General features: G+C 44.7%; 2 protein-coding genes and 1 long non-coding RNA gene across 4 annotated transcripts in view; all 3 read left to right on the top strand.

Moving 5' to 3' along the window:
• LOC311017150 overlaps nucleotides 1–913 on the top strand; it is a 1,734-nt gene extending 821 nt beyond the window's left edge. Inside the window, exons 2-3 of the long non-coding RNA XR_014597594.1 lie at nucleotides 1–187; nucleotides 783–913. The exon at nucleotides 1–187 is cut by the window's left edge and continues 24 nt beyond it. This is a non-coding gene — a long non-coding RNA (uncharacterized lncRNA). The remainder of the gene's footprint in view (nucleotides 188–782) is intronic.
• Nucleotides 914–13,803: 12,890 nt separating this feature from the next.
• plch2a (phospholipase C, eta 2a) lies at nucleotides 13,804–98,797 on the top strand. Of its 2 annotated transcripts, XM_084015384.1 has the most exons (22): nucleotides 13,804–14,452; nucleotides 31,911–32,057; nucleotides 34,790–35,033; nucleotides 35,466–35,595; nucleotides 45,841–46,011; nucleotides 49,134–49,227; nucleotides 50,324–50,527; nucleotides 53,733–53,853; nucleotides 58,715–58,886; nucleotides 64,178–64,285; nucleotides 67,007–67,162; nucleotides 68,007–68,105; nucleotides 68,591–68,691; nucleotides 68,887–68,975; nucleotides 70,242–70,424; nucleotides 71,094–71,201; nucleotides 71,763–71,887; nucleotides 72,766–72,850; nucleotides 73,682–73,828; nucleotides 80,225–80,304; nucleotides 91,540–91,909; nucleotides 96,233–98,797. In XM_084015384.1, the coding sequence occupies exons 1-22, from the start codon at nucleotides 14,194–14,196 to the stop codon at nucleotides 97,834–97,836; spliced, it is 4,797 nt and encodes a 1,598-aa protein (XP_083871510.1). In that variant the 5' UTR covers nucleotides 13,804–14,193; the 3' UTR covers nucleotides 97,837–98,797. The 2 variants fall into 2 exon arrangements, with proteins under 2 accessions (XP_083871510.1, XP_083871509.1); XM_084015383.1 differs by lacking the exons at nucleotides 13,804–14,452; nucleotides 31,911–32,057; nucleotides 34,790–35,033 and adding an exon at nucleotides 94,062–94,090 and having other exon boundaries at nucleotides 35,472–35,595; nucleotides 91,540–92,750; nucleotides 96,233–96,371.
• Nucleotides 98,798–101,586: 2,789 nt separating this feature from the next.
• Nucleotides 101,587–111,641, top strand: LOC311017219 (putative glutamate receptor). The gene is made up of 10 exons (XM_084015438.1): nucleotides 101,587–101,700; nucleotides 101,823–101,885; nucleotides 103,236–103,267; nucleotides 105,540–105,719; nucleotides 106,381–106,604; nucleotides 106,693–106,790; nucleotides 107,213–107,430; nucleotides 107,548–107,764; nucleotides 110,534–110,778; nucleotides 111,125–111,641. Exons 2-10 carry the CDS (start codon nucleotides 101,834–101,836, stop codon nucleotides 111,221–111,223), a joined length of 1,365 nt encoding a protein of 454 aa, XP_083871564.1. The 5' UTR covers nucleotides 101,587–101,700; nucleotides 101,823–101,833; the 3' UTR covers nucleotides 111,224–111,641.
• The last annotated feature ends 32,538 nt before the right edge of the window (nucleotides 111,642–144,179 follow it).

Here is a 144,179-nt window from a genome sequence, read left to right on the forward strand (position 1 = left end):
GTCATGGTAGAGAAACTGGCATGGGCCTATGCAGTTAATGCAAGTTCAGCTACAGTATTTGTGAGACATTTGCTCACAGCAGTCTTCCCAATGGAGATACTGCTGGTGAGCAATCTTCGAGGGGGGAAACGAGGCAGAGTCGATGCTCGTCTACCTCTGGACAAAAGTAAACTGGATGCCATCTACAGTAAGTTTTCATCCTTTTATGGTATATGTTTTGGCAATAGTCCATGCTTTTTTGTATTTACTGATTTCAGACAAGGAACCCTAAAAACAGTCATACACCATACCAGCATTCTACACTGTCAGACTTTAGTGTCAGTTGTGTTAAATTCTATGAGCCGCATGGAGAACATTTCTACATTGTATAAGTGTTAATGAAAGAATGCCTCTGCCAAATGGAAGAACCTTATTCGTAGAATGAATTATCTTCCCTTGCTTATATACTGTATTATATACACAGGTGTAATAATAATCATATTAATCTTCTCATGACAAGCTATTGTACACTACCTCTTTCTCTGCTGTTTCAAAGGTCTATGACTTATTTAACAAATTAACAAACGAACACATTTAGGAAAATAAGTATATTTTAGTCTGAAGTACAAACTTGCATTTAATGAGGCATCTCTTCAAGGTCAACTCCATGCATCTCCTATACAGTGCTATAGAGCTGGCATTAGACATTAATATAATGTAATAATGTTTTTTTATTTGTTACTTTCAGATTAATAATTGTACTCTTATTCTTTTCCATTTCCCCCTATTGTGTTCATATATAGGTGCAACGCTTGAGAGGTGGCCTGGGACCCAGCCCTCCAGCATTGGCAGCACAATCAATGCCAAGATCACAGAGCTCCGTGCCAAAAGTAAAATTGTTTCTGTTACAACACCCCCCACAAAAAGTATCTACTTGGTAGTAACTGTTGATGTTATAGTGTCATATATGAAGCCAGGTTTTACCCATTAGAGGGAAATTGTTCGAAGTGGGCAGGTTTTTATCCCTCGCTAGTTTTGCCCATGTTGATATTCATTGTAATATCAGTTCACTCTAAATAAAGTCCATCAAATTAAAAGTTTGCTTAACAGCCATTTTTTCAGCATTACAGACATTGAAAGATTGCATTTATAGACTGCAGTTACAGTATGTAGCTGGAATGGTAGAACGTAGTATTGCAGAAGTAAAGGGACAAATTAACTTTTGTCACTTTCATATGTGAGTCACGTGTTTCTAATGATAGAAATGTAGTTGTATGAGTTGTTAAGTTGTATGAAATCACTTATAAAAAAGTATAATATTTATAATGGTATTTCAAATTTCATAGGCTTACATTCAAGGATTCGTATACAAAAAACATAAAGAAAACAGGTTACCGTGGCATTACATACAAAATAATCTATCTGTAATGGTACATATTCCTATATGTTTTTACATATTTGTATTAGATGCCTTTATTAGATGATTATTTAGATAAAAAATAAACGTATATAAAACATATAAAGTCAGCATAATTCACCTGCAAAAAATATTCATAGTTCATACAGAAAACCCACATATAATGGTACTGGTTCATATATTTAAAGTATATGTCTTTAAAGACACATTGTAAAACAAATATGCAAAAATTATAGGAAACCTATATGGAAAACATACGTTGACATGTGCTTTCCTTATTTTCTACATACATAGTTTTCACATGATTCTTATATAAATCTTTTTACTATCTTGTATGAAAAGAATGCAAAAGTGGCCACTTTCAAGAGTTAATCATATACTATACATGAAACATACAATACATGAAACATTAACTGAAGGCGATGGAAAGTTATAAATACATTTTTTTTTATAAGTTTCTTCTATTTCTTTTCCGTATGGAAGTACAGTGTTACTTAAGTGTACAGTGTTACTTAAGTAACACTGTACACCATCCAAACCTGCCAGAATCTGTGACATCATCCTCTGGAATGCACTCGGGGCTGATGCGAGACTGAAGGGGACCTTAGTGAACCGAAAAAGTCCATCATGAGTGATAAAACCAGTAAGGTCTCGGCTCTCAGGGTGCAGAGGTACCTGATGATATGCATTTTGCAGGTCAATAGAGGAGAATATTTGTGCTCCTCATAGCTCATGAAACACCTCCTCAATATGTGGCAGTGGATGGCTGTCAACAACCACAGCCTTGTTGGGCTCACGTAGATCTGGACATATTCTGAGCCGACCCAACTTGCGGTGGACTACTATGGGTGAAACCCATGGTGAGGAGTTGATGCGTTCAATGACACCGTCCTTTTCTAGTCTCTGCAACTCCTGGGACACTGCATCACGAATGGCAAAAGGCAGACGACGTAGCTTTTGCTGCACAGGCTGTATTCCAGGTCTCACAGTGACTTTGTGAACAAATCCAGTAACTGTTCCAGTCTTTGAAGCGTCAGTTTCAGCAGCTGTGTACTGTACAGGGACAGCAGGGGGGTTGTTAGTAGTGACATGACCCTCTTTGATCTCAAGTTGCAGGGCATTGAAGAGATCCATGCCTAAAATGGGCATACCTGGGACAATATGAATGTACTGGGACGTGCATTCCAGTTCCAGACAACCTAGCACGGGTATAGGTTTCTTTGTGTAAGTGGTCAGTATTTTTCTTGGCTTCAGGAGAGGGGTGTGGCTGAAGTGACTCTTGTACATGTGCTCTGGGAGAATAGAGACACCAGACCCGGTATCCACCATCAGATCAGCAGTAATTGTAGGGCCACCTGAAGCCTTCATGGAGACATTGCACATTAATTTACTGCTCAGTGTACTTGCATCTTCATCAACTAATAGCACTGTGACAGAGTCACTGGAAAATTCTCCCACATTGCATGAAGCAGTCCTGCTCCTGCACACTCTGGCAAAATGTCCAGGCTTGTTACAATGTCTGCATGTGACTGATTTGGCTGGGCATTTGGGGTAATTTGCAACGTGTGTTGAAGAGCCACATCTGTAGCATGTCTTACCAGCAGCCGTTGAGCCGTTCAAGACAGCAGTCTTTGGGGGTGGTCTGGGAAAGAGGGTTTTTGCTGCTTTAGCTTTCGGCCACTAAAAGTAGTCCCACGAACCATGCCGACAACAGCCTCAGCTGCTCCTCTTGACGTAGCTATTGTTTTAGCTTCAGCAACTGCATTTTCAATCTGAGCAGCAATTGTCAAAGTCTTTTCAAGTGTAAGTTTATCCTCAAGCAGCAAGCGCTCTCTGATCTGTGCATTGTACGTTTTCTCCACATTTTGGTCCCTTACCTGGGCTTTGTAAAAATGCCAGAGGTGGCGAAATCCCAAGCAGAGCCATCCTCGTCGACAATATGTTGTGTTGTACGAATGAAAAAGAAAGCTAGCAGGCAAGCTACTTCAGAGGAACGGTGTTTACTAAACAGGAGTCAGAAGTGCAGTGCGTATTGTGGCGCCCTCGGGGTTACGAGAAGGCGCTACGTGACCAATTTCAGGGAAAAGAGGGCTGTCCACACCAAAGTCACAATTAATGTTCTTTATTAAAGACTGTTGCAGGGATGCTGTCGATGCCGCGGAGTGCGGGGCTGGCTTGAGGGGGCTGAGGCGACGTTGTTGGGCGAGAGTGGGGTTCGGTACACGGGGACGGGCAGTCATACGGTCTGGGGCTCGGCGGTCAGGCAGGCGGGGGTCGAAGCAGAGGCGGGTAGTCAGACGGTCCGGGGGTCGATCAGGGCGCGGGGTTCTCTTCCAGAAGCGGGTCATACACAGGGCTTTTAGTTGTCTCTCTCTCTCTCTCATCATCTCCTTACTCTCCACACGAACGTGTTCTCCATCGTCTCTTTTTATCCCCTCTGGTCGTCTTGCGCTGATTTCCTCCCAGCCGTGTTCCTCCACGCCGGTGATTCCGATGGGCAATCGGAACTCCATATATGGCCCGCCGTCCGTTCCCTGCGCGGTGCCTTGGAGGGATAGAGTGCGGTGGCAACAGCGGCATGTGACAGCCACGGCGGTACATACACGTTATTTATTACGCTCCCCGGTTCCCTCCTCCTTACCTCTGTCCCGCGGGCGCCACAGTATATCAGAATGCATGAGTTACATCGAGTCACTGCCACCTACTGGCATGATATATGTATGCAGGCACACACATATACCTCTTCTACGTGTCAAGAGCACAGCTTGGTGTTTGATAGGCATCTGTCTCCATCTTGGTATTTTTTTTTTCTTTTTGCATCAGAAGGAATGAAAACAGCAGAAACAAAAACAGTTCTCTGAGGCCTATACTCCTCAGTAAGTTCAACATACCAGGTATCTTTCAGAGATCCAGCTTAAGTAACCCTAACAAAGGCAATCAGAGATCAGCGGTCACACGAAGCTGGTTATCAACTCGTTAAGTCAACCCAGGGTTTCCCTTTCCAGCTATGAGTGCGTGAACATGAAAGAGGCGAGGTTTGCAGCATTTGACCAATCACAAACATGGATCAGTCTACGGGCAGCAGAGCGGCATATTTCACGTATGAGGAGCGAACCATAATCTTACAGAAGTATGAAGAAGTTAAACATATAATACAGTAAAACTGCAACAGTTGCATCTGCAACATGCAGGAAGGACAGCTGGCAAAAACTCACCGACTATGTGAATGCATAAGTTGTATTTATAGTATTAGTATTAACATGTTAACTGTGCTGATAGCTCAGTGGTAGAGTTACCGCCCCATGTACCGAGGCAGTGGTCCCAGGTTTGAATCCGCCCTGCGGTCCTCTTTTAAAGCATGTTGTCCCTCTCTCTCATCCCCTTAACTCTCACGATGTCCTCCCGCAATAAAAGGCCAAAAAAATAACGTTAAAAAAAATGAATGTGTTGTTTAGATGTATTCTTATAACGTGGTGTATGACAATATCAGCCTCATTCTGTCATGATCTGTGTTCTTTGTCATGTTCTGTGTTTCCCTGATTTGGATTTTGTGTTTTATTTTGTAATTTTGTCCTTGGTGTGATTTCCTGTCTCGTACTTCCTGGTCCTTGTTGTTTCCGCTGTCTTGACTCCCCAACCCTCTCGTGTTGATTACCCTGCCTGCCCTAATGTGTTTCACCTGTTCCTCGTCAGCTCCCTGCCTCCCTGTGTATATAGTCTGTGTGTTTCCCCTGTCTTGTTGTCGGTTCATTGTCGCTGTCACCCCCTGCATGTTGCACCATGTCTTTGTCTGGATTATTCGTCTCTGCGTCCTGCCTCCCGTGTCCCTTCGTGTTTTGATTTTGTTCGTAAGTGTTTCTTTGATGACCGTTTTTGCCCTTGTGGTTTTCTTAGTTTGATACTTTGTTTTAGTCTTAGTTTTGGTTTTGTATTTAGTTAATAATTTAAATAAATCCTTTTTCTACTGCATTTGGGTCCTCACCTCCTTTTTCCGAGTCCTCGCCGTGACACATTCTTTCAGCTGCAATCCCGGCGGTGTAAAATGGACTTGGGAGCAAATAAAATAAATATAAAAACATAATTCAAAGTGGTAAGTAGGCTGTATGCTGACACAGATAAGTCCTTCCCTCCGATGAGAATCTGTATCTCTCATATAAAACACTGTCAGAGACAGACAAAAGGGTTTTGCCGGTCTCTGAGCACTCTAGTTATCCTAAGAGACCTGATCGACGATCCACCGAGCTTCTTTTTTTTTTTTATCTGCGCATCAAGAGAGCTGATTGGTCAGTAGGCGTTTTTTTTTTCCCACGTTGATCTCTTATCAGGAACATAACCTGCTCCGGATTTGATTTGATTTTGATTTATTTGGAATACAGACATATCCAAAGAATAAAACCTGACAAAGTGCAAACACTTGTTTCCATCATGGTCCATGATGTTAAAAGACAAGACATATCCACATAAAACAAAACATAAAATATAAAACAAAAAACAAGGCATATAAATTAGACACTAAAAGGCTAAAGTATAACAGAATAAAAGAGTTCGCTATCCCTACTCTCTGTATTAAAGTGCACTATGCAAGCAAAGACAAACGTCACAGACAACAACTCAGCAAGAAGTGTCACTGGGGATTTAAGTGTGCCATAAGCCAGGATTTTACCTTATTTTTGAAACCATGATAGCTGTCTATGGTCTTAATATCTAAAGGTAATTTATTCCAATTTACCACACCACTATATTTAAACGTACACTTACCCATGTTTGTTTTGTAGATAGGCAGGTACAAATCTGTATTACTAGCTCTGGTGTGATTAGCATACTCCTTATGAAGTGATTTTTAAGGTATGCTGGTGACTTGTTATTACAAACATTATGGACCATCCTGAGCTGGAGTTGAACTGCCCTAGCCTCCAGGGGGAGCCAGCCCAGCTGTTGGAACTGGAGCTTGCCCACATGATCCCTTGGTGTGAGACCCAGCACTACCCTGACTAAACTATTCTGGGAAACCTGTAGTTTGTCTTTTAGGGACTTAGTAAGACCACCATACCATGAGCCAAGGCCATAGTCGAAGCAGCATAAAACAAGTGAATTAGCCAGCAGCCTGAGGCTTGCTGTATCAAGGAATGGAGCTTTCCTAGCTAGGAATCTGGATCGGCCATTCACCTTGCTCATGACCTTTGAAGCCATGCTCCCTCCATTTAGGTTGCTGTCTAATCAGCATCCTAAATAGGTCACAGAGGGCTTTACAGGGAAGAGCTGCCCACCAAGGCTGATACTGGACAACTCTTTCCTGTGCAGTCTAGGTTTGGATCCAAAACTATAAATTCAGTTTTGGCCACATGAAGGGACAATTTATTGTCTAATAGCCAGTCACTGATTTTACTAAATTCCTCTTGCAATGTGGCATGCAGCTCAAGCTCATTTTTGTTGGAGGCTAAAATAGCGGAGTCATCAGCGTATAAAAACAGGTTCTCGTTACAGGCGGACTTCATATCATTGATGTAGATTAAAAACAGTAATGGCCCTAAGACACTCCCTCTTGGAACTCCACAGGTTACCAGTTGTTCCTTAGACATATGACCTTGGAATTCAGTCTTTTGGGATCTCCTGGAGAGGTAGGAATGAAACCACCCTAGGGCGGAAGGGCACAGGCCTAAGGCGAACAACTTGTTGTACAGTAGGCTATGATCGACTGTATCAAAGGCCTTCTGTAAGTCAATTAGGATCATGCCACATAGTTTGCCCACATCGATTTCATCCCTTATGAAGTCAGTTAGGTACAGTAGACATGAGTCAGTTGAATGTGACTGTCTGAACCCTGATTGGAAATCATAAAGGAGTTTGGTATCCACAGCGTATTGGTATAATTGTTCATGACTTTCTCCAGGACCTTGAAGGCTACACTTGGAATAGAAACCGGTCTATAATTTCCCGGATCAGACCGATCACCTTTCTTGAAAAGTGGGATGACTTTAGAATGTTTCATGTCATCAGGAACAGTGCCCTGCTCCAAGGACAGATTAACAATATGAGCAATAAAAGGGGCTATGAGATCAGCTGCATCTTTCAAAGACCTGGCTGAGATGTTATCAAGCCCAGTGGCTTTGGCAGAGTTCAGGCCCTTTAACATGTCGCTGATTTTTTCTACTGACACAGGGTTGAATGAAAAGCTATTGGGAGTCACCCCTATCTTAGCATAAAAATCCTGAATATGATCAGGCCCGTACAATCCCGGGCTGGGTGGTAGCTTCTCCACGAGTTTATGGGCAACAGAGGTGAAATAAGTGTTGAAGTGATTGGCAATATCCTCCTTCTTATTTACCTCTTCTCCATATGGAGAGAGTAATATCAGAACTGGTAGTGCTTTTAGTCTTAGATACGCACCCTAGATTTTTCAGAACTTTCCACAAATTTTGGGGTTTGTCCTTGTTTTCGGTTATCTGCTCAGAAAAGTAATTTCTTTTGGGCCTTATTCCTGCACGCTTTAAATTGAGAGAAGTCAGCAGGGTCTCCTGAGTGTACTTTATCATGGCTTTATCCCTAGCCCTGATGGCTTCAAGTACCTCTGAGTTAAACCAAGGCTGGGACCTTTGCTTTACCCTGACGGCCACTGAGTCAATGGCAGATAGGAACAGGGTTTTAAAATTAACCCAGGCCATAGTACAGGCCTCTGGTCAGATAACATGGCCGACATCATAACATAAACATTTAACATCAGGGAAACATTGTTTCCTGGGCCTCATTTATCAACTGTAGAAAATATTCTACATGTTGTGTTACGGATGGAATGGAATGTGTTTAAGTACAAATAATCTGGATTTATCAACCATTCACACCACGGTGATAAATCCCACATGTTCTAAACCACCTGATCGTACACATTTGGGCTCATTTGCATTCAGAAATGCCCCCAATTAATCATATATGGTAACAAAACATCCCTTTAAGAACCACGTCACCGGCATAACAGAGAGCAAAGAAAGACTGGAACAGAAACCCAGACTGGAACAGAAACTCAGACTGAACCAGAATCCAGACGGGAACAGACACCAAGACTGGACCAGAAACCAGACTGGTACAGAAACCCAGACTGGAACAGAATCCAGACTGGAACAGAAACTCAGACTGAACCAGAATCCAGACTGGAACAGACACCCAGACTGTACCAGAAACCCAGTGTTTCTCGCTGCAACATCGGTCCCAAATCACGGCATAAATATATCACTATCTTGACATCATACAAAATTACTGTCATGACTGTGGTAACCATGGTAACCGGGGACCCGAGCTCCACTAGCGGGGAAACCTGAGATTTCAAAGTTCTGATTTAAAAATCAAAATGAACCTCATACAGATTCCGTTGTCATGAGGTTGTGAAATGGTGAGTGGCGCAGAGTGTGCATGCAAACACATTCACTGCTGAAAGCTTCCATGCAATAAGCAGTAATAATGCTAAGTGCACCAGGGCATTATAAACTCCACAGTCAGAGCTGCTCTGGCCTTAATATCGCCTGTGCCCATGTAGAGGTTGATGTAATATCCTGTTCCTTTTATTTATAGTTGCTGAGAGGGAGCTGATTACTCTCTCTCTCTCTCTCTCTCTCTCTCTCTCTCTCTCTCTCTCTCTCTCTCTCTCTCTCTCTCTCTCTCTCTTTCTTTGTGTCTCTGCTCTGGAACTTTTGAGCGTGAGAATGACTTTTTTCGAGCCAACTCTCATCCTGAATGGGAATCTCTCCTGCCTGGTTCCACCTTTATGATGAGGTCTTTACATCGATTGTTAAAATGTGGATTTCTGTCACTTTGGAATCAAAGACCCCACTAAATGCTCCCCAATTGTTCCGTGTCATCATGTCTTCTATCTGATGGTTTTGATATGCTATTTTCCAGTCTACCGGGAGGGATTTCACTGACTCGCAGGGTGAAAACAACAGCAGCGTCACTGTCACAGCTGGTAATCAGCTTACTTGATAAAAAAATTTTAAAGCCATCACTAAAGACAGATATACTGTTTATAATATCACTGACGCTATTATGGCTTAAAGTGGTTGGTCTGTCTCTACATGTTGGCCCTGTCTGACTGGCGACCTGTCCAAGGTGTACCCTGCCTTCGCCCAATGACAGCTGGGATCGGCTCCAGCCCCCCCGCGACCCTGAATACAGGATAAGCGGTAGACCATGGATGGATGGATGGATTATGGCTTAAAGCCCCCTTAAGGCAGAATGAACAAACTGTTTGGTGTTGGAGCATTTCAGCACCATGGACAGCAGCTCCTCCTTCCTGTTTGACCGTTTGCTGTATTTACATTTCATTTGTGGTTTTAGTTTTGTTTTTGTCAAAAATTTGTAACATGATTTCAATAAATAAAAATATCATTAAACTATTATCACTGTCCACACACATTTAGCAACACAATTCCAATTACTTTATGTCTGCATGAAAGTAATTGTTAAATCTGCAAATGCACATATCGTTTGTTTTCATGAACAGCTGAGGTGTGCGGCACTTTAAATGTTGCTCTCGCAAGGCATTGTAGGTCGGCGTGATCTCCTTTCCTTTGGTAAAGGAAGGTCCGTTGCATCCTATGCTAAAGGAGCTCTGAAAGGAAGCATTGGAGCTCCTTTTAGAGAATTCAAACGGCTCTTATCATGCCGGCCACTTGTTTACTTCCGGGTCACTTCTTCAGTTAGGAACCTTCCTAAGCAAAATAGACTATTCCACCGCAATCACAGGTTTGTTCCTAGGATGTACCAGGAAGTAGATGATCCCAGAACCCCCCAGACAGCATGCCCTCCTCCCTTTGCATGTCCTCAGTAATCAGACTGGAAGGTGTGTCCACTGTAATGGGCGAGAGCCGCTGCCCTCACACTGATTGCCTGACTCCAGAAGCAGTTATTACTCTCACTAAGCGACAACACGATGGAAGGAGCCACCTGGGCTTTGGCCTACTTTCCACTGGCCTACTTACACCTAATGGCCATCATACAGTCCACTTTAATGTGTGGAATTATGACTTGGTTCTTTGTCTTGAGGGCCAACGTGGTCTTGAGGTCACATTGAGGTCACTGTGTATGCATCTCCTGAGCACAGACAAGTTAATCTGTTTTCTTGTAATACAAACACAAAAAGTATTTTATAAGCTTCCACTCTCATTTCGTTGCAGTGTTGGAAGATTATAAAAACATTTTTACTGTCTTTAGCATACAAAATATTGCTATTGATATGCAATTTCATGATGCAATTTCATGAAGCCAATAAAAATATCAGTTGTCACGTGTTCTCACATGTTTTACTAGAGTAAAGTTGGACGAGAGAAACTTTGATTTTGTGTTGATTTTGGCGCCCCCTGTTGACAGAAGCAGTCTATCTGTTTCAGCGTACCAAAATCTGTTGAGAAAACCTCTAATTTTATTACAGCAGGGTCTGACAGTCAGCATTGTGAAGATCTGGTTCTGGATTTTCGGGTTCTATATATATATATACAGTATATATATATATATATATATATATTTGTGCCAGGCTCGGACTGGCAAATCTGGCAAATGCCAGATGGGCCGGCCCAGCTGCAGGGCCGCTGAAATATTGGGAAAAAGAAGATCGGTTGCAGCCGGTTTTCCTTTGTCTATTGTTGCAGGCAGAGCCGCCTTGATGTTGGAACGGCCCATCTGACTGGGGATGCAGGGTTGCAGGGATGAGGTCAGAGGTCAGGCGGGATTAAACAAATCTAAATAGAAATAAGATACCGAGTATTGTCAAAGGAGAGTGAATGCAAAAATAAATCCAAGATAATGGATTCCATCCTAAACAAATGCTCTCAAAAGGGCATTTCAGTGCACAACACTTTTGCCCATCAAATAACCGAGTAGGGTGAGACAAGTGCTCAACATGTGCAGACACATCATCACCCTGTATGTTGACTCCTCTGAGGGTCTACGCACAAACTATTTGTGATAATGTGATATTGTAGGTGATTTTGGGGAAATGGGGCTGGTCCAGACAAGATTACCAGGGCTGCATTTTGTTCCCAGTCCGACCCTGATTTATACTATTAAGTGAATAGATACAATATAACAAATGCAAATAAATAAAACATTTATTTAAGATTTTTTGTAGGGTTACACTGAAAAATCAACTTTACATGTGCTTTTTTGGGAGGTAAATATCATCCATCCATCCATCCATTGTCTACCGCTTATCCTGTATTCAGGGTTTTGGGGGGGCTAGAGCCAATCCCAGCTGAGGTAAATATCTAATATAATAAAATATGCCGTAGCAGAGCAGCAGACATTACAACGAGGTCTGACTCTCTCTGATCGTTTCTAGAATGATTCAAGCATGAAGAGATACTCGGCTCCTGTCTGCTCATAGTTGTCATATTTCCCACATCTCCACGTGAGCCCGAATGCTACAAGGGTGTGTCTACGTGCGTACGTATGTGATTGGCTTGTTTCCCACGCTTGTCTGTGCATGAACGCGGCTCGGACGAGTCCACTATAGTAACGTTTGCTATCTGAGTCCGTTATTAAAGTCCCGGGAAGGACCCGGATCCTCCCGCTTTGAATGAGAGTCCGGAGAGTCTTGTGATGCCACAGATCGCGAGTTTCCACGACTCGGCTCATCTCTGGTACCTCAATGACAAGTCGTCGAAGATCCACATCTACGCCACCTGGTCGAAGGTGCGAAAACGGGACCGGAAGCCCAACCTGCTGTGTGAAAACAGCGTCTCCAAATGTGCCAGACCCCGGGGCCACGGTGAGTCAGCGATCTGGTGTCTTCTGCTACTCTTCATGGGTCCGTGTCTCTGACTCGGACTGGTCTCTGGTCTCTGTTCACGTCCATGCAGAGGGACTGTTCTCTACTTGTTTGCATGTTCGTCCGCGACAATGTGGCGTTGTTCAACCATTACCAGCAGGCAGCTTTCACTTTGTTTTGAACTGAAGAAGTTCGTCTAACTGCTCAGCAGCTTCTCACCTCTTACTAGAGGATCTAGTTCATCTAGTTGTTCTGGGAAAGACGTGTTCACACTGCAGGCAGTCACTCCCAGGGAAACCTCCAGTTCTGAATAGTGAAGCTGAACATCCTTAAAGCTGCTTTTTCTCTGCTGGCCACCAGGGGGCGACTGTTCTCTGATTGTATTGAAGTCAATTATCTCTTGATGTATTATCTGAGTAAACATTGGAAACTTGAGTTTATGGTCTCAAATCTCTAGTTTCAAGTCTTCTTCAATCCAGCATGACGTTCATTTAGTACATTATGGTACATTTAGAGACCAGCAGACCAGGAAGCAGGGGATGCTTTAGGGGTGGGGCTCCCAACATGTTGCATTAATTCAATCAAACTATTAAAAGTGACATCATGGTCCTAAAAATGTCTTATCCAGCGTTCAGCAGCTCCACCCTCTCGCATCACATCTGGTTCTAAGAAACCAGGATGGCGACAGCCAAACCACCAACCAACACCAACACCAACCAACAGTGATGTCATGGTGACGTCATGGTGACGTCGTAGCGACTATGTCCACTTCTTCTAAATGGTCTCTGCTCCAAATGTAGCAGCAGCATGTTGGATGAAGTTGTTCTTCTTCTATTGTACCCACGTGTTTGAACGTGTTTTTTACTGTATGAATTATAGACATATGTTGGACTGTTCGGTTGGTTGACATCATTAGCTCCGTGAGGGAAATGGTTCCATATTCAGGACCTGGCACCTGTCAGGCCGAGATCCAGGTCCTGATGCCTAACACGGTTTGACCCTACGTGCTCAGAGTCAGACTAGGAGTCGGAGGGAAGAAAAAGGGGAAAAAAGGGACTAAAAGACACAAAGGCCGAGTCTACATAAAACCAACGAGACGAACTGGAAGTCAGACAAGGAGTCCTGAATCCTGACCTTGTTCACAGCTCTACGTGTTTTCCGAGGTGGTGTTGTCACAGAGGTTTGTCTTGAAGGTTTGTGAATGCCGAAAACTGTCTCCTGACATCCGAGCACACGATCAACCAATGAGAGTTGCTCTGTGAGCTCAGCTGATTTACATGCCCACTGGGGGAATGAGTCCAGGTCGGATGTGTCAGTAATGCAGTGGATGGTTTGATGTGGCGCTCGGCGGCAGACAGGTGGAGGAAACACCTCCTCGACATCCAACCGGCCCTTTAATTGGCCCTGCAGCATTAAAGCAGCTCGGTGTTCCCGAGGCCTTGTTCCTGTCCTCCTGTGCTCCCGGTCATCGCACCTCACTCACACATTTAGTAAATCTCCTGGGCAGGATTAGTGCTTCCTAGGGATTTAGGATCCACTGACACAGTTTAGCGGGTGTCTCTCCGCCTCCATCGCTGCTGCCTCTCTCCGATTCCACTGATGAACGCTGGCCGAGGGAGGAAATAAAGACTGCACGGCATGAAGATAAATCATTGCTCTGAAAATATGCAGCTGCGTATTTTTGAGATGGAAGAACATTGAAGAAATTGCGATGCAATAAGCAGGTTTTCTGTGGCAATAACATCCCAAGATTATTGACCAACTGTTGAACCCATTCAGAGACTCGGAGGGATTCTTCTCCTCTTTTCTGTGGATTAAGCTGTGAACCCGGGAAAGAAACGTCTATAAGCCTTTGATGATGCTGTATGGGAGTTATTAGAATAGCAGAGGATTTCGAATATTCCTCCAAAAGCACATTTACTTCAGGTAGATGTTTATTTTCCTTCCCTCATTGACCCAAAGTTCCATTTCTTTCTCAAATGAAGTTCTTGTGGGAACGTCCAGTTGATCTTTAGGCAGAAACCGTTATACTTCGTTGTTTTAGATGAACTCGTCCAAGAAGAGCAGCTTCTTTCCCATCAGCTCAGTGTCCTCAGCCCTGATGTGTTCCACCGCCACCGGGGACAAGCCCGGGCCCCCGGCTCGGGGGGCCTTCTCCTCAGACGGGGATCTGGACCCGCTGAAGGAGGCGGCTCAGTGTAAGAGCCAGCAGCAGCCGGCGTCTCCTTCCCCCGTCCTGGAAGACTTCTTCTGGATCGGCAGCAGCATCGTGGCATTCTCCAAGTGGAGGCTCGGCTACGTGGGTAAGCTCTGCCAGACACGCGGACTCCTCAGACCAGTTCCTCTCGCTGGACTTCAGGGATCCTTTAGTGGATGGAAAGCAATAAGGTGTACAGACCAATGTCCAAGAGTGGATTCTTTGTGGTCTACATTGTTTTCAGCATTAGACTGAGTTTACCTGACTGGCACTTTGTTTTATTTAGATTCAATTTTTCATTATTATTGATTAAAAACCACCAAATAATCTTAAATATCATAAGTAACAAGGTCTCGCATAAATAATGATTTTGTGTTTTTAAAATCAGGCTCTATTTTTCACGTCTCTACTGTGAGTATTCGATTCTGATTCACAGGTCTGGATTCGATTTAATCTCCGATTCGATTTCGTATCGATTCAGTTGGGGATATTTCAGTTACAATACCAATTTTGCTTGGATATGAAATATATTGTCATAGAACTAATGCTGTAAATTGTACAAGGAACCCTCTAACCTGGTGCATTATTAAAAAAGATTAATGTTTACATTAAGAACTGACCCCAAAGCAGTACCATGAATTTACTTTTTATTAAACATGATCAACAGCCTGTCAGGCTGACATTATATCTTATTTGTATCTGTATGGAAGTCAAGTAAGTTCTGTAACTGAACAGGAAATGTAGTGAAAGGACATGACACAATATGAGCAGATCTGAGCAGCAAATCCCAGATGTTTTGCCATGTTTTGGTTCACTACTACTACTCTCACGTGGCCATATCTCGTTGTGCGAAGAATCAAAGGCTCGCCACACGACACTAACGGCGAGACTTCACGCATCCACGGGAAAAGGCATATTAAAAGATCGATCCTGGGATTTTATTAATAGATATTGGAACATTCAAATGAAGATCGATTTGAATCAGAAAATCAATTATTTGAACCCAGCCCTATGTAATAGTGAGCTAGATGTTTTCATCCGGATCAGCGGTACCTGACATCATGCCCACCCCTACTGCTCGTTCAGGACGGCAGGCATGCGACAGTTGACAACTGCCAAGGTCCAAGTGTGTTTGGATATCTTTTGGATTGTGTCGTTCTGTACCTTTTTTAATTGATGGTGGGCTTTGCAGGTCATAAGGTGATTGTGTGTATGAGCCCACTTGAGCAGTCAGAAGAGCCCTGCCTTGCTCGAGGGTATCTTGGCAGTCACTTTTGAGGGCAGAGAGAGAGAGAGAGAGAGAGAGAGAGTCGCGTCCTCCCTCCAGCAGCATATGGCCTCCAGACAATCCCTCTGGGATTAACCTGATACTCTGACAGGAAGTGACTCCGCCTGCTTGGCCTACATAGTGAGTGTGTCAGCCATCATGGAGTCACCGAGGCGACGCCTCACCTGCTTTCAAGTCCTGGTGAAAGGAATGAGGAAGCCGTTGTCCCAGTTTGACCCCAGTAGTTTGGTCCAGCTGCGACCAGGTCCAACCACGATGGCGCGTCCACTTCTTATATACAATCTACGTCTTCAACATAAAGCATTGTTTTCTGTCAGAATGTGTCTGCAGAATATTTCACATGCAGCATTTATTTTTGTTGTTACATGTTTCATCTGTAATCATGCACTTTTCAGAAAACCACTTTAGTTAAGTTTTAATCTCTTAGTTATTAGTTCTTATGACTCTTAGTTATTGGTTCTTATCACTCTTAGTTATTAGTTCTTCCATCCATCCATCGTCATTCTTAGTTATTAGCTCTTATCACTCTTAGTTATTAGTTCTTCCATCCATTGTCATTCTTAGTTATTAGTTCTCACTCTTAGTTATTAGTGATGTTTTTCATGCATCACGCTTGTTTTTATCCATTAACATGCAGCGTTCTTCACCAATGGGTGTAATCTCCACACATACACGCTTTAGAGCTGGTATTGTAACCATGGCAACGAGCCCAGACCCCCACGAGTAAAGAGCCTTTCTCTCCGTCTCGTGCTCCACTTTTGTCTCTGCATCTCTACAAGGCTACGATGCTGCTGTCTTTGTTCTCTGGGCAGCATCCGATGGCTTTCCTTTGCCATCCAACTCACCTCAAAATAGCTGTTTTTGTGTGTTGCTGCTACTATTTGGTAACATATCATTCCCGGGAACTTGATAAAAATCTGGATTGTTTAAGATTCCAGTGCATAATGTGTATCTAAGCATACTATTGGAATGAGCAGATTGATGCCATATCGTATCTGTGTGGTTGGGAGACCAGAGGGACCTGTTCTGAGGGGTGTCTCACTGTTGATTATTAGTCTAATTAGTGTTCAGAGAAAGTTGAGTGTTGAACAGGTGGACTATTATAGAGGAAAGGTTCACATTTGTCTGATTGATCTCCACCAGCATCTGCAGGTCCCATCCCGTTGACAGTAGTTTGTATGGAACTCGACTAGGGATGTCACGAGAACCGATACTTGCGGTACCTTTCGATTCTAAAATGTAAAAACACGGACGATGCCCATTTCTTTTAAGTACCGCTCGCACCAATTCCAGTGTTTGCATCGGTGCCATTACTCTTCCGGAACTGTTGGGGGCAGTATACGCCTCCAGTCGATACTTACATCACAGAACTACTGTTCACGAAGAAGTGGAACTACGCATAGCAAAACAAAAAACACGTGGAAGACGGCAACTGCGGCTACGGCAATAGCGCCACCGCGTCCGCGACTGCGAAGAGTCGTGTATGGAAGTACTTTGCATATGAAGCAGATGACCATGGCGTAATAATTAATCTGCAGAAGCCATTATGCAAACGGAGCTACCGTGGTCTTCAGACCAAGGGAGGCAATACTTCCAATTAAGCGAAGCACCTGAAAGACCATCATCCGGATTTGTTTAAAGAATTCTATGCTCTTGCACTACGTTTTGTATGTGTTGTTATGACATTTTTGTAATTTTCAAATATATTCATAAAGAAGTTCACGTTTACATTTCACATACATCATGGGATCTTAGAAAATCCATAGAAAGTTATCTAATCTCAGAAAATTAATCTTAATCTTTTTTTATATCTTAGTTTTCCTCTGTAAAACCATGAACTAGCTAAGAAAAGTTGAAAAATGCTGTGAAGAACTGTGCATCTTGTTAGCTGAATGGCTGCACTGCTACATACACCGTCTTGTTTTTGCACAGTACCTTGATGCCTGGAAGTCTGGAATGTGTCTGGGAACACTTGTTGTTGCACTATGACCATTACTTGCACTTTATTATGTTGGTCTATGCTACGTTTTGTATGTCTTGTTATGACATTTTGATATTGTTAATAAAGAAGTTCATGTTTCAAGTACATGGAATCTTAGAAAATTGTGTTTTTTACTGTGGTATCGAAATTGGCATCGAGGATCGTGTAATTGTACTGGTATTGGTACCGACTACTGAATTTTTGGTATCGGGACACCCCTACTGCAGACTGAAACTGAGTTATTGCCGAGATGCTGCAGCAGCTGCACTAATGGGATTTAGTGAATGCAGCAACTGGAACTATTTTTCCAAATCTAATGTGATGAAATGGCAGTGACATACTGTTTTATTGGTATTATCAGAGCAGCACCCTTACTTGATCTGGATTCATCTGGATTCTGGTATGAAGCTGCTAACAAAGTTAGCTTCATAATGCAAGGTCAACTTTACAGCTCAGTGTTAAAGTCATCTTAGTAGCTAACTGCATTGGTAGTATGGTACCAACCTGTCAATTGGGCAGGTAGCCCCGCCCGTAAAGCATCCCCTGCTTTCTGGTCTTTTCGATTCTATATGTACCATAATGTCACCTCGACTCTACATAGCATGACCCACTAACACTTGGACAAAAAGCGTCTGCTAAATGACCTAAATGTAAATGTAAATAATGTACTAAATGAACATGATGCTGGATTGAAGAAGACTTGAAACTCGAGATTGAGACCATAAACTCACGTTTACTCTGTTTACTGAGATAATAAAAACTACATTTTGTCTGAAGAAAGAAAGGAAGGAAGCTGCATTGTCTGTGAGTAGAGTTAGTTGTAATACTTAGTCTTGTCTAGATACCTTGTTGTGTAAATTCTTGTAAAGGCAATTCTTGTGTAGGCAATTACCTAGTTTTGGCCATCTCAGCTGTAGTCAATAGACTTGATTGGAGGGAGGGGCTAAACCTGCATGAGGTAAACCAAGCACTTAAGAGCATGTCACTACAGCATCAGGAAAGACAAGGGAGTCCATCTGTGGGAGTCTAGACTGTCAAACAAAGACAAGGGAGTCTATCTGTGGGAGTCTAGACTGTGAAATAAAGACAAGGGAGTCCATCGCGGAAGTCATAAGAACTCAACCACCACCCATCGCAGCCATGTCCTCCCAGCCAGGACATCAAACCGGAGAAGGTTTCTCCAGAGACCCATTTCATTCATTGACTTCTTCTCCACATTTGACCTCACACTCTCCCCCTCTCCACCCACCCACCGGCCGGGAACCAACTTGACCTTGTCTTCACAAGATCCTGTCTTATCTCGGCACTCTCTGTTACCCCGCTCACCGTGTCCCTCCCCATGAAGTCCAACACGTCCCTTCCCTCTACACCTCGAACTGTCAATACCGGCCACAACCTGAAATCCCTCACTCCCTCTGCTCTCTCCTCACTACCATCACCAGAACAATTCTCCCTCATGCCTACTGAGGAAGCCTTCTCCATCCTGATGTCCTCACTCTCCTCTTCTTTGGACACTCTCTGTCCCCCCACCTCACGACCAGCACGATCATCTCCCTCCCCTCCCTGGCTGTCCGAACCTCTGCAAACCAACAGGTCATTGTTGCGAGCAGCAGAGAGAAAATGGAAGAATTCAGGCCAGGAGGAGGACCTTACTCACTACCACCACCTCCTCTCTGACTTCACCTCCACTGTTTTGGCCCCTAATCTGCCTTCTACCTGTCAAGGATCAACTCTTCTGCCTCCAACCCCAAGGAAACTCTTCTCCATGTTCTCCTCCCTCCTCACCCCTCCTCCCCCTCCTTCCTCCCTCACCGCTGATGACTTTGCAACTTACCTTACCAAGAAAGTAAATGACATCGGCTCCTCATTCACTCCTATAACCTCCCTGAAACCATCTCCCCCAACTCTCAACTCTGATCAAATCAAATCAAATCAAACTTTATTTATATGGCACTTTTCATACTTAAAAGTAGCACAAAGTCCCTCACAGAAAATAAAAGCGAACAAAACAAAAACGAAAAAAGGTATTCAACAACAAAGAACACCATGAAACCCAAGCCTCCCACCCCCACAAATATACACACAGAGATACACAGAGACATACACACTCACGCACACACATAGCCATATGCACAGACATACACACCCACACACACAAACATACACATACCCACGCACACCCACACACTAAGCTGATGGCCTTACTAGCTTTAGCCCTCTCTCCTCTGAAGATGTTCACACACTTGATACGTCTAACCATGCCACCACCTGCTCCCTTGACCCTTGATTCCCTCTTCTCTTCTCCATGACATCTCACACAACATCTTGCCTTTCCTCACCACCCTGATCAACTCCTTCCTCACCTCAGGTGTCATTCCAGCAGTTTTTAAGACGGCTACAGTGAAGCCCCTCCTCAAAAAACCCACCCTAGACGCTGCTGACATCCGAAGCTACAGACCTGTATCTCTTCTTTCTTTCCTCTCTAAAACCCTGGAACGTGCCGCCTACAACCAACTGTCGCATCGCTCACAGAACAACCTCCTTGACCCTAATCAATCAGGATTCAGGACAGCTCACTCCACTGAGTCCCTGCGAGATGCCAGAGCCTCATCCCACTCCTCCATTCTCATTCTCCTCGACCAATCTGCTGCATTCAACACACTCAACCACCAAATCCTCCTCTCCACCCTGGCTGAACTTGGCATCACTGACTCTGCTCTGGCCTGGTTCACATCATACCTGACAAATCACACCTTTCAGGTCACATGGAATGGCTCTATGTCCAAAACCTGTTTTCTGGAAACGGGTGTCCCTCAAGCCTCGGTACTAGGACCGCTTCTGTCATATTATACACTGGATCACTAGGCTCTGTAATCACATCGCATGGATTCTCCTACCATTGTTGCACAGATGACACCGAGCTGTTCCTCTCTTTTTCCCCCCAACCTCCGACACCCACGGTGTCTGGCAGACATCTCAGCCTGGACAACTGCACATCACCTCAAGCTTAACCTGCATAAAACCAAACTCCTCTTCATCCTGGGGAAAGACTGCCCTCGCATGAACCTGTCGATCACTGTCGAGGACATTATAGTATTGCCTGCATCAACTGCGAAGAGCCTGGGTGTTATGCGGCGTTCACACCGGACGCGATAGATGCGAATACAATCGCGTGAGACGCGTGTATCGCGCCGCTTGATCATTTTGGACTATTCGCTTCATTCGCGTCATTCGCGCACGACGCTCATTTTTGAACCGGTGCCGCTCTAGCGGGGGAAAGGAGGGCAGCGCCGGCGGGTCACGTCAGCGGACCCTCCTCCTCCGCCTCGGGGTACCCGATGCCAGAGTCCGTGAGCCTCCTCCGGGAGCCACGTCCCTCACACCTCTCCCCAGGGAGAGTCGGGGCCACATTCGACTAGACCTCAGATCAGACGAGACAACCCGCTGAATTTAAGCATATTTATCGCGTCCGGTGTGAACGCCCCTTTAGCCTCAACAACTATCCTGCACCCCCAACATCACTGCTTTGGCCCAATCCTGCAGATTTGCCTTCTACAATATCCGCAGGATCCAGTCTTTCGTCACATAGGATGCAACGCAACTCCTGGTCCAAGCACTGGTCATCTCCCTCCTTGACTACTGCAACTCCTGGCTGGACTCCCGGCCTTGCTGACTAAACCATTGCAGCGTATCCAGAACACTGCAGCACGCCTTGTCTTCAATCTACCCAAATTTTCCCATGTAACCTCCCTCCTCCGTGAACTCCACTGGCTCCCTGTTGCGGCCCACATCCAATTCAAGACAATGGCACTGGCCTTTAAGGCAATCAATGGAATGGCACCCATCTACCTCCAAACACTGTTCAAACACACGCCCCGACACGAGCACTTCACCCCTCTACTTCAGCTGGCCGGCTGGTACCACCATCGCTGAAATCAAACAAATGTCACTCAGCCAAGCCCCGACTCTTCTCTGTTCTGGTGCCTCAGTGGTGGAACGAACTCCCGACCAATGTCAGGACAGCAGAGTGACTTGCCATCTTCCACAAAGGACTCTAGACTCACCTGTTCAGACTTCACCTTGACTCACTTCCAAAAAAAAAAAAAACTTAAAAACGTAAAAAAAAAAAAAGCACTTCAATGTTCTTACCTATAGCACTTTGATCATAGCACTGTTGTACTTAAGGTATCCTTGCTGAACAGCTCGAACTTTACTCGGATAAGGACCTAACACTTGTTTCTATTTTTTTGCTCTTACTTTATTGGCAATGATATGTTGTGGTTTCTTGCTTTCGACAAATGTACTTATTGTAAGTCACGTTGGACAAAAGCCTGAATGTAAATGTAATAAATCAGGGAAGTAGGCTCATTTTCTCATAGACTTCTATACAATCAGAGAGGAGACGCCACTCTGTGGCCAGCAGAGAGAATGACAGTTAAAGGATGTGGAGGCTGATGCAGTAAGGACCAACGGTCCAACACGCCCAGCAAAACACATTGACATATATTTAGCTTTAATATTATAATATATATTATAGTAAGTCATGTAGAGTAGAAGTCGTAATTTATTTAAATCAATATTTTAAATAGGTTGAGTTGACTGGGTGCCCTTTGCTGTAGAAGTGGTCTACATTAAAGCCTTGACTTCCTCCGTGGGTTGAGCACACAAACTTCTGTGCTTTCCTTCATTGCGTTCTGTGGGAAGATATTTGAAAGGTTTAGTTGACTTCCTGAGAGGATCCCCACAGCCGTCTACACTACAGGAACAGCTTCTCCTTTTAGTCCAGCGGCAGAATGTGGCCTCCTTCGCTGCCACCTCATCCGTAACTAAACCGTGTTAGAGGCAGCTACACACCGGAGCGGTAGTGACATCAAACGTGTGCAACGTGCCAGAGCAAGTCGGGACTGGAAGCGGAACTGGACCGGTCCTTCGAGAATAAAAATGACGCTTTGCGCTCAGTCCGAAAAAAGCTTGCAGCTGCCGGTTGGTCCGCATCTGTGAGAGTGGCCTGAGGAGCTGTGCATTGTGGAAGTTGTTATCTTCCATTCACATGCACCAAAAAGTCACTGTCTTCCTTTTCTTGGTCAACAAGACACCCCAGAGCAGCAAATGTCAGCATTGTCCAGGAGACGGTAGCCCCTTTTAAGACAGAAGATACAGACCCTAATGGCGGAAAAGCAAGTCAAAATATGCCGCAAACCAGAGTGTTGAGAGAGAACTTTGTGTGTCTGTGTTTAGATAGCACGGGCGGCAGCAGTCTTGTCTATGGACTCGTTGGCCATGTGACGTATTCACTGAGCGTCATCTCCGCTGCATCACGGTCCAGCTGTAAAACCATTTGGGATCAGTTGGTGATGGATAACATGTCGCTTTATCCACAGTGAAAATGAAACTCACATAGTTTGTTCACTGAATGATTTTACAAATTAAATTTGGAGCTGCAGCACGTTTCAAGTGTTTTTTTTTGTTGTTTTTTTTTTAGAGTTTGCTTATCATCGATACTCAGCGTTTTGTTGTAGATTTAATTTGTTATAGCAGTGGGTGCTCGAGGCTCTTCTTCACAACTAAGACATAATAGAATCCATCCAGAAGTTGTAAATGTTATCCGCTTTCTTTGTTATTGGGTCATTCCATGTGAAAACAGCCAATATCGCGGTACCATGTACATGGTACCTCTCAGATTTTGCTAAAAAACAGTTAAAATATGCCTTATATTACCAAACAAAGGAATCTGAAGTTTCAGGTCAATATCTCAAACGGTTTGCCCGTGTCCATTTGAATTTCAAGTGCCACACCCCTTTTTGACACATTGAAATTTCGCATTTTATTTGTTGGCATTTTTGGAGGCCCATAACTTCTGTTCTAATATTGATAGAAGGCTAAAAATTGGTCTGTTAGTTCATTGTATTTTGTACTACACAATTCTGCAGGCAGAATCATTCCTTGCTGTTTGGGTGAGAGGTGGGTCACCAAAGTCCTAAAAACTTTTGGCGGCATGTGTGATTTTTCACTTTTTGGGTGCCCCTGGCACCACGATTAATGATCATATTTATTCTAAACAGGATTATTTGTTATATTTGGGAACTTTGCTCTCGCCAAAATGAATTTGAAGGGTATGGTACCACTGGTGGGGGTTTTGTGGGGGTCCAAAAACCCTTTCAGGCAGAGGTGACTCTTTTGGAGCCCCATATTTGGACCCCCAAATGACCACGTGGGCACTTGATGATCCTTAATATGAATTTTATTCTTCATAATGCACAATTTGACACTTTTTCCAGAAGTCTGGAATGTAGATCAGGGAGAATTTAGTGATGATAAAGCATGAAAATAGTGGTAATAACTTCATTTCCTGAAAATCACAAATTAACCCCTTACCCCCGATGAAAGAGACCCGCCTCACTTCATGAATTTCACAAAAACGTTGCCATGTTCATCTGAACATTTAACAATGTTTCCAATGAACCAGACATCATCATAGATACAGGCAATGTATTTTCCTGGCTGGAAAATTGAGTTTTGTGGCTGATCTGACTGCGAGTGTTCTGCCTCCGGGTGTTCTGTATCCAAGTGTTCTGAATCCGATTATTGTCCTGCATCGACATCTGTGAATATTGTATCCTGTGATATTCTTTTCATCCGTATCTTATTTTTGGAAATTGGCATAAAGCAATGATGCGATCGTGTTCCACTGATCGTTTTGGCCGAGACGTAACGTCTCTCCAATTTGTACGTTACGTCATGTTTTTTAATATCTTCTGCACTAACAAAGAAGAATGTAATGTAATTAATGTTTTCTTTTGCCCATTGAAACATCTCCATTGGTGTCAGAATATGGTTTGCATCAGTGGCCTGCAGACTTGCTCGTGTTGCAAGTCGCTTGTTGCAGGCGGGTCTCTTTCATCGGGGATAAGGAGTTAATTTGTGATTTTCAGGAAATTAATGGCCAGCAGTCTTAATATCTAATTGTTTGCCATCACTGAGCATAATACTAAGTTATTTCCACTATTTTCATGCTTTATCATCACTAAATTCTCCCTGATCTACGTTCCAGACTTCCAAAATGGTGCATTATGAAGAATAAAATTCATATTATGGAGCTTCATAGTCAAAGGTTTTATTTCATTAAAAGAAAGAACAAATATACCTTTATCTGGTATAAATCCCATTAGGATCATCAAGTGCCCACGTGGTCATTTGGGGGTCCAAATATGGGGTTCCAAAAGAGTCACCTCTGCCCGGGAGGGTTTTTGGACCCCCATAAAACCACCACCAGTGGTACCATACCCTTCAAATTCATTTTGGCAAGAGCAAAGTTCCCAAATATAACAAATAATCCTGTTTAGAATAAATATGATCATTAATCGTGGTGCTAGGGGCACCCAAAAAGTGAAAAATAATTTTGGCCGTCAAAAAACATTGGATTTTGGTGACCCACCTCTCACCAAGACAGTAAGGAATGTTGAATCTGTAGTACAAACTACACTGAACTAACAGACCAATTTTCAGCCTTCTATCACTATTAGAACAGAAGTTATGGGCCTCCAAAAATGCCAACAAATGAAATGAGAAATTCCAATGTGTCAAAAAGGGGTTTGGCAATTGAAGTTCAAATGGACGCCATGGGCAAACTGTTTGAGATATTGACCTGAAACTTCAGATTTGTTTGTTTGGTAACATAAGGCATATTTTCACCATTTTTCAGCTAAATCTGAGAGGTGTCATGTACATGGGTGGCTAAGTTGGCATGGAATTACCCTATTGTCCTTTATACTGGGGAGGAATTATAAGTTGCTAGCAAGTTAAACAGATCACAATTCACTCTCTAATATCTATTTAATATTGTTTTGAAAACTTGAAACACATCACCATGGCATTACAAATAACCTTCGGGCAATACCCAATCGGAATAGAGCTGGAACGCATAAGCGTTAGCTGCTAGCTCGGTTATTTAGCCAAGCAGGACTGTTTTGCCCACCAGCTGCTAACTGCTACCGTTTGCGCTCCTCCTGCCCATTATTTGTCTCCACCACCAGCCTTGTTCCCACCAGAAGTTCCTGCCGGTTTGTGGACTACTTCTCAGGGATGGAAGAGGTTAATTCAGCCCATTGTTGTCTCGGTCTCCGTAGCGGTCTAAAGACCTGGAGACTGTTTGTGTGTAATAAATGAAGAGGAGACACGGAGTGTGTCTATCACATGAACTGTAAGAGCTCGCGCCAGAGACATAAAACAAACGGCACTTGCTGCTTTCAGTTGGGCCATACCATTTTCATGTAAACACTAGGGGGAGAGCTACCACTATAGAACAATCCCATAACAACTGTTGAGGGCTGCTGCCCAGGTGTCACTGCAGAGGAGAGAGTCCGTCTCCACAGGAAACCATCTTTTGAGTGATTCATGGTTTTTCATTCATGCCAACCAAAGAAAATGACATGCATGACCACACTGTGTTGAGCCTGTGTGTGTGTGTATGTGTGTACGTGTGTGAGAGAGTGATCCAGCACTCTGCAGTGCCTTCCGTACGGATTATTCCAAAAAGGCTGGTTGTCTTCTTGGTATCTGCTGTTCAGGGTCTTGTCAGTCCTGCTGCCCCTGATGGTATTCACCGGGTCAGAGGCTTTATTCACTACTGTAGTTTACATGTTACTACACTCTTCCATTACGACATGTATGGAGGCCCATTATGGTCATGGTTCTTCCTGCACAAACAGTATCTATTAATCATTATGTATACATTTTTTCAATAATTTTGTCCCCACATGGAGATTGTATGATCCTCATTGAAATGAGCTTTTAAATTGAAAAACATCACGTGTAATTCATGACACATCGAAAGTGTGTATTCTTTCTGAAAGAAGACTCTCCAGTCTTTGGAAATTAAGTCAGAAATCACAGCTTATTCACAGCCCCTGAATGTTAATAGCACCAATATGCTTCGCCTCCAGTGTGTCATGAAGTAAAGTCTAAAGTACTTCCCTTTAAATATCTCTGTTGTTTGGACCAGGATGCATCTGGTTCTGTGTCATGATTCCCCCTCTAGCTGTCTGAGTCCCACAGTTCAAACCATGGAGAACCAGAACAACCACGAGGAGATCCATGTGAGACTTGATCCAACTTTCACTGCCTTTAAATTCAGGTTTTCAATCTGTATGGTCATCGACTGAACCTTCAACCTTCATCACAAACCACCTGCTCATCATCATCGAATGCTTTCTCATCTACGTGGTGAAGAAAGATTAATCTAAAAGTAGAGAAAGAGCCGTCTAAATGTGGCTGAGCCTGTTACCATGGAGATAGAACCGTCTAAAGGTGGCTGAGCCTGTTACCATGCAGATAGAACCGTCTAAAGGTGGGTCAGCCTGTTACCATGGAGGTAGAAACGTCTAATCAATATGAATTTGTGGGGCATCACTGGGTCCAAACAACAGTACCTCAGTCTTTTTATTATTTAAAAACTAAAAATTTACTGACATCCATGCCTTTATTTCAGCAAAGCACTCTAAGAGATGAATGGCATTTCCCTGTTTCAACGGCAGATAAATCTGACTGTCATCAGCATAAAGATGGAAACCGATGCCATATTTCCGAAGAATTGATCCCAGAGGAAGTAAATAAAGCGTAAAGAGAAGAGGGCCAAGAATAGAGCCATGAGGCACACCACATGTGAGAGGTGCTACAGAAGATTGAGCGGCTCCAAGGCGAACACAGAAACTTCTCTCAGTCAAATAGGATCTAAACCAGTCCAAAGCACCACCCTGAATACCCACCCAGTTCTGCAAGCGAGACAGGAGGATCTGGTCGTCCACTGTGTCGAAGGCAGCTGTTAGGTCCAACAGAACCAGAACAACAGAGTGGCCAGAGTCTGTGGCTAAAAGAATATCATTAAAAACTCTCAACAGTGCCGATTCAGTACTGTGATTGGTTTTAAACCCGGACTGGAACACTTCAAGAAAGTTGTGCTCATCTAAGAATAACTTCAGTTGGCAGTAGACAATTTTCTCCAGAATCTTAGAAAGAAACGGAAGTTTAGAGATTGGCCTAAAATTAGACAACACAGACGAGTCTAAGCCAGGCTTTTTTATGAGTGGTGTCACTACTGCGTGCTTAAAACTCACAGGTACAGTCCCATATGCTAAGCTACTGTTTATAATGTTGAGCACATACGGTGCCAAGGTGGGAAAAACCTCTTTAAAAAGACGAGGTGGAATCGGATCATTAGGAGATCCAGCAGGCTTCATATGACCAATAGTTTCATTCAAAGATGAGAAGCTGACGAGCTCAAACTGGTGGAAGACAGCAGAGCGTGTGGCAAAGTCCGAGTGGTCATAAGAAGGACTAATGAGGGCCCTAATGCTGGAAACCTTAATTATAAAAAAGCTCAGGAAGTTTTCACACATTTCAGTCTGGTTCTCCAGGCAGACTGATTGTGGGGCGTTAAGAACAGAGTTTACAATTTTAAAAAGAACATGAGGATTGTGACTGATAGAGGCAATTCATTCAGAAAAGTATTTGACGCTCACTAGCCCTCGGCCTCCCTCTTTCCACTTAGTGTATTGCCTCAGGGTGCTGGACTTGGGGTGGAACCCTCCGTGCATGGTGAGGAGCTTTCTAGTCCTGATATCTGTGGCTTCTATCTCCTCCTTTGGCCAGCTTATGATACCAGCGGGGTATCTGATGACTGGTAGTGCGTACATGTTGGGACCTTGTTCTTACCATTCAGCTGACTTTTCAGGACCTGCCTTACTCTCTGGAGGTATTTGGCTGAGGTTGATTTCCTTGTGGCCGCTTCATGGTTTCCATTAGTCTGTGGGACGCCAAGGTACTTGTAGCTGTCTTGGATATCACCTATGTTGCCCTCTGGTAAGTCGATCCCCTCAGTCCTGATCATCTTGCCTTTCTTTGAGACCAACTGGCCACACTTGTCCAATCCGAATGACATCCCTATGTCATCGCTGTAGATCCTGGTGGTGTGGATCAGTGAGTCTATTTCTCGCTCGCTCCTGGCGTACAGCTTGATGTCATCCATGTAGAGCAGGTGGCTGATTGTTGCCCCACTACGGAATCGGTACCCGTAGCCACTCTTCGTGATGATCTGACTGAGGGGGTTCAGGCCTATGCAGAACAGCAGTGGTGATAGTGCATCTCCCTGGTATATGCCGCACTTGATGTTGACTTGGGCAATCGGCTTTGAATTGGCCTCTAGGGTTGTCTTCCACATTTCCATCGAGTTCTGGATGAAGGCCCTTAGGTTCCCGTTGATCTTATACAGTTCCAGACATTCCAGTATCCATGTGTGCGGCATTGAGTCGTAGGCTTTCTTGTAGTTAATCCAGGCAGTGCACAGGTTGGTTTGTCTCTTCTTACAGTCTCGGGCGACTGTTCTATCAACCAGTAGCTGGTGCTTGGCTCCTCTGGTGTTACTGCCAATTCCTTTCTGTGCCTCACTCATGTATTGAGCCATATGCTTACTCATCTTTGCCGCAATGATGCCTGACAGGGCCTTCCATGTTGTGCAGAGACAGGTAATTGGCCGGTAGTTGGATGGGACGGGTCCCTTCTGGGGGTCTTTCAGGATTAGGACTGTCCTGCCCTGGGTTAGCCACTCTGGGTGGGTCCCATCCCTCAGCAGCTGGTTCATCCGTGCTGCTAGGCGTTCATGGAGTGCAGTTAGCTTCTTCAGCCTGTACGTATGGATCATATCGGGGCCTGGTGCTGTCCAGCTCTTCATCTTTGACACTCTTTCTTGGATGTCTGCCATTGAGATGGTTACTGGTTCTTGTTCTGGGAGGTTGCTGTGGTCAGCTCTTAGGTCCACTAACCATTGGGCATCGGTGTTGTGTGATGCCTCTTTTTCCCATATGTCTTTCCAGTATTTTTCCACCTCAGCGCTTGGTGGGTCTGACTGGATGTTGTTTCCCTGCCACTGAGAGTACACCTTGGCTGGTTCAGTGGAGAACAGCATGTTTATTCTCCTGGCCTCTCCCTCCTTGGTGTATCTCTTCAACCGGGTGGCCAGAGCTGTTAGTCGTTGTTTGGCAGTTTCGAGTGCCTCTGGTATGAAGAGTGAGTTGTACTTCCTGGGTGCCCCTTTATTCACCATGTTCCCTTTCTGCAGTTCAGCGAGCTGGCAAACTTCTCTCCGTGTTGCCTTTATCTTGGCCTCTAATCGTCTATATATATATATATATATATATATATATATATATATATATATATATATATATATATATATATATATTTATATATGTCAGTCACTCTCTCTCTCTCTTACACCTCTTAAACACACACACACACACACACACACACACACACACACACACACACACACGTTTCCCTTGTCACAACTTCGACAACTAATATTATATTATATTCTCCAAAATCCTGCACACTGTGTAAGTTGGGACTTTTCTATGTGATGACATTTCCATTAGAGATTGCAAAATTCTTGGCCGATACCGATTTCCGGTTTTAAAGGAGGTCTGACCTGCCGATTCCGATTTTCTATCTAAGAAATTATTATAATCATATAATAGACACCAAATGTGTTTGGCTTGAGTACCCTTTCCCAAATTTTATACAAGTACCCCTCTCCCAGACAACATTTTGCTTATATAACTGCAATTAAAACCACAACTAGTGGTAGGCTATATGATGCTATCATAACCCTCCTTTTCAAGAATATAACATCACAAATAAGAAATAGACTGAAAGTTCCAACAGTGCCTCCTGAGCAGATTTATTTTCAACACTGACCATAACATTCAGTCCAGTTTACAAGTCAATAACTAACTTACATTCAAACAACAACATTCAAAAACATTCCAGCAGTTGCCTGGTACAATGTAATTTATTGACTAACCCTCCAGTACCTCTGGGTACCCCCAGGGGTACTCGTACCCCCATTTGAGAAACACTGGAATAGTTGACTTTCAATGTCACATCACATTCAATATATTGCAGGCTTTCAACAACACCTCAACACAAGCAGCAGTTGATAAGACAAAAGAAAACTTTAACTCCATCTAAAAAAATAAAGTGCAATGTAATCTTTGTACTTGAAAATTAAAGCTCAAAATAAATTGCAACATAATATGGGATAAAAAAAAAAAACACTAATACAAACAGGTAGCTTTAGGTTGTGAACAAAGTACTCAGTCCCACTCTCAATGCAATCACTTAACCATCAAGGGCAGGTTCTTCTTCACAAACAGAAGCATCTCTGCCTTCTCACCAGAAAGCCTGTTTCTTTTCTCATCTATGACATTACTAGCCAAGCTAAACAAGCGCTCACTATCGACGCTTGTATAGAGCAGAGAGGTAGGCTTGGGCAAGCGGGGCAAGTGCAGGGTAGTGTGTTTTGTTTTCGTGCCAGTATTTCAGTACATCATTTACAGTTTCATCTTCAGATCTCTTGATGGGTAACTCGGACAGGTAACGATGTAACTGCACAGATGAAGGGCTGCCCAGCAGTCGCTCTTCCTCATTCCTAGCACTCTCCTTCAGTATCTCATCATGCACCGAAAGCAGTAGACTTGCCCTTTTGGCTGCAGGTTCCTGAGAAGGCTGATCAGGTTTGGGTCTGCTGGCACTGGTGTCCGCTGTGTCCAGCATGTTCAGAAGCACCCTTTTCACTTCTGCTGAGAAGTAGCAGGTTTTGTATCTGTATCAACAGACAAAAGGAATTTTATTTTATTATATAGCCACATTAGCCAGGCAATAGCCAGGTTTTTAGCTGTTTTGCTCTGTGCGCATTGAGCTGCTACGCACCGAAATTACGACCGTGACCGGCCGGTCACCGATTGGGGCCGATTGGATATAAAACCGGCTTTTTTAATCGGCGGCCGATTGATCGGTGCATCTCTAATTTCCATAGAAAAAGAATGTTAACGGCACACTTTGTTATCAGTATTATCAGCAAAATAAGTGTTCACTAAGCATGGGGTGATATGATTTGCCCAAATAATAGAGATTTACGTATTATCAAATGGAGTCATACTGCCGGGGTTTTAATCAGCTTGTGGGGAGTTCACATTGTACAGATAAAAACTCTTGGCTGTTTTCTAGTACTTTTCAGCTTTTTAGTTTTAGACCAGCAGCAGCTCCCAGTTCATCTTATTCTGCATTTCTCCTGAGGCTTTGAGAAATAAAAATATGAAACATATTAAACCTCCTTATGTGTCAAACATCCTTGCTGCAGCCCTCAGTGTTAGCCGTGATGCTGGTGTACGATGATCCTGTATTCGGACGATCCCAGTGTACCAGCAGCATCTTCTGACTGCTTGTCTTTCTTCCCTCCAGTGGAGAAATGCATGAGCTCCATGCAGATGGGGACCCAGATGGTGAAGCTCCGCGGTGGCTCCAAGGGACTGGTGCGCTTCTTCTATCTGGACCAACACAAGTCCTGCATCCGCTGGAGGCCGTCCCGCAAGAACGAGAAGGCCAAGAGTGAGTCCTCCCTCTTCCAGTCACACAGGAACACGCTCCCTCCACGCCAACCTCGGCACGCTTCACACTGATGGAAAACACATTTCATGTCACAGGTCAAAATGTGTGTTAACACAGCAAAACAAATCAAGAAATACATACTATGTACACTTACTGGATATAGGTATGCAATGACCATTTCATGTCACAATTATTATTCATCCATCCGTCGTCTATCGCTTATCCTGTATTCAGGGTTGTGGGGGGGCTGGAGCCGATCCTAGCTGACATTGGCGAAGGCAGGGTTCACCCTGGACAGGTCAATTATTATTAATAATTATGATAATAAGAGATTTGTTATATTATCGAGATAATTATAAAAAATATGTTTAAAACTTAAAATGGCATTAAAACATTCTGGAATAATTTACTTTTGTTTATAAACGTACATTTATTACTTTATTTATTGCGTCACAGATAACACACAAATTCTTTTTGTGAAGAACAATCTTAAATAAATTGATCATAAATCATTATTTCTCCCTGCATACATGAATCATTTTGTATTTTTTAGATGCATGCTTTACTGCCTGACCACTTCCTTCCTGTTCTGGTGGTGGTAGATGTGGTGGGACAACGACAGCTTCATGAAGATGAACTATATATTTGTTATGATCTGCGCCTAGGACACATTGCCTCGCTGTGATTGGCTATTACCTGCTTCACTGAGCCGACCGATGCTGATGCAGCGTGAGTCATGTCATGAAACTCCTCATTCCCTCGGAGCTGGAAGTGTTTATCTTATTTAGAAGTGAATATTTATTTCCCTCTCCGTTATGAACAATAATCAGACAACAAAAGCATTTCCTGACATGTTTTCAAATTAAAAGAAAGACAGACTTGGGAGCGGCTCGGTGGTCTCGTGAGGACTTAAGGGCTCAGTTTCCTGTTGCTCTTCCTCCTCCTTCACTCTGGTTTAATAAGCTTCTTAAGTCAACTTAATTATTCATCAGTGTTAATCTGCCCAAACAGTGTCTCACACACACGCCACTGAATGGAGATAACAGGCGGGTTGCTGCTTTCTTTGGAGACGCTGGAAACCAAAAATACAACTCCTCTCAGTCTGAACCTTCCATGGTCGCTGAGTCAGCTTCTTGGCTGAGTTGCTGTCATTCCCAATTACTTCCACTTTGTTATAATCTCACTGACAGTTGACAGTGGAATATTTAGGAGTGAGGACATTTCACGACTGGACTTGTTGCACAGGTGGCATCCTATCACAGTACCACGCTGGAATTCACTGAGCTCCTGAGAGCGACCCATTCTTTCACACATGTTTGTAGAAACAGTCTGCATGCCTAGGTGCTGCTTTTATACACCTGTATGTGTGTGAGTATATATATGTGTGTGTGTGTGTATGTATATAAAATACTCCAACTTCCAAAGGTTTGTGTTTATGTGAAAGCATTAATGTATAAGCTGCTTTCATTCTCTTAATCAAACACACACACACACACACACACACACAAGTTGTGTGAGTAAATGTACTTGCAGCTGACATCCTGGTCCCGAGCAGCCAGCAGCCCATCCGACAATCCAGAGTGTTGTGGTGGAGGTCATCCTCATCCGGCTGCTGAGTCCTGCTGCTGCATCATTATAGCGGCACTGGTCGGGAGCAGCATGCGCGTGTGCAGCTGCAGGGCTGCTGGAGAACACAGACGGCCACGTGGGAGCTCAGCACCGCGGTGGCGGTAGCGTGTCCACCGTCATGTTCATGGCAGCTTTGACATCCACTCATGTAGATTTATGTGCATACAACTGCTACAAAACCACAGGTTCAATACCTGGGGGGTATGTGGCTCCATTATGGATGAGCATGCATGTAAACAATGTTCCATGGATGTGTGAGTGAAGGATACAGAGATGTATCTCCTTTTGGGGATGAACCTCCACAGTTTCAAAATAGTACTACATGTACATGTGCTCGCTTTCACGGGGGAAACTAATGAACGACTTGAGGCTGTGTCTTCCAGTAAAATGTCATTACCATCTCATAAATGTTGCGTCTTAATAAACCCAGCTCTCTGGGCGCTGCTCGTCAAGTTGACTATTTTTAATCCTCCGTATCATGAAGCCCCATTAAATTATCCCTATGCCCCCAACAATTAATTCGCTATCTTGCCAGAGGTGGAACTCTTCTAAACCAGTGGAATGCTAAAGACTGCAGAAGGATGTGTTGGATTTAATAAACGTAGTTCTGCTGTGTTGTTGCTCCTTTTAATAGGTTTCACTTCCTGTCAGCCTTAGATTGTCCACAAGGCTACAACACCTGGAGGTCTACTTACTGCAGGCAAAGTCAAACTAGCAAAAACACAATTTAAATCTACTTACTTCCAAATAAATGTCCTGCATTTAAATGCTCACTTACAAAGTCCAAATTTGTTGCCAGCAGAAATGGACTAAAAGTATGAAAAGCAAATGCAGGTGTCAGAGCGGCTCCTATATTACTGGATTAGGAAGTAGTCCAGTGTAATGGCTGATCCAGGTGCAGCTGTTTGGGTTATTTAATCTGGAACAGTATTTTAATAATGACATCTTATATCTGCCGAGCAACTGGAAGCTAAATGTAGTGCAGTAAAAAAACACAATCTAGTGCAATCCAGGTATAAAGTACTCTGAAGTAATCATGTCAGGTAAAAGTACTTAAGTAGTAGAAGTACATTCCACCACTGACTTCCTGTTTCCTCTGACAGTCTCCATCGACTCGGTCCGGGAGGTATGTGAGGGAAAGCAGTCGGAGATCTTCCAGCGCTACTCGGAGGGCAGCTTCGACCCCAACTGCTGCTTCAGTCTGTACTACGGAGAGCACATGGAGTCCCTGGACCTGGTCTCTGGCACTGGGGAGGAGGCGCGGACCTGGATCACGGGCCTCAAGTATTTGATGGCAGGCATCAGTGACGAGGACAGTCTGGCCAAGAGGCAGCGCACCAGAGACCAATATCCTTCAGGTTGACCCTGGAAAGAAATGTAGCATTTCTTCATTCGATCCATCTAAAGGTCAGATCATGTTGAGTCAGTGTGAAAAACAGTTTGATTCAAACTTGAAACCAAATCTGTTGATTCAAGTACTTTACATTTTATGTGGGTGAAGTGCACACAGGGATCTAGTAAAGTTAACTTGTTTACAGTTAATATGAAGCATATTTACGTGATATTTACTTTTTCGAATACAAAATGATTTAGTTACATTTGACTTAAACTTTAGATTATATGAAAAACCTGAAACAATACTTTTGACGATCAACATTATATATGGCAGAATTCAGAGGTTTTAAAATCCATCTCTGGATCGAAACTGTACAGCAGATCCAGGAACAACAGTAACCCTGTGGAACTCTGGGTAAGTTCCTTAACCCGCCGCGGCATCACATGGCTGAAGCAGACGTTCACCGAGGCCGACAAGAACGGCGACGGCAGCCTCAGCATCAGCGAGGTGCTGCAGCTTCTGCACAAACTCAACGTCAACCTGCCCAGACAGAAGGTCAAACAGATGTTCAAGGTACACACACACACACACACACTCACACTGACCTGCTCATTACTTCACAATCCTCTTGTCCCTCCTCCCGGGGTCAGAACAAGTCCACTGTGATCTGTGCTGCAGAATCAAGTCAGACGTTTCTGACAGTCATTCTGACTAAATGTCACCGACGGTTCCTTCCACTAAACAGGCTGCTTTTGATCCAAAATCTGGTGTACCTGCAGCTCATGGAGCTGGAGTCTAAAGTTTGCACATGAAATTGAATTATTTCTTGGTAGAGGGCATATATTGAAATCTTGTTCTTGGTTTGTTATCTCCCCAAATATCAACTCGTTTTTCATCTGGTAACATTTGCAGCATATTCTTTAAATCCACAGAAGCTTCACACCCAGAAGAGAAAATCATGTACATTTGTATTGATCAAACTCTGGGGAAGCACTGCTACCAATGTCATGGTGGGCTGAATGTCAGCCAGCGACATTTGTCAGCGATAGAAATGAAATAATGATTCTTAAGAGGAAGGTTGAGGAGACAAAGGTTATCTTCCTAATGTTCTCTCTGGGCAGCTGCTGACGGCTTCACTCAACTCACCACCAAACAGCAAGAATGGTGGACAGACCTGCTACTTTGTCTGGTCCCATCTCCGTCCACATTTCTTCTTCTTCACACTAATGTGCTTATTGTAAGTCGCTAAATACCTGAAATGGAAAATGGAAATGGAAAGCAGGAGATGCTTAGGGGCTGGGCTACCTGCTGATTGACAGGTTGCTACCACAGCGTTTTCGTCTTACAACATTAAACCTTTCACAGTTTTTACTTCATGGAATGAATGAACTCCACACATCAACAAGATGAAAATGGTAGTTCACGTCACAGTGCCACGTTCTCTTCTCATAGTCGGTCTGCTAACTCATTTTACAAGCGGTCACCTCGGAAACTACAGCCAACACCTGCCAAAGTGCAGATGTTACTGTGTGTGTGTGTGTGTGTGTGTGTGTGTGTGTGTGATCGTGTCATATTACTTGCGCACCTATCAACTGAACGTGTCACACCCGCGTGCTTAGACGCCTGTGCAGCAGACAGCGCCTGTAGTTTCCTCATTGACTTATTATAGTCACCCGTTCACGCGCACGTTCACGCGTGATGACTGCTGCACGCCGGTGATCACATTACGCGCAGTAACTACGTGTAACATTCATGCGTTTTTTAGCGAACGCACGCATTAACGCTCGCATGAAGATAATTGAACATTTTTGTCAGGCGCTCACATGTACGCGGAAACAACGTGCGCAAACTCTGTCACGCGTAACAAGAAGCTGCGTACATATGAAGCAGCGTGCGCACGTCTGTCTCTCACTGTTTGACAAATGTTGTTACGCGTTCACACACACGTGCGGTCGCAGATTCTGATGCTGCACGGTGCGCAGACTCCGCGTAACATGAACGTGTAATGTAGTTGTTCTGTGTTCCATTTTCATCCAGTAGATGGTGCAATCGATCCAATGCGAGATACACACATGGGTGGATGACGTGACATGGCAGTTTTGCTGTCTTCAGTGTCAAACATGTATGAATATAAAATATATTTGCCAAAAACCTTCTCAATATTGTGCAGAACATTATGCTTTATGTGAACATACTCAACATTAAAACAGTTCATCACTCATTTTTTCAGAATTTTCAACCAAACATAACAAAATTCATATGGTGTGACTGTCCGGCACTTGTTTCTTGAACAAAATTAAGAAAAATAAATGCAAAAATTCTCAAAAAAATACAGAAAAATAATACAGATGTCTATTTGTGAGCCTACTCTTTTCAAAGTCCAAGCATATTGTTTAGAGTCAGTTCTAATCAAAAAAATTGAGACATCTCCTGTCTATAGTAGAGTATAGTATACTCTTGTGGTGGCAAAAGGTTTTCTATCATTCTGTTAAGAATTAAAAGTAAAGTCTTCACACGCTGTCTTTGAGTTTTAATAAAACATTTATGAATGGAGTCACACAGCCAGTCATTGAGTGAGTATGTTCTGCGATCTGCTGTCCTTATGGTTTGCAAAACTCAACTGCGTCACTAGTCAAAATACATGGCATCCCAGATGTTTTTGCCAACCCTTCCCACCAAGACATACCAGTCCATGGGAGTTCCCAGGACACTTTGTTGTGGGAGCTCCCTGGCTCAAAACCGAGCAAGGCGCGGAGAAGTAAGTTCTGTTTCAAACATGATTATACAACACATGCAAAACATAGTATGGGTTAAATACCAGAATTTTCCATCACACGACTCTTAAAGCAGATGTCAGTACAGGGCAGTTTCAAACAATCTGACTGTGCTCATAGGCAGGACTGCTGTTCTATGTAAGGTTAAGTAAATGTATTACTTGACTGCTGCAACAGTTCTATAACTTAACGTTGGAAATTGTGTGAAAGGTTAAGGAGGGACTTCTGAACTCAATGCTTGTATGGCCTCAAAATGAACTGAATTTGCCGAAAATCGTAGCAGTACCTTCATCAGCTGGATCAAAACATATGTAGCATAATGTTAATTCTAAAATGCAAGAACTTATGTCATTTTCCATAAACCACTGTGAACAGTAATAAATAAATAATGTTTGAAAAAACTATATGTTGGGGGTGTGGTAGTGGTGGTGGTACTGAGTCATGGAACAACCATGTGGTGTGCACATTAAAACACTGGATCCAGAAATCAGTCCAGCTATTTATTTGTAACTTAACGGTGATGAAGTGGTGAACAAAGGGTGGTGGATGATTTCCTGTACAGGAAAAATCAAACATTAATATCCATTTTCAGTTAAATAAATCAGTCAATAAGAACTTGAACTTAACCCACTTAAAACTAATGCATCCACAATTAAATGTTAAATGTTTGGACACGTTAGACACTAGACAAGACTCTTATCAAAATAAAAACTGAGGGAAAATCTGTTGATACAAATGTGTTGCAATTTATTAATAACAATATTTACGCTCAAACATGTACTGTATCTAGGCTACTAACTTTGTGTCTGTGTTTTTCAATTAGCCTAAATCTAATAATAAAATTGTATAACATGTCTATATAGACCCCAGCTAGCAAAAGTTATGTGTGTAATTTAAAATGTGTTTTCAATTAAAGCAAGCTCTGTAAGAGCGAGGAGCTGTTTAAAAGCAAGAAAGTGCTTGGAGACTGTAAAGGGCATTTAAAACAATATTTATTCACAGAAATGATAAAAGGGGGTGTGGGGGGGAGGGGTCCGTAATTGTGGTAGCTTGGCAACACCGATCCTCCACGACCACCGCTGGTCTTCCACTTGCACACTGTCCTTTGCCGGGCGCAGACTCGGAAGCTGTGAGGGAAACAAGATGGCAGTCACTGCACTTTTACACCCAATACATGCACGCCACTTCATTTATGTCCTAAGATTATTACTCACACGATGGGGCAGAGTATCAACTGTTCACCGTCACCTCGGGCCAACACCACTCTCGTCGCTTGGCACCACTGCTGTCACACCGTCCTCGGGCGTCTGCCTCATACTCTGTCATGTGGGGGGGGGGGAGAGATACAGCATACAACTATTAATGTCTGAACCGCTGGCAACAAAAGTGAGTACACCCCTAAGTGAAAATGTCCAAATTGTGCCCAAAATGTCATTTTTTGTGTGGCTAACATTTATTTCATCACTGCCTTAACTGTCTTGGACATGGAGTTCACTAGAGCTTCACAAGTTGCCCCTGGAAACCTCTTCCACCAGCTCCGTGATGTCATCATGGAGCTGGTGGAAGACACCTGGCACTCCTCCACCTTCCATTTTAGGATGTCCCACAGTTGATCAGTAGGGTTTAGGTCTGGAGACATGTTGGACAGTCCATCACCTTTACCCTCAGTGTCTTTAGCAAGGCAGTGCATTTACACTGTGCAAATTTACACTGTTATACAAGCTGTACACTGACTACTTTACATTGCATCAAAGTGTCATATCTCCAGTGTTAGATATAATAAAATATTTACAAAAATGTGAGGGGTGTACTCACTTTTGTGAGATACTGTATGTGATCCTTGAACCCAAGATACTGTAAATACTGCTTACCTGATTCCGAATTGATGTGCAGTCTGATAGCTGGTCTTCCCACAATGTGATGATCCACCGGTGTTTCGGTTTAACTGGTGACTGTGTTATCTGGTGGCCTTCTCTCGTTGTAAGACATGTTACGAGATTTGAATGTGTTGTGGAGGTTTATTGTAAGGACTGTATGGTAAACTGGACTGAATCACTTATGGCCGCTGGGTGGCATCGGTTAGAATGCACAAGCCAGATGTTCCTTTTTAGTTTCTCAATTGCTGATTAAGAATGGTTGATGGTGTGAGTGTGACAGATAAGTATGAGTGTGAGGGTGAAATGTGTGAAAGGTATGTGAAAGGTGTCTGGTTCTGTAACAGAGAATAAAAAACAGTTATCAGAACAGCAGGTACATGGTTAACTATACAGTACCAGGAATGGTAAACAACCAATAGAAATAAGAATTATTCATTCAGCTTAATTCACAACAGCTAATATACAACAATAATACAAGCACATGTGGGAGACTTCTTAGTATTAACAACTAATAAGCATTAACGAGCTAACTGACTAATGTTCCACCTGCTGAATCAACCCACCCTGCGGAGGCTCTTTTTCGACAGCAGGGGGCGCAGTTCTGATGGTTAATTATTATCTTGTCCACAGAATGAGTTTTATGAACCCAGTTAAAAGGTTGAGTCTGGATATTTTTGCCCAAAAATAAACGCTAGACTTTTAGAAATTAAATCCGTCTTAATCATCACCTATGGGCTTCTAGTCCTGTGTGGTGGTGTCTGTGTCTGTAGCTCTCCCGTTAGCCCCACTAGCTGGATGCTACCGAGTGCTGATCGGCTATCGGCACACGCTTCTCTCGGACTAGGCTATATTTCCTTTCCTTTGTGGTCCTCATAACTGCTGCTGTCTGTGGCAGGAGGCTACGTTACGTTACACAGTTGAGCCCGAGAGGAGGGGCCCAGTTTCAATGTTTTGTTTACACTGCAACAAGCAATACTCCAGACTCTACTTTAAAACTTACACAACACAAATGACCTATGTATTTATAAAGTACTCACCATCTTTCCCACTCACCTTTCTCCTTCCTCTCTTCTTCTTCTTCTTCTTCTTCTTTTGAATTTCCGGTCCGGCAGGCAAAGTATGGCTCACTGCTGCCTCCCCTGGTTGACTAAAATGAAAAGGCCAACTACACTACACGTTCATATTACGCGTAGTGTGCGCGCACAGCAGATCAACTTCCGGCCGCGCAGCATCAGAATCTGCGACCGCACGTACGTGTGAACGGGTAACAACATTTGTCAAACAGTGACAGACAGACGTGCGCACGCTGCTTCATATGTACGCAGCTTCTTGTTACGCGTGAAATACAATCTGCGCGTAACAACGCACGCACGCACGCATAACAAAGTAACCATGCGTTCACACACACGTTGCTGCGCGTCTAAGTGTTTTGACATCGATTTCACTTCATAGTGTGTGTGTGTGTGTGTGTGTGTGTGTGTGTGTGTGTGTGTGTGTGCGCGCATGAGCGTGTGTGTGTGTGTGTGTGTGTGTGTGTGTGTCTGTGTGTGATTCCTGAGCAGAGGGATTAGCAGTGTCTGTGTGAGGGTGCTGTTCCAGCCTCCTCCAGCAGGGCGGCTCTCCATCAGTAATTCCAGCGGCATGTTGACTGGTGCCCATATGGTGCTGCTGGGAGCAGATGGCCTCTGGAGTAATGCTGGGTAAACACAGCAGGGACCTGGACCTGTATGTGACTGTGGACACTCCTGAAGCTTTGCTCCATCTTTAAGCTTCACCTACTTACAGTAGAGAAGGAAGACCTGTTTCCCAGTCTGAAGATGAACGGATGAGTCTTCACCAGTATGGACACTTTATCTTTGAATATCAAGGAGGATAACAACATCTTAGTCCTGTGATATGTAGTCTGTGAAATGAGTTTTCTCATCCCGACAGATTTTTAGAATATTGTTCCCAAGACATTTATGTCAATGAGCGTAGACCAAAAAAACAGTTCAGATTTATTACCCTACTGTAGTTTTAGCAACAGTGTCCTAATGAGCAACTGATTATTGTGAAGCTACAACAGGGTAAGCCAAACTGTGTAGATATGAAGTGCCATTTTAAAAATGTGTTGGTAACCAATGTTCATCATTAAAGTTGCAATAAAAACATAAAAAAGCCTTTTCTCCCATAATCAGGACATTGTTATTATATATGATGACATTATACAGGAAGGCAGCCGTCCTCATGAAATCATCTAACATGCAAACCTCCACTTGTATTTTTCATCAGTACTAAACGTAACACATTCTCCAAAGAAGGCAACGAGTACCAGCCAATCAGAGGCTTTAATCCAACTACTGTAAATACCAGGCTGAGGTGGTTTGGTCTGCAGACGAGAGGATGCTCTCATCACAAAAAGGCTCTCTTGCACACTTATTGCTGATTGATGCTGACAAAGTCAAGGTCAACACAAACTGGTTTGTCATCATAGTTCGGGGTCGTGCGCGTAGTGAGGGTTGGACGAGTGGTTCAAACAAACACAAAAACCAAAAGTCAACGCTGACGTCTGTCACCTAAATGAGTTTACAAACGCACTTAGATAGATTTCAACCTGCAGGGAGTAGTGTTGTCACGATACCAACATTTTGGTACCGGTACCGGTACCAACATGTGTTTCGGTACTTTTCGGTACTTTTCGATACTTTTTCAAATAAAAAGTGAACGCAAAAAATGTCATTACTGACTTTATTTTAATAGAAAATCTTAGAACAATAACATATTAATCAGCAAATAAAATAAAATACCACAAAGACAAGCTTTGCTAATGCACACAATTTAAAAAATGTTAAAATATAAATACAATAATATAATATAAAATATAATAATATAAATAAACCAGCTCTTTTTTTTTTCTTCCAGAGCTACTTTTGTTAAGAGTGAAGGGGGGTGGCGCTTGCTTTTAGCACTGAATGTGACTTTTCTTACTGAGTAAATGACCTGTCATTCCCTGAGCTCAGCGTGCAGGTCTGGGTGCTTGTCCTTTAAGTGTTTGGCTCAGTCGGAGGTGTTTCCGCCGTTAGCCATGCATGTTTTACCGTTTACACAGTGGTGCTTCGGCGTTAACTGCCTCTCTTTGCGCATTTGTTTTAAGCTAAAGTACGGCCATATCGCACTTCGCGGCGCTGGTTTGTCCGCAAGTTGCGGCGTGGTGACGGTTGCAGCAGCCATTCTCCTCTCCGTGCTTCGCTCTCTCGCGCTCTCTCGCTCTCTCTCTCGCGCGCTCTCTCGCTCTCTCTCTCTCTCGCGCTCTCTCTCTCTCGCGCTCTCTCTCTCTCTCTCGCGCTCTCTCTCTCTTTCGCGCTCTCTCTCTCTCGCGCTCTCTCGTTCTCTCTCTCGCGCGCTCTCTCCAAGCTTTCCTCCTGCTCCGTTTGTTGCTCCAGTCCACGCTGCTCGCTAACTTGCTAGCGGTTTCCTCCGGCTTGCCTTTTATCTCTCCAAGCTGCGGCTCGCTCCTCGTCCTCTCAGCTGTAGTTACAACGCGGTGACGTCACGTGGCGAGTTCGCCGCGCTGTTGCGGGCGCTGCCGGCGGCGCTGCAAGTACCGGTCCCGTCCAAATGCAATATGGTACCGTTTTAAATGCCTCAGTACCCCGGTACCAAATTAGTACCGGTATACCGTGCAACCCTAGCAGGGAGACATGAACAGCTGGAGAGAATAACCTGTGCTGAATTTAAATGCTGTTGTTGAGGCAATTAAGTACTTTTCTTTTGATCGTTAATAGTTTGATACACGATTATTCCATATATAAGCATAATCGCTTCACATTTGGCTTTGTTAAATTGTCCAATTATAAATAACTCGTGCTATTGTCTTGGATGCTATTTAGTCCAAATGAGCCGTAGTTGTTTTAATTCTTGGTATTTTATGATTTCCCGTTATGTGCAGCAGGAGGCCTTACCTCTCCGTTAGTAACACACTTTTAACCACTCTACAGTTCAAACAGTGTGTGACTGACCCCAGATACTTTAATACAGTTATTCAGTAATTCTAAAACAAGTCCACTTCCACCTTCGTAAAGTCTATCACTACATTTTCCACGTAAGAAAAAGCTCATTAAGAGCTTAGATTCCTCTGGACAGACGAGCCGAATCCTCCGGGGATTTAGTCCTGTATATGTGATTTACTGGGAGGAAGACGATACTGGGTCAGGACTATTGTGTTCAGCAGTGAAGCAAAGTGGGCGGAGTATTGATCCAAAAAGGAAACGCAAATAGATTTCAACTGCTGAGATGTTGAGCAGTACATTAAAGTTGACAATGGAGACCAAGACAAAAGAAACAGAACTCTGGTTAATTTTGCAGGTTTTTGGTTATAAACCAAATTATTGGACACATTTACATTTTGACCTGATGATTAAATTGATTAGTTCATCCTGAATATGAACATGCATGTTGTGTGCTCACATTTCATGAAAATCTGTTTGGCACCAGAGGAGAAGTCAGGTGATCACAAAAGTTCCATCCTCTGAGAACAATGATTTTCAAAAAGCTATTTCACAGATCACTGTCAACTTTGAACTGTGGTGGTGCTAAAGGATCATGTCAAGGAATTTCAAAGTTATGCATATACATCCTCTGGGGATCATGAATGTTGCTTGAAGTGTGTCTCAAAATTCTATTTTGAAAATGCTGTTAATATTTTTCATCAAACGTGTCAAAAGTTCCTTATACTTGCATTCTCTCTGCTGGCCACCAGGGATCGACTCCTCTGGTATAAAAAAATAAGTCTGATTGCATGGAAGTCTATATGCTTGCTTGTTAACAGTCAGAATGTCTCTTGTGTTCAGAGGTTGTCGAGTAACCAAAAACTGTACTCAAGTAAGAGTATTGTTACTGAGTATTGTTACTGAGTGTACTGTTACTGTATTGTTATTAGTGAAAAAACTACTCAAGTACAGAGTAACTGCTGGGTATTTTTGATTCACTGTTAGCATGAACATAAAATAGACAAAATATCAACATGAAAATTCAGATATTGCCAAACATTATCCCTCTAACTAAATCAATAATACATATTCAATCTTTAAAAAATAACAAATTAAGGCAAAGGGTCTTTCACCAGAACATGTTTAACAGCACAAATGTAACTTCCTGTATTCAGGTGCTGGTTTTAAAAAGTGAGTGGGACTTGTCCCTCCCTCATACTATGGCTCTATGAATGTGAGGCCAGTAAAAAAAAAAAACGGAACTGTATAATGGACTACCAGAATATTTGTTTCCGTCACTTGCCTCGCTTCTGTATGGAAGGATTTGGAGTATTTAGAGTAGAGGATTTAGAATGTACTCTGTGATCTCTCCATTTAAACCCAGGATAATGAAGTTCTTTAGTGTCGGGGACCCAGTATAGCACTTAATTTGCCTGGGAACTCTGGGATACGTCTCCTCCCAAAAGATGACTTTTTTTATATTAAGCTCTTTTTAAAGTATTCCCTCATTACATTGAGGGCATTTGTACTGTTTAGACGTCTGACTGTCTAATTATGAAACGCCTGTCTTCAGTCGCTGTGGAAGAAGAAAGTCAGTCATGTCCTAATTAGTACACAGAGCCCAGACTAGGACTGACGTCCTGACCTCTCTCTCTCTCTCACTCTCTCTCTCCCCCACCGGACACGCTAATGTATGTCGTTCATTGAGAGTTCCATCTTTTTCTTCTTTTTTTTTTTTGCCTTAAAAAATTTAGTGCATTAACTCAAAGAAATTAACGTAAACAGAAAAACGTCACTCACTGGTTTGTGGACTACGGTTTTGAAACCTTGAGTTGGATTTTTGAAATTTGACTGGAGTAACATTAGCATGTTAGCAGAAGTAGCATGTAAACAGTGAAGCTAGCTAACATTCTAACACCACTGATCAACCTTAGCAACATTACCATGTTAGCATATGTAGCATGTAAAAAGTGTAGCTAGCATTCTAGCAGCATCTGTACAGTAATATTCTCCCTGTGATGCAAACTCAGCTCAGCCTCAGTATTCAAAGTGTCATTGGAGATCAATGTGATGATGTCAGGACAGTTAATGTCAGGGTCTAATAATAATAAGTCTAATAAAATCTGTGAATTTGAAATGAAGGTATTGTTGGATAAAACCAAGAAAGTAACCGTGTTCCATGTACTCCATGCTGTGTAGGAGGCTGACACCGACGACAACCAGGGGACACTGGGTTTTGAGGAGTTCTGCTCCTTCTACAAGATGATGTCGACCCGCAGGGATCTGTACCTCCTCATGCTCACCTACAGCAACCACAAAGACCACCTGGACACCGAGGACCTGGCCCGCTTCCTGGAGACGGAGCAAAAGGTATTTCAGCTGTTCAGTTTCTACTAAGGAGCCGATCACACTGAGAAACGCCTCGCTAGAAAGCATGGCCTGCAAAAAAGTGGTCTGTGCTGCTCAATCATGGATATTCCTATCACTATCATCCAATTGATGAGTGTAGTAGTTGTAGTAGTAGTAGTAGTCTGAATATGAATTCAATGTAAAAGCCCTTCATGTCCTGCTTCAGCAATACGCTTTGGACAAAAGGATCTGCTAAATGCCCTTATTGTAAATGGAAAACATATGCTAAGGCCGAGATTCGTCACTACAAGCGCCACTGCTTTATGAGTGGGGCTGTATGCACAACTGGATGATCAAATGTGATCAACGGGGCAAAACAGACTCAACGCCTAAAATTTCTCTCTCTCTCTCTCTCTCTCTCTCTCTCTCTCTCTCTCTCTCTCTCTCTCTCTCTCAAAAAAAAAAGAAAATGGAACGCTAAGAATGGTGTTGTTGGGGACACGTTTCTACCAAGCTGTCACGTTGTGATCGAGACCTTAGGCAGTAGTTTGTTATTTCTGCTCCTTTGTGGTTTTTGGAGCCTTGTTGGTATTCACCAACGAGGCTCCTTGGTTTTAACCAGGTAGCAACTGCCGGTTCTGAAAAGTAAAGCTAAACCGCCATTCTCCCTGCTGGCCACCAGGGGCAACTCCTCTCTGATTGTATAGAAGTCTATGAGAAAATGGTCCTACTTCTCTCTTGATGTATTATCTCAGTAAACATTGTAAACATGAGTTTATGGTCTCAATCTCTAGTTTCAAGTATTCTTCAATCCAGCATGATGTTCATTTAGTACATTATGGTCCATTTAGAGTCCAACAGACCAGAAAGCAGGGGATGCTTTAGGGGGTGGGGCCACCTGCTGATTGACAGGTGACTACCATGCTACCAATGCAGTTAGCTACTAAGATGACTTTAACACTTAGCTGTATAGTTGACCAAGAATCATGAAGCTAACTTAGTTAGCAGCTTCACACCACAATCCAAATGGATCCAGATCCAGTAAGGGTGCTGCTCTGCCTATGACTATGTCCACTTTTCATATACGTCTCAAGGTTTTAACTCAGTCAAAAGCTTAACTGAGTCCCCGTTGGGCCCCTGAAGTGGTGTTTATTGTACCAGGGCCCGGCAGGGATGTCAGCATTAGTCCTGAATCTTCACAGCAGTGAAGACGCAGTTTAAAGGGTTTTTGGTTGAAGTGCATCTCCTCGCTAATGAGACATCACCTGAAAAAAATAGATTAACGGCTAATTTTCTAGGACCAGCCAGTGTTTTTCTCCCAACAAATAATTTGCAGCCTGGCAGCCGGTTGCAATGTGTACCAGTCACTTTAAAGGCAGAAATCTCTGTTTAGACAGCGAGACGCTGTCAGCTCCGCTCAGGTGGGCTGTATTTTTCTCCAATTATACTCAGCGTTTAGTGGTGGAGCAGTGAGCGAGATGGCTTTCTACGCCCGTTAGTGGAGAGTGGGGGAAGCACTTCTGTTTGAAATGATGCAGCAGAGTCTCATTAAATACTCACTTTGTTGCTGTTTCTTTCTTTGTGCCTCAAACAAGAAATAAGACTATTTGAAACCCTGGTCGTATATTCAAATGTCCATTAGTGTCTATGTGTGTCTTTTCTGTAATAATAACGGTTAAATGTAGTTCCAATAGAAACAATGTGTTCATGGCAACAACAGCCGGTATCCGGTCCCACACAGGCCAAACTAAACTATGTTCACAAGGCTGAAGAGTGCAGAGTTGGACCAACCTCGAGTCTTTATGATTTGACTGATATGCTAACACTCCAAAGAAAAGAGGAAAAGGGTGAAAGGGTCAGTAATAAAAGTCTTTTAGGGTTGATGTGCTCTTATACGACCAGATGTGATGATTGCTGGTGTTTCTCTCATAAGGGAGAGGGAGGGGGAACCGTGGATCAACACATCATCATACATAGACTTATCACACTACGACAGTGTGAATCTGTTTATTTCTAAGTCATTTATGGAACCAGGAAGAGTGTCTTCAGTTCATCATACAGATGGTTTCCCCCCATTGACCATTGGGATTTGAGTGGTGGAAGATTTTCTTTGGTTGAGCCACAGACCGTATGTAAGAAGATGCCGTCATCATTCTGATGTTCGTGGAACCAGGTGTCACCTTCTAACATCTGAGTATGAAAACCAGATCGATGAAATGGATCTGGATCCAGTAAGGTTGCATCTACATCTCTATATCTGGATACTGCTGGGAAACTGTTAACAAAGTTCAGGGCTACAGCTAACTGTTAAATTAATTTTTGTTACACCAGGTAGCCCCACTCCTAAAGCATCCCATGCTTTCTGGTCTGTTGGACTCTAAATGCACCTGTCAATCAGCAGGTAGCCCCGCCCCTAAAGCATCCCCTGCTTTCTGGTCTGTTGGACGCTAAATGGACCATAATGTTCTAAATGAACATCATGCTGGATTGAAGAATACTTGAAACTAGAGATTGAGACCATAAACTCATGTTTACAATGTTTACTGAGATAATACATCAAGAGAGAAGTAGGACCATTTTCTCATAGACTTCTATACAATCAGAGAGGAGTCGCCCCCTGGTGGCCAGCAGAGAGAATGAGAAAGCGGATCTCTGTGTGTGTAGAAGTGTGTCAGTAGACTGTAGGTTGTCTCCTCAGCTTCAGGAACAATGAATAAATGGGCCAACATCTGCTGAGTGTTGGGATGTCCTCTCCTCTCATCCAGATTATCATGGCTCCATTTAAGAACACTCACCCTGCTTCCACGTCAGCAAGTTAGAACAAAACATTCAGGGGAACGGAAACAAGCCAGAGGTAGAAACCAGGTTAGCAAGCTAAAGCCTGCTTCTCTCACATTGTTTAACACAAACAATCTAAATTTGAAATAGATAAATATTGTTCCGTTCATTCATCTCTGCATAGCACTCTTTCTCCCTGTCATTCTCGTTCACACACACACACACACACACACACACCCCACCCCCTTTGACTAACAGAAACCAGATCGTATTGATCAATCAGGGAGCTCTCATCACTGGACAAGTATTCTGTTATTTGCACATACGGAGTACAGTTATTTGTCATGTATGTATGTCATTCATAGATGACCAAGGTGTCTAAGGACCATTGCCTGGAGATTATCAACAAATTTGAGCCATGCTCTGAGAACCAGAAGCAAGGAGTTCTAGGAATTGATGGTAAGTCCGCCTTCATTTAATTTGGTACTTAACTGTTTCATCTACGTCTCTTCTCCCCTGAAGACACACTTTTATACATGACAAACCATCATGACCTAATTCTCAAATCCTTGTCTATAAATCACGAGGAGAGGCACATTGAAGGAAACATACAATGACATGCAGCTGCTCAACAAGAGAAACATGACTAAGTAAAGTTCATTCCTGTAATGCCTTTGTTAACACGGTGTCCATCAGCTGTGTTCAAGCACCAAACATTGTAGATCTCCTGTCCTAGCCCAGAGTCCTGTCCGCTGACCTGAGGTCTGCCTGTTTAGGACACTTGGTCCACGATGGAACCAGGTGTCCTGTAAATGAATGTTATATTGCCATCCTTCTATATACATATACTGCCATCACTTTCTTAGATGTGAGTGTGAAAACCAGACATTTTAAATCACAACTTGGCTTCATGCATGTGTTATTGGGAACATTTACAATACATATTGTATTTAATATTGTATTCATTGTTAGCAACTACCAGACCAACAACATCATTCAGTCTCCCTCATGTTGCTTAAAGGCGAACAGCACATTTAAATGTTACGTCACATTACATTAAACCACCTGCTGTTCCCGACCAGGTCTTGTGAATCACTTTATAAAAGTGGACAAAAAGATAATTCATATTCCACAAATGTTATCCAGCTGTTGTTGTTTGCAGGGAAAATCAAGAAAATTGTTAGATCTGGTGGAAAATAGTGAAAAGAACAATTTGTGTAAATGAAGGTGGGGCTCTAGATTTACAGCCTGATAATATAATCATTATTAGATAAAAGACTGCATGGTTTTACGCTGTGAGGGCTGTTGGATCAATAATTATGGTTTTAATGGGGACATTTTGGTCCTCAACGGTCTGACTGCCTGTACTTTGGCTGTACTATTAAAGACTTATTATAGGAGCTGAGGTTCAACACCCAAAATAAAAAAAATGTAAACTCTCATCAGTGTTTGGTTTAAAACTTCAAATCCCATCTGAACCTCAGTGGACCACCAAGCTCCACCTCAGACAAATACAACAAAGAGTGTGGCAAATATTTGCTTCCTTTCCTTCCAGGTATTACCAACTACATGCGCAGCCCGGCGGGCGACATCTTCAACCCAGAACACTACAACGTGAACCAGGAAATGAACCAGCCGCTGTGCAACTACTTCATCGCCTCCTCACACAACACCTACCTGATGGGGGACCAGCTGATGTCCCAGTCCCGCGTGGACATGTACGCCTGGGTGCTGCAGGCCGGCTGTCGCTGCGTGGAAGGTCTGTAGCGAGGACTGGTAGTGAGGACTGGTAGCGAGGACTCATATTGAGGACTGGTAGCGAGGACTCGTAGTGAGGACTCGTAATGAGTACTGGTAGCGATGACTTGATGCGAGGACTCGTAATGAGGACTGTTAGCAGGGACTCGTAGTGAGGACTGGTAGCGAGGACTCGTAATGAGGACTGGTAGCGAGGACTCGTAATGAGGACTGGTAGCGAGGACTCGTAGTGAGGACTCGTGATGAGGACTGGTAGCGATGACTTGATGCGAGGACTCGTAATGAGGACTGTTAGCAGGGACTCGTAGTGAGGACTGGTAGCGATGACTTGTAGCGAGGACTCGTAGTGAGGACTGGTAGCGAGGACTGGTAGCGATGACTGGTAGCGATGACTTTTAGCGAGGACTCGTAGCGATGACTCGTAGCAAGGACTCGTAGTGAGGACTGGTAGCGATGACTGGTAGCGATGACTTGTAGCGAGGACTCGTAGCGAGGACTCGTAGTGAGGACTGGTAGCGAGGACTCATATTGAGGACTGGTAGCGAGGACTCATAATGAGGACTCATAATGGGGACTTGTAATGAGGACTCGTAGCGATGACTTGTAGCAAGGACTCTTAGTGAGGACTGGTAGCGATGACTGGTAGCGATGACTAGTAGCGATGACTCGTAGTGAGGACTGGTAGCGAGGACTCATATTGAGGACTGGTAGCGAGGACTCATAATGAGGACTCATAATGGGGACTTGTAATGAGTAGGGCTGGGTAAAAAAATCGATTCAATCGATTTTTGATCGATTTCATTGAAATTTTGCAATATCGATTCATAGGGCATGAGATCGATTTTTCCCCATGAAGTTTACCCCTCGTGCGTGATGCAGCAGTGGCGCGTTTACGTCCGGTTGACGTTCATTCATGCGCACAAGCGTGCAAGATGGCTCCTATAGGTGACGTTAGCGCCCTGGGGTGCAGTCGAATAGTCTTTTTTGCTTAGGAAGGTTCCTAACTGAAGAAGTGACCCGGAAGTAAACAAGTGGCCGCCATGATAAGAGCTGTTCGAATTCTCTAAATGCATAGGAAAGGAGCTCCAATGCTTCCTTTCAGAGCTCCTTTAGCATAGGATGCAACGGACCTTCCTATGCGATAGGAAAGGAGATTACGCCGACCCACAATTCTTTGCGAGAGCAACATTTAAAGTGCCGCACACCTTGGCCGTTAATGAAAACAAACGATATGTGCATTTACATATTTAACAATGACTTTCATGCAAACATATAGTAATTGGAATAGTGATAATAAATGTGTGGACAGTGATAATAATTTAATGTTTTTTTTAAATTTTATTTCAATCATGTTACAAATGTTTGACAAAAACGAAACTAAAACCACAAATGAAATGTAAATACAGCAAACGGTCAAACAGGAAGGAGGAGCTGCTGGACCTGAAGCCGGTCAGTGAACCAGCTGTTTATAAAACCAACATGTGGAGAAGTGGACGATGCGCTTTTTGTAGTCCATTATTGTAGTTTCTCCAGTGCAGACGCACGTCAATCGCCGGTGTCGATCATCAGCTGTCAATCATCAGCGGCCGCGTTATAATGACGTAGCTTAGTGAAAGTCCGGTCGGATTCTCTGAGCACCGCGGTCGACTATTCCTAAGACCTTTTGAGTTCTCCTATCGCCTTTCCTTAACCCCGTGACGTTTTCCCCAGAGGTTAAGGAATAGGAGATAGGAATAGGAGTTAGGACCTTATTTTTTGACTATTCGACTGCACCCCTGGTTTGTGCCAATTTTGCAGAACAATGGCCGCGTCAACATCGACAACAGCCACCGAGGAGCCCGCACTCGCGCTCCGTCCGGAGAACCGTAAACTCTAAGACGCGCCGCCCGGAATACTGCCCGGAAATAGGCAAACAAACACTGCCGAACAGTCGCCACTGACGGCCCAAATAATGTCCGAAAGCAGCCTGGAGCTCTCACCGACACCGGGCAGCACACGGCTCCGCGAGCCCACAATTACGCTCCGCGAGCCCGCACTCGCGCTCCGTCCTGAAAACCGTAAACTCTTAAGACGCACCGCCCCGAATACTGCCCGTAAATAGGCAAACAAACCCCGCCGACTGGCTTATTTAGCTTTATTTTGATGAAACCGAATGCATACACAGTTTATGTCTGACCTTAAATAAATAAAGGTTCTGAAAACATGTTGCCTGCCTATTGACGTTGACTGATACACTGCCCTCTGGTGGACAAAACATATACAACTTAAGTACCATACCATACCATATAGGTCTTACTGAAGGCTTTTAATGGTCAAAAGATTATTAATAAATATTCGAATATATTCGAATATTAATATTAATAAACAAACGAACTTCGAATATGATTTTTGGGCAAAAGTCAAGGCCCTAGTGCTCGATTCACACTACGTTATGGTGCAACGTAAACATCTGACTGAAACAGTTATCCCCATGATGTATACATGTGTGAAAGACGACATCCTAACGAAAATGCAGTCAGCAGAGAGTGTCGGCAGAACTTGTGTTGTTTATGGTGAAGAGCAAAAAATAAAGTACATCTGTATTTTGTAACACAGTTGAGCCATTTTCATTATGTAAGAGCCAATCGAATCGAATCGAATCGTGATTAATCGATTCAGGACCTTATGAATCGAAATCGAATCGATTTAGGAAATTGGCCACGATACCCAGCCCTAGTAATGAGGACTTGTAATGAGGACTTGTAATGAGGACTCTTAGTGAGGACTCGTAGCGAGGACTCGTAGTGAGGACTGGTAGCGAGGACCCGTAATGAGGACTTGTAATGAGGACTCGTAGTGAGGACTGGTAGCAAGGACTCGTAATGAGGACTCGTAATGAGGACTCGTAATGAGGACTTGTAGCGAGGACTTGTAGCAAGGACTCGTAGTGAGGACTCGTAATGAGGACTGCTAGCGATTACTTGTAGCGAGGACTTGTAGCGAGGACTGGTAGGGAGGGCTCGTAATGAGGACTGGTAGCGATGACTTGTAGCGAGGACTTGTAGCTAGGACTGGTAGGGAGGGCTCGTAATGAGGACTGGTAGCGATGACTTGTAGCGAGGACTCGTAGAGATGTGTATGTGTATGTATGTCAGACAAACCATTGTTTGTATTGTATATTGTACTGTTGCTGAGTGAAGCATCTCTTGTGTGTGTGGACCGTCCAGTGGACTGTTGGGACGGGCAGGACGGGGAGCCAATCGTCCACCACGGGTACACCCTCACCTCCAAGATCCTGTTCAGGGACGTCATCGAGACCATCAACAAGTACGCCTTCGCCAAGAACGAGTAAGTACACACACACGCGCGCACATTGTTAATATTTCTCAATCATTGGCTCTCAATGCTCCAATTGATCACATTCACGTTTCATCATGTTTCATTGAAGTGACAACCCAAAAAGCCTGTGTGTATGTGTCTATATGTGTGTGTGAGCAATATATATTTAGATATATCTTTAATTTCATACAATGTTATATTGCTACACTAAACATCTCTGACTGGAACATACCCCAGTACTCAGCTTTTATTAGAAAGCGAATGGCATACCACTGTGATCATTTTCTGTGGCAACAGAGTCAATTATTATGCAGCCTCAGAGGGTTGCCTTAACTTTTTCATACGACTGTATGTTCTAGATGTTAAATGGTTTATAATGTAAACAGTCTCATTGATAATGATAAGAGTTATTAGTTAATTGTTAACCAACAAGATATAAATGAAACACTCTTTCTACCAGCCACCAAACCCTGATCTCATATTTAACACTTTACACTTTCATAGATATGAATCCGTTTATTTTCCGGATATGTATGATCCGTCCCCTTCTAGATCCACATGAACTCTTCAGCATCAGTTAAATCGTCCACACAGCTCTGATTTAAACAGGAAACACCTCACTGTTAAAGCTGCTTGATGACCGTCTGATGACAAGCAATCTAACATGGAAAAGGCTATTTCTTAAATGGAGTCTGGTTCAGTGCTCAGTTGACAATCCCAGCTGACATGTAGTGGAGCGGCTAAGTGCTTATTTTTGTCATAATCTTTCAGTTGATGATACAAGCGTGAACATTGGCATGAGCAGTCTCCATGGGTCACTTGACAATAAAATTGTCCGAGACATTTGAAATTTCAAGATGGTGGCCATTTTCCAAGATGGCTGACACCTTAGTGGAACAGTTAAGTGATGTAATGGTTTATTTGGTGATACAAGCATGGAAATTGTGGCTCATTGACAATAAGCCACCCACAGCTACTTGAAATTTCGAGATGGCAGCCATTTTTCAAGATGGCCACCACCTAAATGGAGCAGTTAAGCGATATAATTTTTAAGTTAGTAACACAAGCATGCAAATTGGTATGAGCAGTCTCTAAGGGTTGCTTGACAAGAAAATACTCCCAGCCACTTGAAATGTCTATTTTCAAGATGGCCACCCCCTGGATCCTCAAAAGATCAATTTGGATGCAGTAGCCCTGTGTAGTCATGAAGAGGCAGACTCAGCGAATGTCCCTCTGCAGTGGAAGATAAGTGACCTGCAAGCCTTGGAGAGATTTGTTGTGCTAATGTATGACAGGTCCAGCGATGTTACAACTGTGGACGAGGCCAGGCTTGATCTCTTTGCCAGAAAGCAAAGACAATATGACTTGATCTAACTCAAGCAGCACTCAGAGAGCATGCCAAACGTGCTTCTTATGAAGCTGGAGACGTGTGGGGACAGGCATTGAAGCGACATTCACAATTGGCAAGCCCATCCAACTGGGGATGGGTGGAACAGGACGAGGAGTGGAAAGTCTTCTGGACTCCACTTCCACCTATTGCGGAGAGTTGTTGGGAGTTGCTGAGTCGCTGAGTCTTGCAAATGTTTTTGAGACCTCATCACACACGTCCCATGTTTTCCAGGCAGACTTATTTCATTTGCCATGGAAGGATGACACAATGTCACAACCACTGAAGGCTTGGAAGAAGAGGATACCATGTGTTTTCTCTGGTCCTATGGCTGAAACCACCTCATGTATTGGGATCCATCTTGTCTTCTCTCCTTTGCCAAAAGTCACCCACATTTTCTCAAGGCCAAGTTGCATCAAAGAGGGCATAACAGAAGTGGCTATGATTACAATGTCTGTGTCATTGGCATCGATCATCAGGGATTTGTGTCCTTGTTTCACTGCATGGGCATGAAGGAAGATACGTATGTCTGCCTCTTCATGACTACACAGGGCTACTGCATCCAAATTGAACTTTTGAGGATCCAGGGGGCGGCCATCTTGAAAATAGAAATGTTTTCTTTTCAGGCAACCTTTAGAGACTGCTCATACCAATTTGCATGCTTGTGTCACTATCCATCCATCCATCCATTGTCTACCACTTATCCTGTATTCAGGGTCGCACCGTGCAGCCCCTTGTGTCACTAATTCAACAATTATATCGCTTAACTGCTCCATTTAGGTGGTGGCCATCTTGAGAAATGGCCACCATCTTGGAATTTCAAATGTCTCGGACAAGTTTCTTGTCAAGTCACCCATGGGGACTGCTCATGCCAATTTTTTGTATCACCAAATAAACCATTATATCACTTAAAGCTGTATCCCCCCCCCCCCCCACACACACACACACCCCTCCCCTCTGTGCTCTTCCGAGCTCTATCGTTTGCCCCTTGCAGCCTCCCACCTCCCTCTTATTTTATGAAAATAGTTCAGCGAAATGTGTTTCTGAAAACATTTTAGGTGAGAAATAAGCTATGCAGTCCCAAACTGCTCGCTGATCGCTCGCCACAATCCCCCCCTCCCCTCCCCGCTGACGCCGCAGCCTCAGCCAAAATCACGTGAGAGCCCTGCTCCATACCTGAACTGCTCAGGGCAACAAGCGTCTTGTCCGCTTGTAGTTTCAAACGCGGAAGTGAGTCGGGACGAGACGTGTTTGGCTCAAGTGAAAAATCGTAGACTCCATCTTTAACTGCACCACTAAGGTGTCGGCCATCTTGAAAAATGGCCGCCATCTTAAAATTTCAAATGTCTCGGACAATTTTCTTGTCAAGTGATCCATGGAGACTGTTCATGCCAATTTTTACGCTTGTATCACAAATTGAGGGCTGCACTGCACGGTGGTGTAGTGGGTAGCACTCTCGCCTCACAGCAAGAGGGTCCTGGGTTCGATTCCTGGGTCGTCCCGGGTTCCTTCTGTGTGGAGTTTGCATGTTCTCCCCGTGTAAGCGTGGGTTCTCTCCGGGTTCTCCGGCTTCCTCCCACAGTCCAAAGACATGCATGGGGTTAGGTTAATTGTTGCACACACAGAGGACCACCCACACCTAGCCTAACCCCAACCTGCATATCTTTGACCTGTTGGAGGAAGCTGGAGAACCCGGGGAGAACATGCTCTGAACCCGGACTGGAACCCAGACCCCTCTTGCTGTGAGGTGACAGTTTTAACCAGGACACCAGCCCCCTTCATTCAGTCTTCCTTTAATCTGCCCCCCCCCCCCCCCCCCCCGCCCCTCTGTTTGTACAGACCCAGATCCAGTTTATCCAGTTTAAACCACCATCAAATCTTGCTCACACCTGTGCAAATAGAGAGAGAAGTGAAAGCACACGCCCTCCTCCCCCCTCCTCCTCCTCCTTGTCCTCCTCACCCCCCCTCCTTCTCCTTCTCACCCCCTCCTCCTCCTCCTCACCCCCTCCCCCTCCTCCTCCTCGTCCTCCTCTTCCCCCTCATCCTCCTCACAGAATCTGCATCAGAAGGTGATAATCTCTTAGACATGCAGAGTCTGGAGGATGAAGAGAAAATGTCTATTTTTAGAATCCGTCTCGTGGAGTAAGATGAATGAGCAACACTCTCTCTGTGTGCACATTCAGCCTCTGTGTGTTTCGGAAAACCTATTATTGTGGATGCTATATTCCACACATAGTTGGCTAAAAGGGAAGAGGGTGAAAGGCTGAATTCAACAGCAATCAGGTTTTCCAGGTCAACATATAAAGAAGGCTCTGCCGAGAGCTGATGGGGGCAGACCTGGGACAGGAAGTGAGACCTGGACTGGCTGTCCTGACGTGTCACATGTCCTGAAGGAGGAGTCAGTGCTCCTCTTACAGCTGTCTCTGGAGATGTCATGTTTCAGGTTGTCCTCCCGTCTCTCTGTCATTCCCTGAGGGCCTGCAGAGGATTTCCTCACCCTCACTCAACTTGGAAGAGTGATACGAGGACCTTGCATGTCCAGCATCCTGCAGGGCACTTGGTCTTTCAGAGCACTGGACCTTAAATGTCCTCTGAAAGGGAACACTTCTGTGGAAGACGTTAGCTGAAGTGGCTCTTAAGCAAAGACTTGTCACCATGTCACAAGAGAGGAGTCAACGGAACTCTCCAGACATTTAACTCATGTAAACATGTTCTCTTCAAAGAAACAGAACTGTGAAGATTACACATTCATCACAATGACATATCGTACTGTATGGTTGTCCATTCTGCTTCTGTGGGTTTGAGAGGGGGATCCAGTCAGACGATGTGCTTCTTCAAAAACACCTTTTGCATAGAGCATCGGGCAAAATGCTGAGTTGCTCATATGGAGGGGGACTAGGTGTGCAACTGCACAATCTAACGGTATTATTGGACCAAAACTAGATTTGAATAGATTCTCATTGCTGTGCTTTAGGATTAGGAGGGAAATGGCCTGAAGAAAAACGATTTATTGGCTTCATGACACACTGAATGATGATGACGATGAAATGGTTGGAAGGTTCCACTTTCTCTTTCTCCGGTCGCAGCCTGAAATGTGTGAATGAATCTGCTTATTCATCAAACTAAAACACGTGCTCTTCAGACGTCACTTTGTTTCATATTTCAGCCATTGAACATCGACTAATCAGCTGTAATACATTAATAATAAATGGAGCTTTCATGACCCTTGCTGGCCGATAAAGAATGACCTCAGCATGCTGAACATTCAGCTGGAAAATGAGCTTTATCTGGTGTTTGAATGTGAGAATGTGTCGTAGGAAGAAGTAGCTGGGTTCCTTCGTTAAGAAGAAAGTCATTGTGTATTTGTGTAGTATTTGTTTCCTGCTTGGTGCATTATGTTCTGATTGTACTGGTCTGTACTCCTGGTTAGTATCTGAACCATGTCGTGTTCTAACTGGGACCTGCTATGTGATCGCCCCTCAGATACCCAGTCATCCTCTCCATAGAGAACCACTGCAGTGTCCCTCAGCAGAAGAAGATGGCCCAGTACCTGATTGAGATCCTGGGGGACAAACTGGAACTGTCCACCATCAAAGCGGATGAGTGTGGACGGCTGCCGTCACCGGAAATGCTTAAGGGGAAGATCCTAGTCAAGGTACAGTCAGAGCGTGGGCGCAGCCTAAAGCCTCACAAACACAGGTTGCATGTTTGAATAAGGGACTTCCTCTCCAGAGGCGGTTATCTCAGCTCCCCATTGTATTATGTAGAGCTGGAACGTGACAGAGCAGACTTCAAAGGCAGAGTGGGCTGTTAGAGATGCTGCTGGGTTTCAATATCACAGAGAAGAGACACCGGAGCTCCAGTGGAGGGAAGAAGGAAGGAAGAATATATATAGCGTATAAATATATGCTATATATCCATATATAGTCTTTTGCAATATGCTGACTATTGCAGTTGCATACTGCATTTAATTACCTATTTTCGACTGCAAATTATGTAGTTTGTGTTTTATCTAATAAAGTTTTCACTTAATTATTTATATTACAGCAACGTGTGTTTATCAGTAAGGCAGACCGACTGACTAACACTCCATCCCTGTTTTGACCAACTTCTTGCCAATCTCACTGACTTTTCCAATGATGCACCAGAAAAAAAACTCAAGATATCTGCCTAAAGTATGTAAAGACATTGTTTTCTCTCCACTATGTGGCGCTGTAACTTCCCCCTGGTGCGATGGGACTCTGGATGTCATTGACTCTGAAGATCCTGATAAGACATTATGAACATTAATAACATTGAATTGAATCTAGTACACTTAAAAAGCAATTGTTGATTGATTGTCATTGAACTCATATTTGCAACATTAAGAATGTATTTCTAGAATTAAAGATTGCTACTTGGCATCCGTGTATTGACAACCATGCAAAATTAGTATCTAGTACACAAACACTCACTGGGAACCCTAACAGTCACAAGCAGTTTTGGATAATTGACTTCAGTTGATGAAAATGCTGCAACACTCATCTGTGTCACCCTAAATGCCAACAGGAATCAAACCTGTGACATTAGGCTTATTTAAATGTTGTTTGATGTTCTCATTATTTTCACCTTTTTTTGGCTCTGATATATTGAGAAGGATTTTAATCCACCTTCTGTTTTTTTACCCACTCAATCCATCCGTCTCTCTCCAATCTCTAGTTTCAAGTCTTTATCAGTCCAGCATGATGTCCTTCTAAAAGCTTGGGTTATTCATTTGGTCACAATCTGGGACCTCACCGCTAGATGCTACTAACCCTGAACACTGCACCTTTTTAAAGCTTTATATAGTTCTACTTTATGTTTCACTATGCAGAAGGACCTAAAAGAAAACATTCAGCCTCGGTGTAATTGTAGGGTCCTAAACAGCAAACGCTTCCCTTCATTTCCCACCAAATGCCCCTTAAAATTCACCCAGAAGTGGCAATTGTGGAAGCTCATAGCTGATGTAAATTATCTGTCCAGATTGGAGCTTGTAATGTAAACTGAGAAAGAAAAGGTGGTTTAATGAACATGTAGCATGGAGATGAGCAGCAGCAGCGTACTGTTATCAGGGGAGGAAACACTGTTGAGGTTAATGAGCCTTTATTGATGGCAGATGTCTTTGCTGAAGAGAAGGCCCCCTGCCAGTGTGTTACACGGTGAGGACTGCTCTGCCAGCTGTTCCACCAGCAATACTACCTCTGTGTACACTCAGCAGAGTGTTGGCCAATATGGATACACTGTTACCCCTTTTCCACCAACGCGAACCTAGTTCAAGAACCGGGCCGGTGCCCGTGCTGGTTCGCAGTTGGTTCAACTTGCGAACCTTCTGAGAACCTGTTTGCGTTTCCACCGGCTAGAGAGCCACGTCATTACGTCACTGTATACGTCTGAGGTTTCCCTGCAGCGTTAATTTCAAGCATAGCAGACATGTCTCTTCAGAAAAAGTGTTTATTTTGGAAAATAATACAATAACAATTAAATACTAAAATCACAACATTTTTTAAAGTGTAGAACAGTGTGTGATCAATATAAATGATCGGAGTGTTTGATGTTTAGTCATCTGCAGGTTGGACCTTCGTTCAATATCGTCGATGTCCGACAGCTCTACAAACACAAACCAGAGAACAGCGGTTTAATCACAAACTTGTCCACGACGCTGCAAACACAGATGTTATGTCACGTTGGTAGTTGGTAACGTTTAGTGAGCCAACGGCAGTCGGAAAGTGGCATGCTAACGTTGTTGTTAGCAATATCACGCTAGCTGGCTAGCTAGCCGGTCAGTTTACATTACCCGAGGAAGCATAGCCACTAGTTGCTGCTGTTACGGACATAATCACTAGCTTGGTAAACTAAACAGAAATGTGTCGTTAGTTTGCAACGAGGTGAAACATTTTAAAAGTAAAACTTACAGTAACGTTAGTAAAACTCTGCAGCACCGTATTTTCCCCCCGTCGCCGTAGGTTTGCGAACGGTTCTAGCCCAGCAAACAGTTGGGGCCGCTCTGGAACCAGTTTTCCTGGCCGAGAGCAGGTTCTTTGTCTGTGGAAACAGGAAGAACTGGTTCGCGATTGGGCACCGGCTCCGAACCGGCCCTCAAAATGCCTCGGTGGAAAAGGGGCATGTGAGGAACACGGATGTGCTGCTTTACCACTGGACTGCAACACTCCGGCTGTACAGCCTCACTTTGGGCACCAGAGGTGAGACGGGGTCAACACCTGCGGGACAAGGTCACTCAGTTATGTAAAGTTCTATATGGAGAACTGTAGAGGACTATGTAGAGATGAAGAAATGATGGACTACATAGAGGACTAGGGCTGTTAGAATGAAATTTGTGAATCGAATATAATTTGAATAGTAAAAAAATCAATACTTATCGAATGCCGAAATTAATATTCAAATGTGTGTGTTTTATTTATTCTCCTCGCCTTGGCCTACGCACATAAATGAATGCTTTTGTTACATGAAGTCTGATGAACATTAAGCACTTGGTGAAATGAAAACAAAGATATCGACGACCTCTAGAAGCGATGATGTCATGACAAAGCATTCATTCTGCTTACTGCTAGCTAGCTCAACCCGCGTCGCCATCTGCTGATTTCCTGAAACGAGACCAACAGCAGGATGTACGTGAGAAAGTGAAAGTTGCACTGACGGTGTTTACATAGAAAGAAGATGAGGAGGGCGTAGCCATGGCAACGGGGACACAGCTTCCCCAGGGGAATGGCAATGTGTGTTTTTTTTTACTTGCTGTTAAAGTTGACAGTTTGAGGTACTTCATTTTGTGCCTATGCTTAATTATGATTAAACAAAATCGCTATAATAATCTCCTTTGCTGAACACAAGCTCCCGTCTTCCTGTGAGACCTGGGGAAGAGAATAATATACTGTAGAGCAGCAGTTTCTGGACCTGGATATGGTTCTGGACCTGGACATGGTTCTGGAACTGGACGTGGTTCACTAATGGCTTTATCACCTACTAAACCCTCACCAAAGCTTTGCCACAGTAGTCTTCAGGAGGGAATGCCAGACAAACACAATACCACGTTTACCATAACAAGAAGGGGATTATAGGGCTCAGCAATTTCCAACACTGATTCTGTTAAAAACATTTCCATGATAAATAAATAATAGTGCTGTCAATCAATTAAAAAAAAAAAACGAATTAATCGCACAATTTGCCAAATTCAAATGCTATTGTTAAATAGCAGCTTTTTTAACTTTAAGCAGAGATTCTCTCATGTGAACTACAGATTTCCAAAGAAACCATCAAGGCCATCAAAATTAACTGTCAGCTTGAAAAAGGCATATTTCTTATATGCACTAACAGAACATTTCAAAAAGGTCCACAATAGAACATGCAAGTATGGAAAAAAGAACAAGGAACTATTCTGCTGTGAAGTCAGAATGATAAATCCTTTTCACTCCATAGAACAACAATTCAGCTTAGTCCTCCTTTACATTCAGCCAGTTACTGAGACAGACCAGTCTGTTTACATTGTCAGAGGACAAAGCAGCACACGCCACATGTAGTGTTTCTCACGCAGACAAATTACCGGGATAATTTAAAAAAACTGCTCGGCGATCGCTCGCCACGATCCCCCCCTCCCCGCTGACGCCGCAGCCTCAGCCAAAATCTTACGCTGAACTCGAAAAACGAATGGCTAACGGCTTTGCGGCACACGTCGTCATAGGTCTTACGTCAGTCGCCACGGGAAGTAAACAAAACACAGCTGCGTTAATTTCGTTGAAAAAAATTAACGCATTAAATATTTCATAATTAACGCAAAGATTAACGCGTTAATTTTGACAGCACTAATAAATAATAGTAATATTCAATAATATTGAACATGTTTTTTCACTCAATCATATCACAGAAACCAGTAATTTCTAACCTATCATATGGAAGTCCTTTAGAGACACACCTCCCATTCATCAGTATAGGCATCTAGCTAAACATGTCACATGCTAATGTTTTGATATTGAAAACAGGATCATGGTAAATGTTCAAATGTGGTAGAGAAGAGTTATCTGTATCCTTGATTCAGGTCCAAACGTTGACATGTGACAGCAATGTGTTTGAGTTCTACATATTATGTATGTAGGTGGTTGAAACGCAGCGATTTTTGCTGTTGGGCTGATCTGGAGGCAGCATTAGTGAAGAGTAGCCTTTAAAGTAGCCTAACAATCAGTTATGGTAATGTATAATGCTAGCTTACACATATCCAGTAAGACTTTTAAATGTAGTTTGTCAATAAACGGACCTTTTCAAGTATTAACCTAACTAATTATAACAATAGCAAGAATGCTAGCGATTAGCATTAGAACTAGAAATTAGAATAAGCTAAATTTTGTACGGTGAGTTAAAAAAGTGAAGTCGAGCTACATGTTAAAGTCGTGTAGACCAGCAGTTTATGTGTTGCTACGTTCTGTAACTGTAGCATTGATTTAGTGAGCTAGCTAGCCAGCTAGCCAGCTAGCCAGCCCCTAAATGAGCAAGATTTAAGTAAAATACTTCATCCACAAACTCATGTCACAGTGTATTAAATCAGCAGATAGTCGGCAACAGTGACTCAGCAGGTTTTGTAATGCTAACGGTTTAATTAAGTCCACAGAGAAGAGGAAAAGCCTGTTAAGTGATTGTAATGCTACACCCGTTATTGACAATGAGCCAACAATGGACTCGGTCTTCCCTTCCCCCCACCACATGTTGATACTTGCTTTTCTTGAGATGTTGTGCTATTTTCAGTACTTTCTGTTGACATCTATTGTTCCTTCTTAGACGAGCTTAGCCTTGATAGCATGTAGAGCAGTAGGGGGTGACTGTGAGGATGGGCCTGTTGTGATTGCAGGGTCTTCAGACCCCCCCGACACCAGGAATGGTGGTTGTTCTAATATGACGCTTTGTTCTTGTGTGTTCCTTCACCAGGGGAAGAAACTGCCCGCCAACATCGACGAGAATGCAGAGGAGGGCGACGTGTCGGACGAGGACAGCGCCGACGAGATGGAGGACGACTGCAAGCTGATGAACGGAGACGTAAGTACCTGCTCTGGTCTCTGTCTCCACATGTTTGGACCTCCCTGTGTCCTCTTGTCCAGCAGATGAAATGATTATGAGTCTTCTTCTCTCCCGTATTGTTGCCTCTGCTGTTTTCTTCGGTCTCCTTCTCTCCGTGCTGCTGTTTGTTTTCATCTCCTGCTCTTCTCTCTTCCCATTTGTCCCTTCTTCTTATTATGCTGTCCAACTGTTGCTCGCTTCTTTCAAAGTGGAAGGTACTGTATCCAACGCTCATCCCCAACCACCTTAGAAACCTCACCCAGTCATACGTTCCCATCCTCCCTGTGCACGTTTACAGTGGCCGGCCACACAAACAGTTTGCATTATTGCATCATTTAGACGCTCCATCACAGTACAGACTCTCCCTGTGAAACCAAACACACATCCATACGTGTGTTGCAGGTCTTAAACTATTGGAAACAAAATCACTTAGAAGCTGGAAGTCAACGATATTCAGCACTACTGGTCCCAGGATTAACACTCAGTGGGCCACGTGGACTATCTGGGAATAATCACATGAATGTTACAATAGAGGCTGTGGGATTAGATGATGGATGAGTATGTGGTTTAATGTCATCAGGATAGTTTGTCACACAGACTAAGTGGTAAGACAGCAACAGACCGGCCACTCTGTGAGGTAGAATGACTTTTTGTCAGTGGAGTCTGCTGGCTGTTAGGAGAGCATTGATAACAGCTTGGGTCACCATGACGACAGTCTGTCTGATGGCAAAGTAAAGCAGTGGAAGTCCACTTACAATGGTGTCAAAGTATTAGATGTTTTGAAGTCCGTCCCCGGGAAACCTCTTATCTCCTGTCTGCCTCTCCTGTCTGACACCAGGAACAAGTTCACTCCTCAGCTTCAGTGCAGGCTGATTCTTCTTTCATTACCCAGCAGTCCCGATGTTTCAGTCAAGGATCTGTTAACCAGTAACCAGTCTATCACAGGGCTGACATGTAGAGACAGACAGGTAACCAGTCTATCACAGGGCTGACATGTAGAGACAGACAGGTCCATCCTGCATGTCTTTGGAGTGTGGGAAAAAGCCGGAGAACCTGGAGAGAACCCACGCTAACTCCATGGGGAGAACATGCAAACTCCACACAGAAGGAACCCGACCCGGGAATTGAACCCGGGACCCCTCTGGCGCCCGTGCTACCCACTACACCACCGTGCTGCGTCTTAAGAGTATCCATCCATCCATTGTCTACCGCTTATCCTGTATTCAGGGTCACGGGGGGGCCGGAGCCGATCCCAGCTGTCATTGGGCGAAGGCAGGGTACACCTGGACAGGTAACCAGTCTATCACAGGGCCAACATATAGAGACAAACAACCATTCACACACACACTCACACCTAAACTCCGCACAGAAGGAACCCGGACCCGAGCCCGACCCAGGAATTGAACCCGGGACCCTCTTGCTCTGAGGCGACAGTGCTACCCACTACACCACCGTGCAGCCCCTTAAGAGTATCATAAAATGTATATCTGACCAAAGCTCTGAAACAAGCAGTCTTGAATGTTAAAAATATATTGTGTGGAATCTGATCCTAACAACGTGCTGCTCAGGTTGATGGTAATATTAAACAAACATACACGGAATCTGTACCTGCTGACTGGAGCCGTTCTTCACCAGTAAAAGCTCAGTTCAGTGGAACGCCAGTCTTCATGGAGCATGTTGATGGATCCACGCTGCCCCCATGTGGCTGAACTGAGCATGTGCATACAGTCATCTCTGAATGACGGCGTCCTCAATTCACCCCACTTCACCTTGTGTGTCCCTCCATCATGTGGAAATGTTCCTACTTCTAACAGGTGGGGGTGGGATGATCAAGGATTCTATCACAATAAAAACACTGACAATAAGTTGATGGTGGTGATCAGGATTATAAGTATAGTGATGAGTGAGTGAAGTAGCTGTCTAGCTCACTATTATGGCAGACAAGTGAAGAATATAGCCTGATTTGAAACAATACAGGACACAAAATATTGTTTTTATTAAATGTATTTGTCTTTTATTTACGCAGGAAGACCTTATGATTGAAAATCATCCTATTCAAGATTTGTTTGTTTTCACTAAAACAGATGTCTGAACACAGTGAAAACGTTTGTTTCTTAACTAAATATAAAGTGATGCCACAATGTTTGCTGCCAATTTAAGAGTTTTAAACACTGATGATCATCTGGATAATAAAGCAATAATGTTTGCCTGGACATGAAATCTTCATCATCCCATGCCAACTCAAAGGTCCATTGATCGACCGCTCCTCTGCATCATGGAACAGACATCGTTGTGAAATCTGACTTCTGCTGGGATCCTGCATGCGTTGTTTTTCTTTGTGTCTGCTCAGAGTAAAGGTGAGGTAAAAACCTGGCAACTTACTGCTCTCAGGTCAGCTAGATAAGAACGACGCGTATCCTCTCCCCTCCTTGCACCATGCAAATTGTAGATTTGATTCTTGGGTTCATCTGTTTTAACATCTTTTTTTATTTGAAACTTAGAAATACAATCTTTTCTGTTCTTGTTTCACAGATGTATTCCAGATTATTCTGGAAAGCATGTTTTCACCTGTTCTTAAGCCACAAACTCAGGAGAGAGATGGTTCAGAGCAGACACATGACTCAGCCGACAGGATGCTCCTCTGATCATATCTTATGCATGATTATCACCGTTCTTTGTGTAACGTCCTTCCTCCTCCAGACGTCGGCCAACAGGAAGCAGGTGGAGAACATTGCCAAGAAAAAGTTGGACAACCTGATGAAGGAGTCCAAGATCCGAGACCGTGAAGACCCGGACAGCTTCACAATTGCAGCCCTGCCTCCTGCTGGGAAAGCCTCCGACAAGACCGGCTCCCAGGTAGACCCTCAGCTCCACCTCTTCACAGGAGGTGGAGACATTACACTTCCTCATCCGCACTCCTCTTCTTCTCTAATCAACCGTGTTTTTCTGAACGGCTGTCAGATTCTGAGCTGCTGGTGGTTTTCGGTTTGATTCTCAGACATCTGTTCATCTTCAATCACTCCGGATTCAATGATCAGTATTATCAGAGTTGCCCTCTCTGCAGGATAAAGCTTGAAGTTATTTTTTCCCTCGTTATGTGATATTGAAGTCAGCGAGGTAGAAAACATGATCTTTTTTACAGTCCAAAGCCATTTTCACCCGGTCACCTTAATGGTTCTCTATCATCTTTGTTCATGTGGCAGCATTGTGCTTGTCTGTCAGAAGCCAAATCTAAAAGTTTAGTCACAATGATCTTTGTTGTAATTCTCATCTTAGCCACTAGAGACTGACATGCACCACTACCACATGTTCTAAAGAGTGCTTTGTCCTTATGAATGTTTTAATTTACATAACTTGCTAATACGCAATATCTGAACGTGGTATTTAGAATGTATGGAGACATTCAAGGAAATATGAATGTGTTTAATCTTATTAAGAGCTTGTCAGAGTGGTGCACCTCAAAACATGCAAAATATTTCTTTTCAACATGTAGGAAGGAAGGTGGAAAGATTAGCTGCTTTTTCACTTTGTGGTATTTATTCAGGTTTTTTTAACTAGTTTGCATTAGTTTATGATACGAACATATACAATATCAGGGTGATGACAGGAGAATTCCTAATCTGTATGATTTTTCCTTTTCAGTCACACATTTGTGAAATATTTCCGAACACAAACATGGGTTTTCCCTCTGCTGTCAAAGGTTAAAGGTGAGGAGGGGACGGACACGGCGGACGAGGCTAATCCCTGCAGCAACAAGCGTACAGGACGCTCCTTCATGGGCAGCTTCTCCAAACGCAAGGTTCTCTTTCATTTCTCCTCTCCGTGTTTCGGAACGTCTACATGAAAAGTTTCCTGTGTTGGTCACGACGTGTTCTCGTTACTCTGGGTGAAGGGAGAAATATAAACCACACTTGTTACCTGTGATGACATCACTTTGTAATCCTGTAGATTAGGAAGCAGACTCATTATGATTTCCAGACTTGAGGGTTTACTACACAGGCAGAGCCTGATTAGATCTTCACATGTGACCCACAAGAGGTGTGGTGGTGTCTGGACCTGCAGAGACCTGGTCCTCTGCCTCGATGTCTAGTTCTGTTCCTGTGTGTGAACACCTGCCGTCATAGAGCTCATCACCCTGTTGGTACCAAAACATTCTTACCAGACCAAGATCTGAGCACGCTGGAAACGTTGTCATTAGCAACCTGGATTTTACCGTCATGAATCAACCTTGTAGTGTAGAAGAAGACTCTCCAACATTATTATGAATAACTTTGTCTTCTGCAGAAAAAGACGACCAAGCTGAAGAAGACTTTGAGCTTTGAAGACACCGATACGGACCAGGAGAGTACAAGCGGCGCCTCCCGAGCCCCCCTGCACCACAGCAAGTATGCTACACACACGCGCGCACACACACACACACACACACACACACACACACACACACACACACACACACACACACACACACACACACACACACAATTAATCTGTTATATAAATATAAAATATACATATACGTATGTTCTCTGCTGACTGGGTTCTTTAGTCCTACAACCTTTGACTTTTGTTGACCTTGACAGAAAGAAGAAGACCATGAAGTTATCGAGAGCTCTGTCTGACCTGGTCAAGTACACGCGCTCTGTTGGTCTGTACGACATCGAAGCTCAAGGTGAGACGGCGGTTCACTCTCTAACTCTTCAGGGTGAAAGATTAATTTGAGGTGAAGCTAAAGACTCATTCGTCCCCATAGAACCCATTTCCATTCACATATCTTGAGGTGAGAGGTCAAATCACCATGCTAGTTTCCACTATGCTGTGTTCAAACCAACACGATACAAAAGCAATGCAATCAATCAGTGTATGAAAGCAGCAGCAGTGGTTAGTTGTTTAATTCAGCTGTGATGGAGGAACCCTGGTGGGGGTCTACGTGGAGGGAACAGCCTCCGGGTCACATTGTTCACCTGTTATCTAAATATATGGAAAGAAATGATTATACGGTATTGTTTTTGTTTCATCTTTTCTGCCTTTAAAACAAGATCTGACATGTGATGTGACATCATCAGTCAGTCTGCAACATTTAGTGACACAAGACCTCCTGAACCCGAGACCATCCTGAACCCGAGACGATCAAATGTAATGGATTTGATTTCTGATCTGATATTAATGGACAGCGCTTAGATACTGAGTTTGACTGGGTCCAACTCACAGTATGGAAAATAAAGATGCTCCATCTCCAGTTTCACTGGGACTTTAACATTAGTCTTGTAATGTTGCAACGTGTTTCTCAGAATAATACCACTTTATTCTGGAAATGTCAGAGAACTTAGATATTTAGGAAATGTTTGGAATGTACAGAAATGTTGCTCAGACAGACATGAGCTATTAAATCTCGGGGATTATGAATAATAGAAATTAACATGACATTGAGGTTAGAAGAGAGTAAATCATGGCCTCATTCGTGCTGACTCAGCAGAGGTAACACGACATAAGAAAAGTAAAGGAGACCAACGAGTATTTGAAAGCAACACATCCTAACAAGCCCATTAAATAAGAAAAAGCTAGAAAGCAGGGGATGCTTTAGGGGCGGGGCTACCTGCTGATTGACAGGTCGCTACCACGGCAACGCTACCGTTATCTACTTACATGACTAACACGTCTCTAGGAGCAAAATTATATGATGTGGACACAGACCATAAAAGTTTCACAAACTTTTATTATTATTATGAAATATTACTTTTTAATACTAAAAAAGCTAAAATGTTTAGATTGAGTTATACAAATATAATTGCATTGTAAATCTAATTAGTTTAACCCTACTGGATAACAGTTGTTATTATGATAAGTGTTTATGAGGTTTATGAGGTTTATGAGCCTGATGATGATGATGATGATGATGATGATGATGATGATGATGTGTTTGGGTTGCCCCCGGCAGAAAACTGCAGCTGGCAGGTGTCGTCGCTCAGCGAGACCAAAGCCCACCAGGTGATGCAGACAAAGGCCGCGTCCTTCATCCAGTTCAACCAGCGGCAGCTGTCCCGCATTTACCCGTCCTCCTATCGCGTGGACTCGTCCAACTTCAACCCCCAGCCCTTCTGGAATGCCGGCTGCCAGCTGGGTAGGAGCACCACCCAACCACCATGTGTTCATGGGGGTCCTGCATGTTCCAGGCTGCTGCTGCTGCAGGGTCTGACTCCTCCCACTCCAGATGTGTCACAGCCTCTTAAAGCTGCAGTGTCTGACTCCTCCCACTCCAGATGTGTCACAACCTCTTAAAGCTGCAGTATCACTATATCCTGAAGTAGTTCATGAGACAGACAATCCGTGAAACCATCAGCTTCCTCTGCCTCCTTTCAGAAAAAACAACCAATCAGAGCCGAGGAGTCTCAAAACACATATGTCAATCACTGCTGGTGAAGCTCATCAAATCCAACACAGTTGTCATGAATCCAACATATTTCTTGGTTTTGGCTTGACTGTTTTCAACGTGGCGGTTGATTCACAAACGTTCTCCTTTTACAGCTAAACAATAACACATATATTACTGAAAATATACTCAAAAAGAATAATAATAAATAATTAATAATAATGAATCATGAATATAATACTGGAAATAGAATAACAGAACCTTGTGTATTTGATTGACATCAGCGTCAGAGGCTCCTCAGCTCTGATTGTTTGTGTTCTTTTTCAGGTGCAGTAGAAATTATTGTTATTGAAGTTGCCGCTTTAAAGCTTCACGTCCAACCTGCTGACAATAACCAGGCAACTCTTTTGATTTTTTTAGTTGCACTGAACTACCAGTCAGAGGGCCGAGTCCTGCAGCTCAACAGGGCCAAGTTCTACAGCAACGGCAACTGTGGCTACATCCTCAAGCCTGCCTGCATGTGTGAAGGTCAGAATCTACAACACCACTCACTGCAGCTGAAAACCTGGACCCCCTTCTAATGTAGACGAGGAGTACTTCAGGTGTCAGCCGTGAAATCCGTTTAATGGTCCTGATCAAGTGTGATGCTCATCTTTTCTTACGAGTAGAAGAGTTGGGATTTCCTGAGGAGGTGATGTGTGCAAAGGTGTAAAAGAAGAACCTCTTCTGTCCTTTTAATCACCAATCACTGAAATATTGATTTCAAACTACAGCTAGTAAAACATGATGAAGACAAAAACAGGAAGAAATGAATAAACAAAAAACTGTCAATGGGAAAGCAAACTGGGTGTGAGGTGTTGTTGCGAGGGTAGATGGTAGTAAAATAGATATCCACACCAAAATATACAATATACCCAACAACATACAAATTTGTGTTATTCGATGGTAAACACAGTTGCTTTCATCCTGTGGTTGATTGGTTGGTTGGTTTGCTTTTACACACAAACGAAGCTCGTCTGATTGAAGCCGACTGAGGTGCTTTCACAGCGAACCCCTATGTTCAATGTTCTTCTTTTCTTCCCCTTGCAGGTGCCTTTAACCCGAACCTGGAGGACCCGCTGCCGGGTCAGATGAAGAAGCAGCTGGTGTTGAAGATCATCAGTGGACAGCAGCTGCCCAAACCCAAAGACTCCATGCTGGGAGACAGAGGAGAGGTAGGACGCACGTACATGCAATAACACACTACGTCATGTATGTCATGTTCTGATATAGAGTATTGTGCTCATCTGTGTGTGTTTGTTTCATGACTCTGAGTAACAGCATCACTACAACACACTGCTTTGTGCAGAAAGAAAGACGTTCAGTGTAGAAACTCGTTTTGAACAGACAGACGGGACAAGTCTGAGAAATGTCCTCCACTGATGTCACTTGAGTCAATGTCGGTTGGGTCTGTCACCATTATCCTGCCGAGTTGGTTAGGATTCACGATATTATCCTGATAGTCATCAAAATATGTTTAAAACTCTTAAAGTGACAGTCTGTAAGATTTGAGATGCGTTGCTTCTAGTGGCCTCTGTGGCGGTAGATGGAACTGCAGGCGAGCATCTGGGACTCATCTCCCTCACCAACAGTGTGGACTGTCTCTCATCTGCGTGATGCCTTCAAACACTTTAGACTAGAGGGAGCCTGACTCAGCAGCTGGAAGTAACCGATTTCCGATTACAAGTAAACGCTGCATACTTCGGTGAGTAGCTCCACCTGCAGACCATCCGCTGCTGACTGACGGAAAAAGATCAAACTCATTTAGAGTTTAGTGGTAATGTGGCCACAGAAACGGAGATCCTATTTCTGGGCAAAGCAGCAACAAGCACTTTCATTAGTGGGTCACATGATCAACCACCATTGTTTCAACTCACTCTTTGAAAGATAGGAACTTAAAAGACAATTACATAGATGAAAATGTTACAGACTGCCACTGGCACTTCTCAACGTATTGTTTGTGTTCGTCTCCTCCTCCATGAGGATCTATTCTATTCTATGGTGTTGTGTTGTGTGAGGCGATAATGAACACTCTGTCCTATCTCCCTGTCAGATCATTGATCCCTTCGTGGAGGTGGAGCTCCTTGGCCTCCCGGTGGACTGCTGCAAGGAGCAGACCCGGGTGGTGGATGACAACGGTGAGTGGTGATGCTCAGGGTTCATAGACTTCACATACCTCGTCATTATGTCACACAAGCAGTTAAAATGAATGTATTCATTCATTCATTTGTGATGACAAGTCTTCATGCATCTCTAGTGGAAACAGTCTGCTGGGCTGTTCGGCTGCTTCTGTAGTAACACGTCTACCATTAATCTAGCGATTATTTTTTAGATTAATCGACTAATCTAAGACAATTGTTTTTTCCAATTAATAAAACGATTTATTTTTCAGTTACTGATTATTTCACATTACTTGATCAATATAACTATTCACATATTCAATATGGATATCAAAACATTTTGTGTAATATTATCAAATATCTAATAATTATCAAATAAAACGGCCAGAGACACTTACTCTTATAACATCCTTGGAGGTGACTTTGACTGAGATATTCTGCTTTTATCTGATAGTAAACTGTTTCTGTAAAATCATATCATGGTTGTCAGGCCTTTGTTTGAATACGCTTATTAGTGTGTGCATACTTATGTTTCAGTCACCTCCGAGGATAGTGGGGGTCGCCAGTCTCTGGCACCGTTATTTTGGGGTTTCGCGAGCTGAATGTTTGGGAACTATTAGACAATATCAAATCAAACAATTAATATTCTCTGGTGTTTCTGGTCAAGCAGCCCAGCTGGAGCCGAGCCGTTTGAGCTGTCTGATCTATAATTGATGAGCTCAGCAGAGGAGACTTGCTCAGGCAGCAGTCCACACACACACACACTCTGAATAATTGATGAGTGCTGAACTTGCTTCTACTCTCTCTTCCCCACACCCCGCCGTCTTTCTCTCTCGGGATGCCCCCTAGGGTTCAACCCGATGTGGGAGGAGACTCTGGTGTTCACGGTCCACATGCCGGAGCTCGCCCTGGTGCGTTTCCTCGTGTGGGATCATGACCCCATCGGCCAGGACTTCATCGGCCAGAGAACCATCGCCTTCAACAGCATGGTTCCAGGTGAGACCAGACAGCAGCCTCCTTCTGAAACGTCATTCTCCCTGCTGGCCATCAGGGGGCGCCTCCTCTCTGGTTGTATAGAAGTCTATGAGAAAATGGTCCTACTTCTCTCTTGATGTATTATCTCAGTAAACATTGTAAACATGAGTTTATGGTCTCAATCTCTAGTTTCAAGTCTTTCATTTAGTCCATTTAGAGTCCACCAGACCAGAAAGTAGGGGATGCTTTAGGGGCGGGGCTTACCTGCTGATTGACAGGTGACTACCACGCTACCAATGCTGTTAGCTACTAAGATGACTTTAACACTTGGCTGTAAAGTTGACCTTGAATTATGAAGCTAACTTAGTTAGCAGCTTCACACCAGAATCCACATGGATCCAGATCCAGTAAGGGTGCTGCTCTGCAGTTTCTATGGATAACTTTACTGGTTTCAAAAATTTAAATATGGCGACGTCCAAAATGCTGAACTCTAGGCTTAAAAACCATAGTCCGTAAACTAACGGTGTCACCTTGTCTTCTATACAGTCGATGGGTAGAACACGGTGAAGCAGCTGTTAGGTGACAGGTCCGTCCGTGGTGTATGATGTACTGTAGTTTTATATATTGAAGTGCTATACAATCGCAGAAACCCTTTTAGGATGCTACTGTGTGATTATGAGAAAGCGTTGCTTAAAGGCATCATAGGCTATTCTATTCAGAACACGTTCTGTTATATTGCTTGAAATCTTCGTAACATACCATACCGGTGTACGTACATTAAAAGCACATAACAAAGTGAAAAGAAAGTCCTCTGTGGCGGAGGCAGGACTGTCAAAAGCACGTCCAATTATTTTCCCCAGGCCGGAGAAAATAATTGTCTGTCTGTGAATTCTTTCTTCTACGGGCACTCTGGCGATCTCGACCAGCGGTCGCTGCACTCGGCAGACGGAGGCAGCAGCTGCAGCTAGCAGGAGCTACAGCCAGCCAGCGAATATTTGTGCAATATTCTTATGATTAATTTTCAGCTGAAGCCACTTTCTTTTTGTGCCTGGGGGGATTAAACCTATATAAAAATGATTATTTGTTCGTTGCACTACTTTGTGAACTACAGGAGTTGAACCCCTGTTTCCTGCACCATTTCAACCACAGAGTCAGTCTGTGAACCTGAAAATTAAGACTCATCACCTTTAGACCAATCGACTGTTTCATTCAGTTATACACAAGTCGGGCCGTAAATGTCTGCCACGCCAACTATCTCTACGTTGCTGCAGTTATGTTGCTCCGCTTTCAAAGGATGAGCTTGTTTTTTCTACATAAACACTCAGTAATATCTAATAACTCTCCCGGTTGCCATGGTGAATCCTAGTATCGGAGCTCCATTGATGATGGCTTTGTAGAGTTGGCAGGCATGCACGTAAATCAGAGTTTACATACTGAGATTTGATCGAACTAATTTAGAACTGCTGTTCTGGAACCAAAAACTCAGAGTTGCCCATCTCAGAGTTGGTCAACTCAGAGTTGGGTCTGGGCTGCACCAGATTTCTGCCTAAAAGCCTATTAAGGCAGTTTTTTCTCGCCACTGTCGCTGTAACGCTTGCCCCTGGTGATGTTGGGACTTTGAAATTGCATTGACTCTGAACATCATGAGTGTATTCTAGTCCTGTTCAATGTGTTAAGTGTCCTGAGATGACTTCTGTTGTGATATGACACTATAAATACAATTGAATTGAATGGTCAACTCAGAGTTCAGGGTTAGGTTCAGAGTTCAGGGTTAGGTTCAGAGTTGGTTGAGCCTGGATAAGACGTTTTTCTTGAACAGAGTGTTATTGTCCTTATAGAGGCCTTTTATCCACTGTACATGTCAGGTAGACTACACAGAGAACCACTGACCAGCATATCAGCAGAAAGCCAGGGAGCTTCTGCAGCTGTTGCAGACGATACGGCTGAAATGCACTGAAGTTTATAAACATTAACTGTGTAGTATTGCAAACCTTATGGCTATGCATGGCCAGCTGTTGCTAACTAGCCAGCAATAAGTTGCTGCATCGTAAATTCCTTTTCAGTAACATTGCCTAATACTAACATGCTAGCTTGACATACCTAGCAACAACAGCCATGTTAGCTGTTTGTTTATTATGATAATGTTAGGTGTTTTCTTAATTGTGAATGTCAGTTAGCGATCTTCTCGTCCGAGCGATCTTTCGTGTTGTAGTAATGGCAGTGTACGTTGCATGCGTTCTTGGGGGCTTTCAACAGAAGTCTGAACGAAGCGGACAGGATCTTTCCAGTACACCTATGCGTCAATGACCTGTAAGGCCTTTAACCTGAACTGATAGAAGGTGCTGTTAGGGGTCTGAGGGAGTAGGGTATCCAGACATTTTGTCACATTTTGTCTGGAGCAAGGAAGGAAGCTGCTTTGTCTGTTGTTGGTAAGTCAGAAACTAATTGTAGATTTGGGTTCAGGCATTGTGTGAGTAAAGCTAGTTGCAACATTAGTCTTGTGCTGATAGCTTGTTGTTGTTGAAATCGTCGTGAAACTGCATATGTTAAGTGAGTAATCAACTAAGTTTGAGCCACCTCAGGTGTAGTGAATAGACTTGATTAGAGGGAGGGGTCACACACAGTACTTAAAGGGCTGCCAGGAAGCCTCCTTCAAACCACATTTTGCCTGAAGCAAGGAAGGAAGCTGCTTTGTCTGTTGTTGGTAAGTCAGAAACTAATTGTAGATTTGGGTTCAGGCATTGTGTGAGTAAAGCTAGTTGCAACATTAGTCTTGTGCTGATAGCTTGTTGTTGTTGAAATCGTCGTGAAACTGCATATGTTAAGTGAGTAATCAACTAAGCCACCTCAGGTGTAGTGAATAGACTTGATTAGAGGGAGGGGTCACACACAGTACTTACGGTAAACTGCGCACTAAAAAGGCCGTCACTACAGCGTCAGCTGCAGCGTCTGGCCATCTGAACGAAGACAGCTGAACAAAGACAAGGGAGTCTATCTGCGGGAGTCAAGACAGCTGAACAAAGACAAGGGAGTCTATCTGCGGGAGTCAAGACAGCTGAACAAAGACAAGGGAGTCTATCTGCGGGAGTCAAGACAGCTGAACAAAGACAAGGGAGTCTATCTGCGGGAGTCCATCGAGGTAGGCATAACATCTTACCCCCCCCCCCCCCCTCGCAGCCATGTGTCTTATCCCAGTCAGGACATCATACTGGAGAAGATTTCACCGGAGACCCTTCACTCGAGGCTGTAACCCATCCCAATCTCTGCTACCCACCATTCTCCACCAGTAAGGAACTTGAAGTACTAGGGGGGCTGTGGAACTGCCAGTCTGCAGTCAAGAAGGCGGACACCATTTCAGCCTATGCCTCCCTGCAGTCTCTCCACTTCCTGGCCCTCACAGAGACCTGGATCACCCCAGAAAACACTGCCACTCCAGCTGCCCTTTCAACTGCCTACTCGTTTTCACACTCCCCAAGACGAACAGGGCGAGGAGGAGGAACTGGGCTCCTCATCTCACCGAGATGGTCCTACCAGATCCTTCCTCTGGACCACCTACCCCGATCTACACTTGAATTCCACGCCGTCTCTGTCACCCTTCCTTTCAAACTCAACATCGTAGTGATCTATCGCCCACCCGGTCCTCTCGGTGACTTTTTGTATGAGATGGATGCCCTCCTGAGCTGCTCCCCTGATGATGGCACACCACTCGTCGTCCTCGGTGACTTCAACATCCACTCGGGAAAGCTGCACTCATCTGAATTCATCGACTTCTTTTCCGCATTTGACCTTACGCTCTCCCCCTCTCAACCAACTCACCGCGCCGGGAACCAACTTGACCTTGTCTTCACAAGATCCTGTGGCATCTCGGCACTCTCTGTTACCCCGCTCACCGTGTCCGACCACCACTTTGTGACTTTCTCCCTCCCCATGGAGCCCACCACATCCCTCCCCTCTACGCCTCGAATGGTCACCAGCCGCCGCAACCTGAAATCCCTCACTCCCTCCGCTCTCTCCTCAACTGTTATCTCCTCGCTACCATCCTCAGAACAGTTCTCCTTAATACCTACTGAGGAAGCCTCCTCCATCCTGATGTCCTCACTCTCCTCTTCTTTGGACACTCTCTGTCCCCCAATCTCACGACCTGCGCGATCATCTCCCCCCCCTCCCTGGCTTTCTGAACCTCTGCGAACCAGCAGATCATTGTTGCGAGCGTCAGAGAGAAAATGGAAGAAATCGGGCCAGCACGAGGACCTTACTCACTACCACCCCCTCCTCTCTGACTTCACCTCAACTGTTTCGGCAGCTAAATCTGCCTTCTACATGGCAAAGATCAACTCTTCTGCCTCCAACCCCAGGAAACTCTTCTCCGTGTTCTCCTCCCTCCTCACCCCTCCTACCCCTCCGCCCCCTTCCTTCCTTACTGCCGATGACTTTGCTACTTACTTTACCAAGAAAGTAAATTACATCAGCTCCTCATTTACGCCTATTCCCTCCCAGAAGACATCTCCCCCAACCCTCAACTCGGATGGTCTTACCAGCTTTACCCCCCTCACCTCTGAAGATGTTCACGCACTTGTTACATCTAACCGTGCCACCACCTGCTCCCTCGACCCGATCCCCTCCTCTCTTCTCCAAGACATCTCACACGACATCTTGCCATTCCTCACCACCCTGATCAACTCCTCCCTCACCTCAGGTGTCATTCCAGCGGATTTTAAGACAGCTACCGTGAAGCCTCTCCTTAAAAAACCCACCCTAGACGCTACTGACATCCGAAGCTACAGACCTGTATCTCTTCTTTCATTCCTCTCTAAAACCTTGGAACGTGCCGCCTACAACCAACTGTCATCCTATCTCTCGCTGAACAACCTCCTTGACCCTAATCAATCAGGATTCAGGACTGCTCACTCCACTGAGACGGCCCTCCTCACAGTGACCGAGTCCCTGCGAGACGCCAGAGCCTCGTCCCACTCCTCCGTTCTCGTTCTCCTCGACCTATCTGCTGCGTTCGACACAGTCAATCACCAAATCCTCCTCTCCACTCTGGCTGAACTTGGCATAACTGACTCTGCTCTCGCCTGGTGTACATCATACCTGACAAATCGCACCTTTCAGGTCACATGGAATGGCTCTATGTCCAAACCCTGTCCTCTGGACACGGGTGTCCCTCAAGGCTCAGTATTAGGACCGCTTCTGTTCTCACTATACACCAGATCACTAGGTTCTGTTATCACATCGCATGGATTCTCCTACCATTGCTACGCAGATGACACCCAGCTGTTCCTCTCTTTTCCCCCGTCCTCTGACACCCACATTGCAACTCGCATCTCGGACTGTCTGGCTGACATCTCTGTCTGGACAACTGCACATCACCTCAAGCTTAACCTGAATAAAACCGAACTCCTCTTCATCCCAGGGAAAGACTGCCCTCGCATGGACCTGTCGGTCACTGTCGAGGGCATCACAGTATTGCCGTCGTCAACTGCGAGGAACCTGGGTGTAATCCTCGATGACCAACTATCCTGCACCCCCAACATCACTGCTGTGGCCCGATCCTGCAGATTTGCCCTCTACAACATCCGCAGGATTCGGACCCTCCTCACAAAGGATGCAACGCAACTCTTGGTCCAAGCACTGGTCATCTCCCGCCTTGACTACTGCAACTCTCTCCTGGCCGGACTCCCGGCCTCTGCGATTAAACCATTGCAGCGTATCCAGAACGCTGCAGCACGCCTTATCTTCAATCTACCCAAATTCTCCCATGTGACCCCCCTCCTCCGTGACCTCCACTGGCTCCCTGTTGCAGCACGCATCCAATTCAAGACGATGACACTGGCCTTCAGGGCCATCAATGGAACGGCACCCATCTACCTTCAAACACTGGTCAAACCTCATGCCCCGAAGCGAGCACTTCGCTCCTCTACTTCAGCTGGCCGGCTGGTACCACCATCGCTGAAATCAAACAAATGTCGCTCAGCAAAGTCCAGACTCTTCTCTGTTCTGGCGCCTCAGTGGTGGAACGAACTCCCGACTAATGTCAGGACAGCTGAGTCATTTGCCATTTTCCGAAAAAGGCTCAAGACTCACCTGTTCAGACTTCACCTCGACTAGCATGACCCACCCCCCCCCCCAAAAAAAAAAAAAAAAAAAACCTTACCTATAGCACTCTGATCGTAGCACTGTTGCTCTTGAACTACTAGTTTACTCAGATGAGGACCTAACACTTGTTCTATTTTTAGCTCTTACTTTATCGGCAATGATTCGTTGTGGTTTCCTTGTTTCCTTCTTTTGACAAATGTACTTATTGTAAGTCGCTTTGGACAAAAGCGTCTGCTAAATGACCTAAATGTAAATGTATCAGGTTTTGATGTGCCCCCCTCTGTTTGACTCTGGTATGTCATGGTTGTGTGTTTGCAGGTTATCGCCACGTGTACTTGGAAGGTATGGAGGAGGCTTCTATCTTTGTTCATGTAGCTGTGAATGACATCACTGGTAAGGTAGGTACCACAAGGAGGCCAGCTCAACTCAGATGGGCTCCATCTATCAGTTTCAGTTTACCACCACACATGTCATGTACTATCAATCAACAATACATTTACATTATTAACATGAGAGGAGGCCTTCGTGTCTTCGTGATCCTGCACCAAGCAGAGATGGTGGAGATGGATAAACATTAGTAATGTGCATGAGACCAGCAAAGAGAGGAGCTACTGGTCCAGTTTAAGTCCATCCTAACATGTTCTGCATTTCAGACCCAAAAAGATTTGCTTTTCAATATCAGGAACATTAAACTGAGTTTTTCCAATCCTCAAAGAGATCCCCATAGGAAGAAACCTGCTTTCCAGTGTGACGTTTGAAACATAGATGTAAGAGAGCTCAGTGTGGATGTGTGGAGGACATTGTTCTGATGCATCAGCCCAACAGACCAACATTTATTGGTCTCTAGTATCCATACGTGTTAAAGCACACATACACCACATTTGAACAGCTGGTTTGTTCTCAATAAATTGATTCGTATCTATAAATGATCATCAGCAAGGCAAATCAGATGGCACTTTGATTAGAAGTGAAACATTTTCAGTCCTCATCTCTTCTCCGTGGGCTGCACGGTGGTGTAGTGGGTAGCACTGTCGCCTCACAGCAAGAGGGTCATGGGTTCGATTCCTGGGTAGGCCCGGGTTCCTTCTGTGTGGAGTTTGCATGTTCTCCCCGTGTAAGCGTGGGTTCTCTCCGGCTTCCTCCCACACTCCAAAGACATGCAGGATGGGTATAGGTTGATTGATGACTTTAAATTGCCCATAGGTGTGAATGTGAGTGTGAATGGTTGTCTGTCTCTATATGTTGGCCCTGCGATGGACTGGCGTCCTGTCCGGGGTGTGCCTTCCTGCCTTCGCTCAATGACAGCTGGGATCAGCTCCAGCCCACCCGTGACCCTGAATACAGGATAAGCGGTAGACAATGGATGGATGGATGGATCTCTTCTCCATAGCTCCGCCCCACATTTTTCAGTGAGCAAATCCGGCGAAAAAGCACTGTGATCCTCTATTAAACAACAATGTCATCCTAAATGATATATGGTATAAATGAGCCTATTATATTCTGATTATGATACAGTGTGCATCCCAGACCAACACACACACACACACACATACACACACACAGCCGTTTATGCTAACAATCGCTGCGTGTGTGTCGATATCATTTTCTTCTTCTGTAAATTAATCTTTCTTTTATCTTTTAAATGTGTGAAAATATAGTTTTTGAAAGGCTCGAAAACAAATATGATTCAAGCTGGATATTTCATTAGATAAAATATGTTTTGAATTTAGGAAATTATTATTATATATGTTTTACTTTTGCTCTCGTGTTATTGGAAGTGTTTGGATATCACAGAAACAACCCTTCACCTGGATCATATTCTAATCATAGTTTAGCTGAATATTATTCACTCTTCGTACACAAACCAGCTGTACAACTTAAAAATAATATCAAATATTAAGGTCAGATATCGTCACTGGATGAAAATTAATACTTTAATAGAAATAATGGACTCTAAGAGTGTATCACTGATACACTCTTATTGATGGCTCACAAATAATGCAGACACACACACACACACACGCACACACACGTTAGTCTCCGCCTCCTCCATCCACCCTTTAAATGACTGCTCTGTTCTTCATATTGTCCTGACTTTGTACTTCCCGTTTCTCAGCTGTTTCCTGTCTCCTGTTGTGATTTCTCTCTCTCCCCCTGCCTCACCCATTTTGTTCCTCTCTCCCATCCTCCCCCCTCTCTGATGTTCTCTCTCTCTCTCCCATCCTCCCCCCTCTCTGATGTTCTCTCTCTCTCTCCCATCCCCCCCCTCTCTGATGTTCTCTCTCTCTCTCTCCCATCCTCCCCCCTCTCTGATAGTCTCTCTCTCCCATCCTCCCCCTCTCTGATGTTCTCTCTCTCTCCCATCCTCCCCTCTCTCTGATGTTCTCGCTCTCTCTCCCATCCTTCCCTCTCTCTGATGTTCTCTCTCTCTCCCATCCTCCCCTCTCTCTGATTTTCTCTCTCTCTCTCTCTCCCATCCTCCCCCCTCTCTGATAGTCTCTCTCTCTTCCATTCTTCCCCCTCTCTGATAGTCTCTCTCTCTTCCATCCTCCCCCCTCTCTGATAGTCTCTCTCTCTCCCATCCTCCCCCCTCTCTGATAGTCCCTCTCTCTCTTCCATCCTCCCCCCTCTCTGATAGTCTCTCTCTTCCATCCTCCCCCCTCTTGGATTTTCTCTCTCTCCCATCCTCCCCTCTCTCTGATGGTCTCTCTCTCTCTTCCATCCTCCCCCCTCTTAGATTTTCTCTCTCTCCCATACTCCCCCCTCTCTGATAGTCTTGCTCTTCATCCTCCCCCTCTCTGATAGTCTCTCTCTCTTCCATCCTCCCCCCTCTTGGATTTTCTCTCTCTCCCATCCTCCCCTCTCTCTGATAGTCCCTCTCTCTCTTCCATTCTCCCCCCTTTCTGATAGTCTCTCTCTTCCATCCTCCCCCCTCTTGGATTTTCTCTCTCTCTCCCATCCTCCCCCCTCTCTGATAGTCTCTCTCTCTTCCATCCTCCCCCCTCTTGGATTTTCTCTCTCTCCCATCCTCCCCTCTCTCTGAGGGTCTCTCTCTCTTCCATCCTCCCCCCTCTCTGATAGTCTCTCTCTTCCATCCTCCCCCCTCTTGGATTTTCTCTCTCTCCCATACTCCCCCCCTCTCTGATAGTCTTGCTCTTCATCCTCCCCCCTCTCTGATAGTCTCTCTCTCCCATCCTCCCCCCTCTCTGATTTTCTCTCTCTTCCTGTGTCTGTTTGTGATTTCAGTGGACCACTCTATTTCCAAACGCTCCATTTAGAGGCAGGACATTTTTAGGAGCCCTGAAGCTGCCGTTCACAACTCAGGTGTAGTGAGACCCAGTCGGCATCTTGCATGAGCCACACGACCCCCAACTCCCCCCCACAGCCCCCCCTGTCAGCCGACTGCAAGCATTACAACTATAAGGCCAACTCATGCCTCACATGAGTTATGAAGGCTCAACCTGCCTGCATCCTCCACCCCCCCCAAGTAGATCCAAAATCATCAGGGACCTGATTGCAGGAGAAGATGTGCCAACAGAGAGCACGTTGGTCTCATCTCATATCTGCAGCCGTTAACGTTTATTACCTTTGGTATCTCTACCATTGTTTTTTTTAATAATTGGTTCCTTGTAGACCCACAGAGCATCAGTCTGACCAGTCTGGGTTGTGAATATCAATTTTAAAATTCAATCAGATAATGTTCCCTAGAACTGGAGATTACATGCTGACGATCTGAGTTCACAATGTCTTGTTTTAATGTGGAGTAGCGTGGCCGGATCTACGGAGACACATAAACCCACAGTCCCACATCATAACACCGCTGGACAGATCGCTCTAGAAACACTTAACATGACATTCTTTACGGCGGAGGACACACAACAGCTAGAGCTAGTGATGTTTTAAATATAGAAATATAAAGTGGCTAACCCAGGAGACCACATGTTCCAATGGGATGTTTTTCCCAAACAAACTAAGATGTTTTATTGTCTCCACACTTGTTTTGGAGTGTAACGTCGTCCTGACTGACAGAAATACAAGACTTCCAATGAATATACATGAGTTTGAAAGTCATGCTGAGGGACATAAAGAAATGGGAAATTAGTTTCAGTGTACACAAATCAGCAGATTTAAGTTCCCATCATGTTGGGCTTTAAGGTGAAAGGTGTTGCAGCAGCACATAAAATATTGGCTCCTCTCGTAATATAAAAATTGTGATGTATTGTTCGTCCAATATTTCCCTTTTTTCCGCAAATACTTCTTTTCCTTCCTAAACTTTTTGTCTTTACTGATGCTTTCACGTTGGTAGTCATCCTTTAAGCATTTGGCCCTGTTACGGGTCCTGCCTCCTTGTTCCTGGTAGGAGGAGACTGGGCGTTACCTTGCAGTGACTAATTGAAAAGGCCAGCCCTCCCGAGTATATAAGCCTGCCTACTTCTAAGATGGCTGTCTCTCTTTTTCTCTCACACTCTCGACGTGGCAGACGCTGGCTGGTCGCACTTTTTCTTTTGTTGCACTAGAACCCTGTTGTTCCAACCCGTATGTAGGCTATTATTGTTGATCTTGGATCTTTTACTTTATGGCGGGAGCGGTTGCTTTCTTTTCTGTTTTTGTGGCAACCCTCCCTTTTTCTGTTAACTAAACCGATATGTGGAAAAGAAATAAACCAAAACGTCTTCTTTCCAGAAAATCCGTTTCTTTGAGTTATTATGTTAGTTGTTCACACGTTTTTAATGTGGGCTCGTAACATAAATGGGGGCTCGTCCGGGATTTGAACATGTTTTGCGTGTTTATCCCAAGGATTGCGCATCTAAATTGTCTATTTGTCGTTTTTACTGCGTCCGCGCATTTGTTTACCCTTTTTTGACGCGTTATGGGGTTTGCGTTTGTGACCCAGTATTTCAATTTTTCCCAGTGTGCCAGGCTACCAGCACTGCCTTTCATTTTTCTCGCTTTTTATGAATTTTTTACCGGTTTTGTCTGCTGCTTCTTTGGCTGTTTTTTCGCCATGTTCGATTTAGACGAGTTTGTTAAATCTCCCACTTCCGACGCCTTCTCTGCCGCGACGCGCGACGATCTGGTGAGAGTTGCCGGTCATTATAAAATAGAGGTACGGGGTAGTCCATCTAAAGCAGAGCTGTTAGATAGTCTTACGGAAGCTTTGGGCCGTCTCGGTATATTTACATTCGAAGACAAGGTGCCACCCGTAACACCCCCGGCTGCTCCTGATCCTCCAATCACACCTATGATCACCAAAGCGGCACTCGAGCTCCGTCGATTGGAGTTACGAGAAAGGGAGATTGAATGGGAGCGAGAAAGGACGTGTCTCGAAGCAGACAGACAGACGGTTCGAGAGCGTGAGAAGAGAGACCATGAGCTTAGACTGCGAGATATGGAACTCGCCCAAGCCATTCGTTTAAAAGAATTGGATTTAAAAGCTCGTGAATCTGGCATTTCTAGCCATAGTTTTGATGTCACTCGTAATATAAGACTTGTCCCACCATTTAATGAGAAGGATGTGGACAAGTTCTTTGCTCATTTTGAGAGAGTCGCTACGGTTTTGAAATGGCCGCGGGATGTGTGGTCCATGACGTTGCAGTGCGTTTTTGTGGGAAAAGCGCAGCAGGCTTACTCCTCTCTGTCGTTAGAGGATGCTGCTGATTACGAGAAAGTAAAACAATCAGTCTTGCGCGTTTATTCACTTGTTCCTGAAGCGTACAGACAGAAGTTTCGCAGTTACCGGAAGCCTGAGTCGCTCACGCACGTTGAGTTGATGCGGGAGAAAGAGTTGTTGTTTGATCGTTGGCTTAGCTCACAGAATATAACAACATTTGAGGACCTTCGTGATACAATAATTCTAGAGGACTTTAAAAACTGTCTCCCGAAAAGTGTTGCCACGTTCGTCAGTGAGCACAAAGATTTGACGGCGTCTAGCGCAGCGGTGCTGGCGGACGATTACGTGCTGGCGCATAGGGACGTGAGCTCTGGTCATGTGAACTTTCAGCAGAACCGCAACCGCAACTGTAGTTTAAGAGGTTCTCCTCCTGCTGTAGCAGTAAACACTCCAAGTTCGGAGCATAAAGGAGTGACTAACCCTAAAGATTATGTCCCGGTCTGTGGATATTGTAAAAAGCGTGGCCATTTAATTCCCGACTGTTTTTCACTAAAACGGAAAAACAAGTCTAACTCCACGGCTTCATCCAGGACTGAATCTGGTTTGGGTTTATGTGTTTCGACACTTCCTTTGACGTCTCGGAAAGACGAGAGTATTTGTCGGGCTTTTGCACCATTTATTATGGACGGTTTTGTCACTTTGCTCGAAGAGCCTAATGCACGCATTCCTATTAAAATACTTCGCGACACGGCTGCGTCGCAGAGTTTCATTTTGGAGAATGTCCTGCCTTTCAGTGAAAAGTCCCACGTTGGTGCGAGTGTCTTAGTCCAGGGTTTTGATATGGGATTTGTGAATGTGCCACTACATGAGATTTCACTCTCTTCTGACTTGGTCACAGGCACTGTAAAAGTGGGCGTACGTCCCACTCTCCCTATTGCAAATGTATCGTTTTTGCTTGGGAATGATTTGGCAGGTGGGAAGGTATTTCCTAACCCTGTGGTAACCCATAATCCTGTTGTGACTTCGGCTTCTAAAAGTGAATGTCCTGACGATGTGGCTGTGAAATACCCTGAGGTTTTTCACGCCACTGTTGTTACGCGCGCCATGGCGAAAATAGCCAAAGAGACCCCTGTTCGTGAACGCAGTGATGAGTTTTCTGATCTCTATGATACTTTAATCGCTCATTCCATGTCGTCTGCTAGTGGTAAAACGTCTGTGAAGTCGGCCCCGCTATCTACGGTTCCTTGCGTTTCTAAATTGTCTCCCAGTCGCGAACAACTTATGTGCGAACAAAAAAACGACCCCTCTCTCTCTCCACTATTGGCGGAGGCTGTCTCTGAGAAAGACATTGAGTCTGTGCCTCATGGTTATTTTATTCGTGAGGGGGTCTTGTTGCGAAAATGGAGGCCGCTTGTGGCTTCTGCTGCGGATGAGTGGCGTGTGCTGAATCAGATTGTCATTCCGATGCCGTATCGAAATGAAATCTTACGCCTTGCTCATGATCACCATTTCGCGGGTCATTTAGGTATCAATAAAACATCCGATCGCATTTTGCGCTATTTCTTTTGGCCCGGTCTCAAGAGTGACGTTGCGAGACACTGCAAAACATGTCACGTATGCCAAGTTACGGGAAAGCCTAATCAGCTGATTCCTCCAGCTCCGCTACAGCCGATACCCGTCACGTCGGAACCGTTTGAACAGGTCATCCTAGACTGTGTGGGTCCGTTGCCGCGGACTAAGTCCGGAAAGGAGTATCTGCTCACAATTATGTGCAAGCTGACACGTTTCCCAGAGGCTATACCACTCCGAAGAATCACCGCAGCTGCCGTTATTAAGGTTCTCGTGGGGTTTTTCTCTCTCTTTGGCCTCCCGAAAATAGTGCAAACAGATCAGGGCACTAATTTTATGTCCAACGTGTTTAAACAGGCTATGGAACAGCTAGGCATTAAACACACAACGTCCAGCTGTTATCATCCCCAGACACAAGGCGCACTCGAGCGTTTCCACCAAACGTTAAAATCAATGCTCCGCGCATTCTGTCTCGAGTTTGAGCGTGACTGGGACGAAGGTATTCCGTTTGCCTTGTTCGCTGTGCGTGAAGTAGTGCAGGAGTCCTTGGGGTTTAGTCCCTCCGAGCTTGTCTTCGGGCATACGGTACGCGGCCCGTTAAAAATGCTCAGTGACTCCATGTTGACCACGAACACGTCACCTCCTCCCCGCAGTCTGTCTGACTATGTGTCTAAACTTCGTTTAAGGCTCCATCGAGCTTGCGAGCTGGCTAAAGAAAACCTTGGCGTTACTCAGAAACGAATGAAACAGCGTTACGACCAAAAAGCTGTCCGCCGGGTATTTAAACCTGGTGATAAAGTGATGGTGTTTCTTCCAATTCTCGGCTCCGCGCTTCAACCACGCTATACCGGTCCCTATCTTGTAGAAAGACGTGTCGGGGATGTGAACTACGTCATAGCTACCCCTGACCGGAGAAAGCGATCTCGTTTATGTCATATCAATATGCTTAAACGCTACTGTGAGCGGGATCACTCTGACATTAAACCTCCCGCCTGCATTAAAAGCTCGCCCGCTTCAATGAGGCGTGTGATCGATCCAGCAGTGGCGCTGTCCAGCACGGCAAGTGCTGAAATTGCCACCGCTCTGCCTGTTACCTGTCGGCCTGCCGCCTCTACTTCAGCGCCCCCGTGTGGACAGCGTGGACCTGCTGCTCCGCCGCATGACATTGACGACGAGGGGGTTCGCTGTCCAGCCACTGAGGTCGTCGAGGGCAGATTGAGGAACTCTGAAATCCTCGTGGATCTGAACCATTTTTTTTCACATTTACCTAATTCAGAACGTGAAGATTTAATTTCTCTTTTCTCTTCTAATATTAATTTGTTTTCGGATGTTCCAGGTCGTACCACAGTCATTGCTCACGATATTGATGTTGGGGAAAGCAGACCCATTAAACAACACCCTTACCGCGCCAACCCACTAAAACGCCTCCAACTTCAAAAAGAAGTTAAGTTCATGGTAGACCATGGTATTGCTGAGCAGAGTTTCAGCCCGTGGAGTTCGCCCTGCCTTCTCGTGCCAAAGCCAGATGGCACTTCAAGATTTTGCACAGACTTTCGAAAAGTCAACGCTGTGACCAAGCCCGATAGTTTTCCGTTACCACGCATGGACGATTGCGTAGATCGCCTTGGCTCAGCTGTTTACGTGAGTAAGATTGACCTTCTAAAAGGTTATTGGCAAATTCCTCTGACTGAGCGTGCTAAAGAAATAGCCGCATTCGTTACACCAGACAGTTTTTTACAATACACTGTCATGGCGTTTGGTCTTAAGAATGCACCAGCTACGTTTCAACGGTTGGTCAACCACATTCTTGCTGGGTTGTCTAACTGTGAGGCGTACCTCGACGACTTGGTGGTGTACAGCGCCACCTGGGGTTCTCACGTTAGCCATCTGAGAGATGTGTTTGAAAGATTGTCCGCTGCAAGTCTGACAGTAAATCTGGCAAAATGCGAGTTTGGCCAAGCCAAAGTTGTTTATTTGGGCAAAGTGGTTGGTGGCGGCGAAGTGCGCCCGGTGCACTCGAAGGTTGAGGCCATTCTTAAATATCCTGCCCCCACAACTCGTCGTGAACTTAGACGCTTCCTTGGTATGGTCGGCTATTACAGGTCCTTCTGCAAAAATTTCTCCGTGGTAGCCGCCCCTCTGACTGACCTCCTCAGCACCAAACGGTCTTTTGTATGGACCGAGGAGAGTCGTGTCGCTTTTAATTTAATCAAAGCGTTGCTCACAACGGCCCCTGTGCTCGCCGCTCCTAACTTTACTGTCCCTTTTGTTCTTGCGGTAGATGCAAGTGATCTAGGAGCCGGTGCAGTACTTATGCAGGGTGGTAATGACGGACTGGAACATCCCGTTTGTTTTTTTTCTAGAAAGTTTAACTGCCATCAACGCGCTTATTCCACTATAGAAAAAGAGGCCCTTGCCCTCGTGCTGGCGCTCCAGCACTTTGAAGTTTACGTTGGTGGTGCAGCGCATCCGGTGACTGTTTATACAGATCACAACCCGCTAACTTTCCTGGACCGGATGCGCAATCACAACCAACGGCTAATGCGCTGGTGCTTAATATTGCAAGCTTTCAATATTAACATCCAACACATCCGTGGTCGCGAAAATGTTGTGGCAGATGCGCTTTCACGTGCATAGGTCTTGTAGGCCTATTGAAAAATTTGTGTAAATAAATTGGATGATTTTCTTTTTTTTCTTTTCTTTCCTCATTCATCCACTGATGTAAATATTACCTGTAACATGTGTTTTTTTGTGAAAATTTGAAAAATTCTAACCCCAATTTATTTCTTTAAGGGTGGGGGTGTTACGGGTCCTGCCTCCTTGTTCCTGGTAGGAGGAGACTGGGCGTTACCTTGCAGTGACTAATTGAAAAGGCCAGCCCTCCCGAGTATATAAGCCTGCCTACTTCTAAGATGGCTGTCTCTCTTTTTCTCTCACACTCTCGACGTGGCAGACGCTGGCTGGTCGCACTTTTTCTTTTGTTGCACTAGAACCCTGTTGTTCCAACCCGTATGTAGGCTATTATTGTTGATCTTGGATCTTTTACTTTATGGCGGGAGCGGTTGCTTTCTTTTCTGTTTTTGTGGCAACCCTCCCTTTTTCTGTTAACTAAACCGATATGTGGAAAAGAAATAAACCAAAACGTCTTCTTTCCAGAAAATCCGTTTCTTTGAGTTATTATGTTAGTTGTTCACACGTTTTTAATGTGGGCTCGTAACAGGCCCCGTCGTGAACAGTTGGACTATTTGGATCTACATCTTCTCATGTTTGATGAGAGTTGTAGTTGCTATAATAAGATGCCTCGTCCCACTGAAGCTCATTTCCTCCGACTGGTCCAGTGACAGTTTACCAGATTGTCAATGTGATTTTCATGATCACTGCTGTCACCTGAATGTCATCACCACTCATCACCACTCATCATCTCTCATCATCCCCGTCTTTGTGGCATTGTTACCATAGCAACTCCTAAAAGCACAGCACACATCCAGCCAGGGTTATTAACTGTGTAAATTACGATAATCTGACAGGAGAAAAAAACAGTTTGAAGGCCAGCCATACTACTGAACAGTTTCCAGTCATCTCTTCGACTAATTGACTAAACACAAAACAAACCCTGAGGAATCTGGATTTTATTCACTTCACCTCACATTGACTGAGAAACTCAATGCGATCATAAAACCTTAATAATTGTGATATCTAACAAAATGTGCAAACTCATGTGAGGTGACTGCAGCCTTGTAGTTGTCAGAATTATTGCAGAATTATAGGGGGCACCAACATTGAAAGTCTAGGAAATTCCTAGACACTGGTAGTTGTAGTCACTTTATGTATTTGTAGGCCAAACAGCCTTGGCTGCTGTCTGTGTGTTTGCTTAACTCATCACTAAGTAGTTGGCTGCAGCATACAGATGTAGCTCTAAATGACACTAGGGATGCCCCGATGCCACTTTTTTTTGGACCAAGTACTTACATTTGGGTACTTTCCAATACAGAGTACCAATATCAGTACTTAATAATGCCATAACAGTTCTTATAATTACTTTACAGAGACGGAGCATGACGTGAGTATGAAGTCAGCAGTACACGCCACAGTATCTGACCGATATCCGATGCTGGTATCGGTGCATCCCTAAAGGACACACTAACACTTTGAATCCAAATTGATTTCAAAGCTAAGCTAAACCAAGCTAAACTAAGCTAAGCTAAGCCGCATGGACTCCAGCTGAATGATCAGAGATCATTCACACATCTTAATACTGTTTCTGGATGAAATGGATGTTGATGGATATGTTTTGCAGCATGCCTCTTGTACAACACCCGGCCATGCAGCGCTGCACTAATGCAGTGTGGACCCGCACCACCTGCATTATGGCAGACATTGTTGTTGTGTGACTTCTCATTTATTGACTTTTCTTTGTGTCTTTGACAATCATGTGTTGTTGTGTCTCTGTCAGGTCCGGGCAGCCAGCGGCATAAAAGGCCTGTTTCACAGAAGCCCAAAGCAGGCTTCCCTGGACAGCCATGCTGCTGTGCAGCACAGCCGTAAGCACCCGTTCGGCGCCCACCTTCTGCGCCGCACCGCCAGCGCACCCACCAAAGGCCAGCCCAAAGTCAAGAAGGGCTTCACGGAGATCGCCATCGACACCAAAGATTACAGCTCAGAAGGCGCGAGTGAGGAGCGCGAGTCGGAGGACAGGGAGAAGGCCTCTGCCTCTCACCAGCCCACGCTGCTGCAGACCAGGGAGTCACTGGCCCCCCACCCAACCAAGGGCCCCTGGGACCGCCCTGATACCAACGGGGCTTTTCACTCTGAAGAGGGTAAAGGTAAGCGCCCTCTTTTTGCTCAAGGAAGACCCGCCAGTGAGCCTCTGAAACGGGCCAGTCGGCTCCGCTCTCAGGACCTGCTGGACACCAAGCCGGGGGTCTTCACCCGCGTAGCACTTAGCAGCTCAGGGAAGGTGGGGATGTCCTCCAACTGTATCACCTGTGTGGTCGGCTCCAACGAGAGTCCGGAGGCCGAGAGAAAGGTTCAGGGTAAGGAAAGGCAGGGGTGCAAGTCCAAAACGGCAGATGGGGAGAGACACCTCACCTCCTCCACCAAGAGATCAGTTAAGCCAGACCCTGAGGCCGTGTCCCAGACCCTTGCTGCCCGGACAGAGTCCCCGTCTGCTCCTGTCCCCCAGTGTCAGGACAAGACTCTCCTCAGACTCACACCCTTCCCTAGATCCAAAGCCAGACAAACTCTGGGTGCCCAGCACATCCGACTTGGCCCAGAGGCGTCCCAGAGGAATGCCAGGTCCTGCAGTGTTCCCCGAAGGTGCCCCCCCAATGCTGTAACACCGGCACACAGCCTCATCCCCGACTGCAGGACCAACCTCCATCGGCAGCAGGACACGCCACCCAACTACGGCGCCGTGTGCAGCTCGATGTTCGCCCCGTTAACTAACGGTAAACCCAACGAAGGCATCTTGCTCAGCGACAGCAGCAGCTGCGACAGCCTCGGCAGTCTGAGCAGCTTGGAGTCGCCCCCCATGCTGCCGCCGCGTTGTGTCCTCGACGGCCGCAAGAGGGCCGCCGGCACCCTGCAGCGCGAGATGAACGCTCTGTTTGCACAGAAAATGGAAGAGTTGCGCCATAAGTCCCCCATGTTCTTCGCTGGTAAGATGTGTGCCAGGCAGCAGAATCCTGCAGAGGGCCCTTTATATCCTGTAGACCTCCACTTAGCCTCCATACATACCAGGACTAGGTGTTTGGTAGAATCATGTCGTCAGAAGCTCCTTGTCATCTCACGTGTCCCCGACAGATTGAGGAAAGTCTCCGAGACTTTTATTTCTCTCTAGAGTTCAATTCTAGCTTTTGTAGTTTTCCCCTAATTCCATTTCAATCTTTGGATACACACTTTGGAACTTTTCGAATTGTTTTTCTCTCTGTCCTAAAATCCTGACCCCCCCCCTCGCTTTACAGATGAGAAAAGTGGTAAGTTTTAAACCTACAATGACTAGAAGTAGTTTCAAGCTGGTTCTCAACTAGGTTAGGTTAGCTTAGCTATGCTAGTTATGCTAGTTACCAAGGTTTTCTGTAATCTCCTAACTGGTTTACACCATAGATCGTTGAAAGGGGCACAAGTGTGAGGTCAGTCATTGGTGTGTGGACTGAGATGAAGCTTTTATTTCAACATTTCGCCCGTTGCCAACCAAGTCCAACCGAACTCTGTATAAAACATTTAGACGACCAACACCTTACAATAAACTTTCATGAACTTGAAACACACTGTGAAAGGATTGAAGTTGTCAAACAAACACAGCAAGTTTTCTTCTGCATTGGCTTCACATAACGGATAGATGTTTTAAAAAGCTGTGAAATCAGTATGAAAGTAATAAAGCATCAAAATCAAGTCATCATCTTTAACACTGACTGTAATCTCAGTTGAAGTATTTACATTTACATTTTGGGCATTTAGCATACCTAAGCGACTTACTTAAGTCCATTTGTTGAAAGAAAGAAACCACAAGATATGATTGGCGATAAAGTAAGAGTGAAATAGCAGTAATAGTAATAGTGCTATAGGTAAGGACATAGAAGTGCACTTTTTTTTTTGGGGGGGGGGGGAGTCATGCTATGCAGAGTTGAGGCAAAGTATTCAACACTAATATTTAGTCTCTTGACGCGGTCCAGTCCACCATCACCAGCCTCCGTCTCCAACATTCTGATCTGGTCTGGAAGTGATCCATCTACTTCTCTCTGAGCATCAGTCGTCAGCTGAGCTTTGTCCCCATCATGCTGGTTAGATACTGAAGACATCTAACAGCCGTCTATCGTAGCAGCTTTACCTCTCGTCTGCTCCAATTCCAACTAACGCTGTGATGTATTGATTAGATAACTTGACCTCTGTCATGTTTCCTTGCCTCCCTCTTCTCTCCAGTTTTGCTAAACGCTGTTTCCTCTCTGTCCCCATTTGCACGCTCTCTGTCACTAGTGCAGAATTGAGGGGATGACCAGCGCCAGGTAAACCTTGAATCACCATCTTCACTTCACTTCCCCCATGAAACCTCTCTGTCTCACCACCCAAGTGTCCCACTGTCTCACACATGTAGGGCTGATACCCACATTGTTCTCCACTGTCACCATCCATCATCTACCGCTTATCCTGGATTCAGGGTCGCGGGGCGCTCGATCCCAGCGACCCTGGATTCAGGGTCGCGGGGGGCTCGATCCCAGCTGTCATTGGGAAAAGGCAGGGTTCACCTTCGCCCAGTCTATCACAGGGCTGACATGTAGAGACAGACAGGTAACCAGTCTATCACAGGGCCGACATGTAGAGACAGACAGGTAACCAGTATATCACACGACTGACATGTAGAAACAGAAGGGTAACCAGTCTATCACAGGGCCGACATGAAGAGACAGACTCTCTGCTACTTTATTACGATGCTAACAACCAGCATCTATGCTAGCTAACTACATGAATTTCGCATTAATTTTTCTAATTAATTCATCACAATGTGTGACAACGGGGTTGTGGCTGTTGATGGTTATTGGTGGTTTTATTTATATGAGGACAAATTGTCATCTTATTGGTGTTTATTGATCGTGTGATTGGGCTAAGATGCTAGCGGTAGCTTTCACTTGTTGTCATAGCAACAGCAAACATCCGGTCAAGCAACGTGTTTCCTTCCTCTATGAAAGCTATATTAAAGTAGCAAATTTGTGACTTTATAAAGTGGGACATTTTCTAGTTTCAATGTACATATAGCCGATATAGACAAGTTGCTTGGATCCTCTAACACAGGATGTTTGCTGTTGCTATAACAACAAGTGAAAGCTACCGCTAGCATTTACCCCAACTGCCCGATCAACAAACATCCATAAGATGACAATTTGGCCCATATAATATTAACCAACAATAACCATCAACAGCCGTCACCCAAAGGACCTTAACGAGGCGTTCTCACACGTCATAAAGTAGCAAATTTGCTACTTTATAAAGGCAACTTTTTTACTCTGAATATTGCCCACCTCTCTCGGCTCCGTTTTTTGTTTGTTTTTTTCTACAGTGGCCCTAATAAGCCGTCGTAGCTTCCTGATGTCCTTAGTTACGCTGTAGTTACTCCGCTAAATCCTCTTAAGTCCAGTCCACATACAAGCTTTTCAAAGACGTCTCTCAGCCTTCAACAGCACAACAGACAGATAATGGACTGGACTCCATTCATTGGTCCTGGCTATACATGCCTTACCGTAGAAAAAAGCGCAGGTAACAGACCTTATTTGGAGGTTTATGGTGCCTGAAGTGGCACCACGGAAATAACAGATTTTTAATATTACAATGATAATGTGAGGATCCACCAAACCACGGAACCACATCGGTCCAGGTCCTCATTGACCGTTTTGCACCGTTTTACGTAGCCCTTTTTATATCCTTACATTTGCTCAACGTTCAGTCTCATTTTCCGAGCCCTTCTCCATCGTCCTGCTTTGTGTGACCTGCCATAAAATCATATTTCCTCCATGCTGTCGTGATGAGTGGCACCATCAACACTTTTGGTTTTTCAAGCAACAGCCTTCACATTAAAATGTCTTACACATCAGATGTATATCATCATCAGAGATCTGTGATGAAGACACATTCCTCTAATATCCCTGTTTACATGCAGCTGTTCATATTCCCATCAACGTAACACTAGTTGTTTCAGCATCATCTTCATCATCCTACGTCAACGCCGTTCTCTGCTGGATTTAAGGCATCCATGCCCAACATCATCACGTCAAAACATTTAGATACTTTGCATCAAAATGTATTTTTTTAAAGTTTTTTTAATATACTCCATGAGAATTAAAAGCAGGAGTGTTTGTCCTTCCTCCCTCCTGGTTTGTGTCCAACACACAACAGCATCAAACCCACATCTTCATCTGACCATGCTCTAATCACAATATCCAGAGGAAATGTAATCTTAGGAACATCGTCATGTTTTGAATATTAGAGGAATATGAGCATTTTTGGGTATGAGCATGTAAACGTGATCCTTGAAGGCTTCGTCGTAGGAACTAAAGGGCGAGTTATTCCTACGTCAAAGCTTTCAAGTTGGACCTGGACCTGGATGCCTGAGGACCTTCACAGATCTGTTAACATGTTTCTTTGTGTTTCCACAGGAGGTCCCCCCCAGAGAACCGCTCCTCCTATCAACTCTGACGACGCCACCAACACTTGTGTCCCCCGTCCCGTTTCCAAGTCAGAACACCAAGCGTCTTCTCATCACGCCTCATCCTCACTTCTGCACTCGCCATCCACAGCAATAACAGCAGACTCACCACGGACCCTTCCTTCAAATGCGGTCTCACACAGTCCAAACAAGGTGAGCAGAGACCTGAAGAAACCCCCTGGCCTTTCCAGAACCACGTCACTCCCTCCTCCGAACCCTGTAGACAAACGTGCACCATCACAGTGTAGTCCAGACCTCCAGACCAGCAGAGGCTCTCGTTCATCCATGGACCACACACCAAACCAGGGGGGCAACCAAGGACCAACTGATCCTGCAGAGTTGAAGTCCAACCACAGGGTGGAGCCTCCTGCTGCTGCAGGGTCTATTGGAGCCCCCGCAGCCCAGACAGTCCAGACCAGGAGAGCCCCTTTCAACCATCTGACGTCACACCCACCAGTAAGAAGGACAAAAAGTGAGGGCCATGTCCGAGCGGCTGCAGCCTCAGCGGGGCCCACCCAGTCAGCCATACCGGAGGTTTGCACGGATGCTACCATGAACGACCGCCTCTGGAGCAAGCTGGACCCCGGCAGCCACCGAGACAGCATGTCCTCGTCCTCCAGCATCTCTTCCAGCGACACCGTCATCGACCTGTCATTGCCCAACCTGGCCAGGAAGAGCCTCAGCAGTCTGCCGGCCGTCAGCAGCACCTGTGACCCCCACTGGGTCCGCCGCTCCGCGCTTGTCTCCTATGATCCCCCGCCAGTCAGCAAGAGCAAGTCAAACCCGAATCTTCAGCTAAGTGAGTGCCCCAAAGACGAGCTTAAGCCCCGCCCCCTGCAGCATGCCCCAGAAGATTGTGTGGACTCCCCCAGCAGACTGCCCCAAAGGAGGCACACATGGAGCCGGCTCTACATGGAGGGGCTGAAGCGGTCCTCAGCCAGCAGGCTGTCCTCAGCCACAACCCAGACAGCTGCAGCCTCCATGTCCAAGAGCCTTGGGGACCTGACCTCCGAGGACATCTCCTGTCACTTTGACAGTAAGTACCACAGCATCAGCCGCAGCTTCATCATCAGGCCAACCAGGGACCAGCTCCTCAAGGATCGCCTGCAGAAGTCCCGGCCCCCCAGCGACCTCACGGAGCAGCTGCGGAGGCTGACTGATGTCGAGCCTCTGACCGCGAGTGACTTCGTACCACAAAACAGACCCACAGAGTCCCAGGATGAGTTTATGGATGAGAGCCTGGGGAGAAGGACCTCGTCGAGGAGTCAAAGTAGGGTGCGCTATATTGCAAACAGGGCCAAGAAGGCCCAGGAAAGGCAGAGGCTCCGGGGCTTGGTCCAAGGCAGGAGTGCCAGCTTTAGCCTTACTGGGAGCAATGGGAGCCCCATTGAGGAGCGGGGGAACCCCGAGGGTGCATGTTGTGTGGCCCAGAGTCCCTGCACCAGCCTGGACCTGCTAAGTCAGCTCACCCCCCTCGGAACCCCCTCCCCTAGACAGTCCCGGTCCTCCCCAGACCCTGAAAGCAGTGAGGTCTTTTTCATGCTCAAACTCTGAGAACCGGCTGGTTTGGAACTGAGAGATGCAGCTGATAACTGTTTTGGAATACAGTTTTCTCTTACTTTGCTGAGATGAAGTTGCATATCACGGATGTCTCAACACGTGTACACTGTGCTCCACTGAATCAAAGAAAACCTGGTCCTGAAGCTGCTGGACAGCAGTTCTTCCAAAACAACGACTGCAGGTCTGACATCAGTTTGCTGTCTGAATGTTTAGTGAGAGATAGCTGGAGTTTTTAAAGCTATGCATGTTGACTACTCTCATGTTTGATTTTATTTTTCATTTTTTGAACTCATTGTGAGTTTCCAGTAGCAATAGATGGAGAACAGGAACTGAAGTGAGCTGCAGACGGGATACTTCCATTATTATCAGCCCATCCATCCACTAGCAATATTTAGGACATCATGGCATGGCATCTTATCGGAGTTTGTTTGACAGCTTGATGCTTAAAGCTGAGGCTCATATAGTGGTTATATTGTAATATGACCAAACTGCCAACATTTTGCTACCTTCCCCTCTTGTTGCATGTCACAGCACTGAGACCTGTACGTTCAGCCGTGGTAGACTCCTTCAGACCCACTTTAGCCCTTTTTAGTTGACCGCATGTCTTTTATGCACTGTAATATTTATCCTGTGCTTTTATTCTATTTTACATTACAAAGACTTTTTTATATGAACATTTGTTAACATTCCAAACTTGTCTCTCGGATCTTCTGATGGCGGTCACGGGAGCGTGGTGTCTGAAAGCCTGTGTTCTCATTGGTCCGTAGTTCTAACGCATAAAGAACGTGATCCTTATGGAAGCACGTCTATCTGTCCACTGCTGTATCGTTGCACTGCCGTGCCAGTTGTTTGCGCAACATTTTAGGGACAATGTGTAATTATGACCTGAATAAATCTCAAATTAATATTACAGAAGGCGTCACAGCTTGTTTCTTGTATTTACACTTAACCTGTTGTCAGCTGTGAGTCCGGAGACGGAGAGGAGTCGTTCCCAGCCGGAGAAGCTGAGCCTGATACAAGCTGACATGTAAAAGGCTTTGGCCTTGTTTTTGGCAGAGTCCGCTCGCCGCTCTAATTAGGACTCTGCTTGAGTCTGTGTTTACTAGCCATCACCTCTCTCAACCTCGCTGGCAAAGAACAAGCAGACCCCCTGCAGGAGGGAGAATGTTCCAGAACAAAGACTCCAGGCTGCACAAGAGACGCCAAGCTCAGTTGTTAAAATCTTTTCAGTGTCGCTTCTCGCCACCCAAGATCAGACTCTACACCAAACGCTTCACTAGACCTTCTAAAGGTTCATGCACACCCAGCGCTACTACACATGTAGTCAATGCAGCGACGCAAACACTTGAGGACGAGGTGCAGGAGTCATGTGATGCTGTGTTTTCGCCTTGGTCCCCCAGAGCTCTACGATGGAAGCTTCTTCATAATGTCTTATATCTACGTATGTCCAGATGACTTTAGTTTAAGGGCCACTCCCACTCCACCAACCGGACCGTGCCCAGGCACGATGGAGCCTAAAGTCCGGGTAGTTTGTCCAGTGTGATGCTCTGTTCCATACTGAAGAACGGTACGCTTCCTCGGCCCGGCACCCTTGGAAGAGGTGGATTTGAGTCCGGTTCGGTTCATGCACGCGTACATACACGGGTGCACAATGTGGACATGACGTAGGCTTTAATGGATAGCCCGTCCCTCTCGTTACCTCTCAGTGTTCTACTCGCATCTACCCCCCGCTATCGAGACCATTTATGACTAAAAATACTGTTGATGACTAGGACACAGTGGGATCCTGGGTCTGGTTTGGGCTTCAGACTGGTGGTGTTAGGGGTACCGGAGCAGAACCGGACCGGTACTTTGATAATAAAAAGCGTCTGCCAGGCCTTCTCCTCGCCTCTGGGACACTTTGTGAAGCGTGACATGCTCATTTCAGCACCACAGACTGAGATCCAGCACACAAACACAAAAGACAGCTTCATTAGGATTCTAAGGAAACCACCGATTCCCTCTTGAAGCCATATTTATGAAGACGACTTGGCCCGGCTTGGCCCCTCAACGGAGACCTCCAGGCCTTGTGTGGCCCCTCAGTCCTGACGGAATGCTTTTGTGAATCTGGCCCCTCCTCTCGATGAAGTCACAACCTGTTTTCCAGCAGCTTTTTATTTGCAAATGAGTTGATTTAATTAGTGAGCTTCTGCTTAAAAAACTGATTATAAGACAAAGACACAGGTTGTGTTCTGTTGATAATACCTTTATATGGTATTATGTATATGTATATATATATGTATATATATATACACGTATATATATATGTATATATAAGTATATATATATATGTGTATATATATATATATGTGTATATAGATATATATATATGTGTATATATATATATATATATATATATATATGTGTATATATATATATATATACGTATATATATATACATATATGTATATATATATATGTATATGTATATATATATACATATATGTATATATATATATATATATATACGTATATATATATATACATATATGTATATATATATATATATGTATATATATATGTGTATATATATATGTGTGTGTGTGTATAAACTTATATTACTATTAATCTATGCGCTCTATTGAAGACAAATGTGTGTCAAACTAATTTAGATACAATTAGTCATCACTTCAAGAAACAATTTATGTTACCATATTAGCTGAAAAAGGTTTTCACTTTTCCACATCAATGAAACATTAAATGAAACATTAAATGACCACACCACATCTTCGTTGACGTTGTCCTCCAGGTGGAACCACAGCAGCAAATGGAACCTGGTTCACTGACCAGAGATCAGCTTTCACAGCTTCAGCCCCACCATTACCAGAATACAGTTGGAAATGTGAAACTGGCCCTAAATCAGTGGATCACCAGCTGTTGATCCACTGATTTAGCTTCAGCCCCACCATTACCAGAATACAGTTGGAAATGTGAAACTGGCCCTAAATCAGTGGATCACCAGCTGTTGTCGTTGATTAACAAGCGCTTCTCTCCCCTGAAGTCTCGTGGACTCTTGTGGACTCCCAGGAACGCCTGGAGTGAATGTCTTCAAATCTGGCACAAACATTGTCCTGGTCTTAATGATGAACTGATTCTTCTGATGATTCCAAAGTCACTGTGACCTCATAATACACCTTTTTGGCCATAACTGCTAATGGCAATTTCACACATGCTTAACATAAAGGGAAGTCCTGCCCCTTCCCGTGGACCACCATGGGGACTTGTTTTGGTAAAAAATATATGTAACACTAGTCAACAGTGAGAAACCAATCCTGTTTTGATCCCATATGATTTGTACCATGATTGTGTTTTCTGAACTAGGTCCCACGGGACCGACGGTACTCCGCCTCTCTGTGGGAGGAATTGACGTGTGTGGTTCAGTTACACTAATGTTACACAGGAAGCCGAGCGGCGTCCCTCAAGGTTCGTCAACAGGGAGAGAAAATGTGCTCCAAAACCAGACCTCGTCCTCGGACTCCCTCCGGACCTCCAGTCCCCCACTGTTAGAGTAGTGGGCTGAAACGTGTAGAAGAATGATTAAATCAAGTTATTTCTCTGTATGAGTGGGAGGAAGAAAGCGATGTTTCCATCTGAATATGGAGTTGTAGAACATCCTGCTTTAATCATTCAGATGTTGTTGTGGCCAGCGGTCCCACCCCTCCCTCCTAGGACCCCTTATAAAGCCCCTCTCCACTCGTCCACACACAGACCTCCCTGCTGCACACTTGTTCTCAACTACTTCCACGTTTTCCTGGAGTCAGTGTTTTTTATTCTCGCTCCAGCGGACGAACCGGACACCTGACCAGCATTTAATGTGAAGTATGTTTCTGTTATTTAGAGTCATTTTATCACTGAGTTTATGACATAATCAGACATCCTGATGTTACCGTGAATGTGAGACGACATCTTTTGTTCTGAAGGAGATCCGTGTTGTATTCAAGGTTGTGACATCATGACGTTGTTGTTCTGTGTGGCGGCTCTGATGGCGTCCATCGTCTCTGCAGGTGAGAAACACACACACTATTCATCATCATCATCGTCAGGTTGTTGTTGCAGAAGAACAAAGTCCTCGTCTGCTTTTTAGAGCATATATTGGTTTACATTTTTTTAACCTGCAAACATTTTTTGCTGCGGTCCATTTTGTAACTTTTTTTCCATCACACTTAAAAACTGAATGATGTTAATCTGCATGTTGGTGTTTTTACTGTGTTGGTGGTTTCTCTCTAATGGAGTTCCACTCATGTATGACAATTTTCATCAAAAAATTAAAAAGCAATAATTTTTGCAACTTTGACTGTGTTTCAGTTGCCCAACCTTAACAGTTGTTTATTAACAAAACCCACTATTGTTTCCAACCTGAGCCGTTACATCGTTACCATGAGCACATACTGAAACATTAATATTAGTTATGTATCATCAACGACCCTGTTCAGGGCGGAAAAATTTGGCCAACGTTGTCTGGAAGGTAAGGGTGAGAGATTTTAAAAACTGTTAAGTAAGCAAATATTCTATTTTTGCAAACAACCACTCATGTTTTGCCAACATCTAAAGACTTAATCATTTAATTTAGACTTTGATCAAATTCTGTTGCTTGCAAACATTTTTGCAACTAAGTCTCGGTTTGTGCTGCAAGATGGGTTTCCCTCAGCCAATGAAATCATTAACTCTGTGAGCCCAAGTCCAGCCCAAGTCCAGCCGGCTCTGGCTGACCTACCAGACTGGGTCCCACTACTAAATGATTCCTCACACTTGGCTCTCTGCCTGCTGGCCCTGCTGGACTAGTGGGAGCCCCATCAAAGCCCATTTCTCACGAGTGAAGTGGCCAACGCCTCGCTGAGGCCCAGAAAGCACTGTGATAAATCAATTAGCCAAGCAACTCTGCAGTGAACTGACAGGCGTCTCCGCTGATCCTAGGTCCTGCCATCTTGTCTGCAGGAGGCTGACAGGTCATCACAGGCTCTATATGACCCAACCAGGCCCCCTTTTGTTATAGACGCAATTATGAGGAACTTGCACCGCTGCCACCTCCGCTTAACCCGCCCCCCCCCCCCCCCCCCCCCTCAGAAGCTCTTGTCGCCAACAAGACGGTCATTGTCCTCCGTGGGCTTATTTACTACTGAGAGACAAAGACATGAAGGAGACTCTCAGCAACACAGTAATTCATTAGGCTTTCAGAGGCCGTTCTGCTGTAATACTGCAGACATGAAACAAGACCCCCAATCAGCCAAAGAACTAAAGAACTGGCCCAGACTAAACCCTCTCATCTTGGTGCTGTTACTCACGCTTGATCACATTGACTTGCTTCATTACAGGAATCCAACATTTATTGTGGTGCTTGTTTTTCTCCATTCTAGATGCCAAGGAGTTATCCATCACCACCATAAAGGTATTCTTTCTTTGCACATGGGCTGTGAAAGACTCGTTCTGCTTCATTACAACACAGTTTGGCCGTCGTTTCTATCAGTAATAATACAATTGTACTGACTGAGTTAGTTGCAAAGATCATACAAAGTAGTGACATCACTGAAGGGCCAATCAGGAAGTAAACCGGCCCCTGGTTAGTCACACTGTGAATCTGATCTGATACACTTTGTAAACCATCATGATGCATGATTGTTATCCCATGTGAACAATTTCATTAATCTAACTGACACTTTTATCCAAAGCGACTTCCAATAAGTGCAAACAACCGTGGGGGTTTAAACCCAGAGGAGTAGGAGTCATGAACATTAGCTTCCAATAAGCAAAACTACAGTGTTCTCCATCGAACTGCAGGATGGAAGTGCAGTTTTTTAAAAATGTATTAATTTTTTCATACATAAACCGTCTTCTTAGAAAAAGGTGCCATCTGAAGAGATGTGGTTTAGCCTGCAGAGGAAGATATGAAGACTTTCTGCTGTCCGGATCCCAACGGGGAGCTCATTCCACCGTTTGGGAGCCGGGACAGCAAACAGAATAATGAACATTAGTGTTGCATATCTGCAAGATACAACTAAGTACATCGGGATAAATGTACACCAGGATGTTAGGTAGGCCTACAATCAGGCAGCAACCTGGGTGCAGAAAAGTGCCTTGCATCCTCTCTGCTGGCCATCAGGGGGCGCCTCGTATCCTATTGTATAGAAGTCTATGAGAAAATGGTCCTACTTCTCTTGATGCATTATCTCAGCAAACATTGTAAACATGAGTTTATGGTCTCAATCTCTAGTTTCAAGTCTTCTTCAATCCAGCATGATGTTCATTTAGTACATTATGGTCCATTTAGAGTCCAACAGACCAGAAAGCAGGGGATGCTTAAGAGGCGGGGCTACCTGCTGATTGACAGATCGCTAACAGTTAGCTACTAAGATGAATTTTTCCATTTAGCTGTAAAGTTGACCTTGAATCATGAAGCTCACGTCATCAACTTTGTTGTTGGTTGATGGGAGAACATGATTTACCGCTCAGCTAGCTAACGTTGTTCACGAGCTCACTCTTCTCACTTGTTCTAGTTGTTAACGTTAGCTGGTGTCGGCTAATTCTAGCTAACGCATGTGAAAAACAACATCAGAGGGAACCAGACGTAACATACATGTAGGTTGTGAGTTCTATGTGAACATGTGGGAACACATTGGCACATTTTGGCATCCAAAATAATATTTGGCCTTGACAAAGGACGCATTTACACTGAAAAAAAGCATAAGGCATGAGCTCGTACACTCAAGGGTCGCACTCACTGAGACATGTTGCCAGAAAGAGTCACCATAGTTTCCCTTGGCTATGCCGCCTGCATGCCCTCCTCTCCGGGTTTAGACGTTTCAGCAGCAGACGCTCATCGCTCGTCAATGTCACACTAGTTTCATATTGGAACTGCTTGGTTTTATTTGGTCTATAACGTAGAGGGCCATTAGTGACATCTGAGTCCTTCTTTGCCGCTCGGAGCACCATTACCGTAACTGCACCAATAGACACATCTCCAAATCCAAACACGGCTGCTTGATTACCGTACCCCTCCATCACGTCTGTTTCTCTCTGACGTCGCTATTCGCGTTGAAGCTAACGTAGACCAGAAAGGAGTCCATGTTTAGTCGTCTGTTATGTCACTCAGAGCCAAGAAATGTAGTTCATGTGACGTACTGGGATCACTGGGAAAATATTTGTTCGCTATCGTGGACACTGAAGGAATATTTGCTACCTTTGTTTGTTTGTTTTTTGTTCATGTGAAATTACTTCATCCATCCATCATCTGACATGTAGAGACAGACAGGTAACCAGTCTATCACAGGGCTGACATGTAGAGACAGACAGGTAACCAGTCTATCACAGGGCTGACATGTAGAGACAGACAGGTAACCAGTCTATCACAGGGCTGACATGTAGAGACAGGTTCATCCTGCTTGTCTTTGGACTGTAGGAGGAAGCCGGAGAACACGGGGACTTACTCCACAGACAAAAATGCCAAAAATAAATTTTGCCCTCAATGGACATGAAATCATTTTACTTTGTGGTTAATCTTTCTCTCACATCAAAGCATCGCACAAATAAAAACACCCGATTTTCACCCAAAAGCAATTTGATCCAACAATTGATTCCTTATATCAAGAAAGATATCATCTTCATCTTCAAAGCCTGGTGTGACCCCCCACCCCCCCACCCCCCATGTATTCCGGTCTCCTCAGCTGGACCCGTACACCATGGGCACCGGGTCTGAGCTGGAGGGCTACTGCATCGATCTGGTCTCTGAGCTCTCCAGGAAGCTGGGCTTCACGTACAAGCTGCACCTGGTCAAGGACAACCGCTACGGCTCCGTGGACGGCAGCGGCAGCTGGACCGGCATGATTGGTGAGGTCATCAGAGGGGTGAGTCATAGCCCGGCAACCGCCCTGACCTCGATCTAGAAATGAATTACAGCTATAAACACATCAATAAAGGGAGTGAAGGCGTTTTAAATAATTATTCAAAGTCATTGTTGTGAGACATTTTTCAAATGTCATTTTCCAAATATAAAAAATATATCATATTTCATAACAATTAATGAATAAAAGTTTACCTGCCTGTGTTTATTTTATTTATTATTATTATATTAATTCTAAAAAAAAAAATAGACTTGTGTTTAATAATTATGTTAGCAGTTATTGTTTTTGTTCTTTTATAACGTTTAATTGATTATTTTCTAAGATTAACGGTGCCATTATTTGTTTCTTTGCTTTGTTTTATAAGAGTAGAGTTGGTCCTGTGGTGGTGTTTGAAACATTAGTCCTGGTACACAAACAGAATGGAAACCGTCATGCAGAAACTTAATTCTAACTTCTGTGTAACATAGCACTGTTGCTCTTAGTACTACTTTACTCAGATGAGGACCTAACACTTGTTCTATTTTTAGCTCTTACTTTATCGGCAATCATTTGTTGTGGTTTCTTTGTTTCCTTCTTTTGACAAATGTACTTATTACTTACGTAGTACTTACAAAAGCGTCTGCTAAATGACCTAAATGTAAATGTGTGTTTGTGTGTGGCCCAGGAGGCGGACCTGGCGGTGGCCCCCCTGACCCTCACTGCCGTCAGGGAGCGGAGTGTGGACATGTCCACCCCCTTCATGCAGACAGGACTCAGCTTCATCCTGCACAGAGACTCTGCCTCTGAAGAGAGCAGCTTCAGCCTGCTGTCCCCGTTCTCCATCGACATGTGGGTGGGGGTCCTCATTGCCTTCCTGCTGACGGGGGTCTGCATCTTCCTGGTGGGCCGGTAAGAGCCAGGGTGATTGGTGGATGGCCTCAGCCTTTACATTTCCATTGCAGCGTGTGCAGCTTTAACTCTGCTGGTTCTCCTGCAGGATCAGCCCCGCTGAGTGGGCGGAGCCAGAGACAGAGGAGCGCAGCTTCACCTTGCTGCACAGCTTCTGGTACATCACAGGAGCTCTGACCCTGCAAGGTAACACAGCAGCAAGCTGCCGGACTCTCCTGCAGCATGTTACTGAACTCTTAGATGTTTTGTTGGTTTGGAAAGAAAGGTTTGTGGTAGATAGAGAATCAGCATTTCCTTGTCCATATTTGGGATCGACAGTGCTGTAGCGTGAGCATGAAATTGTTATAATTATATATAAGTATATTATCACTGTTATAACTCTTTTCAAATACCTGTTTTGTTTTTTGTATAATCTCAGAGGAAATTCTTTGTTTGGATGAGAACCACTTTTACTTTGAATGCGACACTAATTTAAATTCAATGATGAGAATATTCAGTGATGTTTAGGTAAATGAGAACAGAGTTTTGTGTGATTAAAACCCAATATACAAGATTGGTAAACCCAGTCTCCATTCAGCTTCTATAGGCTTGTCTGCCCTGTCTCTCAGGTGCTGGTCCTCACCCTAAAGCCCTGTCTGGACGTCTCGTCAGCGCCATCTGGTGGCTGTTTGCTGTACTGCTTCTGGCCAGCTACTTTGGCAACTTCAACTCCATGTTGCACTCCAACAACAAACACGTGTCCATCAAGACTTTTGAGGATCTTGCTAACCAGGACGTGATGGACTATGGCACCGTGGAGGGCGGGTCCACCATGTTCTTCTTTAAGGCACGTAGACTCTACAGTCCGTACAGCTGATTGGTGACATGTGAGGTTGAACTCGTAATATCTTATTGTCTTGAGCACATGAAACATGTTTTATTCCTGCTTTGCTTTGTTCCCCAGAATTCCAAACACCCGGTTTACCGGCGAATCCACCAGCACATGGAGCGTAAGAAGAGCTACGTGTCCATGGAGGAGGGGATTCGCCGGGCCCAGGAGGGAAACTACGCCTTCATCGGTGAAACCGCATCTTTGGACTTGGCGGTGGCTCGCTCCTGTAAACTGAGACGTTCACAGGACACCATCGCCATGAGAGCCTACGCCATCGCAGCACCTCTGGGTGAGGGATCTGGACCTGGCAGGGGGTTTTACTTCTGACCTGTTGAAACAGGCTTTACAGTTAACACTCTGTTCTTTCAATCTACACACAAAGACCCTTTGTCAATGTTTTTTTTATTTTTTACTTATGAATCAAACGAACTGTGTGAAAGGGACATAGTGCCCCTCATCCGGGAAAAAGACGCCGTCTAGCTTCTAATATATGATGTCCAACACACTACATGGGGTTTAGTGTGGAGGCTCGGATGGATCCACATTCAGACCTTTAGACATAGTGAGACAACTTGGCAGCAACCTCCGATTCCAAAAAGTGAAGCCTACATGAGGTGCCTCGCATTCTCTCTGCTGGCCACCAGGGGGCGGCTACTCTCTGGTTATATACAGGACTGTCTCAGAAAATTAGAATATTGTGATAAAGTTCTTTACTTTCTGTAATGCAATTAAAAAAACAAAAATGTCATACATTCTGGATTCATTACACATCAACTGAACTATTTCAAGCCTTTTATTATTTTAATATTGCTGAATTTGGCTTACAGCTTAAGAAAACTCAAAAATCCTATCTCAAAATATTAGAATATCATGAAAAAGTATACAAGTAGGCTATTCAACTAATCACCTGAATCATCTAATTAACTCGAAACACCTGCGAGGGTTTCCTGAGCCTTAAAAACACTCAGCTTGGTTCAGTAAACTAAATCACAAGTATGGGGAAGACTGCTGATCTGACTGCTGTCCAGAGGACCATCATTGATACCCTCCATCAGGAGGGTAAGACACAAAAAGAAATTTCTCAAAGAGCAGGCTGTTCACAGAGTGCAGTTTCAAAGCATATCCACAAAAAGTCTGTTGGAAGGGAAAAATGTGGCCGGAAACGCTGCACAACCAAGAGAGATGACCGCAGCCTTAACAAAATTGTGAAGAAGAGCCGCTTCCAGAATTTGGGGGAGCTTCAAAGACAGTGGGCTGAAGCTGGAGTCCAGGTATCAAAAGCCACAGTTCACAGACGTGTCCGGGAAATGGGCTACAATAGCCGTATTCCCATGGTCAAGCCACTTCTGAACTCAAGACAACGGAAGAAGCGTCTGACTTGGGCTATGGAAAAGAAGCACTGGACAGTTGCAGAGTGGTCCAAAGTCCTCTTTTCAGACGAAAGCAAGTTTTGCATTTCATTTGGAAGTCAAGGCGCCAGAGTCTGGAGAAAGGCTGGAGAGGAGCAAAATCCAAGTTGCTTGAAATCCAGTGTGAAGTTCCCACAGTCAGCAATGGTTTGGGGAGCCATGTCAGCTGCTGGTGTTGGTCCACTGTGTTTCATCAAGTCCAGAGTAAATGCAACTGTGTACCAAGAGATTTTAGAGCACTACATGCTTCCATCTGCTGAAAAGCTCTATGGAGATGAGGATTTCATTTTCCAGCATGATCTGGCACCTGCCCACAGTGCCAAAACCACCAGTAACTGGTGCACTGACCATGGCATCACTGTCCTTGATTGGCCTGCTAATTCCCCTGACCTGAACCCCATCGAGAATTTGTGGGGTATAGTTAAGAAGAAGATGAAAGACACCAGACCTACAAATGCAAATGAGCTGAAGGCCGCTATCGAAGCATCCTGGGCATCAATAACACCTCAGCAATGCCACAGGCTGATTGCCTCCATGCCACGCCGGATTGATGCAGTAATCCGTGCAAAAGGATTCCCAACCAAGTACTGAGTGCATCAATGGACATTTTCAAATATTTGATTTAGTTTTGCTGTTATAAAATTATTTTTTTACTTGGTCTGAGGAAGTATTCTAATTTTTTGAGATAGGATTTTTGAGTTTTCTTAAGCTGTAAGCCAAAATCAGCAATATTCAAATAATAAAAGGCTTGAAATAGTTCAGTTGATGTGTAATGAATCCAGAATGTATGACATTTTTGTTTTTTTAATTGCATTACAGAAAGTAAAGAACTTTATCACAATATTCTAATTTTCTGAGACAGTCCTGTAGAAGTCTATGAGAAAATGGTCCTACTTCTCTCTTGATGTATTATCTAGTTCAAGTATCTCTAGTTTCAAGTCTCCTTCAATCCAGCATGATGTTCATTTAGCCATTATGGTCCATTTCGAGTAAAAAAAATGAATAAATTCCAAAATGGTAGTCCACAAACCAATGGGTGACATCACGATGACAAAGTCCATTAGCGGCCTCCTCCTTTAAAGTCAGCTCGGAGAGAAGTCCACATAGGCTCAACCCCCCACAGTGTTCATCCATACATCCATTTTCTACCGCTTATCCTGTATTCAGGGTCACGGGGGGGCTGGAGCCGATCCCAGCTGTCATTGGGCGAAGGCGGGGTACACCCTGGACAGGTAACCAGTCTATCACAGGGCTAACATGTAGATACAAACAACCATTCACGCTCACATTCACACCTACGGCAATTTAAAGTCATCAATGAACCTATCCCCATCCTGCATGTCTTTGGACTGTGGGAGGAAGCCGGAGAACCCGGAGAGAACCCATGCGTACACGGGGAGAACATGCAAACTCCACACAGAAGGAACCCGGGCCGACCCAGGAATCGAATCCTTGCTGTGAGGCGACAGTACTACCCACTACACCACCGTGCAGCCCACAGTGTTCATACCAACAGTAATCTTCCAACATTGTGTCAGCTGTTTATTTGTCCCTCTCCTGTCTCATGACATGAGCAAGTCCAGCTCCATAAAGACATGATTCTTCAGGTTTGGAGTGAGACCTTCACCAGCCTCCCTTTGCCCCCCCAGGTTCCCAGCTACTCAAAAACCTCACCGTGGCCATCCTAGAGCTCAGTGAGTCCGGTGAGCTGACATATCTGTGGCACAAGTGGTGGGCCAGCAGCTGCAACACTGAGGCTGACACCTCTCAAGAGCTGCACCCCCATGACCTACGGGGCCTCTTCCTCCTCCTGGGCCTGGGACTGGGGGTCGGACTCCTGCTGGCCCTGCTGGAGCTCATATCCAGCGCCCGCAACCAAGCTAAGGATGGCAAGGTAGGGAGGAGCTGAAATATCCATATGGATTTGAGTGGAATTGGGTCTGAATATTTCTGGACTCCTGTGTCCTATCCTCTAGCGCCACCAGGAGGTCAAATGTAAAACGTTTGCCAACAACTTTGTGTTCATTCACGGGATAATTTGTGTTAATTTGCTTCTAGGTGGGGCTTCCCTCCACGTAGACCTCAACCAGGTCTCCTCAATCACGGCTATGTTCATGTTGAAGTCCCAGATCCACCAGGAACCCAGACCCTGTCCTGTCTGGGCGTCTGTGTTTAATAATGCTGTGTGTGAACAGGGCATTAGTTTGGTCTTGTCTACTATTTCTTCTTCTCTTTCCCAGAAATCCTGCTGCTCGGCATTGACGTCAGAGCTCAACCGACGATTCCGCAGCAAGGCGGAGACTCCAGAGCAGGACGAGTCGGACAAAAGCAAAGCCTGAGAGAAAGTTAATGTGTTGGCTTTGATAAGCTGATGAGAGAAGGCTGAGCTCCTGTGACCTGTTCCACTAAACAAACTAACTTCCGGTGTTTCCATAGTAACAGCCACGTGATCTTGGTGACCACATGGTACACATCACCTAGCAGCTACTCTATAGTGAATTCAAACAAACCAGTGGAGTTTCCATCTGCAAATATGAATCTCTGATTTGTTAACAGGGTTGTTGTGTTTTAGGATTCAGACGTTTTTAGTGAGGACAATATAAAACAGAATAAACACAAGACACTAAAGCTTTCCCATAATGCACCAGTCATAATAACAGGTTGTTGGTATAGCACTTATCAGATTTGCCCCACTAACTCTTTCTTGTTGAACTATAACAGTTTCTGTTTGCTTGTTTGTTACGAATAAATTCCACAACATCTCAAATCCCGTCTTGTATGTATTCTTCATGGTGGAACTCAGGAGTCAAAAGTACAGACGCTCTCTACTCAAGTAGAAGTACTGATTCTACTTTGTTGCCCAAGTCAGTGTCAAAGTGTAAAACAGGAAATGTACTCAATATAAGTAAAAAGTATAAAGTCTCCCTATGAAGGACATTTATACTGGCTGTTTTTGGCAAGGCTAACGGAATCTCGTGATATTAATGTGAGAAAACAAATAATAATCAATTATATAATGACCGTAGCTTCAGAACAACCCACCTCTTCATCGACCTGATGTGATTTACCTTGGAGTAAATGTAATACAAGCTTACAGCTTCAACACAGTGAATAATTAGCTGCTAGATGATTCCCCTTCAGCCACACTGACTCACTGTTCATTCACTATACAGCTTATCATGTCCCCGTTTGGCCACCTGGTGGTGCTATTGGACTTCTAGTGGTATGAAAGTAGGGTTTGATTATTGACTGTAGTGAAGAATTGCAATAACACAGGGCCTCATTTTGCACGACCGGGACTCAGGTTAACACCTGGACCTGGACTCAACGGACCCGGACCGCCTTCAGTTCACACCTGGTAACGGTTAGACAGCAGCAAAGGGCTCAGAGATGTCGTTGATACAAGTCAGCAGCACTAAAGGTGTTGCAGCAGATCTCTGACCTCTGGTACACACAGGAAACTTCCCACATCCAGGCATCAACAACATTCAGTTCAGTTCCATTTCATTTATACAGCCCCAAATCAGAGGGCTTTACAGCCTGTAGAACATACATCCTGTCCTAGGACCCTCCACCAGAAGGAAAACTCCCTAAAAGACCCCTTTAACAGGGAAAAGAAGAACCGTGAGGATGCACATTCCCACGAGTCCTCTCAGCCTGAAATGACCTGCACTTGAACGCGCTCATCAGCTTCAGCACGCATTGATTTAGTGCCGAGGTCCCGTTGACAGCTGAGGAGGCTGAGGAGAGACAGGAAGAGGAGAAAGAGTATTGATCTGGTGGCAGGCGGCTCCTGACAGCTGCGCTAAGCTAGCACGTCCTCCTCTCAGCCGGTCTGAAGCTCAACTGACAGGGAAGTGCCTAAGAAGATTAAGCTGTAAATCCACAGATTTCCTGCCCCCCCCCCCCCTTCCAGCCCCCACCACTCTCTTCCACAATAAAAAAGGTTATTGAAGTGTGGATCTGACTGTCTGACTGAATTCATGAAGCTGATATGTAAATCGGACATGAAGGCATCAAGACGTGTTTTTAAATCATGTGATGAAGGTTGTTTTTTATCTGTAGATTGTTTCCATGTAAGTTACAAAGTGGTGAACATTCAGCTGCAGGCCACACCACAGAACACAAAGATGTTTCTTCTTCCTTATCTGCCACAGATACGAGATACATCTGCTAGTATCAGCGAGCTAACGGGGCCTTATATTGACCAGCCAATGGCAGTGAGGAAGATTTTGTGATCGTCTCATTCTTTTAAGAAAAAAGGGGAGATGCGCAACGATCCTGATTGGGTCCAGGTGGACTTCAGTATGACCATCATCATCACCATCATCATCAATCACCATCATCATCATCACCATCATCATCATCACCACCATCATCATCATCATCACCATCATCGTCATCACCATCATCATCACCATCATCACCATCATCATCACCATCATCATCGTCATCATCATCATCATCATCATCATCATCACCATCATCATCGTCATCACCATCATCCTCATCATCACCATCATCATCACCATCATCACCACCATCATCATCCTCATCATCATCACCATCATCATCACCATCATCATCGTCATCACCATCACCATCATCATCACCACCATCATCACCATCATCATCATCACCATCATCATCATCACCATCATCATCGTCATCACCATCATCATCATCATCACCACCATCATCACCACCACCATCATCATCATCATCACCGTCATCATCATCATCGTCATCACCACCATCATCATCATCATCATCACCATCACCATCACCATCATAATCATCACCATCATCACCACCACCATCATCATCATCATCAAAGTTTGTTGTCGGGTAATGATGTGAATGAAAAAATTAGTACGTTTTGTGGACTGAATGATCCACTATGTAGACTTTTAAATAATGAAAGAATAAAAGAGAGCAGTACACAGTAATGTCTCTCGGTGGCCTACTTTCCTCCATCCTCCACAGCCGTTGATGCTTCACAATTAGAATTCTAACGGACGTGTCACCACTTTGAACTGTGGGCTTGAAGAGCTTTGAGTCTGGCGCTGCCTCAGATATGCAGTCTGAGCATTGATCCCTCTCAATGTGTTTGACTTTGACAGTCTCTTTCTTTTTTCTTCCCCATCTCCCCTCGGTCCGTCTCTCTTCCTCCCAGGCTGCCTCTTTCTCTTTCTTCTTCTCTGCTTTCAGCTGCACTCATCTTTTACTCTTTTTAAACACACACACACACACACACACACACACACACACACACACACACACACACACACACACAGTTCAGGTGATACTTTCATACTTGATGGGTTGTACTGAAGTGCAGCTCTCATTCCGTTGTTCAGGGAAGCTGCTTCCTGTTTCTCTCACAAGGACGACGTCCACAACAGAAACGAGCCTTCGGGCTGTTTTGATTGTTGATTTTCAATATGTGTAATGAATGTAAGTGCAGCGTTATGTGGTTTTTCTTATTCATCGAATTACATCAATCAATTACATTTTACGGGTCCTAGTTTTGTACACCAGGCGCAGTCGGGGCGCAGCGCACCTGCGCCACGCTGATGGGGTGTGTCCGCATGGACTTTGCAAGTTTTGTGCACGACGCAGTCGAGCGCAGGCACTCCTCCCGTCACTCCTACCCCCGCAAGTGGGAAAGAGGGAGGAGAGAAGGCGTGGAGTGGGATTAACACAGCCGATTCAGATCTTCACCAATCAAATGAGCTCCTCTCCTTACCTTTAATGCGCCGAGGCAAGGTGCAGTGCAAGTTTCGTCACTTGACAACCCAATGACAGAAGCAGCGCTGACGCGCTGTGCGTAGGGCACCAAAAATATTATTAAAAATCATCAGTCATAATAATTATAATGCCGATATTATATCACTATAGAAATTGTAGGCACGAGTCGCCGGGCCATTCATCATCATCATCACCGTCTTCATCATCTGCGCTCCACAGCTGCACCGGATTCCCTGTCCAACACCAGAACGGCGGGACACCGAGACGTCGTGGGCAGCTCAGACCAGCTGCCGCCCCAACTCCGGTTCCAGCTTGCAGCAAAGTTGCACGTTTCTCCATGGACACGGACAACAGGCTGCCGAAGCGCGAGACCAGCGCACAAGCAGATTACGATCCCCAAAAGTGCTGTATTTTTTTTTTACGATTTTTTCAGGCATAGACGCACTTTATTAGCAGTGGATAGATATGAAAAGCAGGAGAGAGAGAGGGAGGTATGACATGCAGCAAAAGACCTTCAGACGGGATTTGAACCGGGGTCGGCAGCGTATGCGTAAGTGTAACATACATGGCATGCGCTCTAACCACTCCGCCACCTGCGTGCCCCTAAAGCACTGTTTTTCGGGTAGGGGGGTCCGGGTCAGGGTCGGGTCAGGCTGAGTGTCCGTTAAGTATGCCATCCGCCTTTGATTTGACGTCAGATGTGACGGGACAATCTATATAGATATAAATTCACGTGTTGATTTAATTAGTTGCATTAAATAGTGTTTGTTGTGATTATTTATTGCATTTAACTGTGGAAACCTGCCTGTGAGGTCTTGGTGATGTGTGCGCACTGCGCGCTGGTGAGCGAAACTGCCACTTCGCCAGCTGTAATTCGCCTTGCGCCAAGAGTAGACCAGGTTGGAGCTGGCGGGCTTTCGGCGCAGTCTCGGCGAGGCTTTTTGCCACGAAACTGAATCTGTGACGCCTCCCCTGCTGCGCCGCCACACCCATCTTGGCGCAGGCGATCCACCAAACTGCCAAACTGACCGTGCACAAGGCTGCGCTGGTCGAAACTTGCATTGCGCCGGCTCCGCCCCCCTGCGCTGCGCCACTAAACTAGAGCCCTACATGTTTTGATATTGAATAAACAGCATGTGTTCTGTGTTGTTCTATTGCGGTATTATTAGTTGTAGGGATTCAGGGATTCGCTGAATGGAGGTAGAGGATTTTTGAACATTAAGTTTAGACCGAAGACTGACAGATCATGTTTGACGTAGTTTATACAACTGGTTGTCCGAGCGAGTCTGAAGGCACACGTTTTTATAGGTGATCTAAACATCAATCAGAGGCAGAGTCTGGCCCATAGACTCCCACTCAAATCAACATAGCAGGATGGTCAGAACGGTTTCCATGGTTAAGTGTACACATGGGTGTCTAACCCTCACCCTGGTTAGCCATCTTGAAATGAAATTGGGCTGTAGGCTATGTGACCCATAAACTAACATGACTTATACATCCATTGTATAAAGTAAACCAACTAACATCAAATGTCGGACTCAGAGGTTTTCCAGTAAAGACTAGGAGGAGTCATAACGTAAGGAAGCACAGAGAGTAATGTAATGCTTCATCCACTCTGATCTCACCATAGGAAACCCTGATGTTGTCAGGTGACTGACCACATTGCAGTACCTTACAATTAAAGCAGTGGATTTAGCAACGTAGCTAGCTAACGAGGGAACAGATGACCCATTTTCTAACTTGCTAATTCTCTCAACGATCAAAGATGATGCAGAGCTGCACTCTTATCAGTGGGATGAAAGCCTGCTGATGATGAGGAGGCTGCAGGGTGATGTTTGTTACTCTCCCTGGAAACCTATTTTTTAACTACTACTACTACTACTACTACTACTACTACTGCTGTTGCCATGGCAACTACTGCACCCCAACAACTACTACTGTTCATCCACCAATACCTATCATGGGGATTTAACAGGCAGTCTTGAGTTACAGGGTCAGCACTCTCATCCCCTTTCCAATAAGTTTTCTGTTTTCTTTACTGTAACTCTATAAAGTTAAAGGGTCATCTATTACTTTTTTTTTTTACAGTTTAAAGTTACAGTAGTTCAAAAACGTAACGCATTATGTATTACTTGTTACTGTCATTTCAAAGTAATTTGTTCCATTATAAAATTACTGCATTTGAAATGTAGCCTAAGGCATGACACTACTATAGCATTACTTTTAAGTTACTCTCACCAAAATAACTGGAAATATGGATTTGGCATTCTAAATGTAGCTTAGTACTCTCAAAAAGCTCATTACACATCCAGTGAAAGGTGATGTGGAATCTGATTGAGCTAGGTTTTAGGCTAAAAACATTAGAAAATAATAGCCACATTGATGGTTCATGGCGCAATACAAGGAACTATCAAAGTCTGGTAAATTGTGATAGGGATACTGTAACTTCAGGCCTATTCATATTAAAATCAACCGAGCTGTATTGTATTGTAACCTTACGTCTAAAGACATGACAGGATAATAAATCTTTTTTTGCATTTCTATCCATTTATTCTCTATTCTCTAAGTTCACAGCATGGTGAAGCATAGTTTATCCCTTAGCTTAGCAAGCTTAGCCCTTGGCCTCAAGGGATATGACTCCATTTCAGAAACTTTACAAAAATAAACATATTATGGCTAAACTTAGCCAACAGTTAAGCTGGCCTGAGAAACAAAAACACAGGCCAAACATAGGAACCTTTGCAATCACAGCCAGACCATGACTATTAGCTATATGAGGGTACCCAGTCATTTCAAGGTGACGAAAAATTAACTGAACTGCTTCAAATGAAATAAAAGTGCTTGAGCCTACTAGGACTCATAGAACACAGCTCAGAGGTATTCAGTCAAACTTCACACATAAAAGTAAGATCCACTATACAGGAAAAGATAGAACCAAATGATGTCGCCACCAGCAAGAGACGAATGATCGCTCTGCAGCGATGCAGAGGACCTCCGACGTTCCATCCAGACCTGAGACATCCAGACCTGAGGCATGCAGACCTAAGGCATCCAGACCTGACACATCCAGACCTGAGACATCCAGACCTGAGACATGCAGACCTGAGGCCTCCAGATCTGAGACATCCAGACCTGAGACATCCAGACCTGGGTCATCCAGACCTCAGGAAACTCAGGAAAATAAAACGACCTGAGCAAACAGTCTCAGATAAACCATTCACTAAAAAAAATACAAAGAACACAAAAACGGAATTGTTCCAGTCTGTGTTGATTATTTATTTTCTCACTTTTATTTACAATCAATTTCAGCATAACAATGTAGATCAAGTCCAGTAACTATATTATTGCATGGTTGCTTAATCTGTAACGAGGATTTCTGGTTCGCATGATTTGTGTGTTGCTTCCTAGTTTAGACCTGCTTTTAAAAGGCGGAATAGAGGTGTGATCTGACTTGCAGTTTTTGTAAATACCGGGGAATATATACTTAGGTGCACTTTACGCGTATCCTCCCATCTTTTTCTGCGGAACTCCCACTTTCCCCATGACCCTCCCACGAGCGCAGATTGAAAGCGCTACTTGCCTCTTTCCACTGTCACAGCCCCGTTGGGTCTTTTTAGAGCCTGTGCTGGGCATTCCGGTGTCTCTCTCTCTCTCTGCCTCTCTCTCCTCAGATCCTGAGCTGATTGGAGGGGCTCTGATTAGTGCAACTCAGTTTGTGTGTAAACACAGAAGTCTTGCGTGTTTGGGCCAACCGTTCACACGGATCTGGCATTTTCGGTGCCTGAAAATACGCTTTTTTTAAACCAGGTCCCAGACTGAAAAAGAAAAAAAACGCTGCCCCTCCATTTCGTCTTCATTTTTCGTGTAGACGGCAAAAACGCATACGATGAAATCATTGCCCCGGCCCTCAACCCCCTAGCCTGACTTATTCCCCCGCAACGTCTCATAACAACAACAACGGCGGCCTACGTGCTCATCATAGTGCTGCAGCAGATATTCTGTTCCTTTGTATGATGGCATATTAGGGCCACTGTATGGAAAAAAAACGGAGCCGAGAGAGGGGGGCAATATTCAGAAAAAAAAAGTTGCAGACTTGCTACTTTTTTACGAACAACCAATTTCTAACAAACAACCGCTAGCTAACTTCCCATGAATGTCACATTTATTTTTTTAATGAATTCATCACGTGTGACAACGCCTCGTTAAGGTCCTTAGGATGACGGCTGTTGATGCCTATTGTTTATGTGGGCCAAATTGTCATCTTATGGGTGTTTCACTAGCGAGGACCACACCGTCAACAAGATGCGTTTAAGGATTTATTATTATTGACAAAAGAAAACAAAGTGTCGAAGATCTTGGTTCTTGAGTGTGTTGTGGGGATTCTTGTAGAGAATCCGCCGCCGCTCCCGGGCAGCGACGGACCCCCAGAAACCTCCAAATACTCAAGAGAGATTGAGCGGATCTGAGATCTGAACGGATGTAGCGGTGGTACGTTTGGGAGGACCGCCCATGAGACGTATGAAGTGTTCTGGGATGCCACTACTGGAGGCCGAAGTGGCCGTTCCGATTCTGAAGGAGTGCCCGGAGTAGTTGTCGGGCAAAATACCAGACAATGAGAGCACGAGGTGAAAGTGATGGTGGGACTAGAATCGTGTAGCCACTTGGCCGGATTCGGAAATGAAGAAGGGATCTGTCATGTTGTGCTCTGAGATTTGCGGAATTGCAAGAAGTTTGCGAGGTTTTCGAAGGGATTCAGTGGTGATTGGACCTTGAAGAAGAAGACAGGTGTGGGCTGACCGAATTGATTGGTTTTGGTTAGCTTTAAGTGGAACGCCATGATGTAGTCTGATAAGCGAGACAAGTCGTAAATGCAAGCATGAAGGCTTGAGTCGAAGTGAATGGTTGCGGAGGTGAATTCGGAGCATCTGAGGAAACCAAAAGGTAAGCTTTGATGGTGAGCGTTTCGATTGCCCTGGAATGGGCATAAGTGATGAAAGAGTCAAGGTGGTAAGATCGAACGACGGAAAGGTTATGTTGTATTGGTCGTGGAAGTGGTGGAAACTTTTCCAAGCTGTCGAGTAGGAAGAGAGGGTTGAGGGTGACGTGGAGGATTGGCTTTGGGAAGGTATCGGCGTGAGGTGCCAAGTTTCGGAACTTCTGAAATGAGAAGCGGAAAAGAGAGTCAGCGATGGTGTTGACCAGGAACGTGAGCTGCGCGGAGAACATATTGATGTGTGACGGAGTGCCAGATGAGGCCCCCCGTGGATGGCATGATGGATGGGGAGTTTGAGCATCCTTTGTTAATTATGTCTACGACTGCGAGGTTATCCGAGTATATGGCAATGGACTTGCGGGACCGTTCATGTCCCCACAAGATGGCGGCGGCTAGTATATGGTAGAGCGCAGGGAAAGCGACCTGACATTTGTTTGCAAGCTCTGGGGGCCATATTGTTCCGAACCATCTTCCGTTGTAGAAACCCCCAAAACCGACTGAAGGAGAAGCGTCGGTGTACAGATGGATGTCATGTGGGTGAGTCAGTTGGTCGTCGAAGAAGAAAGTGATTCCGTTCCAATTAGTGAGAAGGTTGAGCCACAGACGGAGTCCGGCGCGGCTTGGGCTATCCAGGGAGATGGAGGTCAACGTGATGGGACGGAAGAAGCGATGGATGGGAAGTGAGATATGAAGGCTCGCCCTTGGGGGATGATGCGTAGGGCGAAGTTGAGGTGACCCAAAAGGGACAGAAGTTGCTGTTTGGTGCAGCATGGGGCGTGGAGGAAATTAGAGATCAGAAGGCTGATCCGGTTGAGCTTTTCGACCGGGAGTGAAGCCTGGAACTTGTTTGTGTCGAGGGTGATATTGAGAAACTCGAGGGATGTGGAGGAGTCCTCTGTTTTCTCTGCGGACAATGGAACTCCGAGGTCGGAGAAGACTGAAGTCAGAGTGGCCAGGCCGGAGGCGGGTGGTGACGGCGGGGGGGAAATGATGAGAAGATCGTCCAAGAGATGGACGACGTATGGAATCCCGTGGTTGTTGGACAGGATCCAACAGAGGACTTCAGATGAGCATCTCGGTGCCAGGAGCCCCAGCTGAAGCGAGCTGCGGTGGATGTTGAAAAGCGGCGGGGGGGCACTGGCGACCCGGTGCCAGGAGCCTCGGCTGAAACAAGCTGCTGTGGTTGTTGGAAAAAGCGGCGGGGGGGCGCTGGCATCCTGGTGCCAGGAGACCCGGCTGAAGCGCACTGCTGTCGTTGGAAAAGCAGCGGGGGGCGCTGGCATCCCGGTGCCAGGAGCCCCGGCTGAAACGGGCTGCTGTGGTTGTTAGAAAAGTGGCGGGGGGGCGCTGGCATCCCAGTGCCAGTAGCCCCCAGCAAAGGTTAGCTGCGGTGACGGCTGGAACTGGATGGCGGTGGGCGCTGTGGCTTTTGCCCTCGGGGTTGTAGGTTGCTTTTGCTGATGATGATAATCCTGATGGAAGTTGGAGGGTCCTGTAATCCGTCTGGGCGCTCCCTCTGGAGTGTAGAGATGACGAGAAGTGGTGGCGGAAACAAACTGTTTGATCTGGCGGAACCTCTCGACTGTTGAGAAGGGATGAACTAGGCGGAACACTGACCATGGATGAGACGGAGTTGGTTTTCTTCTAAGTCGCTTGCGTCCTGGACGTCGTTCGAGCCACTGAAGTCGGGGTCTCGGGTACGGAGGTGACGTCGGCTTCTGCTGAATTATGATCCTGATCTCGATGGAAAAGATCGTCGTCGGACGGGGATGGAGAGACGAAATCCATGGTGAGGTGAATTAAGCTGCGAGGTGAGCCAAAGCTGGTGTTTGCTATTGCGAAAGTTTGGTTGCGCTCGAGGCGAAGTTGCGTGCTCTCGTCTCTGGCCGAACACGAGAGCGAACAAACACGAGAGCGAAGCGGAGGAGAGGGTCAGGTGGTTATTTATAGAAATGCGGAAGTTGGCGCTGTTGAGGTGTGGTCCTGCTCCTGAAACTTCGCCAATTAGGCTTCAATTATTGATCGGGTGGTCAGGTGGATAGTAGCCGTAGCTTTCACTTGTTGCCATAGCAACGGCAAACATCCGGTCAAGAAACGTGTTTACCTCCCCATGCTATGTCTCTTCTTCTCCGTTTTGGTGTATTTTTGTAGCAGAAACAGCGTCACCTAAGGGCTTGGAGTATGTACTACAGTGCGCTAAGTCGTTTACAGTGGATTCGTGTGGATGCAGATTTTCATTTTTTTTCTTGAAATGATGCCAAGGAAAAACTGAGAAAAAAAGGTACATGTAGACAGGGCCTGAAACCCTGGTTGCAGTCGAATAGTCAAAAAATTAGGTCCTATTCCTAACTCCTGTTCCTTGACCTCTGGGGAAAACATCACAGAGTTAAGGAAAGGCAATAGGAGAAAAAAGGATTTAGAAAAAGTCGACTGCGGTGCTCAGAGAATCCGACCGGACTTTCACTAAGCTACGTCATTATAATGCTGCTGATGATTAACAGCTGATGATGCGTCTGTGCTGGAGAAACTACAATAATGGACTACAAAAAAGCACGTTGTCCAGTTCTCCACATGTTGTTGGTTTTATAAGCAGCTTGTTCACTGACCGGCTTCAGTTCAGCAGCTGTATTTAATTAAATTTGTGGTTTTAGTTTCGCTTGTCACATGTGGCTTTTACCCAAGTGCCCATTTCTAAATACTGCTCCATGTTTTTACGAGCTAGTTGCGAATGGATTGCGCCTCAAGCAGGCGCAAATGCGTTAGTAAATCTGGCCCAGAGTGTACATAAACCAACTCACTATCATAGCCACACTCTAGACCTCGTCTTATCTTATGGCGTTGAAATTGAACACTTAAAATTTCTTCCCTCAAAATTATTCTTTATTTGACCATTACTTGATCACTTTTGAATTATAACTGGACTATGCTCCTCTAGGAAAAAGCTACTACTTTCGGTGTCTATCGGATAGAGCTGTAGCTAAGTTTAAGGAAGTGATTCCACCAATCTTGAGTTCAATGCCATGTCTTAATGAAACGGAGGACATCTATGTTAATTTTAGTCGCTCCCAGATCAATTCTCTTATAGATGAATCTGGAAGCCTACTGAGAACGACTCTCGACTCTGTTGCTCCACTAAAACAGAAAACTATAAAACATAGGAAGTTAGCTCCCTGGTATAACTCCCAAACTCGTAAATTAAAACAAAAAATGCGTAATCTGGAAATTATTTGACCCTCCACCAAACTGGAAGAATTCCACCTTGGCAAGACAGTCTTAAAACGTATAAGAAGGCTCTCCGTAATGCCAGAGCAGCCTACTACTCATCTTTAATAGAGGACAATAAAAACAACCCTAGATTTGTTTTCAGTACTGTAGCCAGGCTGACAGAGAGAGTCACAGCTCTACTGAGCCATGTATTCCTAGAGATCTTAGTAGTAATGACTTTATGAACTTTTTTAATTATAACATTTTAGCTATCAGAGACAAAATTACTCATGTCTTGCCTTCAATTGGAAACATGTTACCGTTACTGCAGCGCGTGTTCTGACTAAAACTAGAAGAAGGGATCACATTTCTCCTGTATTAGCTTCTCTGCACTGGCTCCCAGTAAAATCCAGAATAGAATTTAAAATCCTTCTCCTCACTTACAAGGCTCTTAATGGTCAGGCACCATCATATCTTAAAGAGCTCATTAAACCCTACTGTCCTGCTAGAGCACTACGCTCTCAGAATAAAGGCTTACTTGTAGTTCCTAAAGGTCTCCAAAATTAGAACAGGGGCCAGAGCTTTCAGCCATCAAGCTCCTCTTCTGTGGAACCATCTTCCGGTTCTGGTTCGGGAGGCAGACACTGTTCCCACATCTAAGAGTAGGCTTAAAACCTTTCTTTTTGACACCACTTATAGTTAGGGCAAACCTGAGCCAGCTCTAGTTAAGCTGCTATAGGCCTAGACTGCCGGGGGATTTATTTAAAACACACTGATTCTCTCTCTCTCTCTCTCTCTCTCTCTCTCTCTCTCTCTCTGTATGTTCCCTGTGCTTTCTCGTCTAGCAGGTCTCCCTGGACCGTGGTGGAACCTGATCCGGACTGCACCGATGCTGTGGTCTTGTTTGACTCTTACCGCTTGCATTTTTGCCATTTTAATGCGGCTGACTATTGATTAAAGAAATTGACTAAAATCGTCATCTCTATTGTTACTAACTCGACTACTTGATTACTCCTGTGAGTCTGGCTATTGTTGGGGTTGTAGCAGGAGCAGATTTGGTTATCAACAGTTAACTATCAATATCAATATGATTATCGGTATTAATAATTATATTTAATATATTATCATGATATAATCATGAATAAACGGGGCACCACCCTGGGATCAGGGAAAAGATAACCTAAAACTGTACTGTGCGTGCGTGCGTGTGCATGTGCGTGTGCGTGCGTGTCGAGAGAGAGAGAGAGAGAGAGGGAGAGATGGCTATGGGCGGCCACCAGATGGAGCTATTCCTCGCAGCGTTCAGGGGCGGAGCCACTGAGGTTCGATGGGGTAGCGAGAGAGAGAGAGAGGTGGAGCTATTCCTTGCAGCGTTCAGGGGCGGAGCCACTGGCGTCCGATGGAGTAGCGAGAGAGAGAGAGAGAGAGATAGCCGTATGTAGCCACCAGATGTAGCTATGTCCCTAGCGTCCGCCGGGAACAGCTGGCTTAGGACACGTGTGTGCGGCGTGTATGTGTGTGTGTGTTAGCGGGTCACAAACAAAGAGAGAGAAAATGCGCGAGCGATATTCCGAGGCCCAGAAGCCGTGCTGCTATCACACGGGCTCGCGTGAATGAACTGGCGTTTATTCCGCGAGACCGATCTTTTAACTGATAGTAGAGGCTTTCTGAGCCCACGAATATGGCGGAGGTTAGTCGAAAACACTGTGACAGAAATCAACCCAGCTGCGTGGGTACACGATCAGCATTCACATACAGCAGCACATGAACAAAACGGACTCGGCGGTCCGCGATCAGAACTTAAAACCCATTAACAAGAATTACAAGCATGTCCTACACTATCGAATCTCTGCTTCTGCCCAGACAAATAGCCTCTTACTTTGTCGATGTGAGATGCGTCGATGTGAGGTTTTCCGTCCCATGCGGCGATGGCGTTCCTTGACGCCGGCAACGGACAGTAGTTCGTGGGGCGCTCTTTCAGCGCCGGATCCAATTGGTTGAAGAAAACCGTTAGTTATTCTTCCTTCTGCAGGAACAATCGCGTGGCTCGGCGATTTAGTCAGCTGATTTCAGACAAAGACGGGTCGAGTTATCCGTTCTGCTGGCAGCTGGGACGAAGAAAGTTTTCTTCTTACCGCGGGGAACGGGAGAGTCGCGCTGTCGCGGTGGTTTGCTAACTGGCCTGACGCTGGAAACACCACATTGTAGCTCCACCTGCCCGCTGTGTGACTGCTCAACTACTCCTGCTTTTTGGTCTACGGGGACATGGTTGGGAAGCCTGCTGCCATGGACTACTACTGTGGATACTATCTATTCTGTTACTACCACCACTACTGTTAATGCTACTACTACTATACTACTACCAACACCAAATGCAGTTGGAACCCAAGGGCCTGGGCCCTCATTTATAAAACTGTGCGTAGGATCCTAACTAAAAGTTTGCGTGCGCCAAAAAAAAATCTGATTTATAAAACTGTGCGCACGCAAGCTGTATGCAATGTTCCCTTTAAAAATCACAGGATCACCTACAAGTGTGCGTACCTGAGTCCCGCCCTGTACACGCCCACATTTTACTATGTTAATTATGTCATGATCTGTGTTTGTTTTGATCTGTGTTTTCTTGATTTTGATTTCCTGTTTTATTTTGTAATTTTGCCCTTGTGATTCCCTGTCTCGTTCTTCCTGGTCCTTGTTGTTTCCGCTGTCTTGACTCCCCCCTCCCTCTCGTGTTGATTACCATGCCTGCCCTGATGTGTTTCACCTGTCCCTCGTCAGCTCCCTGCCTCCCTGTGTGTATATAGTCTGTGTGTTTCCCCTGTCTCATTGTTGGATCATTGTCGATGTCGCTGTCTGTCACTCTGTCTGCTGCCCCACGTCTTGTCCATGGATTTATTCGTTTCTGCCTCCCGTGTCCTTTTGTGTTTTGGTTCCTGTTTCGTAAGTGTTTCTTTGACTGGTGTTTTTGCCCCTGTGGTCTCCTTCGTTTGATACTTTGTTTTTTGAGGTCTTCTCGGTTTGATACTTTGTTTTTTTGTCTTAGGTTTTGGTTTTGTTTTTAGTTAATGATTTGAATAAAACCTTTTTTAACTGCATTTGGGTCCTCACCTCCTGCTTCCTAGCCTGAACCTGACAAATTAGCCGGCATGCAATCGTTTCCGTGTGGTGAATCACGGCGACAGGTCAGGAAAAAGCGAAGAAACGTAACTTTTCAGAAACGGAGAAAGAGACACTTGTTGGGGAGGTGGAGGCCCGGACAATAATTTAATTTAGTGGCCACAGCAGCGGGATCACGAATAAAAAGACGCAGTGCGAGTGGCAACACATTGCTGCTGCAGTCAACGGCGTCAGTGGGACGGAGCGGACGGTGATCTGAAGGTAAATGACATCTTTCCGCTCCTAACATGGATTTAATGTATTGCTAGAGTATTTGAGGAAGTTTGATTTTGATGTGACTTTGACGGGGATTGTGTCCGAAAAGGAGGGAGAAACAGACGTGACTGAGACCAGAGGTATAAGGGTGAACAGATTTTAAACTTTTATTGTATATAAAACAAAACGTTAAATAGTTTTTGTCCTTCCAGAGTCTGCAGCGTGTGGCGTAGAGGAGGGTGACGTGAGGAGGGTGATGTGAGGAGGGTGACGGGCCCTCGGCACAGCGTCCGGGTCCGGCGCAAAGCAGCAGCGCACCCCGGGCGCATGGCACATCAAGCGGTCGGGTGCACAATGATGCCGTCCTGCAACTTCAGCGAGACACAATCACCGCCATCAACAACGTTGCAGATGAGCTACGGCAAACGCGCACTGTGATTAATAAAATAATAAGTTTACAATGAACATTGATTGTTGTCTTCCTTATATTACAAACGCATAACATCCTCATGGATTCTTGCGCCCTGTTGATACCCCTCCAGTCGGGCAGGGGGTCGTGGCTCATCATGCTGGGGACTCTACCACCTTTGCCGAGTGGTAGAGTCTGCCTCCTGAAGTTTGGTAAAGTTGCGCTCTCCACGCTCCACGACTGAGCGCGCACGAGTGTGGCACTCATTATAGTGCATTTCCTCTGCGCTCTGGTGGTTTAAAAACGAGGATAATTCTTTTACCTTTGTTGTTTTAATTTGTTATTTTTGGGGCAATCCTGTTCACTCAAGTCTCTTTTGTGGTCTGATTGGGAAGAGGGTCTCCCTTGGTTACTCCTAGCAATTAGAGAGGGTTTTCAGGAAAGCACGGGCTTTAGCCCTAACAAATTGGTATTTGGACATGCTGTGAGAGGGCCAACCGCTGTCTTAGCTGATGAGTGGTGCACTGCTGAGACACCTGTTAACGTGTTGGACCATGTTAGCGGATTCTGCTGTTTGTATGAAGCTAAAGCTGCTGCTAGACATAAGCTGCGTAAAGCTCAGTCTAAGATGCAACGTCCTATAACTAAAGGGCTGAACACAAAAGTTTTAGCTTTGTTGCCTCTTTTGAATAGTCCCTTTATTTCAGTGGCCCTTATGGAATTGTGAAATGTTTCAGTGATCACAATTATGTTCTTAGTCCACCAGATCGACGGAAAAAGGTGCAGGTTTGCCATATAAATCTTTTGAAACCTTATTTTCCACCTGTTGGGTTAATTGCGAAAATGCCTGCAAAATTCCGAGTTCCTGGCAGAGTTACATTTACACCTTTCCTATTTGAATGATGATGATTTGGTTGAGTCTTTTCCTGCTCTTTTTCCTGATGTTCCTATTCGTACATCTGTGATTGAGCATGCTATTGACAACAAGGAAATAGACTTTCTGTTAGCCCATAATCTTGCTGAACCTAGTTTTAAGACATGTAGTGCATTTACTGCAATCCTGTGTGTTACTGAACAAACCGGATGGGACTTTTTGTTTCTGCACTTACTGTAGAAGACTTAATTCAGTTACAAAACCAGACTGCTATCCTTTACCCAGATGTGATGATTATGTAGACCATGTTGGCTCAGCCAAATTTGTGAGCAAATGTGACCTTCTTTAAGGATAATGGCAGGTCCCTTTAACAGCCAGTACTAAGGATTTGTCTGCTTTTGTTACATCTAAAAATTTTGCAGTACAACATTATGCCATTTGGGGTCAGAAATTTCACATTTCAGAGGCGCGTCTTGGCGGGTATTGGTGGGTATGCGGGGTTGTGATGCGTACCTTAATGATGTGGTCCTGTACAGCACCAACTGGACTCATCATTTCGACCAGATCAACAAGCTCTTTACTCGTCTTGCTGCCACTAACCTTACTGTAAACCTTGCCAAATGTGAATTTGGTAAGATGGAGGACAAGTCTGGTCTGTAGGAGCTAAGATTGAAGCCATATTTTACAGTACCTAGAACCTGCCGGGAACTCCGGAGGTTTCTTGGTATGGCACGTTACTATAGGGCCTTTTGTAAGAATTTTGCTTCTGTAGTTACACCCTTGACCAACCTTCTTAGTCCTAAAGTTCCATTTGATTGGTCCATAAAATGTCAAGAAGCTTTTGACAATGTTAGGCTGCTGCTTGCTTCTTCCCCTGTGCTGTCTGCTCCAAACCTTGACTGTCTTTTCAGTGTTTCTGTTGATGTCAGTGAGAGTGGCACTGGTGCAGTTCTTTTACAGTTACGTTGGATGCTGTAGAGCATCTGGTAGCGTAAGAGCTAGTTCAAGGCAAACCTGAGCCAGCCCTAACTATAAGTGTTGTCAAATAGGAAAATGTTAAAGCTCTGGTCTTTGGAAGATTTGTCAATTGAGCCAAAATGTATCCAATATGCGGTCCGCATGGCTACTATTGGATACATTTTTCGATCCAATCCTCGCTCACTCTCCTGCTCCTGCTCAAAACTACGAGCGGACGAGACACTTGTTGCCCTGAGCAGTTCAGATATGGAGCAGGGCTCTCAAGTTTTAACTGAGTTCAGAGTGAGATTTTGCCTGAGGCTGCGGCGTCAGCAGTGAGGGGAGGAGGGAGGGGGGTTGTGGCGAGCGATCGCCGAGCAGTTTGGGATCGGGACGTACTGCAGTCTGGGTGAGAGAGAAATCCGACTGAATTGAATTGTCCCATGAATTAAACATATGATTTTGACATTTTGTCTGGAGAAAGGAAGGAAGCTGCTTTGTCTCTTGTTGGTAAGTCAGAAACTAATTGTAGATTTGGGTTTAGGCATTGTGTGAGTAAAGCTAGTTGTAACATTTAGTCTTGTGTTGATAGCTTGTTGTTTAAATTCTTGTGAAGCTGTCTATGCTAAGTGAGTAATCAGCTAGTTTCAGCCAGCTCAGCTGTAGTCAATAGAGTTGATTGGAGGAAGGGGTCACAGTCAGTACTTGCGGTAAACTGAGCACTTAAAAGGCTGTCACTACAGCGTCAGGACATCAGAACGAAGACAGCTGAACAAAGACAAGGGAGTCTATCTGTGGGAGTCAAGACAGCTGAACAAAGACAAGGGAGTCTATCGAGGAAGTCCATTGAGGTAGGCATAACACCCCCCCCCTCGCAGCCATGTGTCTTATCCCAGTCAGGACATCACACTGGAGAAGATTTTACCAGGAGACCCTTCACTCGAAGCTGTAACCCATCCATACTCTGCTACCCACCATTCTCCACCAGTAAGGAACTTGAACTACTAGGGGGGCTGTGGAACTGCCAGTCTGCAGTCAAGAAGGCGGACACCATTTCAGCCTATGCCTCCCTGCAGACTCTCCACTTCCTGGCCCTCACGGAGACCTGGATCACCCCAGAAAACACTGCCACTCCAGCTGCCCTTTCAACTGCCTACTCGTTTTCACACTCCCCAAGACGAACAGGGCAAGGAGGAGGAACTGGGCTCCTCATCTCACCCAGATGGTCCTACCAAGTCCTTCCTCTGGACCACCTACCCTGATCTACACTTGAATTCCACGCCGTCTCTGTCACCCTTCCTTTCAAACTCAACATCATAGTGATCTATCGCCCACCCGGTCCTCTCTGTGACTTTTTAGATGAGATGGATGCCCTCCTGAGCTGCTCCCCTGATGATGGCACACCACTCGTCGTCCTCGGTGACTTCAACATCCATTCGGGAAAGCTGCATTCATCCCCTCTCCCCCTCTCCACCAACTCACCGGGCCGGGAACCAACTTGACCTTGTCTTCACAAGATCCTGTGGCATCTCGCCACTCTCTGTTACCCCACTCACCGTGTCCGACCACCACTTTGTGACTTTCTCCCTCCCCATGAAGCCCACCACATCCCTCCCCTCTACGCCTCGAACGGTCACCAGCCGCCGCAACCTGAAATCCCTCACTCCCTCCGCTCTCTCTTCAACTGTTATCTCCTCGCTACCATCCTCAGAACAGTTCTCCTTAATGCCTACTGAGGAAGCCTCCTCCATCCTGATGTCCTCACTCTCCTCTTCTTTGGACACTTCTTTCCCCCAATCTCACGACCTGCGCGATCATCTCCCTCCCCTCCCTGGCTGTCTGAACCTCTGCGAACCAACAGATCATTGTTGCGAGCGTCAGAGAGAAAATGGAAGAAATCGGGCCAGCACGAGGACCTTGCTCACTACCACCACCTCCTCTCTGACTTCACCTCAACTGTTTGTACCTGGCCTCGACTCTACATAGCATGACCCACTAACACCCCCCCCCCCCCCCAAAAAAAGTTACTTACTTTATCGGCAATGATAGGTTGTGGTTTCTTTGTTTCCTTCTTTGACAAATGTACTTATTGTAAGTCGCTTTGGACAAAAGCGTCTGCTAAATGACCTAAATGTAAATGTAAATATGATGTTTGTCAATTTATGGTTTAGTATCATCTTCTCAGTCTAACCCTGTTCCATCACCAATGGTTTCTCTACAAGCTGCCAAGCAGATGCCACTGTCCTCCTCATAGGTATAATAGAATCGCCTCTTGCCACAGATCTAGTGTATCATTTATTTAAAGGCTAAACAACAGGGGCTCCAGAATTGATCTCTGAAGTACACCAATATCAAAATGTATGTTGACCTGCTATGCTCTGTCTTGCAAATAATATTTCATCTGGGCCCCTTCATACATTCTCCAGATTATGCCTGGTTCACACCCGACGCGGAAGTGCTGCGCTGTGGTGCGGCGCGGTGTGCCGCCGAAAATCGCGCGCGATCCGCTGCCCCCCTGTTCAGACCAGACGCGTATTTCTCCACCTTCTGCTCAGCTGTTGTTCATTCAGAGCTATTTTTTTCCATTAAACCCCATAAAATGAATACGCCATGTTTCTGTAACCAAGAAGTTTGAACACTTCTTGTATTTATCCGTTCTCTGAGAGAGAGAAAGAGAGAGAGAGAGGGACACACACACACAGACAGAGAGAGTGTGTATGGTAGTAGACAGTAGTAGTGCAGATATACCGTTGAAATACACATATTTGTTTTATCTACTCTTCACATTTATTAAATGTATTGTCTCTTCCTGTTTCCCAGTGCGAGTTTAGATACACAAATATGATCGCGTTTGTCAATCGCGGTATTTTATTTTGAAAATTGCTTTTATTTTGAAAATTGACCGGATTGTCTCGTGTTTCTCTGTGTGATTTCCTGCCAGAATTGACGCGTTCACTCGCGGCACGCGCAAAAAATAGAGCAGACGCCGAAACGATCGCTTCACGGCGCGGGAGGGCCGCGCCTATTCGCGGCGCTCCGCGTCTGGTGTGAACGACACTATCACTTAACAGGGGCGCTGAATGGAAGCGGGCGCCGAATGGAAGCGGGCGCCGAATGGAAGCGGGCTCCGCTACGCGTCTATTCGCGGCGCTTCCACGTCCAGTGTGAACCAGGCGTAAGACTCCTTCCTAGGGTTATTTTAAGACCTCATCGTAAGGAAACGTAAATTAAGACGTTACTGGATATTGTTTATGGAATAATCAAGGCTCTGTTCCAGAAAGCAGGTCTGGATTTTCAGTTCCAGAAAGAGCAGTTCCTTCAATTCTGGTGAGTTACCATGGCAACTGCAGATTAGGCTGCAGGGTTGAGTCAGTTACCATGGTAACAGACTTGGTGATGCTAACCTGCTCACTGGCAGGTTTTCTTCAACAAAGCGCTAATCAAAGGACAGTCATTAGCAGACAACTCAGGAAAATCTCGTCAGTTTAGAGCTTTTAGGTGTTTAGGTCAGTCATTTCTTTGTCATTTTTGTCCCTTAGTTCAGAATCAAACTTCTAAATGTCCTTTTTCATAGTGGAAGTTATTTTTATATGTACATATGTGTAAAGCTGTGACTGTGCACACAGACAGCTGTCTGGAACATAATTCCTATAAAATTAGAGATTATGTTACTATTGAACAGGAACGGGTTGCAGCTGCAGAATGTTGTATGTTAAATAAGCTGCGTGTTGTCCAGAGAACATGTTTTAACAGCATTTTGGTGAATGTGTTAGAACTGTTGTTGAGCAACATCCACATAGATGTCTACAATTCAAAATCTACTGTATTTAACCTTTAAATCACCAAACACTTCTTCTACTGGATCAGATTAAGAGCTTTCAATCAGGTTTCTACATCTTTGATCGAGATGTCAACTATATGTTGTATATTTTTAATGTCTACAATCCACAAATAGCCCACCTTCCATATATGTCTATTAAGGCAGCTCACGCACCCTGTTAGAAACAGCCTCTTTCGTGTTTTAGCGACTATGTTTAGTCTCAGCCTTGTCTTGTTTCAACGTCTTCTCATCCACCTATGCATTGGTTAAACACAAGTATCACCCAAAAAGTCTTTCTAACTACTAACTTATGCCTGCCACACACATAAAGATTTTATAAATCTCAACCGATTTTTTATCTGTGAGAGACCCCACACATGAAGATAAAAAATCTGTGATTTAACAGTTTTGATCGTATTGTGTGTGGTGTCCTGCGATATTCCAAACACAGCACACCACACACATAAAGATTTGTCTTCTGACGCACTAGAATCTTGTCCCTCAAGCAAGAAATCTCGCGTGAACAAACGTGATCAAACGTGATCTGACATAGTACTCTGACTGACCTGTGGGGGCAGTCACACCAAAAATAGTCATTGAACTAACTACAAGAAGAAGTGAAGAAGAGCGAGTGTAAACCGGTGTAAACTAATGGAGGACCAGCTGGATACCGACTGCATGATGGTGGTTTTGGGATTAATTAATTAATTAAATATTGTACAAACACTCGTGTGTTTGCCAATGTTCGACAAGTTGATCCTCCATATCTGAGGTCCACCTAACTTTAACTGTCTTCGCCATATTGCTGATAACCAGGGATATCGTAGCCATGGAGATAGCTCGTTATAATTCCGTGTTCAGTCAGCTCGCTCTTTATTGGTTAAATTCAATATTACGTCACGTTGGGGACTCCCGATTGTCGGCTTCCCCCCCACACAAGACGATTTGACACCACAACGTTCTCCGCCGACAATCGTAAATATTGAACATGTTTAATATTTACGATTATCGGCGCCGACTGATTTCGGAGCCGATTGTCGGCCGAATTTCACTCTTAACACACCACACACTACAAGAGAATCTTATAAAATAATCTTAAGAGCTTAAGATAATCGGGCGATGTCTGTCCGTGGTCGAAAGGGGGAAAATCGGGGCAAAATCAACCCGATTATCTTTATGTGTGTGGCAGGCATTACTCAGACCCTACTTTTTGACTGTATCACATGGACTTCATTAGCAAATGGAATTTGCGAGTCATCATGGAAGTGTAGATGCAAAGTTAGCCAATGCGGACGTGCATGGCATACTTTCAAATGACCATCAGAGGGCGACTTCTCTTGTTGCAAAAAGCAGTCTGATTGTATGGAAGTCTATGAGAAAGAGCAGCAGTTTCCAGTTGGGTGAGGAGTCTATGCATGTTACACCACAGGCATAGGATACATTCAAAGCAAGTAATTAGACCTTGATTTTAGTTTGTTTTATCAATGTTTTGAAGATTTAATATCAAGCCCTGACCCTTGGATCTGTTTTATATGTTGGCATGTTACATGTATGCTGTTCAGCTTTTCTTACAGTTGTAATCTTTATTTTATGTCAGGAACCAGTTCTAAAATGCAGCGTCTGTACTCAAGTCTCCACACGCTCTTTGGCCCCAGTCCTGTCCACGTGTCCCTGAGGGGCCCCTCACTCAACCTTGCTGAAGAACAACGAGAAGAAGCTGTTTGTTGTTGGAGCCCCTCGTGAAAGGCTGTGACAGTCTGAGCAGGATCCTGCTGACACCAGAGCTACCCCCCTCAACCTAGAACCTCGGCCTCACTTATTGATGTCTGCAGATGTGTCGCATGCATGATAATGGAGGCCTCACAGAACCCGTCTATAAATCACACAGGCGAACTGAACCTTCTGTGTGTGTGTGTTTTCAAGTGGTTGTGAGTCTTCATACACTTGGTTTGCATGTGTGTGTGTGTGTGTGTACATGCGCTGCTTGAGGAGCTCCATGTTGCATTATTGATGTCCCTTAGGGAGGGATGAAAGTGTAAACAGTGGGAGGGAGGGGGAGGAGGAGAGGTAGTGGCTGGAGACAGATATCAGAGAGCCTGCTTGCATTTGGCAGACCCGCTGTGCATTGACATCAACGTCCACGGACAGATAGTTTCTATTGAATCCACTGCTGACAGGTGAGGCCCCTGAAGGACAGCAGAGCGGGGGTTAAACAGGAGGATGGGCTCCCTATGTGACATCTGCTTGGCAGCTTGTAGAAACCAGTGGTGATAGAACAGGGTTAGACTGAGAAGATGATACTAAACCATAAATTGACAAACATCATATGTGTAATTCATGGGACAATTCAAACCGAATCAAAGAAGATTTGTATCTCAGCGTTGACTTCTGTACATAAAATAAGGCCCATTGGGGTCACCGGAAGGGGCAAAACTTAGCCTCTTTATAGCCTTCAGAGTCTCCAGATATCAACTGGATGATGTGGATACTGTAACTGTGGTTGACACGGTGCTATGCCATATAAAGTCATAAAGAAGATTTATGAATAGATCAGAATTTAACAATTAAAAATTGTTTTTAAAGGCTTATGACTCCACTAAATGAGTATACATGAGACGCAACTCAAAAGAGAAAGCTCATCCTCAACAAAAATAATTTGTTGAGGATGCTGCACAACTCAGAGAGAGCAAAACAGTCCAGCTTACATCTTTGTAGAGGCTGGTAGAGGAGACAAGAACTAGACTCCAGTACTGAAAAAGTAGTTACATTACAAAAAGAAGTACTCAAGCAGCAGTAAAAGTACCCGAGGCAATTAAGGAAATAATTAATTGAGAAATTAGTAAGATATAATTAAAAAAATGTAAATACTCAAAAAGAAAAGAATCCCACCAGAATACAGCAGCCTTTTTTTGAATGACAACTTTAGCATGCTCTCTCTCTCTCTACAATGAGGGCGTCGCGCATAATCTGCTATTTGAACGCCACGGTTAGAGGATGTTCACGAGTCTAACAGAAAACGTCAATTATGTCACGTTCACCCTCAGCTTGACATGCTTTACTTGATGTGTTCCGTTTCCTGCAAAGAGATTACAGGTCAGACTTGAGATTTGTGATACATTTGTGTCATATTTCTTCGTCTTTTCCCAGAAAGTTTCTTGTTAAAAACTTTAGAAGTCTGTAGGTATTTATTATAACTTATGCTATAGATATCATTTCCTGTTTTATTTTGAAGAGTTAACTCTCCTCTCGTTTCAGGTCACTTGCCCTTCCTCATGTGTCCCCAGTCTGATGTCATCCCTGATTCCTGATTGTTTCCACCTGTTGCCCATTACCCTCATGTGTTAAATAGTCTGTGTCTCCCTTAGTCCTGTGTCTGAGTATTTCGTGCAGCCATGTGTTTCCAGCCTGCTTTGCTCATTCGCAGCCCACGCCAGGAATCCCATGTGTGACTTTTTTTTATTTAGAATAAAAGCCTGAATACTGCCTCTACTAGTGATGGGCAAAGGGAAGCTTCGAAACAGTTCAAAGCGATGTTTCAGTATGTGTTGAAGCCTTGAAACGAATATGAAACCTGACTCTACAGTGGCATCTAGTGGCCACTTCTGTGAACTACATGCTCTGGCCAAAGAAAACTCCTAAATATGTGCCACTATGAAATGAGCCGGTCTTAGGTTTCCTTAAGTTAAGTAGAATACAGGTTGAATTAAAGAAACATTAAAAATAAATAAATGACACATTCTTATATGCAATATAATAATCAAAGATTTTTATTCAAAAATAATATTTGTTCAGCTCTTTTTGAGCTGAGTCAGTTTCTTCTTTTGGATAACACTTCCCCTGCTTTTGAAAAATCCTTTCACGGGGTACACTTGTTGCAGGGACACTTAAACATTTCTTAGTCAGTTGGTACAAATTAGGGAAGACAGCACGTCGCTCTTGCCAGTAGGCTATTTCAAAGGATCTGCTCGTCTTGGAATAGCCGTTTCGAAACAGAGGTGTTCCTTCAATCACTGAACTACAGTCACGTGACATGGGCGTTTCAGAACCGCTTTTCGGCACAACGTTTCGATCCGGGACTTCAGAGACGCGCCGACACGACCGTTTTGGAAGTCACATCACTAGCCTCTACCTTCTGCACCTGAGTCCTCTTCTGCCCGAGCCTGACAATAGAGTGTTACAGTTAGTGTTCAGCTTAATTATTCTATAGGCAATCCTATAGTTCTAATTATCAATTCATATTCATTTCAGTTTGAACGGAGCCACACTTATCAGGAAATATTTTTTTTCCATATAATTTACACAAAATCACATTGTTTAAGGATCACGTCAGCAATGTTAAGCAATAACATATGGAGCTAGAACAGTCTCATAATTCATAAATGCACACAGAAATTCATAAATGCACAAAAAAGATTTACAAATGTATTTGGGGATTTGTATATACATGTGACTCAAAACACAAATACATTTTCAATGCACACACAAATATGTTTCATTTCATATGTAAGTAAAAAATATTCACATATAAAAAACAAGATTCATAAACATATTTCCAATGCACACACAAATCTAAAAAAAAATCACAAATACATGAATGTTAAAGTATTTGCAATCTTCATCAAATACGCATTTGGGGCTTGTTACATTCATATATGAACTGTTGGACCTGTATTTACAAAGTGCTTTTCATTTGTAAACCTCCCTGCATTTGTGTGTGAAACTTTTGAGACTCCCCTGACGTGACTCTGATCCACAAATGCGTTTTTTCTAAGAGGAGGTTGTCTGTAGCCAATCAGATGTCTCCCTCCTTTACAGCCAATCACGTGAGTGTCTCCCCCACGAGGGGTGATTATGACCTCATTAAAACGCGCACCGCAGGCAGGCAGGCAGCCCGTGCTGTAGTGTAGAATCTCTGGTGGAAGCTAGCCGGACGGCGGAGACGAAAGATGGCCTCTGGCAGTTCAAATGTAAGTAAAAAGTACTCATTTCTTGTGAATCTTTTACATAAGTCATATTCCAGAATTATGAATGACTGTTTAGCATGAATCGTGACGCTAAATCAGGTCTGAAACCTGTTTTCAGTGACAGAAAGTAAATGCATTCAGCTGTATTTTTTGTTTGGTTGTTTATCGGCTGTGTTTACCATTTCGGGTGCTACCGTATGCTGGTTAGTTAGATAAATTAGTCCTCAAACACATCATACAGTTTGACATGTTAGAGTTAGCATTACAGAAGCAAGTTAGGTTTAAGTGTCAGGAGTCATTCACGCAGCGGCGTCATCGGCCGTAGCTTACGGCTCCGCTAACGTTCATCTTTCCTCTGTCCTGTGTACTGCGAAGCCAGTTTAGTGGGTTAGCGAGGTATGTTGAGTCTGTACTACAAGTCAGTCAGTCAGGCTGTACTACAAAGGTGGCTCTCTTTTAGATCACCACGGTAACTTATGCTTAGCTCATAACCTGGTCCCGACCAGGTTATGTTCAGAGTTTAATCATAAAACCGGCTATAAAAGCGCTGCTGTTTCACTATTTAACTAATTTACAACTAATTTATAACTAAATTATCCATCTGATTATCCGTCCTGCTGCGAGCGAACAACTTCTATCAGTGGTGACTGACTGTATATAAAAGTAAAATATAGACTATAGTCTAATATATAATGAGCTCCTGACGCTCAGCTCAACGGGTGAGGAGAACACCTGTAGGCGGAGACGCTCAGATATAAAGTCAACAGCAGCGGATCAGCTGATCTCTCCCTCCGTACAAACGCTCCGTTCTGATCCAGCTCCACTGGACTTTCAAAGTAAAGGTGCCGCAAGCTGTAAATTAGTTACAGGACAGAGGAAAGATGAACGTTAGCGGAGCCGTAAGCTACGGCCGATGACGCCGCTGCGTGAATGACTCCTGACACTTAAACCTAACTTGCTTCTGTAATGCTAACTCTAACATGTCAAACTGTATGATGTGTTTGAGGACTAATTTATCTAACTAACCAGCATACGGTAGCACCCGAAATGGTAAACACAGCCGATAAACAACCAAACAAAAAATACAGCTGAATGCATTTACTTTCTGTCACTGAAAACAGGTTTCAGACCTGATTTAGCGTCACGATTCATGCTAAACAGTCATTCATAATTCTGGAATATGACTTATGTAAAAGATTCACAAGAAATAAGTACTTTTTACTTACATTTGAACTGCCAGAGGCCATCTTTCGTCTCCGCCGTCCGGCTAGCTTCCAGCAGAGATGTTCTACACTACAGCACGGGCTGCCTGCCTGCTTGCGGTGCGCGTTTTAATGACGTCATAATCACCCCTCGTGGGGGAGACACTCACGTGATTGGCTGTAAAGGAGGGAGACATCTGATTGGCTACAGACAACCTCCTCCTAGAAAAAACGCATTTGTGGATCAGAAGGCTTGTTTGGAATCAAGCATGCGCATGCATTTGCCTCGCAAAACAAGGCATTCTGGGAAAAAAACGTCACAAATGCTGGTGATAACTTCCCTTTGCGACATGTCACATGACTTTAAAAACTCGCGGTATCTCCAGGGTACCTCCCTTCGCATGCTTTTCTCTGCAGATGGTCTGAAATAAGTGCGGACATAAGACACTCCCCTCAACGTTGCCCTAGTTGGTTAGAATTATCACGTGGTATTTCCCACGTGAGAAAATTCCTCAGCCTCCGTCAACAACGGGACTTCAAATGCCTCGGCTCGAGTTCGTCAGCGACGAAGAAAGCCAGCGCCACTGGGCAGGCCATATTCTTTGTGCAAAGTCCGTGAAGTTTCCCCTGGCGCGATAGTTTTTGTTATGTATACAATTATTAATAAAGTTAAAAAAAAAAAAAAAAATCCGTGAAGTGCACCTGTGTCCGACTTGACGTGGTGAGAACTTGGCGTGTTTATGACGAGTTCCGGCGGATCCTCTCAAGTCTCGTGCATGCATCGGCGCAAATGCATGCGATCCCAAACGCGCCCAGTGTCACGTCAGGGGAGTCTCAAAAGTTTCACACACAAATGCAGGGAGGTTTACAAATTAAAAGCACTTTGTAAACTTAAACTTGTATTTATACAGGTCCAACAGTTCATATATGAATGTAACAAGCCCCAAATGCGTATTTGATGAAGATTGCAAATACTTTAACATTCATGTATTTGTGATTTTTTTTTAGATTTGTGTGTGCATTGGAAATATGTTTATGAATCTTGTTTTTTATATGTGAATATTTTTTACTTACATATGAAATGAAACATATTTGTGTGTGCATTGAAAATGTATTTGTGTTTTGAGTCACATGTATATACAAATCCCCAAATACATTTGTAAATCTTTTTTGTGCATTTATGAATTTCTGTGTGCATTTATGAATTATGAGACTGTTCTAGCTCCATAATAACAACCCTGTACTATAAAATGTTAAGTTTAGTCACGTCATCGGGTCTCATGATGCCTACAGTGGGTTGCAAAAGTATTCACACCCCTTGGCTTTTTATCTATTTTGTTACATTTCAACCTGTAATTGAAATATTTTTTTAATCTGAATTGTATGTGATGGATCTGCACAAAATAGTCTAAGTTGGTGAAGTGAAATGAGAGAAATATCTATAAAACAATAATTAAAAAAAAATAAAACACTTAACATTAGCATGTGCATATGTATTCACCCCCTTTGCTATGAAGCCCCTAACAAGTTCTGGTGCAACCAATTACCTTCAGAAGTCACATAATCAGTGACATGAAGTCCACCTGTGTGCAATCTAAGTGTCACATGATCTGTCACTATAAACACACCTTTTCTGAAAGGCCCCATAGGCTGCAACACCACAAAGCAAGAGGCATCACACCATGAAGACCAAGGAGCTCTCCAAAGAAGCCAGGGACAAAGTGATTCAGAAATACAGGTCAGGGTTGGGCTATAAAAAAATATCCAAATCTTTGATGATTCCCCGGAGCACCATCAAATCCATAATCTGCAAATGGAAAGAACATTGGACCACAACAAACCTGCCAAGACAGGGACGACCACCAAAACTCACAGGCCGGGCAAGGAGGGCATTAATCAGAGAGGCAACACAGACACCACAGGTAACCCTGAAGGAGCTGCAGAGTTCCACAGCAGAGACTGGAGTGTCTGTGCATAGGACCACAATAAGCCGTACACTCCATAGAGCTGGGCTTTATGGAAGAGTGGCCAGAAAAAAGCCATTCCTTAGCGTAAAAAATAAGAAGGCACGTTTTGAGTTTGCCAAAAGGCATGTGGCTGACTCCCTAAATGTATGGCGGAAGGTGCTCTGGTCAGATGAGACTAAAATTGAACTTTTCGGCCACCAAGGGAAACGCTATGTCTGGCGGGAACCCAACACATCCCATCACCCCAAGAATACCATCCCCACAGTGAAACATGGTGGTGGCAGCATCATGCTGTGGGGATGTTTTGCCGCAGCAGGGACTGGGAAACTGGTCCGAGTTGAGGGAAAGATGGATGGTGCTAAATACAGGGATATCCTACAGCAAAACCTGTTTCAGTCTGCCTGTGATTTGAGACTGGGAAGGAGGTTCACCTTCCAGCAGGACAATGACCCGAAGCATACTGCTAAAGCAACAGTCGAATGGTTTAAGGGGAAGAATGTAAATGTGTTGGAATGGCCTAATCAAAGCCCAGACCTCAATCCAATTGAGAATCTCTGGTTTGACCTGAAGACTGCTGTTCACAAGCGGAAACCATCCAACATCAAGGAGCTGGAGAAGTTTTGTGTTGAGGAATGGTCAAAAATCCCAGTGGCAAGATGTGGCAAGCTCATAGACACTTATGAAAAGCGACTTGCAGCTGTAATTGCCGTAAAAGGTGGCTCTACAAAGTACTGACATTAGGGGGGTGAATACTTATGTACACTGAAGTTTTCTGTTATTTTGTCCTTTTTGTTGTTTGCTTCACAATAATAATAAAAAAATACACTTCAAAGTTGTAGGCATGTTCTGTCAATGAAACCATGCAACCCTCAAGCAATCAATTTTACTTCCAGGTTGTGAGGCAACAAAACATGAAAAATGCCACAGGGGGGTGAATACTTTTGCAACCCACTGTATATCTTCTAAAATGGAATGAGGTGGTGTTGCCCTGCAACTGCAACCGGCAACCTGTGCTGCCAGCCTTAAACTCCCACGGATGCATGCATTTTAGGAAACTTGAGCCACCTTCATTACCTGCTGAGGATCTGTGCTATCAGGGTCCTGCTGTGTCCATGCATAATATACATGTAGAGTGTGTGTGTGTGTGTGTGTGTGTGTGTGTGTGTGTGTGTGTGTGTGTGTGTGTGCGCGTGCACTGTGGCCCATGAGGGTGATACACGGTTGTGCAGAGTTTGAATGACTGGGCGTGTGTTTGACAGCAGTACGTTAATGCGGTGTATATTCATGTGTGTGTGTATGTGAATGTGTGTGTGCCACATGTGCTCTTTTGGCCACATGTGCACAGAAAAGGTGTCAGGTGGGTAAATCTGTACCACCTGATCCTTTGGAACCTGCACAGACCTGACAGGGGTGTAAATTGCCCAGATTATGCTTCCGGCAGCTGTGGCATCTGTTGGCTTGGTTATTGATCTACATTCCCAGTTCTTCTACCCCCATTGTTTACTGCCTACTCCTCTCCAGGCCCATCATCGTTGCTTATTAGGAGTCCTAATGTCTGCTGCACCTGTTCGCTTCACTGCTCATGACAAAGTTGTTGGCAGTTGTAATGAAGGTAGTCTTCATTACTTACTCTTGGGGTCTTAATGTCACAATGAGTTAACATATTTAAGAATGAGGCACAAACAAAGTAGCGAATGTTTTATTGAATGTGTGGGCCCTAGTTTCGTGGCGCGGCACAGGGCGGTGCAGGGTGGCGGAGCCGGCGTAATGCAAGTTTGGACCCGCGCAGCCTTGCGCACGGTCAGTTTGGCAGTTTGGTGGATCGCCTGCGCCAAGATGGGTGTGGCGGCGCAGCAGGGGGAGGCATCACAGATTCAGCTTGGCATAGCGGAAGTTTCGTGGCAAAAAGCCTTGCCGAGACTTCGCTGAAAGCCCGCCAGCTCCAACCTGGTCTACTCTTGGCGCAAGGCGCAAATAAAGTCCATTCATTCAAGGCGAATTACAGCTGGCGGAGTGGAAGTTTGGCTGACGGCGCGCAGTGCGCACACGTCACCGAGACCTCACAGGCAGGTTTCCACAGTTCCAGGCACATTTAAATGCAATAAATAATCACAACAAACACTATTTAATGCAACTAATTGAATCAACATGTGAATTTATATCTATATAGATTGTCCCGTCACATCTGACGTCAGATCAAAGGCGGATGGCACGCGTAACGGAAACTCAGCCTCTCGGAGCAAAACATCTCCCTCTCTCTCTCCTGTTTTTTATAATATCGGCATTGTTATTATTATGATACGCACGCACAGCGCGTGATGCGCGTGGTGGGAGCGCCGGCGCTGCTTCTGTCATCGGGTTGTCAAGTGAAGGAACTTGCACTGAACCTCCCCTAACGCATTAAAGGTGAGGAGAGGAGCTCATTTGATTGGTGAAGATCTGAATCGGCTGTATTAATCCCAGTCCACGCCTCCTCTCCTCCTCGTCTCCCACTCACGCCTTCTTCTCCTCCCTCTTTCCCACTTGCGCGGGTGCGCGAGATGGGAGATGTGCCTGCGCGAGCCTGCGCGGTGCACGAAACTTGCAAAGTCCAGGCGGACACACCCCGTTGGCGTGGCGCAGGTGCGCTGATTGCTGACTGCGCCTGGTCTACGAAACTAGGGCCCTATATGTTGTGTTAACATTTGTGTGTGCAGGTCCTGTATTGCCCTCAACAGGGAATGAGTGGAGACCAGGCCTGCAAAAGAAACATTTAGTTAGTTGGTAGCCTGAACAATGCTCTTGGTGATAGTAATAATATGTAGCTAAAGGTACTTGATAAAATGTGATGTGACTATGCAGTGGGATGAATGAAATGTGTATGTATGTGCAAGTCACTCACCTATGTCTCCTCTCCAGGGTGTTCGGCCGAAAAGAGTCCGCAGGTTAACTCGGCAGTATTTGAAGGTTCCGGGTCGTACCATGAGCTGATTGGTGTAGGGGGAGTGTACCTAAATCAGTTTATGGGAGTTATTTAATCAACACATTGGGGGGGTTTAGCTCAGGAGGTAGAGCGGGTTGGCTGGCAACCGCAAGATCGCCGGTTCGATCCCCGGCTCCTCCAAGCTGAGTGCCTGGTGTCCCTGAGCAAGACACCTCACCCTAATTGCTCCTGACGAGCTGACTGTCGCCCTGCGTGGTTGACTCTGCCATCGGTGTGTGAATGGGTGAATGTCAGTCATTCCTGTAAAGTGCTTTGGATAAAAGCGCTATATAAATGAGGCCATTTACCATTTTATTTACCATTTAACATGGTCTCACCCCTTGCCGTCACATACTGCCGTTTGGTCATTTAGCCCTGACGTCCTAAGCCGACATTGAGGGGGCCCCCTCTTCGAGGGTCATCCAATACATTTGAATGCAAATCCCTCATCTTCGTATTTTGACGGAAGGGGGTTAGCCATCCAGCAGTTTGCCTGCGCTGGAAACATACATTTTCGTGGGGCAGAAACCAATCGCTACCACGACTTAAAAAAAAAAAAAAAAGTGTATCTACATTAAAATTACATTTTAAGACTGTACTTTTTCATTAAGATTGATATTTTTGCGCAATTCTGTGCAACGCATCACTGTGTGTGACGATCCCGGAAACCATTGCCCACCGCGATTCCACCACGGTAAGTAGAACAGTCAAATAAGCAAAGGAAATTAATAAGCATTTACACGTCCAAAATGAAGTTATGGCAAAAAAAAACATATTGTCGTATTTGTTGATTTCGAACCCCACTGTAAGAGCTGTATTAGAA

This window comes from Eutrigla gurnardus, assembly GCF_963514095.1.
Source record: "Eutrigla gurnardus genome assembly, chromosome: 8".
NCBI classification, from domain to species: domain Eukaryota; kingdom Metazoa; phylum Chordata; class Actinopteri; order Perciformes; family Triglidae; genus Eutrigla; species Eutrigla gurnardus.

Excerpts from the sequence above, each read along its gene's own strand:
- plch2a (XM_084015384.1), top strand. The coding sequence starts at position 14,194 with ATGAACTCGTCCAAGAAGAGCAGCTTCTTTCCCATCAGCTCAGTGTCC. Across the intron at positions 67,163-68,006 it reads CCGACAAGACCGGCTCCCAG|GTTAAAGGTGAGGAGGGGAC; the intron begins GTAGACCCTCAG and ends CTGCTGTCAAAG. Across the intron at positions 70,425-71,093 it reads GAATGCCGGCTGCCAGCTGG|TTGCACTGAACTACCAGTCA; the intron begins GTAGGAGCACCA and ends TGATTTTTTTAG.
- LOC311017219 (XM_084015438.1), top strand. The coding sequence starts at position 101,834 with ATGACGTTGTTGTTCTGTGTGGCGGCTCTGATGGCGTCCATCGTCTCT. Across the intron at positions 105,720-106,380 it reads TTGGTGAGGTCATCAGAGGG|GAGGCGGACCTGGCGGTGGC; the intron begins GTGAGTCATAGC and ends TGTGTGGCCCAG. Across the intron at positions 106,791-107,212 it reads AGGAGCTCTGACCCTGCAAG|GTGCTGGTCCTCACCCTAAA; the intron begins GTAACACAGCAG and ends CCTGTCTCTCAG.